Source organism: Sturnira hondurensis, unplaced genomic scaffold (assembly GCF_014824575.4).
Source record: "Sturnira hondurensis isolate 20B ecotype Veracruz unplaced genomic scaffold, ASM1482457v3 Scaffold0021143, whole genome shotgun sequence".
NCBI lineage: Eukaryota > Metazoa > Chordata > Mammalia > Chiroptera > Phyllostomidae > Sturnira > Sturnira hondurensis.
In genome coordinates, this window is record NW_028093774.1 from 10,062,365 (window position 1) to 10,206,194 (window position 143,830).

A 143,830-nucleotide genomic window follows, 5' to 3' on the forward strand; every position below is an offset into this window, starting at 1 on the left:
ACTCTCAAATTACGTAAATCACAAAGGAACAAAGAGAAAGAGGACGTATTACTGTTTGAGGTAAAACAAAAAGGAACAGGAAAAAATAAAGACCTGAAAATAAAACTCACTGAACCATGACAGAAGCAAATGCCAGAAAATATCAAGCAACCCACATGCAAAATAATTCTGAAAAACGAAGACCAAGAAAAAAGTAAATAAAATAGGAAAAACAAGAAAAATACGACAGTGCCCAACAGAGGAAGCCAAACAATTTCAAAACATCACAAGGGAACGGGTTTTAAAAAATTGCACACAAAGCTTCCGATTTAAAAAAAACAACGGTTAGGACAAGTAACCTGGGAATATCCCGTTTGAAAGCAAAAAAGTGCTTGTTCTTCAAAGTCACAAGCACAATGGGAAAAATGCACTCTCTGAAACTTAATTAGCTGCAAACTCTAAATTCATTAGACTAGCAACACAACTTACCAACATAAGCTCCTAATTCTTGCAATTTCCCCTTAATGGCACTCTGAGGGGGGAAAAAAAGGCAAACGTGCGTGAGAGAAGGGAAGCCCTGGGAAAACAAACCTAGTCTGCACCGCTGAGGCAACTGGGAAGGTGCGCGCACCCCCTTCCCGCTGGGCGCCCGGGTTGGGGCGGGAGGCGCCAAGGCCCCTTCCTTTCCCCTGCCCGCCCCCACCGCCGACGCCACCCTGCGGCACCTCCTCTGTCTCTCCGACCCCCTCCCCCCGAGCCTCCCAGCCCGCTCCCCTCCCCCGTCTCCCCGACCACCTTCCCAGTATCCGGGCCCCCCTCCAGCAACGACCCGAAAGCGGCTCAAAGCGAAGCTGAGCGTGGCTCTCGCTGGTCCCCACGCCCCTTCCGTTTCCCCGCGGCTACATTTTCAGCCGCCACTACGTCTGCCCCCACGCCAGAGGAGGCACGACTCCCGGGCGACCAGGCCTCAGCTTCCAGGCTGGGCCCACCATCCCCGTTACTCCTGACAACCGTGCGCCCGCCGAGGCCCCGCTTCCCGCCTCCGCCCGACGCGGGCCTCACCCGGATCTTGCGGCTTATCTCGGTGCCGATTTCCATGGCTCCAGGGCGGACGGCGAGCTCGGTACTGCAAGGCTCTTCACTTAGCCGGAACCCGAAGCCGGTTCCCAGCTCGCAGCCGCGCAGCCACAGCCACCGCCGCTTCAGGCTGCGCGGTCTGCGTGACCCGCCCCCACCGTTCTGGCGTACCGGAGCAAGCTGAGTGGAGCGCGCCTGCGCCTGCGCCTGCGCGCGCCAGAACGTCCGGATCCTGCGCTCCAGCGCCCTCTGCTGGCAGCAGAGAGAGCAGCGTGCGCCGGACCACGGCTTCTCTTTTCTGGGGGCGTCTGCAGAGCTGTTCGTTCCTGCTTACTCCCACTTATTAATTTTATTCTCCTTTGGAAAGTACAGATGAGTTCAGTGTGAAGCGGGAAAATCCCTAACTTTGGTGTGAGATTGGAATTCGTATCCAGCCTTCACTTTACTGTTAGTATGTATTGGTCTAGATATTTAAACTTTTTTATTTTCTTTCATTACAGTTTCCATTTAATATTATTTTGTGTACAGCATAGTGGTTAAACCATCGTATACTTTACGAAGTCTCCTATAGTTATTTAAACTCTTGAGCCCTGTTTTTCTATCTGTAAAATAGAGACTACCTCCTAGCGGTTTGCCATTACCATTACACTTGGAGGGAAAATGGAATATTCAGTGCAATGGAATCAATACATCACACATAGTCCTTTGTTAGACTCCACCACTACCCTGGTTCCCCTGGGTCTAGTTCTGACTTCCTTCTCTGAGGCTCATCGGTGGCCTTTCCCCAAAATCAAACCCTTATCCTCCTGCTCCTCTCTGTCTTTGAATCTCCTCCTCTGGAGAACTCATTCTCAGAACTCCAACTCTTGCCTCTATGCTAAAAATATCCAAATGTTCCATCATCCCAGAGTTCTCACCTAAACCCTACTCTGAAATTACAGATAATGACAAGCATGTATGTTTTCTCCAAATTCAGCACATCCCCTTACCTCACTAAGATTGGTTTTTACTCCTCACGTCCCTATTTCTATCAATTGCAACTTAATTCTCCCTGTTCCTAAACACAAAACCTTGGCATCAGAATAAGCATAGAGAGAGGTCTCCCTTCCCCATATCCACTAATTCCTGAAGTGGTTTTTGTTAGTTATCTGCTGCTGCCCAGCGAGGGACCACACACTTAGCACCTTAAAACACAGACGTTTAACCCTGGCTGGTGCAGCTCAGTGGATTGAGCACGGGCCTGTGAAGCAAAGGGTCACTGGTTCAATTCCCAGTCAGGGCACATGCCTGGGTTGCAGGCCAGGCCCCCAGTGAGGGACAGACACATGAGAGGCAACCACACATTGATGTTTCTCTCCCACTCTTTCTCTTTCCCATCCCCTGTCTCTAAAAATAAATAAATAACATTTTTAAAAAAGAATACCAATATTAAAAAAACCACACACACATTTATCATCTTGTGGTTTCCATGAGTCAGGACTCTCAGCAGAGCATAGCTGAGCCCAGGGTCTCAGAAGGCTGCAGTTCAGGTGTCAGGCAGGCTGTGTTCTCACCTGGAGGCTTGACTGGGAAAGAAACCTCTTTCAAGCTCATTTAGGTTGTTAGAATTAATTTCCTTGCAGCTTGATGAGTGAGGACCCCAGCTCTGTCCTGGCTCCTGTCTGGAGGTCACCCTCGGGCCTCAGAGGTTGTCTGCTTCCATGCCACAGCTCTTTCTCCAAGGGCTGCGCACTTACGCCTGCCCTCAAAGAGCCTCTGAGCCCAGGGAAGATGGGGTCCCTCTTCTAAAGGTTTTCACTTGGTTAAGTGAGGACCACCCAGGGCCTGAGCCCCAAATTCAACTAATTTAGAGCTTTAATTAAATCTGCAAAAATCCCTTGTCTTTGCCATATCCATTAGCTACAACCAAGTCACAGGTGCTGCCCACACTCAAGGGAGGGGATTATACAAGATTTAAACAGCAGGGGTAGAAGTCATGAGGCTGCCAAGGGTCTACTGCCATGTGGCCCTTCATCTCCTATGTCTACTTTTTTTCCCTTCTGAATTCCTACAGCATCTCCCTGGGAGATGCTACTGTGAAACAATATACTCTCTATAAGGTTTATTTTGTTTGTCCGTGTCTTTCTCCTTGAGTGAGTGTGTGTCCTTTCTAACAAAAGTGTATATACACTCCTTGTAGATCTGTATTTCTCCAAAGGGTCTTTCAGGATGCCAAACACATAGTAAGCACTTATTAAATATTGCAAAATAAAAAAAGTAATGGCTAAGTTACAAAAGCCTTCCTCATGGATACATTCAGTGATCATGTCCTCATTTAACATTGATGAGAAGCGGTGGAGCAGAGTGACTGAGAACAGGGACACCGGAGCCAGGCTGTCTGGGTTTGAGTCCCAGCTCTGCCACGCCCCTCCAAGAACGTAGGCAAGAACATATTTAGCCTCTCCGTGTCTTCATCGGTGACCTGAGTACGATCCTGGTGTCTCCTTCATGGTGATATTATGAAATGGAGATGAAATGTTAATATTTGAGAAGCATTTCAAACTGTGCTTGGCTCATTGAAGCATTATGTTTGTTGATTAAAAATTAAATGCCTGCTCTGAGCCGGAGTCTGTGCTAGGAGCCAGGGCACGAACTGAGCAAGACTACATTCCTGACACTCACAGTCCAAAGACAGGTACACTGTTTCTGTTTGTTTACCCACCATTTCAGAACTCAGAATGAAAACACGTGGTTTCCCATTCCTGAGTACAAAATCCTCTGCCCATCTTTAGATGACATTGAAAGAACACGTTAGCTAGTTGTCTGGAGTGTCATCACATATCCCATGATTTTGGGTTCAATCCCCAGTCAGGGCACATACAAGAATCAACCGATGAATATATAATAAGCAGAACAACAAGTTGATGTTTCTCTCTCTCTCTCCCTTCCTCTCGCTCTCTCTAAAATCAGTAAATAAAACTTAAAAAAAAAACAGCTCTCATTAAAAGGAAAAAAGGATGAACATGTTAAAAGAATAGAGAGTTTTCATTAAAATGTATTTGGATAGAGACATTTTATTACAATGTATTCAAGAAAGAGTTTACTTTTGGGGACAATCCATTGAGAACTATTGAAAGAGTGACTTGCAGACTGCTTAAGAATATTCAGATCTTGGGAGTCGTGTGTGGAGCCCAGAAGGGGGCAACCACATTGAACCAATCCTGTCCAGTGGTCTGGTGCTTCACTGGAAGATGTCGCTTCACAAACTATCTCATAAAGAGGAGGAGGAAGCCCTGGCTGGTGTAGCTCAGTGGATTGAGCACAGGCCTGCGAACCAGCGGATCACGGTTCGATTCCCAGTCAGGGCACATGCCTGGGTTGCAGGCCAGTTCCCGGCAGGGGACACACGATACATTGTGTGTCCTCAGCAGAGGCAACCATACATTGATATTTCTCTCCCTCTCTCCTTCCCTTCCCCTCTAAAGATAAATAAATAAAATATTTAAAAAAGAAAGAACTTCTTTTAAAAAAAAAAAAAGAGGAGGAGGAGCATGATGGTGCCCTGAGTGAAACCATTAAAGGGGGCCTTCAGCTTGAAAAAGACTAAGCTGAACTGTGAGAATGACATATCTTATTCTAGGGGATGGAAAGCAGACTAGGTTGAACAAACCACAGCACTGGCTAAGAGGACTCTGGGGCAGATGGATAAAAAGAGCATAGGTTTTGAAGTCACAGAGACCTGAGAGCTAATCCCAAGTCCACGGAGCCCTGAGTCCTTTAACACTAGCCCCCTGGTATCTCCAAGGTCCTCTCAGGGCAATATTCCAGCTGGATATTGTACGTCCTTTGTAAGTATGTGTTGCAGAGGTGAGGGGCTGGGGATGGCTCCTTCAGCCTGGAATGCTTTTCTGCTATTTTTCTTTGAATGCTTTATGATCTTTTATTCATCCTTCTATACTCAGCCCAAAGCAGATAAACAGGCATTACCACTCCGCTTAGAATATACAAGGCCTGTCCAGAAGGTATCCAGCCATGTAATATGAAAAATAGAGACATGTATTGAAAAAGATACAAGATATAAGAAACATTGTACGCAGGNCCAGCAGATCGCGGTTCGATTCCCAGTCAGGGCACATGCCTGGGTTGCAGGCCAGTTCCCGGCAGGGGACACACGATACATTGTGTGTCCTCAGCAGAGGCAACCATACATTGATATTTCTCTCCCTCTCTCCTTCCCTTCCCCTCTAAAGATAAATAAATAAAATATTAAAGAAAGAACTTCTTTAAAAAAAAAAAAAGAGGAGGAGGAGCATGATGGTGCCCCGAGTGAAACCATTAAAGGGGGCCTTCAGCTTGAAAAAGACTAAGCTGAACTGTGAGAATGACATATCTTATTCTAGGGGATGGAATGCAGACTAGGTTGAACAAACCACAGCACTGGCTAAGAGGACTCTGGGGCGTCTTTCAAAGAGAGATGGATAAAAAGAGCATAGGTTTTGAAGTCACAGAGACCTGAGAGCTAATCCCAAGTCCACGGAGCCCTGAGTCCTTTAACACTAGCCCCCTGGTATCTCCAAGGTCCTCTCAGGGCACTATTCCAGCTGGATATTGTACGTCCTTTGTAAGTATGTGTTGCAGAGGTGAGGGGCTGGGGATGGCTCCTTCAGCCTGGAATGCTTTTCTGCTATTTTTCTTTGAATGCTTTATGATCTTTTATTCATCCTTCTATACTCAGCCCAAAGCAGATAAACAGGCATTACCACTCCGCTTAGAATATACAAGGCCTGTCCAGAAGGTATCCAGCCATGTAATATGAAAAATAGAGACATGTATTGAAAAAGATACAAGATATAAGAAACATTGTACGCAGGACAATGAGGCCTCACTCCCCTTCAAAGCAGGCATCTTGGGACCTCACACAGTTCTCCTATCAGCTGCCCTGTTGTATTTTCCTGAATCTCATCAATGGTCTGAAATCTTTTCCCTTCCAAAGGTGCTTTTAGTTTTGGGAAAAGCCAGAAGTCTCAGGGCACCAAATCTGGGGTGCAGAGGGGCTGAGTCACCTGGGTGATTTTATGTTTTGTCAAAACACTCTGCACGAGACATGATATATGAGTGGGCGCATTGTTGTGATGAAGCTGCCAATCACCAGTTGCCCACAGCTGCAGCCTGCTGAATCATCCTAATAGTTTCTGTGGAGGAATGTTTAAGCTTAACATAAAATTTGATGCACATTTTTTGCTCTGCCTGCTCAGTCATTTTGAATGGGACAGCCACACAGTGCACATGCTCACTCAATGGCGTCTACCACCCCCACTGACAAGTACAGTGAAGCCGGCATTATTCACACATGCACATTCCAGTCCACTCTCCTTGGCTGCCAGGTTACATCGATGTCATGCAGACTGTTATTTTTTTTAAAGATTTTATTTATTTATCTTTAGAGGGGAAGGGAGGAGAGAGGGAGAGAAATATCAATGTATGGTTGCCTCTCACACTCCCCCTCCTGGGGACCTGGCCTACAACCCAGGCATGTGCCCTGACTGGGAATCGAACCGCGATCAAACCATGATCGAACCATGATCGTGTGGTTCGCAGGCCCGTGCTCAATCCACTGAGCTACACCAGCCAGGGTGTAGATTAGTTTCTTAACGCTAAAAATCTATCCATCAGTGCACCAACCAAAACGCAATTTCCTTCTCTTTTATGGACCATCTTTTCAGTATGGGACTTTCTTTTGTAAGTTTTTATTTATTTTAACTAGAATTACCTTCATATGAAAAAGTATTTATGATATTCCACTTTTCAGGTAACAGGACAAAGACACAGCTATGGGCTCACTCAGTTATCTACAAAATATTTCTAGATGGATCCCTAGGACTATGGCAACACTGGTTACCCCCCGGAGCAGAGCTGGGTAGGAAGGACAGTTTTCACTTACGCGATTTTGTCTTTTGGGGGTTGAACCGTATGAATTGCTTCCCTTTCTTCCATACAAACATAAACTGATAGTAGTTTTATGTGTGATGCTTGGAAAGCATTGTTCAAGTGGCTTCTCATGAGGATGTTGTTGTCTAGTGAACGTGGTTGGGGGAAACAGCTACAGTACTTGGTCAGCAGATGACACTGGTGGGTTATGAAGGCAGAAGTTCAACTCAGTTATCTGACAACTGTGGGTTTTATATGCATTTTCTATTTTTAAAAGCCTTGTCGATTTAATTAACAAGCGTTTATTTAGTGCTTAGTCTCTGCGGAGTGGTGTCCTAGGAATTCTAGGAGATATGAAACAAGCCTTTGTGAAACAGTTTTTAAAGTTCTTGCCAAGGGTGGAGATCACGGTGGAATGGGGCGGCTAGAAAGTTGTCTTGGAAGCAGAGGGCCTTGAATTGAGGAGGCTTGGAGAGAAACAGAAGGCTTAGGCAGGGGGAAGCAGGGGCAGCAGGAGCTCCAGGCCAGGGAAACAGCTCGATGGGAGCATGTAGGAGAGGAGAGAAATAAGGATGGTCGGAGAGGCCGAGGCCAGTTTAGAAAGGCCCTAAAGATCAGGCAGAAAAGCGGGCTTCTCTGTGGGGGTCCCAAGAGAGAGGTACGCTTGCTGTTAGTCTGGAAACAAGAGAGAGCTGAGAAACCAAAAGCAAGGAGACCACCCTTGTGGCAGTAATCCGGATGTAAAATGATGAGGGTTTGGATTAGAATGGGGGAGGGGATGTTGAGGAACAGACAGGAAAGGAAATTCATGAGACCTTTCAAAGGAGGACCTATCGGGTCTTATTGTCAGGCTAGATGAGAAAGGGAGAAGGATCACGCAGAATTTCAATTTTTCTAGCCTGGGAGACCAGGAAAGTGACTCGTTTTCATGTCTCTCTTCTAACCTCACACAGAAAATTGAGCCCCTTGTAGTGTCCTGTTGAAATATCAATGACAAACACTCTTTATGTATTTATTTATTTAAGAGCACACGTAATCTTAGATGTCTTTAGCTCCATGACCCAACCTGAATCTTGCCCACACTTTCTTTTTCCCAAGCATTCATACCTCTAGGATGGTGCTCACCATTTAGGCCTCAGGGGCACTAGGTGTGTGTGTGTGTATAGGTATATTTATCACCCACTACACCAGAGGTCCTTTGGGTCCAGGACTTTCAGTAAGTACCCAGTAAGTGTCAGTTGAAGAAGAAAATGAGATTTAAAAGAGATGTAACGTAAACAAACTTTCTAGAAACAACAGTATTAACAAAATCATTTCCATAAGAGCTTCTCTGCTCCATACACTCAAACCACCACACATGCCAAGTAAAGATCAAACACACTGATGTGATGGCTGGTGTCAGGGCCCCACTTTTATTCCTTGGCTAAGCGCTGCAAGACAGACTAATAGCACGGTGTGAGGATACCATGCAGTAGTAACCATTGTTAATAGGGTGCAGAATTAAATGAAGCACAACATATATTTTACTCAAGCTGCTGGATAGTGACCATTTTATTCCCATTTTATGAAAAAGGAAGTACGCATAGGAGGGTTAAGAGATTTGCACAAGGTCACCAGCTGGCGGTGTTGGCGCTGAGGGTCGAACCTAGACCTCTTGTCCATGGAGTGCATCCCTAAAAGCTGTCACTTGGTATTGCATATGCATGCAACTTTTCTCTCTCTTTTTTTTTTTTTGAGACCCATGGGTTATTTGAGGCATATCAACTCTTTTTGGAGAAAGGGCACTTTCCCACCCAGTACTAGGGTTTTTCCTTTTTCCTTTTTTGGGGGTGGGGTGGGGTATATCCTTAGACGGAGTAAGCGTAGCAGGAAGAAAAGAATGTTTAAATTGTTTTCAGAAATGTACGAGAGTAAACGAAACACTCCAGCAAAAACAGCATATTACGAACCACCTAGTAACACTGGAATAAAACCCCTCACCTGGAACAGAATAATGTCCCCTTCCCCTCATTTGTATTAAAAGCCTTGCTTTATTTGGAAACTCTTAAAATAAGCGGTCATATGATTATAAAAAGAAGCGGCGCGCCCCCTCCCCGGCGGGCGGGCGGGCGCAGCTGTCCGCGCCTCGTCCGCGCCTCCCCCGCGCCCCGCCGCCCGCATTCCAACTCTCTGAGGTCACGGACCGCAGCCGCCTCCCCAGATCCGCCCGCTCCGCTGCTCCAGCCGCGAGTCCCGAGCCCGTCGGTCGCTCTTCCTGCCGCCCGACCCCCGCGCGCTTCCTTTGTCATCCGCTCCTCGCCGGCGGGTCCCCCCTCCAGGCGGTCCCCGAGCCTCGGCCGTCGCCGGTCGCGCCCGGGGGAATGCTCTCCGGGCCCGGGTGTCGGGGACAGGAAGTGTGGCCCACGAGCCCCACGAGGGCGCCGCGCTGCGGGCGCGGCTGCGACGACTCCGGCGGCCGCGCGGCTGGGCCCCGGGAGGCGGGCCGCTGAGCAGGGCGCGCGGCCCGGAGGATGCGGGCGCCCGAGCAGGTGAGGGCGCGGGGCTGCGGGCGGGGGCGGGCGCCGGGGCTGGGGCCGGGGCCGGGCGGTGGGGGTGCGTCCGCCCGCCGGGACCCCAGAGCGCGGCGGCCGGCCCCGGAGGAGGGGTCCCGGCTACCGGCCGGTGGAAGGAGCGCAACAAAGAGAAAAGTGTTTCAGGTCCAGGTTATCTGTGACCTGGGGGAGTAATTTCTACGGGAGGGTGAAGGTCTGTTCGGAGCTCCCCTCCGAGGGTCTCGGCTTTATTCCGAATCAGGGGTTTAAAAGTCTTAGGCATCTCTTTGCCTCGGAATAGTCAGTGCGAAATTGCCCGGTAACGTAGGGGAGCAGGGAAGGACTGCTTGGCGAGGACTGGTTTTGTTTTTGGAGTGAAGAGTGTTTACTCTGGAAAAAGAATTCTTGGGTCTGCAAATTCCGACTTGTGATTTCTGCAAATCCTGATTACAAGTTCTTGGCATGCTCGTCTTATTCCTCTTTTTTTTTTTTTTTTTTTTGCTGAGAAAGCCTTAGTAGCGTATGCTCTCAAACATCCAAAACACGCTGTGTGCTCCCAGTGACAGCCGCTGTACGCCTCGTAGTTGTTGACAGGATTTTTTTTTGAAGTGTCAGATATGACGGTAATTTTACTCTGAAGATAGTTGTCTGTTTTGTTTCTAGGGCATTTTGTTCTCGAGTATCTACGTATAAATATTTGGTCCTGGAGACACATACGTTTGATTTACTGCTGTAGATGTATATATTACTTCAAAAATCGTATATTCTTTCCTGATTATTTTAAACCATCATTGGGCAAAGTTACAGGTGGTGAGGACCTAATCAGCAAGGGGGGAAACTACAGGATTCAGAGTCAAAGTGCATTTGAGAAACTTTTGAGAGGTGTGAAAAGACATTAAAATGAGTTTACAAATATCTCTGGCTGTCTTTTGAAAACTTGAACAGAATTTAACATGTATCTTATTTAAAATGTTTTCTTATTACTAACAGGTTTTGTAGAAAAACAGAGTATCCTAGTTTTTTCCCCCTCAAAAGCTAATTACAAATTGTTTACTTTAGTAGTTAGGAAATGTATAACTTAAGACTCAGCTACCTTTCAAATTATTACATACTATTTTACCCCCCAGACTTTCCAAAAAGCATCCTAAATTTCTACTCCTCTATTCAAAGATGTATAACTTTATGACATCATGTAGTAGCGAATATTGTACATAAATGAAAGTTAAGATGTGTACATCACTGATAATTTTGTGATTAAGCAAAACATTGTTTTAACACAGTAGGTTAAATAAATAAGCAAAAAGCAAGCTATTCTTATGGATAGATCTTGGGTGGGAGGAATGCACCTGAGACACTCACAAACCCTCAACTTTTTCAATTATAACATCTACCGAAATAAAAAAAAAAGAGAACAAATTGACTTTTCTTTACCTCTGATGCTGTAAGACATTTCAATTCTCAGGGATAGTTGAAAATTTTACTCAGAGTTTGCTTAATCAGAGCTTAAGTTAATAATTAAATTACATCGTGCTCTATTTACCACCTTTAAGGTATAGTTCTTTGTAGTGAAGAGTCCACTGTATTTGAACACCATTAATACAAATACTCATCTTTCCTCTGCTTATATGCAGTATCTTGTATGTTTGTCTACACCGCTTAATCTGGTTTCCAGTTACCATAATTTGTGTACGAAGTTGAAATCCATCACCTCATTTCATGAAAGGGTATTTATTTAGTACATAGAGGGTCCGGCAGACGTAACGCCTCCATGAGTGCCGTTGGTAGGGTAATAATATGAGTGTAATAATTTATAGTTTTAATTCGAAGATTTCACCTAAAATGTCATATGGTGAGCTTGAGTTATAGAATTACGTGCTTATGATTTTGTAGTAGGATTTATTTGTGTTGGATCCTGTGTATTGTATGTATATGGTCTTTTAAAATTTATATAAACACTAGTTTTAAAGTATTGAGGTTCTCATTTCTTGAGGTTTTTCATTTTTGCTTCAACTATCTATTTAGTTTATAAAACCTTGACATAGCGAAGAGCATTATAAACTGCAGATGGAGACCATAATATTTATTTTCTATTTAGGGAATGATGCTTTTACCTACAGAAGGCACGCAGGAAATGCTTTTAACAGTGCTGTAGGTAGTTCCGGTTTTCTTTTTCTCCTCGGGGCTTCCTTCTGCATTCCTTGTTTTTTAAACTTTTTTTTTTATTTTGGCTTTCTGGGGATAGCCAGAACTCACAAACTAAAACCATACCAAAACACAAGGAACAGAAACGAACGAACAAAAAACCAGACAGCGACAACCCTGCTTGGGTCCTCCTTAGAGATACAGCCCCGAACGTAAATACCGCAGGCTTGTAATCTCCTTAGGGGGAGCGACGGTTTAGGATTCCGCTTAGATTTCCCACGTTGTCTTGCACCCGGAGACGCAAACACACTTTTGAGGAATGCAACTACAAAATGTTGGGCAAAGCCTAGTGTAATAGCTAAACTGTGTTTTCTGGCTCTGCCACCTCCCCAGCCCCGAGTGCGTGCCCGTCTCCTCCGGCGGAGAGCCGCGGTCTGCAGAGCGGAGAAGCGGACTGGGCACCCGCAGACTGCGACCCAGCCCCGCCTCTTCCCGTGCTGGTGTGAGGCCGCGGGCTGGGAGCGGACCCTGCCCCTCCACGCGGTTCGCGATCCAAGTTCAGGATCGCCAGCCACTGCCGGGCCTCGCAGAATGATTCACGTTCGGGGGCAGCTCTGCTCAAGAGAAAACGGAGGGTGGGGACTATCTCGGGATTCTGCTGGCTCGTTCAGGGGGAGAAACATCCGGCTAACGTAAAAATCCAGACTTGCCGCTCACGGTCATTTGCTTCAATTCAGGAGTTACCACCAAGAGGTGTGATTAAAGACATTGTAACTCGGGTATGTTGGACTCCGAACCGGGCATCTACGGGACGGCGCGCAACTCCCCCCACCACCTGTGGGGTCTCGAGCTGGGTCCTTTAAAAATTCCCTCCCGGAGCAGCCTGGGCCGGACTTTCTCTAGGGCGTCCGTCCGGAAACTCAGCCGCGGGCCGAGGGTTCCGGATGCTGGGAGGCTGCGCGTTGGCTGGGTGATGCCGCCTGCTTTTCCGAGAGGAGTCGGAGCCCAGCCTGAGCTCTCAGCTGTGCTCTTAGCCGCACAGGCTGGCGGAACTCTGTCCGCCCCTCGTTAAGTCAGGATGGTGTTTAAGTCCTCGCCCGCCTGTTGGGCTGTTGCTGTAGTTAGGTGAAGGTCCACGGCCTCTCCCACCCGGAGAGGAGATGGGGCCACGCTTTTCAGAACTTGCACGCTCCTGGTGGTAGTCGATAACAAACATTTGTAAGGTCGTCTGTGATTTATTATAAATACATCAATTTGATGGCGTCAGCATTTATAAACCAGAAAGGGCTCTACAAATGCTTGTTAAGCGCTTCACCTTGTTTGAACCTCACAGCTGCCATATGTTAGAGGGGATTATGCCTCTCATTTGGGTTTAGGGTTAATTTGCCTTTTGGGACTGAGGCTTGAATCTTGCACTTCTGGAGGTGTTTTGCACTTGACTTACCTAGGGACTAAAGAGCCTCATGTTTGGAGTATTGGGGAGACAAAAAGTTAACTATAAACAAACACAATCTTACCTAACACAGAAACAGGACCACTAATGCTAGCTACTCAATTTGGAGTTATTGTAATGCCAGCAGCTATCGCATTTAATCCTGAAACGGCCACAGGTGGTCGTTGCCACTGTTGGGAGGAATAAGCGAGCGGTGGAATCTGACCGAGGGTCTAACCAGCTCTGATTAAACTTCCTCACTGTCTCCCAGACCCTGTTCATGCCTACTATTTCCAGAAGAGAGGGAAAGCTTATTCTTTGGCTGTAACGTTATTGATGTTTATTTTTGAAAGTCCAGAGTTGCCATGGCCTGTGTAACCAGTGTTCCTCTCTCCCCAGCACTGGCGTGGATGCTCCCTTCACCTGGCCTTTGGAGACTCAGTTGCGTTTTAATGGCGGCGGCAGCTGCTGGGTGAGCAGCTTGAGACTGTGCAGTACCCCTCGGGGCAGGAGGGAATCACCCTCCTCCTCCTGCACGACCTCTGCATTGGTAGCCGTGCTTTTCCCGTGTTACCCCTCCACTCTCGAAGAGAGAAAAAGATGCCATTGCCATTTGGATTAAAACTCAAACGCACCCGGCGCTACACGGTGTCCAGCAAGAGCTGCCTGGTTGCCCGGATCCAGCTGCTCAATAATGAGTTTGTGGAGTTCACGCTGTCAGTGGAGAGCACTGGTCAGGAGAGCCTGGAGGCGGTCGCCCAGAGGCTGGAGCTGCGGGAGGTAAGCCGCATAAAAGGCTGCCGGCTCTTTTGGCCTGGCTTCTCTCCTTAGGTCCCAGCCACTTGAATGTATGTTGGCTCTGCGTTCTCAAAGTGTGTCCCTGGCCAGGGTATCTTGAGTTGAGCCTGCAAGCCCATATCCCGTGAATAAGGAAGGGGTTTTTCTTTGGGGGTACCCTGTAAGAGAGTGAACAGTGTCCACGTTTTTTAAATGTTTGTATGTTCCCCCAAAATGTAATTCAAAATCAAATATGAATGCATTTTGGATGATTAAGTTTCCTTTTTCTAATATTGGGTTGGCCAAAAAGTTCTTTTTTTTAAGATTTTGTTTATTTATTTTTAGAGGGGAAGGAAAGGAGAGAGGGAGAGAAATATCAGTGTATGGTTGCCTCTTGTGCATCCCCTGCTGGGAACTGGCCTGCAACCCAGGCATGTGCCCTGGCTGGGAACTGAACCTCGATCCTTTGGTTCGCAGGCCCGCACTCAATCCACTGAGCTATACCAGCCAGGGTCAAAAAGTTCTTTATGTACACTGGCTATAGTAGCACTTAGCTGTCTTTAACTTCATTCGATTGTATTGTGACAGCTGTCATATTAGTGCGCATTAAAAAACATCAAAATTGGTGAATTTTTTGTGCAGCCATTTTAATATTGAAGATGGAAAAAATATACAACATTTTGGGCATATTATGCTTATTTCAAGAAAGGGAAAAATGCAACTGAAATGCAAAAATACTTGTGTAGTGTATAGAGAAGGTTCTGTGACTGTTTGAATGTGTCAAAAGTGGTTTGCGAAGTTTGTTGGTGCTATTGACATTTTGGCCAAACAGTTCTTTGCTGTGGGGCTGTCTTATGCATTGGAAGATGTTCAGCAGCACCCCTGGCCTCTACCCCCTGGAAGTCAATAACAGGAGATAGCCGACTTACTCAGAATATCCAAATCAATAAAGTTATTGGTGAAAAGGAAAAAATGTGTTTTATTTTATGGGAAAAACCATGTGGACTTCCTGGCCAATCCAATATAATCCCCAATGTGTCATCCTGATCTAGCACATTGTATAGACTTCATTCATTCAACATTCATCATTTTCCATAGACCAGGCCAAGGTTCTAGAGACACATTGTCTGAGTTTGAATTCTGGTTGTTTAACATTGGGCAAGCTATGTGACCTCTGTGGGCGCCAGTTCCCTCCCTCGAACCATGGGGATACTAGGGGTTCCTAATCCTCAGAGTGGCTGTGTGATTTAATGTGCAGGTGAAGCCGAGCTCTAATAACTAGTCTGTTACAGTAATCATAGAGCGGTTTCATGGAAAACCCTTGCTCTAGTCAACAGAAAGTTGTAGAGTCCTCAAGTATCCACATAAATGTAAAAAACTATGTAAAGCCTGTGAGGAGTAGGGCTGTAATTAAACCCGGGACCCTTCATCCTTTGGCCACCTGGTTCTGGGGTAAGAGAAAGATGGAGAAACTTGTTATTCCACACGAATACCTATCTTCCTAATTGATGGCTGTGGTTCATAAAAAGTCAGTAGTAAACTGTGCCCCTGGTGACCATCCAATTGTTTGATGATTCAATACTGAAGACTTAAGTGCCAAGCACATAATGTATTAGGAGCCTCCCGTAGTGTTGATACAAGCAAGAAAACTGGCCTGACCCATGCTGGGACAGGGGGGTGGAGGGTGCAGAGGCAATAGGGAGGGACAACAAAGGGAACGCTTCCCAGGGCAAGTGATGTCTGAGCGGCCACCTGAAGGATGGGGCAGGGTGGTCCTATCAGGGACTGGAAAAGACTGTTCCAACAAAGGAACTGGACAGGGATCCGCCTGGAGTCTGAAGTAGGGGAGGAAAGGCTGAGAGCAGGGGCCGTGTGATGTGTGTGTAGGGGGTTGTTAAAGGGTTTGGGCTTGTCCTGAAAGTAATAGGGAGGTTAATGAAGAGCTTTTAAACCGCGCTGCGGTACAATTAGTTTTGGGGAAGAGTGAGCCCTCTGGGGAGTGATTAGAAAGGAGTAGTTGTGTAGAAGGTGGGCACTCGGATTTGGGTGGGGATGGAGGGAAGTGGGTGTAATCTAGAGATACTTAGGATCTGCCTCCTGAATTGTTGAGTAAGGGCTAGCCAGGGGTCCGGGTTGGTACTTAGGTTGCCAGTAAATAAATGCTGGGAGCTGTAACAGAGAGAGGAAACATAAAAGGAAGGGTAGGTTTGAGGGGGATAAGGAGAGATGTGTGGTGAGTTTAGTTCTGAAAGTACTGACTTTGAGTTGCCCATTGAGAGGTTTAGTAGGCAGAGGCAGGTGTGGGTCTGGAGCTCAGGTGAGAATCCAGGCTGGGGAGAGGAGATTTTGGAACCATCAGCCCAGGTCAGTTAATTAGTTGAAGCTGAGAGAACATGTGAGGCTTCCCAGGAGGGGGAAAAAGATGTAGCAGACCCCTCAGAGTTGAATAGAGGAAGGGGAGCCTTGGAAGGAGCAGTCCTGGGAGTAAAAAGTAAACCAGAAAAGAAGCTGGCCTCAGCCACCGCTCCTGGGTATACTTGCATTTAATCCATCATTTTTACTTCCTTTACCCCCTTTTCCTTTTTTCCGATTTTGGCTTGTTTTCCCTGAAATTTCTTCTTCATGCACACCATGTCTGCCTACAGCCACTACAGAGTCAATAGCTTGAGAAACCGTAGTTAATTTATTTTTGTACCCAGAGTGCCAGGGCTGGAATGTGCTCAGTAAATACAGGTTGAGCTGAACCTACAGGCATGGCCTTCATTCTCTGTGAGCCGAGAAGTTGCTATCCCTTGTCTGACGTTATCAGGAATAAGCAACTTCACACAGCTGTGGGTGTACAATGATTTTTAACCCAAGGGTGTAGAGTGAGTTGAGAGGGAACAGATGTCATCCCTAGAAAATGTCTTGCCCCCTGCACAGGCTGTTCCACTATTTCCAACACTTAACGTCAGCCATGCTTAGGAACTTAGTTTGTATAGCACATTTTTCATTTCAGAGTTTCAGAAGCTGTGCTCTGTAGCACGTAAACAGATGGCTCAAGCCGCAGGCCTAATCTTACTGAAGGACTGTTCAGAAATAATCTGAGCCAGCAACACCTGTTCTGGGTTTGTGTCCACACATCCCGGATAAGATTCATACCAAGAGATACTGGTATGTTGTCTTATAGTATTCTCCTGTCAAGCAAATTTAAGATTATCATAGTGTATAGAGTTGGGGGATGAACGTTGCTACTGCTCAAATCTAAGTTGGGGGAGAAACAGCCTTTACTTTTCTTGTTTAATTACATACCATTTCACTTTTATTGGGGCAATCAAAAGGGTACATGATAATATCATTATAACGCTATTTCCACAGGTTTCCACTGTATCGGTGGTATTTTATTTCTTAAGCTGGATGTATGGGTATATAATGTTTGTTTTTCACTCTTCATTTTTTTTGGTCTGAGATATTTTATAACATGTTAAAGAACTAAAAACAGAAAGGTCAGTATATTCAATTTAGTTGACTTAAATTCTTTAAAAAAATTTTTAAATCTTTTTTTAAAGGGACTCTTTTTTTAAAAAATTTTATTTATTTATCTTTAGAGGGGGAGGGAAGGAGAGAAACATCAATGTGTGGTTGTCTCTTGTGAGTCCCCTGCTGGGAACTGGCCTGCAACCCAGGCATGTGCCCTGACTGGGAATTGAACCGCGATCGTGTAGTTCGCAGGCCCGCGCTCAATCCACTGAGCTACACCAGCCAGGGCTAGTTGACTTAAATTGTTAACTGTTTTCTAAATTCATCATATTTGAACTATGAATATTTAAAAGTGACTTTTAAAAAGGGAAAAAATTATCCTCATAGGAAGATATACTTTTTATTATAGCCACAGCCTCTGAGAGAGCTGTTGAAATTCTCTACATATCACACGTTCTGAGTTTCACAATACTTTCAAGAGAGGCTATGAAAGGCCTTATAGAACTTAAGCAGAATGAGAAAAATTTCTCTGCAGTCCCTAAGGTATACATTCTGGAGGTTTGATGGAGGTGGAGAGACAAGAGGGAGTCAGCTGGGCACAGCCACTCCCGTGGGTCAGTCTTGCCTTGACGGAATCAGCATGTTCTGGAGTGAGGTGGTCAGGCTTAAAAAGCCAGTGTCGAAGGGAGTGAGACCTATGTTAGCCCAGCTCACGCACAGGGATGTGTAAAACCAGGATGCTAGCTTAGTAATTAACCATGAGCTACGGAACCACCCAGGGCGCCCACTGTATGTGCTGTGATCTCCCTGTGGGCAGGCCATTTGGGAGCCAGGGCCGGGAAATTGCTTGGTGAGCATGAAATTGGAGAACGGAGGGAGCCCTGAAAACCACACATACCTTAATAAAGGGGAGCCGTACTGCCTCCCAGACCAGACAGGTTCCTTTGGGGCTGAGCTGTTTTTCTGGGCAGTGATTGGGGGGCAATGCCCCTGTTTGCCTCTTGAGAAGACTGTTTGACAGTGTGATCCAGACATTGGCCAGCTGAGTCAGAAACACCCGGGGCCGGCCCCTGGTGCTGCCACTGATTGATTAGTTGTGTGACCTAGGGCAAATTACTTAATTTCCCAAGTCCACTGTTTTTATCTCTGAATTGAGAATAATAACATTATCTACTTAAGTGCATGTAGGATTCAATGGTAAATGTAAAACTTTAGCAGAAGACCTTGTATTTCGGAAACTCTTCAGTAAGTGTTGTTCTTCATTACTGTTACTTTTTGTGACTCTTCCGTGTTGGGGTGACTGACCGACTTTGAATGAATTCTCTTTTGTAAATGCCCGTGTCTCTTCCATTTCCTAAGAGAATACATGGCTGTTTATAAAATGTTCTTAAAGCCCTGGCTGGTGTAGCTCAGTGGATTGAGTGTGGGCCTGCAAACCACATGATCGCGGTTCGATTCCCAGTCAGGGCACATGCCTGGGTTGCAGGCCAGTTCCCAGCAGGGGACCCACAAGAGGCAACCATACAGTGATGTTTCTCTCCCTTTCTCCTTCCCTTCCCCTCTAAAGATAAATAAATCTTTAAAATGTTCTTATAGCACAAACAAGCATAGCAGCCACTGATATTCACACTTCTTACATTACTGAAGGGCTAAATGTTTATTATACCGCTCTAACTTAGCATTCATACTCGAATCTCTGTTTCATGCTAGCTGGAACTAATTTGTACAATGTTACAGCCTCATTGCCCTCAAAAGATACAGCTTTAGTAGGTTTTTTACTTATCCATTAGGCTATCTCTTCCCTCCTGCCCACAAACCCCTAGGATTTAAAAAAAAGGTTTTATGAAGTTGTGATTTAATGTTTATATTTTTTGTTCAGGGTATGTCTTAAGAATTCTTTAAAAATCTTTGATAATCACATTTTTATCATGCTGCCATGCCTTTTAATTAGAGTCATTGCAATCTTTCATTTACAGGGATCCTTCCTTGGTCTGAAAAGCTTGAATTTACACATGGTTAGAGTTATTTCTTTTCTTTTTATTTTTTTTAAGTTTTAAATCTCTGTTTAGGAAACAGGGAAGTTGTAAAACCCAAAAACCTTTGGAAGACAATTTTTTTCATGTTCTTTGCTACGATTTTTGTGTGTCAGTCTTACAACTTAAATTTCAGAGGTCACTTTTCCTTCAGATGTTTCTGAGTGTTTTGTGTGTGCAGGGGGAAGAAGCGTCCTCCTTATTGTGTGCTTATGTGGTGTACACACATAACTACAATTCTTAAGTTGAGATCGATACTCACCCACTCCTAAAATTACCTCCAAAGTGTTCTATTGAATAAGGGGAAGAGGCTAGCACAATTTAGAGGTTCTTACTATGGCCTCTCATTTAAAATTACGAGTATAGGCTTTGATGTTTGGTTACCGTGTGGTGGTTTATCACAGATCTTCAGAAAATGCTTTTTGGATTGTATTTGAAGGGCCCCACATGTAAGTCAAGTTCTTCTTGAGAACGTACACTCCACCGGAGTAGCGCTGATCTCTCCACCACTGCCTGGAGTAGCACCTTGTACCTTACAGTGCATGGTTGCTGAATAAATGTCTACTGAGTTAAAAATTAAGGCTTTTAAAAAAATTACATGATAAGCATGGGTAATAGTTAAGTTTCATCAGTCTTTATATACTATATGATTTTATTTCCTGGAGAAAGTTGAACATTGACAAAGTTTTGAACACAGGTTGAAAAGCATCTTTTTTTCTTTAGGCTTATTTTTTCACTTTGGGGTTTCTTTTGAAACACGTAGGTAATGTTCTAGTTTTAACAACTCCCTGAGATAAGATTGCTGTATCAAGGGAGTGTCAGCTTCTTTGCTGAACTTTGAACAGATTCTTCTCACAGTGTTTTCTGGTTGATGGGGAAATTTTTTGGCTAAGGGGTTTGTTGGAAGGGAGGAATCAAGTGTATAATGCAAGCCATTACTCTCAAGTGCAACTTTAGAAAGTATTCCTGGCCATCAGAGTGTTTTATTTTAAATTAGTGTCTCAGGTATTTCAAGTATCCCCTGACCTTATCTTGACTGTTACCTGAGTAGACCTCAGGAATTTCCTACGCATTTCCTTCTGTGCTAAGCTGTTTTCAATTGGGCTCTAAAAATAGCTGAAATATGTGTGATTACCTATAAACTTTTTAACTGTTTGGGCTGGTAGTTATTAATTCAGTATGTATGTTATAAAAATGATAAGATAGACTGGTAGATCAGTAAATATTTTTAGTGAGAGCTATTGAGCCATCTGCAGCAAATTTAAGTCTTAGATTGGCGTCTTCCCCGAGATAAAGAAAGCTTTCCAAAGTCCGAAGCTGATTATACATGAGCCAAAATTTTTCCTGATGTGTAGATGATCTGTTCTTTTCTTATTTGGTCTAGATAATTAAGAACGAGCCACATGAAGAAGTAGAGGAATTATACATACAAACATGGAGATAGTATGCATTTTAGAATAAATTTACCATCATGCAAGTTAATACAGAATTTGGAAACCTGTTTACTTAAAGAAAGGGAGTATTTTTCAACCTTCACCTTTATACTTTCTTTTTTTATTTGTTTATTCTCCTCGTTTCTAATAAATGTAAAGGCTAACAGCCTGAGATGTTATCCTCACAGTATTGGATTTTTCACCTAAGAGACATTAGAGAGGCTCTTGAATCTCTCTCACCAACAATCTGCCACCACATTGTAGTCCCATGACTGTGTGGAATTGTGAATTTGCTCATATCGAGAGGTTTGTGAGTTGAGTTACAAAACAGAGGACATCAGGATCTGATGGTGTTTTGGGGGCTCTAAGTTCTGTCATTGTCCTTGTATGTGGTTTCAGGTTTCATTCCTTATAATACTAGAAGCTTGAGCAGCTTTCTGCTGTCCTTCTGGGTAAATGAACTTTGTTATGCTGGAAGCTTAACATGCCTCATCTCGTTTAATCCTCAAAATGAATTAGGCATTATCTTCTCCAGTTTAAAATGAAGAAATTGAAGTCCTGAAAAACTGGGAAATTTGCCACACTAATCTGGGTGGCCACATAGCTAATAAGCAAAAGAATCAGAATTTGCATTTATACCCGTCAGACTTCTGCTTGAACTTGGACTTTTAAAGTTAGAGAGACCAGGGACCTCTTGGAGAATCTGTTGAAAATGTGGAATTTTGCATACAGTTTCAGGTGGTTCATGGATACTTCTTCCCACAATCCATCTATGAGCTCAGGCTATAGGCCTAGAGGACCTTGGATGAGTCGATCTTTTTTTCTCTTGGTGTAACAGATTCCTCCCCAGTCTTTCTCCAGAGTGCAGGTGCTGAGCAATTTGTGAGCAATTCAAGGCCTTCCTATTTATAAGAAAATAACTTGTCCCTGAAGTATGCTCTCCACCCCTTTCTCCCACAAAGCCCCCTTTTTAATGGCTTTTATCTTCAGATCTTGGGAAAGGTCCTTTGGGTTATTCATTTCCTCTCTGGGACAACTTTCTCTTAAGGGGGAAAAGGCCGCAGCGTCTTTCAAGGAGGAAAGGGGGGAGGTTGTGAGTGGGGCTTCTTCATGCTCCTCTGAGGGTAGATCCGTGCCTGTCTTCCCTACCAGATAGCACCTTCCTGCCCACCAAGCAGGCCAGCAGCAGGTATGTGACATTCTTCAGTGAATGAATGGGTGGCTCATGCTTCCTTTGTGCAGTAACCAAATTCCCTGGCCAGTTGTTGAGCTTTATTCTTCATTCTTCTTGTCAGATTCACACCCTACTCAAACTTGATATAGGGCCTTGGCTTATAGCACTTTTTTCGCAGTACGCTGGGTTCTTATTTTGAGGGGCAAAATTATACTTCAAGACTGAGTTTGTCTTTGCCAGCAACTTATTTAACACAGGTTCACTGCGAACATTTCATAAGCTAGTAGCATGCAGGATAATGTCTTTTAATAAGATCAAAAAATAAGTCCTCCAGCCCTGGCTGATATAGCTCAGTAGATTGCGCATGGGCCTGCAAATCAAAGGGTTGCTGGTTCAATTCTCAGTCAGGGCACATGCCTGGGTTGTAGGCCAGGTCCCCAGGAGGGGGCGTGTGAGAGGCAACCACACACTGAAGTTTCTCCCTCTCTCTTTCTCCTTCCCTTCCCCTCTCTCTAAGAGTAAATAAATAAAATCTTTTTTTAAAAAAGAAGTACTCCAAAGGATTGATAGATTAATTACACTATTGTTCCAAGCAAGGGGAGATGAAAGGAATAAAATCTGAATTTAGCTGAAGTGTACCTTTTACAAGTTGGCACTCAGCTTAGCCCACTGAGAGCCGATGCCCAGATGCTAGTGCCACAGTAAAAGTCTCATGTTGCTAGAGCGCGTTGCTGGGGAATGAAGGCCCAGGCTTGATGGGAAAGAGGTTCTTTGTGGGCCCCCTGCACAGCTTTCACCACTGCTGGTGGAAGTCGCCTTTGTCAGGGCAGGAGTTAATGCTCCAGGGGGTTTTGGAGAGCTCTTTGCATCAGCAAGGGGCACCCTTGCCCAGGCCACACTTTCTCAGATAGTCCTCCTAGACTCTTGTCCCTCATCCAGATGTCCCCTGCTGTAGTTTCTTCATGTACCCTTATTGACCAACCCCAGTGGAGTCCCCCAGCAGCTGAGCTACTGAGTGCTTAGCAACGACAGTTGAGATGATGGTATCCTCGCATGGCTCACCTCGCTCCTGCCCAAATGGTTTTACTTATAAAAACAACTTTACTCTTGAAAGCAACTTCGGTTTTTGTCATAAACAAGTGGAGTTGAAATCCTATTAAACTGATACAACACAGCTGGTTTAGCAAATATTTTCCTGTTTGGCTTCCCAAGCAATTTGTTCAAAAATAAATATTACTTAGATTTCTCGTTTAATAAACCGGTAGGATATCCAGAGTCAATTTAAGGATTAGCTTAAATTTTCAAGGATTAGCTTAAGATGCTAATTTCAAAGCCCTGGCTGGTGTAGCTCAGTGGATTGAGTGCAGGCCTGCGAACCAGAGGATCGAGGTTCGATTCCCAGTCAGGGCACATGCCTGGGTTGCAGGCCAGTTCCCTGCAGGCCAACTCCCAGCAGGGGACGCACAAAAGGCAACCGCACATTGATGTGTCTCTCCCTCTCTCCTTCCCCTCTAAAGATACATAAATACATAAAATCTTTAAAAAAAGATGCTAATTTCACTAGAAGAAACTATGCGTGCCACAAATTGTGTATGAGAAGTGGCAACATGTGGTGGAAGTAAGTTTCTGTTGAGGATTCGTGGTACTTTCTGTAGAGCTTACCCAGATGAGGTTGCTGAAAGCTGCACAGCATTTTTAGTAATATTTCCAAGTAGGACACCGTAATTGTGCTATTTTGAACAAGCTTAACCCGAGCTGGATAAGAAAATACAGAGGTAACTTCACATGAGGTGGCAGCGACCTGTTTTCTTTGTGAGTAAAGAAAACGACTTGTCTTTGCTCAGTTCTGCTACAATTATTTAGGCGGCTCAGACTTTGATTCGACTTGACAGATTCCTTTTAAATGCAAATAAATTTTCAGCAGATTGAATTCGACTGCAGTTGACAAAACAGGGTTTTGTAGGCAACAAGGTAGAGTTTTAGTGCCAGATGAGCTTGGGTTCAAATCCCTGTACTAATCGTATGATTTTGTTTTCTTTCATATGTGATATGGTTGCACGTGGTATAGTAAGAACGATAGCTATTTGTTGAGTTCTGACCATATGCCAGGCACTCTACTAGATGCTTTACATGTCTTTAATTTAATCCTGAATATAACTGACTTCCTTCCTCCTTCCAGAAGCTCAGTGGTGAGGACCAAATGGACAGTGTCAGACCAAAGGGAGATTGGGATACAAGACACTTGTTAACTGTCAACTCTGCTTTTTTTTAATGGCAAAGTTATTTTTCTTTAGTGATTTCCCTTTTCTTTTCTTTTTCTTAAAATGTGTTTATTTATTTTTAGAGAGAGAGGAAGAGAGGGAGAAAGAGAGGGAGAAAAACATTAAGGTGTGGTTGCTTCTTGCGTGCCCCGCACTGGGGACCTGGCTTGCAACCCAGGCATGTGCCCTGACTGGGAATTGAACCAGCAACCCCCTGGTTCACAGGCCGGCACACAATCCACTGAGCCACACCAGCCAGGGCCATTTTCTTTTTTATCACGTCAATTTTTTCTTTAGTGGGAGTAATATACTGAGAGAACCTGGATTGAAGAAAAGTGATGGTATTATTTTTCTTTAATTTGTATTAAATTTATTGGGGTAACATTGCTTAATATCAAATAAATTTCAGGTGTACAGCATTATAATATGACATCTGTACACTCTAGGTATGTTTACCACCTGAAGTCTAGTCTCCTTCCGAGCTGTTATTACTAAGCCGGCCAATTAAATTCTGAGTTATGCCACTGAGTGAATAGTGAATAGATATTCACTATAACATCCTCTCTCTCTCTGCCAGAGTTTGGTGTAAATTATGTAGAAAATAACCTCTTTCCCCGGTATTTCACACTTAAAGGTAATATTTAGACAAGTGTGTATTTGACTTGTCTGTATTTTTATTACTGGCAGCTATTCTGAAGTCCAATTTGTGTTCGAATGGTAAATTCTTATAAATCTTATGAATTCTTTGGTACTGTATGACAACAGGAAGAAAACTGAAGCATGTTTAATGAAGAATATACCTAAAATGATATATTATTATGCGTGTAATATCTGTCCCCCCTTCCCCCCCTAGAACGCAGACTTTACTGTGCACTGCTGTGCTCCTTGTGCCTGGCTGGGGCGACTGGTCAGGGACAGCCCCCAGTGAGAGTTCACGTCCTCCAGCTCCAGGTCAGCACTCAGCCACACAGTACTTTTTCACGAGCCTTTGCCGTTTCCACCCCCCACCAAAAACCCCAAACAATCTGAGTGCTGGTATTTTCTAATCATTTATTTTAAAAGGATAAGAGAAAGAAAAGGAAAAGTTACCCAAGACAAAACCCTGTTAGTGAAGGAAATATCTAGGTGTAGAATTTCCAGTACAGGAAGGGAGATGGAATACGCAATTTTATACTGTCTAGGGGAATTTGAAAACGATGATAATAAAAGCTAATATTACTTCTGAGTGCTTTTACTCTTCTCACTTAGTCTGATCCTCCAGTCCCGTGAGTGAGGTCCTGTTCCACTCACCTCTGTTCTACAGATGGGCAAACTGAGACGCAGAGGCGTTACGCAGCTTGCTCGTGCGTGGTTACCTGGCAGGAGCCACAACGGGAGTAGTTCTTCTGGCTCCTTGACCGGCATCTTTCTTCCCAGTAGGCAGCCCTGGGCGAGCGACAGGTGTCCTGCCCTGGAGCTGGTGCCCTTAAGGCCAGCCAGGCACGTTGCAGCCTCCCAAGTCTGATGGAGGTAGTTTTAAGTACTCTTGAGATACTTGTTATCATGTACTTTAATTACTACAATTTATTATCTTGCTTAAAATATGTTTTTAAAGTCACATCATGCTAAAACAACATAAGCCTGAGAGGAACATGAATTTAGCCAGCCAGACACCACTGGGAATGCCAGCCCACAGGGCTGGGGGCGGCGCTGGCTGAGAGGAGGACTTTTGTGAGCTGTGTCCTGGTGGAGCTGGGGTCCGGGGCTGATGGCATGCATCCCAGGAGCATTCCCCTCGGGGAGGCAATACTTGGGTGCGCTGCTGTGGGATGCGGGTGGGGGCTTCTGGAGCTGTGATGTGCATCAAACAGGAGAACCCGGGAGCCCACTGAAGTTCTCGCTGCCTTCACTGACGGAGTCAGGCCCTGCGACTCCGCTGCTGTGCACACGGGTGCATTTCCACCTGTCACAGCAGTTTGCACCCGATGGTGGTTCTGTGCGCGAAGTCACTGGCATGCGGCAAAGCCACCATAAGTTATTTCATTTTTTTTTTTCTTCTGCAGGTCATGATTCTGCCATTTAAACTTTATTGTCTGTTTTTGTTTAGCAAGACATTTATTACTATGTTCTTTGAGTATAGGGTAAATGGGTATAGGATAATGAACAGTGGGTAATTCCTATTACCTTTGGTAGCACATACATATTTATGGCCTTTTCATCCTATTCTACTTTTAAATATAGAAAAATATCTTGTTTTATGTATTTTTAAGTAGAACTGCTTGGAATAAAATGTGACTGGTATTATGGGACTTAAACAATGAAAACAGTGCATTTTTCTGAGTTATGTGCCCTCCATGCCTCGGTCCTCGGTGAGGAATGTAGTTTGAAGGGAAAGCTATTAGAACCATAAGTGTGCCCTTTGCTACGTGGAACTTTTTAAAAAATAATCTGAGCATTTTTTTTTCTCAAAATTTTATTTATTTATTTATCTTTAGAAGGGAAGGGAAGGAGAGAAGGAGAGAAATATCAATGTATGGTTGCTTTTGGTGCATCTCCTGCTGGGAACTGGCCTGCAACCCAGGCATGTGCCCTGACGGGGAATCGAACTGTGGAACTTTATATTGTTAATAAAAATGGTATAATAGCTTTTTTATATTAAAAAAGGAACAATTTTAACATTTGCTTGAAACATTTGTGTACATGGAAGAAGTATTTGGCGCTAACTAGAAAACCACTTTGTAAATTTGTGGAGGAAAGAACTATTTCATGCGTGATGCAACCATGACTTTTAAGCTTTGATTAGTGGAGAAAACAAGAATAGCTTTTACTAACAGAAGTCTAGGAGTTTCTTCACGTGTATCTCTTTAGCATCTTAACCACAAAAGTAAGTTACTTGATTTTACAATTCTCAGATCCTTCATGGCAATACCAACGTAAGAACAGTAAAGCAGCTGTATTTTGTTTCAGGGCAATGTCAGATATGTTGGGTATATTCAGGCACTGGAAATTAAATTTGACTAGATTCTTAAAATGAATCTAGAGTTCATATCCATTTAGAGTTCCAAAACCCTCTTTCTAATTCTCTTTATGTTTTTATGGCCTCTGCAGCTACCATATCATAACGACTAAAATGAAGCAGCTGTACTTTTAACCTGACAGAACTGAATGTCAGGAAAACAAGCAGCTATTCCTAAATATACTCATTTCAGCTCTTCTTTTCTTTTTTGCATTGTGTAGTACAACTTTTAAAAATACTGTTCACTTTACTCAATATCTATGGTAAGATAACATAGAATAACTAAGACTTGAGTTCAAGTAAACATAGAATTTTTTTTTCTGTGAATTAATTGAAATATAGAACCTGGAGGATGGGCCAAAATAGACTGAGGTTATCTGTCTTTTCACTCTCTGGTAAATGGAAAGAGAACAATGACTATTTATCCATTGCCCTAAAACATAGGCATTTGTGAATGAATCTAATAAGCATGTCCCAAAAGGCCCAGGTTTAGGGGATTTCAATAAAGAGAATTCTATCTGATTCATTTTTTGGAATGGGATATAAGGAGGGACCCTGCAATGTAACAAACTGGTTAAGCAAAATGACTCAAGAGTGGCAGGATTGGTTCACCCTCAGTTCTGTGGGTCCTGAACTAAACGATCTTTGATGTGGTAGCACAAAACAGAGCACATCACCTTCGCATTGAAACTTTGTTATTGAAATGTATATACTAACATTTCCATTTAATTCTAGCTTAGTCTTTTAAAAGGTGACAGTATTGTTTTAACTTTATAATCGAGTGTCTTTCTGTGTAGCACTTATTGGTGTCTGGCCTCCCATATGTTTTGAGTGTCTTTCTTTCCCTATTGGAATGGAAGCTACAGGAGGGCAGGAATTGTGTTTATTTTTTTTCTTCATTGTTGTGTCCCAGCCAGCGTTTGACACTTAGTAGGTGTTCAGTCAAATTCACAGAGTGAGTAGGTGAATCTTTCTAAGACATCAGTCTGTTTTCTTAGAAAGTACAATATAATATATATTTTTGAAGAGTGACCTTACTGTGTTTTGGAATCATTGTATTTTCACGGCATCTTCTTGTCCAGGACGGTAAATAGAAAAGATACAAGCATTCATTGATGTAGATAGGGATCCCAGTTCATGCCTTGAGCTTTCTTTCCAAAAATCCCTGAAACTGGCTTGTCATTCGACTCTTTTTCCTGAAAGTGAAATGTTACAACAGCAACAAAATCTGGTTATTTGAGGACGTTAGTTACTTCAACTTCCGTTTAATAAAAGTTTCTGTATAATTAGAAGATGAAGATGTACTTTTGATTATTATTTTCTTAAGTCCTCGTAGGTACTAGAGTGTAGTGATATTGTATTTCATCCCCTTGACTATGAAACAGATAATATGCTGTCTAACCAAGGATGTGAGAAAATGGATTATAATTAAACAGAAAAGGGAAAAAATATTGCCTGCTTTGAGGCAATGTGACTGCTCTACTATCTGTCGGAAGGAAGCAGTACAATGTTTCATTATTTATGGCAGACTCCGTGCAGAGGAAGCTCTGGGCTTGAATTAGGTTAATACTTGTTAACCACCCTTGTTAGGTGATCTCTGCCTGGGATTGGCTTCATCTGGTGCTATCGCCTCTCATCTGTTTCCTGATGAAACGTCTTCTGACTTCTGCCTAGTCTAAGAAAAGCATCGGGGTAAAATTATAGTTGCAATTTTATATGGGATTAACTTTTATCAAACTCGGTGGCTTCAAAAACCTCCCGCTAATTTGTGTGTCCTCCTGCTCTGCCTTAAAAATAGTACAACTGAAAAGACTCTTAAAATAATTAGACAAGACATGACTTGGGACTTAGGAAAGGGTTTACATTCTGAAAGGATTTGGACCTGCTTATAATAGTTGGTATCCCTTTAGAGGACTGTGATTTGGGACACACCCAAGCTCGGAGATGTCTAACTACCTTTTTTCTTTGAACTAAAGGCTTCACTGTCCAATCACTTTGTTCTCTGAGTACATGTTGGTTCATTTAAAGGAAGTCAACCATATTGTGCCTGTAAAGAAGCCAGGTTTTGCAACTTGTAACTTTTGTTTTTCCTGTAGTTTACTTAGCAGGCATAGTTATCTGTACAATTTTAGGAGGGTAGCTGGTACATTTTTAAACAGCTGTAAAGAAACCATTGAATAACTCTAGTAAAACTACTGCTGTGTTTGCTCAAAACAAAACAGGAAAGAAATAGAGAATGTAAAAGTGTCTGACTGTGAAGAAGTTTCACAAAAATCTCTTGAGTGATAACTGCGAATTGCTCTAGACGATGCTGGAAGTTTCAGTTATTTAGAAGCTTCCGTTGGAGTTCCCAAAGGTCAAGTCAGCTCGCTTTGGTCACCAGCGGGAGCAGCCGGAGCTGTGGAGAGAGAGAAGCCGCATGGATTCTTATTAGGAAAGGCACTGGGAAGTTAGATGATGAGGAGAGGGAGGCATCATCTGAAAGTCGATAATTAAAGACTGGTTCGTGGGAAAATTTTTACTACAGTTAAACCAAGCCCATAAATGATATGGGATGTGCATGACCCAGAAGATCTGGATTCAAGGAAGGGGAGACTCATGATTGTGGGAAACTATCACACCGAGTAATGACTGGCAGTAGGTGCAATTTAAAGCCCACAGGGGCCTGTCTATACCAAGGATTTCTGTATGTAAAAAATAGTTCCTGGTGTATATTACCTTTAAGTACATGAAGACCGAAATATAGATATTAGGAAGCAGAAAATACAATTAATTCATGGCCAGGCTCATCTGTTTCTGGTTCATTTTTCCCTCTTAGACTGTTTCCAAAAAACTGAATTTGACCTATTTAAACATTTAAAAGTAAAGCTTTAAAATTTTGTACTTGATTTTAATGATGAGTGTTTCTGATCCTTAAAAAAAGTCTCTTTTGAGATGAAATTCACATAACAGAAAATTAGCCACCTGAAACCAAAACATTCAGTGATGTAGTACGTTCACAATACCTCCTCTATCCACTTCCAAACCATTTTCGTTGCCCTAAAAAGGAAACCTTTCACCCCTTAAGCAGTTACCCCAAATTCCCTTCCCTTCCCCCAACAACTCTCAGTCTACTTTCTGTTGCTCTGAATTTCTCTGTTCTGCATATTTTGTTTAAGTGGAATCGTACAATATGTGACCCTTTGTGTCTGGCTCCCTTCGCCCAGGATGATGTTTTTGCAACTCATCCACATTGGAGTACGTATCCGTGCTTCTTTTTTATGGCTGATATTCCACTGCACACACATTCCAGAATTTGTTGAGCCTTTTATCTACTGATGGACCTTGGCGTTGTTTCCGTCTTCTGGCTGTTGCAGATAGTCCTGCTCTGGGCGTGTCCGAGTGCCCGTTTTCAGTTCCTCTGGGTGTAAGTCCGGAAGCGGAGTTGCTGGGTCACATGATGACTGTATGTTTAACTTGTGAGGAGCTGCCAAACTGTTTTCCACTGTAGCTGGACCATTTTGCATCTCCACTGGCGATGCCTAGGGTTTGAATTTCTTCACATCCTAATGTGTGTGGAGTGGTCGCTCACTGTGGTTCTGAGCTCACTCGCCTGAGGACTAATGGTGTGAAGCATGTTTCATGTGCTCGTTGGCTATTTGTATATGTTCCATGGATCAATATTTATTCAAGTCCTTTGTCCTTGTAAAATTTGAGTTGTCTTTTTGTTGTTGTTGTGTGAGAGTTCATTATGTATTCTAGATACAAGTTAGATGACTTGCAAATATTTTCTCCTATGTAATTTGCCTTTTTACTTTCTTGATTTGGTCCTTGGATGCACACAGTTTTTAATTTTGATGAAGTGAAACGTACGTATTTTTTTCTTTTGCTGCTCAAGCTTTTGGTTGTCATATCTAAGAATCCATTTCCAAATTCAAGGTCCTGAAGATTTACCTCTGGGTTTCTTCTTCTGAAGTGTTTATAGTTCTTATATTTAGCTTGTTGATCCAGTTTGAGTTATTTAAAATTAAAAACATATGTTTATTGGTTTTAGAGAGAGGGTGAGGGGAGAGAGAAGGAGAGCGAGAGAGAGAGCAATCAAAACACTGATTGGTTGCCTCCCATACGTGCCCTGACTGGGGTGGGGATTGAAGCTGTAACCCAGGCAGGTGCCCCAGCTGGGAGTCGGACCCCCAACTCTTTGATGAGTGGAATGACACTCCAACCAACTGAGTCAGACTGTGCAGAGGCTGAGTTACTTTTTATGTATGATGTAAAGCGCAGGGTTCTAACTTCAGTTGTTCTAGAACTGTTTGTTAAAGAGACTCTTCTTTCTCCACTGAGTGGTCTTGGCACTTTTGTCTGAAGTTGGTTAACCATAGATGTATGGCTTCATTTCTGGATTCCATTCTATAACATTGGTTTATACGTCTCTCCATATACCAGTACTTTGCTGTTTTGATTAAGGTAGCTTTGTAATAAGTTTTAAAACCAGAAAGTATGAGTCCTCCAACTTTGTTCTTTTTCAATACTGCTTTGGCTCTTCAGGGCCCCTTGCAATTCCCTGTACATTTAGCTTTTTCATTTCTTTGACATTAGCTGTTGGAATTTTGATTGGGATTGCATTAGAATCCATTGATCATTTTGGGTAGTCTTGACATCTTAGCAATGTTAAGTGATTAATCCATGTATGTGGTCTGTCTTTCCATTTAATTTCTTTCAGCAATGTTTTGTACTGTAAAGTGTATAAGCCTTTTCACCTCCTTGGTTACATTTATTTCTAGATGTTTATACTTCTAGATGCTATTATAAATAGATGCTATTATAAATAGCATGTGTTCTTAGTTTTCTTTTTGAATTCTTCATTCCTCATGTACAGAATCCATACTGATCTTTCCATGTTGATATTATACCCTGCAATTCTGCTGAATTTATTAGCTCTGGTAGTTTTGTTTTGATGAGGGTATCTTCAGGATTTTAAAGAACATATGTGATCATGTCTTTTGTGTATAGATATAGTTTTACTTCTTTCTTTCCAGTTTGGGTGCCTTTATTTTGTTTTTTTTTTACCTGGCAGGAATTTCCAGCACAGCGTTGAATCACAGTAGTGGATGCATACATACTTGTTTTTTGTCCTGATTGTAGGGGAATGCTTTCAGTCTTTCACTGTTGAGTATGATGTTAGCTATGGGTTTTCATCAATGCTCTTGAAAAATAAAATTTAAAAAAGTACCCTCTGCACAGAAAAATGAAATAACATTAAGAACTCATGTCCTCAGCTCCACTCGCCGTGTTGCAAGTGCTCAATAGCTTGTGGCTAGTCACCGCTGTACCAGAGAGGGCAGCTATAGAACGTCTTCGTCGTCATAGAAAGCTCTACTGTGTCGTGTTGCTCCGGAGTTTATTACAGCCGGGTCCCACCTTCTGGCGTCTCTGGGCCACACTGGAAGAAGGAGAGTTGTCTTAGGCTACACATTAAATACACAAACACTAATGAAAATTGATGAACAAAAAAAAGGTTTTTAAGTAAATTTATGATTTTGTGTTGGGTCGCATTAATAGCTGTCCTGGTCTGCATGCAGCCAGTTAGACACCCTTGGCTCTAGAACAAAGCGGGGATTTTTGCCATTACCTTGACTATAAATTGCTTTCAAAGGAGGTAAATATTAGCAGTGGCCTGGAGCTATTATTTCAATTCTTAAGTGCATTAATGCCCTTTCAGGTTGACCAAGCCCAGGGTTGGTATTGATTTACCTGGACAGTTTCATTACACAGCAAGTGAGATCTAAATGTCTAGGCATTTTTTAAAAACCTCCAAGTAGTACAGTTCAGTGATTTTACTGCTTTAGGTATTGTGTGTGTGTGTGTGTGTGTATGAGAGAGAGAGAGAGGGGAGGGGGGAGAGAAGGAGAATTTACCTTCATAACATTACAGTTGCTTTAAATTTGTACCTGATGAACTTTTGGTGGCTAAGAGGAGTTGAAGTTTTGCTATTGCCTTAGTATTACTAGAATTTACAATATTTACATGAATTTTTTTACCTATGGAAGCCACATTTTGGAGTAGTGAAAGGTTGTGTTCACCCAACTGTGTAGAGTTTTCTACTAGGTTGAACCCCAGGTTTGTTTATTATAATACATTCATTATTATAAATCTAGTATTTGAATACTTTGAAGCCTAAATGTTTCTTCAGTATATGGTTTTTGTTAAAAACTTCTGTAAAATTTCTTAGCACCCACTGCATTCTGATGTCTAGGCCACGAAGGCACTTTTTTTGTGTGTGTGCAGAGTTTAGGAAATAATCTACAAGAGTCCCTGACTTTTTGCCTTTTTTCCCAGCATATGGGTAGCACCTAGATATAGACAGGCCCTGACTCTTTTTTCCTTCAGGTTTTGCTGTCGTCCCTTTCTGCGAAGCAAAGCAATGGGAGACTGCCGTCACTTGGTCCCAGGTTGTGGATTAGAGCATTTCGTGGATTGAGACCCTTTTGTACACGCCTGCCTCCTTCAGTGACTTTTCCTCTTTTCAGATCACTTACTTCAGCCTCTGGTACTACAACAAGCAAAATCAGCGCCGCTGGGTAGACTTAGAAAAACCTCTGAAGAAGCAGCTGGACAAACACGCCTTGGAACCCACCATCTATTTCGGAGTGGTGTTTTACGTGCCTTCGGTTTCCCAGCTGCAGCAGGAGATTACCAGGTGAGAAGTACCAGGAAGTAATCCAGGGAGGTTAGAAAAGTGAACCTAAGGTTGGAGTCAGGAGATAAGGCTGAACTTTGCCCTCCCGCCCCACACTGTTAGCCACACCATTGCATGAGGGTTCTGGTATGTGGTATGTCAGAACGCTTTACTGCATGCTGCATGTAGCCATTCCTGGGTGTGAAGGAATGGTTAAGGGGAAACTGTTTTACCCTGGCTGTGAAAGCTTCTGGTAGTGAAGTCACCTTCAAGGTCTTTGTTGATTTGTTTCTGAGCTTTTAGCACTGAAACGAGAGAGGAATTTTTAAAAAATGTTAATCACCAGATTTGTGTTCATTCTTCGAGAAAATGGGCCACAGCATTCTTCAAGCTCTCTGACCCCAGTAGCTAGACTGCACATCCACGTGGGAGGGGGAGGAGAGGTGGGAGGTGTTTAAAGTCAGAAAATTTTAGCTAATAGGTACACTTAAAAAGGACAAAAAGGCAGAATAGGAAGATCATATTAAGGAGTGGGATAGAGGAATAAATATTCCTTTTTTAAAAAAGGTCAACCAAGCCAGAAAACGTGGAATAAAATTTGGATTCTTGAGCCCACCTGTCAAAGTTCTCTGAAACCCGCCATTAACTTATCTTTTTAACCCTGTTTAACATTTACTTTTGAGTCGAGCGGGACACTTCCAGTGCCTTCAATATGCCCCAGGCCTTTTTATCTTTGCAGCCTAGATAGTTCTGTCTTACTTATGGACTGGAATCCCGATTCATTTTCTGAATTTTTGTTCGAAAGGCACCTCCTCCATGAAGCTTCCCAGGCTCAAATGAGCTTTGCCCTCTCCAGGCTGTCCTAGGATTTGCCTGTACTTGTGATAAGATGGCAGTCGTCACAGCCTTTCATTAAGCTATTTGTATACATATCTTATCACTTTTAAAAGATTTTAAACCCATGTTTTCTTTAGCTTTACCTTTCGCATAATATCTAACCCAGTGCCCTGCAGATAGTGAGAACCTTGTACTACCTCCTGGTTGTGGAATGTTCTTTTTAAGTTCTGAGTTTGCTGGTTAATCACTGGAAGCATATGGAAAACCAAAGAAGCAAAAATCGGGTAGTAGGGATAAATACACACCGACTATAAAACAGATCTGAGAGATAAATGTTAAAGGGAGAAGAGAAGCCAGGAGGGAAAAAGCAGCAACTGACCACGTTGACTCATTTATTTAAACATTTATTGAAGATATAATGAGGTATGAGGTAGGAACTGTGTTGGTTACAATGGGAGGTAAATATACATGTGAATATGCTTTACTCCTGCCCTGGAAGAGTTGCTCGTAGTCTGAAACTGATCGTCCATGTAAAGAAACACTGATGGTCTGTGATGACAGTAAATGCTTTAATTGAAGCGCTGGATTCCTGGGGGTTGGGTATGGGGAGCGTGAACAGGGAAAGAAAAGAAGTCGACTCATTAATTGACTTGAGCAGAAAGTTTCTAGTTAGAGGGAATAGCGGGTGCTAAGTAGGACGACTGATGTTTTCAGGGAATTTCAGATATTACCTAGAGACAGAAGAGGAGATTGGAAAAAATAGGAGTGTTTTAGCTATAAAGTCATGGTACAGTGAGGAAAGACATTTGAATTTTAATGGAACGGAACGATGATGTTTGCATTTGACAGAGAGCACGCATCATAGGCGGTAGATTAGAGGGGCGAGACTGTAGTCAGGAGACCAGTTAGGAGTGTGCATGCCATAACCTAGGCGTTAGTGTGGAATGTGGACTTGAACCCTGGTATTAGCTACAGGAAGGGCTGGGAGGGACTAGCACTGGTAGCTTCAACCAGTAGATTGCCCATTGGTTTGGTGTAGCAGAACCTGATAGAGAGAGAAGTTGTATCAGGTTGTAAGTATGGCGATATGTAACAAAAACCCTAAGTACCTTTGACTTCTCCCATAAAAGAAGTGAGAAGTCAGCCATGCAGAGCTAATATGGTAGCCCCACAAAGTCTCCGGAGACTACTCTTTCTCTCTTACTGTTCCACCATCCTCAGCATGTTTCTTCCCATTTACTGGGTAACGTTGGAGTTCTGGAGATGTTGCTATTGCGTTCGTATGCCACGCGCTTTTACTGTCTGCCACATCACGTTCCTTCATGGGGCCATTCCCAGTTTTCCCAGTCACACTCGCAGCATTCTCAGTACTCAGTGGCCAGCGTGGCTAATGGCTACTCCATGGAGCAGCGCAGATTTATACTGTGTTCACCACTGCGGAGAGTTCTGTTGGACAGCGCTGCTCTGTGTCCAGCAGTTGGCTCATGGGAAAAATTGGAGAATAGGTGAGCATGTCAAATGACCCCACGAGAGTCCAAATGAGACAACTTGAGAATGTGGAAAGTTCTGCGTGACAAATCATGTCATTTTGTCTGTAAGTAACATGAAAATAAAGAGGAGACACCTCTTTTAAAATTAAGAGAAATTTAAAAAATAACAATGGAATGTAATCTGTGGACCTTGTTTGAATCCTGATTTTTGAAAAAGCTAAAAATACATTTTGATGTGCTCACAAAAATTTGTATGTGGACTGGGTAGGGGTAGTACTGAGGCATTAATAGTCCTTTTGCTGGGTATGTTAAAAGGGTGTGTGTGTGTGTGTGTGTTTCAGCTTACCTTTAGGGGATGTATGCTGAAGTATTTTTTTGTAGGGGCTGTGATGTACCTGGGATTTGCTGTAACGCACTCTGGGCGGGGAAGGGAAGAGGACAGAGGAAACCCGTTAGACAGGAAGTGGATGATCAGGGAGGCTGCATGGCGAGGCCGTCGGGGCTCTTCGCGCTTTGTTTTCTCTGTGTGTCTGTTCCAGAATTTCTGCATTGAAGCCTAAAAATATGAAAGCAGACATGCCTACACACTAGCCTATTACTAATCCAAGAAAAACAGGTGAAGACTACCTCATTGTATATTATTTAAAATTTTTGTTGTATAAAATGGGGTGCCACATCTATTGTATTATTTATTGTAATATTATTTGTATAAAATATTTTATGTTAGACAATTGATTGATAAGTTGAGAAAACTTTAAACTATTTTTATTTCATTTTTTAAAAAATATTTTATTTACTTATTTATTTAGAGAGAGGGGAAGGGAAGGGGAAAGAGTGGGAGAGAAACATCAATGTGTAGTTGCCTACATGTGTCCCCTACTGGGGACCTGGCCTGCAACCCAGGCATGTGCCCTGAGTGGGAATCGAACCAGCAACCCTTTGCTTCACAGGCCTGTGCTCAATGCACTGAGATACATCAGCCAGGGCTATTTTTATTTAGTTTTAATTGGCATATTTGGCTTTTGGGCAAGTTTGTGGAATGCTGACTTTAGAATTAACACGTGCAGGCTCTTTGTCTCTTTTATTCTTCGGTTTAAACAGTTTTGAATTCAGGTTTGCGTGTTATATTTTCTTAAGGCATTCTTTCTCTAGACTGTATTGGCAGTTGGTGGATCTTCATTTCACATCGTATTCCCAGCATCTAGAGCTCTTCTGGATGCATAGTAGGTCCTCGTAATCACCTGGTTAGTGAATTAGCAAATGGAAGGCAGAATAAGTCCCCTCTGTAGAGATTTACCAAAACAGAGAGGTAGTAACAGATGAAATTCTAGTGACTGGCTTCAAGTAGGTGATTACTGATCATGATGATCATATGGTTTATTGAGTACCAGCTATGTTTGAGTACTGTGCTGAAAGCTTTAAATTCCATGGATATGTTCAACCTTGTGAAGATGACAGTGTCCCCATGTTGCTGGTGATGGTTTAAATCCACAGATTTCGACTTGCTCAAGTGCGTGCAGGATGCAGAGTTGGAGAGCTGGCATCCGCCCTAGGGCTGCTTGACTAAGGTCTGTGCCGGCAACCAGTGCCCTGCGTGCTGAAAGAGTGAAAAGAAGTAAATGTATTTTTACAAGAATATGAAGACAACATTTAGCAGCTATTCTTTTTGGGGATTTCATCCAAAAATATTTCAGTATAAGCCTGGTCTGAAGCATCAGGAACCACCTTCTTCTGGCTTTATTTTCCAGGGCCAGGGGACTTCCACCAGAGTAAGGAAAGTCTCCTGTTACCAAATTCCTAGTCAGAGTTTGTGGAGACTGGCCACTGAGTCTCTGCTTCTCCAGCTAACAAGAACTGTGTGTAGGGACTGTTGCACAGGGCCTGCAACAGATGACCAGGTGTCTCCTACGTGGCTATAGATTTGAAGTAACTATAGTTAAGGATAAACTGATTACATTTTGTAAGTGTAGATAAGGTCAAGAAGGTTCTTGTCATGCTCTGAAACCATCTTGGGTTAAGATTTTGTCTGTTTATGCTCTTCTACCAAATTATGGTAAAATGCATGGTCTCAACCGGAGGTAATGTTGACATTGACTTATTCAAATTGACATTTTTTTATAGGTATCAGTATTATCTGCAGCTGAAGAAAGATATCTTGGAAGGAAACATTCCTTGTACATTAGAACAAGCAATTCAGTTAGCAGGCTTAGCTGTTCAAGGTAAATAATGACAATTGATAACGTATTAGAGCTACCAGATTAAAACTGTGTTACAAGGAAAACAGCAAGGGATTCTTAAAGTAACTGACTTTCTATAGTAGTGTTAACATATTAGTGAAGTCTTATTCTGTTATCCAAGGAGCTTCCTTGTGGGAAAAATGAATGTGGATTACTTCAATGAATGGAGACTTTTGGGAGGATAAGTGTGTTATCATACGTCCACAGAGAAACAGACCAAAAATAGAGGACCCCCCCCCCCGCCTCCCACACAGCCGTTAACATGCGATGTATTTTTCTAGTTCAAGGATCCGCGGCTACCTAATATTTTAGGAAGAAGAAAGCTCAGCCAGACAGTGAGGTTGACGAGGTTGTGATTACTTATACTTTAGGCATACACCATTTGTTTGGTCTCTTAAACAGCTGTCCTGGAGTATAGAGCATCAGCAGTCATAATAGATAAAGTTTTGCATTCCATGAGTATTTTTTTGAATTGCTGAATTCTGTCATTTTTCACATGCCCAATCGGTATGCATTTATATGGATACATATGCACCCATAGTTTGGGAAGACTCCTCGTGGGGCATTATTTCACATCATAACTGGCATTTAATTTGGGGGATTGGAATTTAATCAGAAAGATTATTTATAAAACTCCTTCAGCTAGTAGCAAGCATGGAGACACTTACCATTTCTAGACAAACAAATGCCTAATGCACATGGAACCACCTTCCTTCTAGCTGCTCTGAGTCTTCTTACATGTCATCTTTGGCTTGAAGACTTAGTTTTTCATGAACTCGGTAGTTGTTAAACTATTAACTTGTTTTAAACCCACACATTTCCAAGCAAGTACGTCATGCTGTAACATACTCAGGTGATCTGATTCCATTTCCTAGTGGTAATCACTGCTATGAACACTTTGGTTGCTTCCTGACATTCTTCTGTGCACAACTTAGGTAGTTATGTTTGGTTTTTTTAATTGTAAAAATGAGATCATGTTATATATAGTTTGTGCTTTTTTCACTTTATTAACAGACATTTTCCCTAGTCAAGACATGTGAATCTACCTAACTTTTCAAAATGATATTTTTTAAACATACACTTTCTAGCTGTAGAGCAAATTTGACTTGTGAATTATAAGCACACCATCTATATACCACATATTGAATTTAGTTGTGCGTGTTTTGCTACACAAATTAAACATAAGTGACGTGAATATTTGTCCTTTTGTATAGCCGATTTTGGTGACTTTGATCAGTATGAATCCCAGGACTTTCTTCAGAAATTCGCCTTATTTCCTGTGGTAAGACTCCCCTTGACATTCAGCCTCTGTGTAAACAGTTTATTTCCGTGCCATGAATAATCCCTGAAATGAAGTCCATGTGGTAGATTTACTGCACAGGAGCAGTGTTAAAAAACCAGTTCCTTTTTATGGACAACTCAAATATACATGCTTTTGCTCTTACACCTTTTGGGTCCTGATCAACCCACAGACACTGAAGGGTCCGTAGCCAGAGAAATTTGTCTCCTGTTTTTGGATGTGGGTCTAAAGGGAGGGATTCATCTCCAGCTTCTGAAGAACCACGCAGAGGCTTTGCTTTGAGCCAAAGTCTTGAAACCCCACAAAATTATGTCGAAGTACATTTGGCTTCTCATCAACAGCTTACGAAGTAGATGACAAAAAGACACTGCCTTCTACTTTTTGGTCGTTGCTGCGGAGTTCAGGGACACTGTGCACTGGCACAGCTCTGCTCTGTTGTCCGCACAGCCCGCCAGGGACTCACGGACGCCTTTACTGTGCCGGGCTGGACACTGGCTGTTGGATGTTACCATCCTGAAATGACTCCGCTGAAACTTTCTCTGGGACGAACTGAGAGGGCAGGGCAAGCGTTTGGCTCCTGAGCAGAAGCCACTGATTGCCTTAGAAAGACCATGATTACGTACTTAAGCAAAGTGCCCTCATACTAATACCAGCCCTACTTGGGCCTCATGGTGAGGCGGGTTGGTTAGTCAGTAGCAACGATTACTCCCAAGAAATTTGGGGTGACTTGTTTACATACTCACTGCAGTTTGTTTTCTTCAGGGGTGGCTACAAGATGAAAAAGTATTGGAAGAAGCAACCCAAAAGGTGGCCTTACTGCATCAGAAATACAGGTAATGCTACGAAAAGGAGGCATAGAACTAGGATAGAACTAATGCCTGTTTGAACTTGCAATAAGCATGGACACACTTCAGTCTACCGCCACCACTGTGAGTCGCCGATGTTTTCATGGCACTCACTCTGGGCCAAGTGCTGGTCCAAGCACTTACCCATATGAGCTCATTTATTCCCCACGTTGCATCAGTGAGGAAGCTGAGAACGTCGAAAGCAGCCAGTCATTGAAGGGCGCCCACTCGCCACCCCGCGTGTTAAAGGTGGGGGTGCTTACCAAAGGCGTGGGTCCTTTGTAGACCGAGTCAAGACTGGAGAGATGTGTTTTCTTTGCAGTGCAGCGAGTGCAGGCTTCTTCCCTCCTTGCACACCTTTGGAAGCTGTATCTCTGTCATCCGGGGACGCTGTCTGTGCTACGAGCTATAGTGCTTAATTGCATGACTTTCTTTGATTGTGAATCTATACTAGTCTGTAAGAAAAATCCTCTCCCAGGGAATTCTGGGTGTTCCTCTAAACCAAATACCACCCAGTTCCAAGTGCTTGATGTATCGTTAAATTCTTGTAACCACTCTTTAAGGTAAATGTTATTATCTCCTTACAGATTGGGGAAGCCAAGCTCAAAAAGACTAAATAACTTGCCCTAAGTTACATGTGGTAGAGGTGGGATTTGAACTCAGGTCTGTCTAATTATAACTTACTGTTCATCCCCTCCCATGAAAAATAACCTTTAGTCTCTCTCCATGCAAATCCATACCCTTGCTCGCAAAGGATTAATCTTCTAAAGCCTCACTTTCCTCTTATCTGCCCCTCCACCCCCTTTCTCAAATGCTCATGAATCTTTTCTTGCCTTTCACTAGCCTGAGCCCACTACCCCTGGGATTCAAGGCCACCTATCAACTGTTATATCCTGCCTCTCCAGCTTTACGTTCTGCCGTCCCAAAGGAACCATGTCTTCCCAGCACAATTAATCCCTCGGGCTCACATCACCTTGTCTTTTGTTACGTTCATTCATTCATTTGTGCGTCCCCTTAGACGATAGTTTACGACAGCTGTCCTCTGTGAGGTGGGGTGTTGGATGGAGCGGCACAGAGATAAATGAAACAGTCCCCCGCCATCGAGAATGTATTTCCTGCCTTGCAGTCTAAGGGGCAGGCAGGACTACCAGCTGTGGTAGTCATTGTAGTTCTAAGAACAGAAGATGGGAGCAGTGGGAGAAATGTGCCCAGAAAGTGGTGGGCTCGCACAGAGCGGGGGCATCGGACTTAGACTCAGGGGATCACAGAGAGGGATAGAGAAGGAGTGAGAGATGCATGGGCAAGGTCTCGAAGGATGTTAGCGATTGACCGGGTGCACAGGTGACAGGGAGACCAGGGAGAGGGGTTCGTGTGTGCAAAGGCCCAGAGGCATGAGGGAACATGGTGTACTCACAGAAATGCAGAGTTTGGGATGGCGGCAGTGCGGGGTGCCCCGTGGGTGTGGGGGAGCAGCAGAAAATGAGGCTGGAGAGGCAGGTTTCCATGCAGTTGAGCACTTTCGTTCCCCGCACCATCTTCCCACCCTTCCTTGCAAGTCTGTCACTGGAGCTAAAAAGGATTTCCGTTCTCCTAACTCATTGTTTCCTGCACTTGCATCATTTGGCATTTAGCACACGGTGTTTAGTATTGCCCGGTATTTTGGGGAATAAGCAGTGACTCAGTGGCGTGGAGAGAATTTCAGCTTTTACCAAAGACGTTTCAGGGGGGTGTCTTACTCCTTGCGTTTCCCTTGCCTGCCTAAGGTACAAGGGGCAGGACCTTCTATAACTAAACCTCCGTGGCCCACAGTGCTTTGCACATAGTCAGTTTAAGGTTGATATTGATGGATTGATACAAGCAATTACAGCTGCTTAGAAACTTGAAGTGTGTATAGTGTTTTATGCCAAATTCGACTGTCGTGTCTTAGAAAAGCTGCTTTTTGTCGTTTTCAGTTTTGTGACTAACCTCACTAACATCCTTTGGGTTGCAGAGGGCTTCCAGCTCCTGATGCTGAAATGCTGTACATGCAGGAGGTGGAGAGGATGGAAGGCTACGGGGAGGAGAGCTACCCTGCAAAGGTGAGTGGGATGCGAAGGCCGGGGCTTTCCAAAATCAGCCTCAGTAACTCCAGGGGGAAACTGGGGAGGCCTCCAGGGGGCCTGCTGAGCACAGGCTGAAAACGTGAGGAAGGCTGGAAATTTAAAAGCTGAGGTCCTTGTGGCCAAGATTTTGAAGTAAAAGATATTTGTGTTTTGCAGTGTGTTTTTTGAGTGCTCTTGAAAGAGAGTTTCTTAAGGAGTCCTCCATCTCTTCCTGTACTCACATATTTGCAAGGGGGTTCATTTGTAACTTTGACTTTCCCCCTTCAGCATAGTCATCCTGTATGTCATCTGCACATTTCATGGGTGCAAGTTCAGGGAGCCAGGAGTGGCTGTGGTTCTCTGCATCTGCTGCCCGAGTGTTTCCTTTCCTTGTAGGATAGCCAAGGCAGTGACATAGCTGTTGGCGCATGTCTTGAAGGCATCTTCGTGAAACACAAGAATGGAAGGCCTCCTGTGATGTTTCGGTACTTTTCTCACGTATTCTGTGCACTCTCTGGGGTTCCTGGTGATGGTATTTTTCAGTCCCTGTGCTGGTTATATGGCTCATAAGTCTCTCCCAAGGTCTCGTTGGGAAGTGGAAGTATGCCCCCCCCTGGAATAAACTAGCCCCTGACTGCAGTGGTTCTCTTTGTAAGGCTGCTTTCTTCAAAACAGAACGGGCAGAGAATAGCGCTTACAATGATGGTCGACTTACGACACGCTTAAAAGCGCATGCCCCTTTCCTTACTACGTGGAGGCGTTTTTTGTTATGATGTGAACTTTTCATTGGCGCTCTGGTTTCTAGGGCTATTTCTTGTGGGAAATCTAGGGCTTTCTCTGACTCCAGTTAATGTATCAAAATTCCTAAAATACCAACATCTAAGCAAATTTCAGTGACATTTTGTAATGTTTATTTTTTTTACTGATTATAAAAAAACAACACTATTCATTTATGGAAATATTAGAAGGTACAGGGTAAGGAAAACGGAAAAGATATGTAGCGATGTGCTAATAGTGGCCGACGCTGAAAATGAAATTGCAGGTGGCTTAAATTTCATTTTCAGTATTCTGTGTTCCAGTTTATATCTTTCTTTTTAAGAGATTTTATTTATTTACTTTTAGAGAGACAAAGGGAGGGAGAAAAAAGGAGGGAAATTCAATGTGTGGTTGCTTTTCATGCACCCTCTACTGGGGACCAGGCCTGCAACCCAGGCACATGCCCTGACTGGGAATCGAACCAGCAACCCTTTGGTTTGTAGGCTGGCGCTCAATCCAGTGAGCCATACCAACCAGGGCTCCAGTTTATGTCTTAAAGATAGTAAATAGGGCCATGTCATTCAATCTCTTTTTATTTCTTAAAATTCATAAGCTAAAATTTAAAGTGTCATTTCATAGAAATATTTGCAGTTTTACTGAGATTCTCCCTATTAGATTCTGTCATCTCTTGATGAAAAATTAAAAGTTTACATAATATCAGTTTTGTTTTTTGGTTCCTTTGTGTTTAACATTTATTTATCCCTGTATTAAACAGATTCTTTTATTCCCCTTGCCCCCCACTTTAAAAGTAAAGCCCCCCACCTCTACCCCATTTAAGCTTTCTAAACAATCCCTACTACTTCTTCCTGGGGACTATTCTTCTCAAGATTTTTTTCTCTAAGCAGGCATCTCTTCCTTCGTCTGCTTTGCTTTACTGCATTTGGGGGCCCTGAGTTCTCATGGTGATTATGACCGCAGTGAGTGAACATGGCTTGGGGAGCAGAGTCTCCTTCCTAGACTGGACGGCGCTGGCCCCCCCTTTTGGCCATTGCTGTCGTGTGCGCGTTAACTGTTCCCAGGATGCTGAGTTGGGGGGTGGGAGGTGGGGACCAGATTGGACCCCACAGGAAGGGCCAGACCTAGCAGGCCCAGAGGGCCACATAGAAACCGGAGAGACATCAGCTGACTCCCTTCATCTCATGGATGGGAATTTCAAAAAATTGTCTTTAATGTGATACAATCTTTAAATTTAACAGGTCCATGTTGGATCACTATAAATTAATTGTATTTATTTATTTATTTAAAGATTTTATTTATTTATTTAGAGACAGGGGAAGAGAGGGAGAAAAAGAGGGAGAGTAACATCAATGTGTAGTTGCCTCTCACATGCCACCCCACCCACCCCGGGGACCTGGCCTGCAACCCAGGCTTGTGCCCTGACTGGGAATTGAACCAGCGACCCTTTGGTGTGCAGCCCGAGCTCAATCCACTGAGCTACACCAGCCAGGGCAAATTGTATTTATTTTAATAAATTTTAAATAATATAATGGAGAAGGATAAAGAGCAGTAAATGTTTTTCTTCCAGACCCATTTTCCCATTTATAAAATTACAGTTATATAAGAAAATCCAGTATTAGTGTATAAAGTCTAACCATGATAAAATATAGTTACAAAGCTCAAGGTGGGATTTTGAATACTGGTGAACACATCCAGAATGGAATAGTTGACTCTTTGGGTTCCTAGCATTTGAACTTCACCGTCACCCTGAAGCTTGTCAGCGCACCCCTCCTCTACCTTTGGGGCTTATTTTATCCAGCCTACAAAACTTAACAGTGCTTGCGTGCTTCTCTATTTGCCCTCGCCCTCCAACCGTGCCCCTTCTGGGGAAGCACTGTGCCTTACTGATCTTAGTATCCCCCGAGACCTAACAGAATTTCTGGTCTTGTAGCACAAGCCCTTTAAGGTGTTTGTTGAATGAAGGAAGGAGGCACTGGCAACCAGCTAATATAAGGATCTTTGATCCAATTAACGTGGCAAGTGAGGGTAAATACATTTTACACTTTGACACACTCTTTGGCCATATTTGGTATGTATGCATTTACTTCCTGCAACTAGGTGTTGTCGCTTCAGCTAGAAAACTCATGCTAGCTGATCAAAACAAGTTTTCTTTCTGAAATAATTAACACACGTTATCTTATGCATCAGGCTCAGGAAGGAATCTGCCTCCTGGTGCAAACATGAGCACTCACGTTGCCATCATCTGTCTGTCGCTCTGCAGGTGGCACGACATTGCTAACATGTCCCATAACAAGTCCTTCTTTGCGTTGGAGCTGGTGAGCAAAGAGGAGACCGTCCAGTTTCAGACTGTGAGTGGACAGTAGGAATCGCCTGGGTCCTACTTTCTGAGCGTTAACAAGTTCGCGTTTCTGTGTGTATATCGGGGGGTGGCATTAAAATTAGAATGTTTTACAGTTTTATAAAACGTTGTAAGATTTTATAACATTTTGCATAATGGTAGTTTTGTCATTATAGTACCTTTGGCAAAGGCAGTTGCTCAGGTAATATTGAATGAATGAGTCCTTAAATCAATACTGCCTGATCCTGAGGGTCTTTAAATTAAACTTAAGGAACTAAGAAGGGGGTAAAGTAAGCACTAATGGCTCAATTTCCATTGATACATAAATGGCTCAGTAGAAAGGTTATTCCACAGTTATTTGCTTTTGTTCTCTTGACAAAGGCAGTATTGAGTCGCCGAGCCAAATGTTTTATTTGAAAATGTCTTTGAATTATCTATTTGTTAAAATAAAAGGTGATATTTTCATAATTTTTAAATTTCTAAGTCATAGTGAACTTGTTTAATGCAGGAATCACACTGTTACAATAGATTTTCTGCCTTTGTACCTAATCATAGCACTCTGTGAAGACATGGTAATTAGAAACGGAAGAATCACGGTGTGTTAAGTGACTTGATATAATATGTTACCCAATTACGTCTTGTTCTCAGATATGCTCTGTAGCCAATTGTAAATGTACTTTTGTTTATTTTATGCATATTTTGTTTGCTAGGAAGACATGGAAACAGCGAAGTACGTGTGGAGACTGTGTGTTGCGAGGCACAGATTTTACAGACTGAACCAATGCAGCCTGTAAGTGTGACCGGCCCGGGGAATTGTGGGAAACGGGGAGTGCAGAAGTTTTGATCTTGAGCTGTACTCTGTCATCTGGAAAGGGCAATTTTATGAAAAATGCCATTTTAATAGGATTGTTATGGTAAACTCTTTGTGTGTTAAAATGAAATTTCTCAAATTATTTTTTCATTTTGGCTTTGGACCAACATCTAATAACTACACATATGCCTTTAAGATCTCTTTTACTTATTTATTAGAATCATTTTAATTCTTGAAGGTTAGAAAGGGAATAGCCTTTTTTTTTTTAAAAACCAGCATTTTGTATAATTAGAGAATTTCACTTTTCAAGCCATTTGAAGGATTTATCCCCTTCTCCCTAATGTACGTTTTTCTTAGCCCACGTGGGTCCCCTCCCCGGCCTCTGCTGCGTCGTTGGTCCCCATCGTCATACAGCCACGCTGTTGATACCTCACACCTGAAAACACGTCTCCGTTACTCCCCGTGCCCTGCAGCCACAGCGTCCGCTCTCTGTTCTCCTTCCTAGCGAGTTTCTTCCAAAGAGTTGTGCGTACCTGCTTTCTCTCCCACCTCCATCCTATTTCCGCTAGGCTGCCTGTCCCAGGGACAGTGACCTTCACCCAGGGGTCATTTCAGGAGTTCTTTCACTTGACCCCTCAGCGGTACTTACCCTCTGAAACCCGTCCCTTCCTGCACCCAGCTGTTCCTCCGTTGTGGCCACCGTGTCCTCTCCTGCTTGTCCTCTTTCCAGGCTGTTTCTTCTCACTCGCCTTTGCTGGTTTAACCCTCAGACCTCATCTCACCCACTCGGTCCCTGGGGGATTTGCCTTGCCTCAGGCTTAAAAATAGCCTCCCTATGCTGAAAGTGCATCTGATCTTGTATCTAGCTCCATCTTCTTTCTGAGCACTTGGGTACTTGCCTAGTTGATATCTCCACTTGGGTACCTAAGAGGCACCTTAAATTTGATGTGTCTAAAACCAAACTCTTGATTTGCTCCTCTGCTTCCTGTCTCCAAACCTGCTTTTCCCTCCCCCCCCTTTTTTAAAAGGGCTTTCTGACATTATTTTTTTAAAGATTTTATTTATTTATCTTTAGAGGGGAAGGGAAGGAGAGAAGGAGAGAAATATCAATGTATGGTTGCCTCTCATATGTCCCCTGCTGGGAACTGGCCTTACAACCCAGGCGTGTGCCCTGACTGGGAATCGAACCGCGATCATGTGGTTCGCAGGCTTGCACTCAATCCACTGAGCCACACCAGCCAGGGCCCTTCTTCCCCTTTTTGACAAATGACAGCACTGTATTCACCAGCCCCAAACCTACCTAATTTCTGCCTGGTTCCTGTCCCTCTTTCATCTACATCCAATCATCAGGAAGCTCTGCCTGCTATGCCTTCAAAATGTGTCTGGTTCAATCCCTGGTCAGGACATGTACAGGAAGCAAACAATAAATGCATTAAAATGTGGAACCACAAATTGATGTTTCTCTCTCCCTCTCCCTTCCTTCTTCTCTCTAAAAATCAATCAATTTTAAAAAAATCAAAAAATTTTTTTGATTTTTTTTTTCTCTGTTTTTGGCTAGATGAGCAAAAGACGGAGCATCACTCTCAGTTCCAGCTCAGGACCAGACCTGAGCCTGCTCCTCTCCCCCGCCCTTCCTTAGCTACGGGGTCACTGCAGTCTCCTGTGACCCCCCGGGTCCATCTGCGCAGCCGCCCCTTGATCCTGGCTCCCAGACCCACCAGCCCGTACAGTGGGAGTGCCCCTCGCAGCCCCAGGCCTTTGCTGGTGTGCCCCTCCTCCTCTCTCTGGCAGACTTGTCACCCTGGAAGATCTGGTTTAAGTGCGGCCACTCTGTAGCCACCGTGCATTTCCTTTGCTTAGTCCTTGGTACCACTCTCAAAGTCCTGTCTTTTCCTGCCACTGTCATGATAATAATTATCATGGACAATTATTGTCCATGATATTGTCCATTGATTCAGGACATGCTTTTCTGTGTTCTGCATTATGCTGAGAGCTTTTATCTCCTTTAATCTTTACAGTAGCTCTGTCTGGTGCAATTACTATTGCCCCTTTCTGGGTGGAGGTGTGGAGACTTAGAGGCGTGAGATGGTGCTTCCCTGCCACATAACTAGTCATTGGGGCCAGAGCAGCTGGAGCCTATGCTATCGGCCACATGCTAGCCCATGACAGCTCATGTCTGCTGTTCCAACATGGATGTGGTTTGTCTGTCTTGTCCGCCAGAGCCCCACGAGGGCAGGCTCTCCTCTCGTTCATCTTTGTGCCCCGTGCTCAGCAGGGGCCTTGGGTGGAGGCGCCATGAATGAAAGGAGCCTGGGTGACACAGTGATGGGGTCGCAGGGGTGGAGAGCCCTTCCGCTCCTGGTTGATTTCCTTTCATTACTGATTGCCAACTTGGGGGACAAAGTCTTAAGAGGACATTTTGTCCCTTTGGGCCAGGAAGGAAGAGGCAAGGCTGGGGAAGTGCTTTGTATTTTACGGGGACCCAGGTGTAAAGAAAACCTCCAGTCAGAGACTCCTGAGAGAAAAGAAAAGGAAGGGCCCGGGGATCCATTTGGCAGAACCACCCACTGAGGGGCACTTGGGCCCCTATTCCCCTCTCCTCCCCGCACCCCTCCTCCCATGTTTTTATCTGCGACCCTCTGCTGGCCTGGTGGTGGGGTTTTGGAAAACTGCAGCTGACCGGGAGGCGCAGACCTGTTTCCTGTGGGTGTGGAGAGCCACGGCTCGCTGTCGGGCATGGAGTTCTGGGTGCATTTGCCGGTGGAAGCCTTCCTCCTGCTGGCTCGACGCAGTGGTGCCGCCAGGCCAGGAGAGCTGCATTTGCGGCTGCTCTGGGCGGGCCTGGCTCCACCCAGCCGGGTGTGACACTATTTTTATGCAGAAGTGTGGTCTGAGATTCCAGGAGTAGGCATGCAGTCAGGTGGAACACAGCCTTTTCATGAGGATAAAGCCTTTTGTAGCTTTAAGAGTTTTCATAATATTGAGCCATCGTTACCTTCGTTCATTCTTTTCCTGGACAGTAACGGAGAACCAGTCATTTTGAATAAGCCAGAAACGTAATCCCTTTTCCAGGAGGCATCTGTACTGGTTGGTGCCACCTTGAGTTTCAGTCTCTGTACATGCAGTAGACTATGGATCCGTTTCCATGAAGTGTCTTTTCCTCTGTAATTATCTGTGACGGTTGATATCCACTTCGTTCTGGGGGAAACGAAGGTTGCATTGTGAGCACTCGGGCCCCAGGTGAAGTAAATGAATTCTTGGCTTTTAATATTTTGATAGGTAATAAAATGGAAAATAACTTTAATTATTATGCTCACTTTTCTTAACCAAGGCTGTTTAGTGACCTTCAATATTATAATGATTCTAAAGTGGCGGTAGACTTGTCCTCATGGTCCAAAAGGGTAAACTCAAGTGTGGTGGGCGTTCCACGAGACGGCAGCAGGCCCGGCGCTGGACAGCGGATGCTGGGCGTCTGGTCCAGGCTGGGGCCACTGGTGACTCAGGAGGTGGATTCCATTTGCATAGAAAGGGAGACTTCACTCCTTGAGTGTCCCCTTGCCGCCCACTCAGAGCTGATACATATTGCTGGGATGATGGTGTTGGGACGGCCTGATGAGGCTCATCTACCCTCGGCCCAGATGACCGTATTTTAGAGTTTAAAGAAGGGCGTGATCCACCATGAGTCTTGCTTGCTCCCTCCACTTTTTACGTTAGGTAACAGGATCGTCTTATTATGTCACCCAAGTCTTAAAAATGCTAGATAAGAACAGTCTTTTTGTTTTTAATTTATTAAATGGGGATAATAGGACCTTACTCAATATTCCCTTAGGACAGGAGTAGGAATTGAGTAAGGTAACGTCAGTCTTTTAGGTGAATGACTTCTTCCAACCCTCCGTCCACCTCCCCAACCCCAGAACTGGTCATGCCATGGTCAGCCTCTGGGACTTAGATGGAGAAAAGCCGGTTGGAGCTGGGGGGAGGACTCTTGAGAGGGTCCTTGGTGTAGGAGGCTTTTCTCTGTCCTCCCTGTGGAAGGGGGTAGAGAATGGCACCCTGCCCCTGCCCCAGTCTCTAAAGCCAAGTGGGGGGAGTTTCCACAGACTTTCTCTAGAGGGGAAGTTGGATTTCACCCACCAGCGAGCTGCTTGCCGAGCACAGTGAGAGGGCTGGCGTGTGTTCCCTGCGGTTCGGGGCTGTCTGTGAACCGGGCAGCTGGCATCACCTGGGTTCTGGGGGCTTTTAGGATCCGGAGATGCTGGAGGAGGCCCTGCCTGGGGAGCAGTGGGGCGGGGGGGGGTTGCCCCACTTCTTCAAGGCCTGCTGCAGGGTTTGAAGACCCTGTGACAGGTCTGGGGGAGGCAGAGTAACCGCTGTTCCATTCGAGGAAAGCCACAGAGACTAACATTTTCTAGGTATCTCCACCATCCAGCACATCTTTTTTTTTCATCAAAATCTCATTCCTCTGCACTAGCCGTAAATATATAAAAAAGAAGCTCACAAGGCAAACTTCAGACAGCTCGGAGAAAAACGAGCTCAGCTGTAAGTGCTTAGGAATAAGCCTCACTTTCCGCCTCACTCACTGCATCGTGTGTTCATCGAACACTGAGGGCTTCCTTGTGTGCCTGGCTCCAGCACCAGCGAGGCTGTGGTGCACGCTCTGGCCTCCGTGCTGGCCTCCATGGAGCTCACAGGTCACAGGGCCGGGGTGGGGAGTCAGACGAATAATCAGCTGGCAGGAGCCTGTGCTTGGGAAGCTGACAGACCCGCCTTCTTCAAGTGCCGGTTCTGCTGCTTGTCGTCCATGTGACCAGGCGTGATTTACTTAATCTGAGTATCAGTTTCTTCACGTGTGAAAGCAGGGTAATGATCGTCCTCCCTCATGGGGCTGGTGGGGGCCCCAATAAAGTGCTATTCCAACAAGTGCTGTCATTTATTTGACTTGGGCCAGCAGCCTTTTCTCGTTTCATCTTCTCCAGCGCACACATCCCAGCGATTTTTCTCTGAGAGTTCTTCACCTGTCTCATCTTAGCAGCGCCTGTCAGCATGGTGCGCTGCCCCCGAAGTCTGGAAAACACAGCCACCAGTTCTACCGTCTTCTCTTGCGTACTAAGTGTAGGATAGCCGACCTCACAGTAAACGCCGTTTATAAGAACATTGGCAAGAAGCAAGAGGCGGTTAGAGTATGAGAGTGGATGGGGAGGATGACCCCGTCAAACAGTTTGGCAGAAGGAAGAGGTGCTAGTTTGTTGGGGTGAAGCAGAAGCAGCGTCTGCAGTGGGTGGTGTCGCCCACATCCCGGGTGCTACCAGCCAGGGAGCCAAAATAGGGAGCGTGGGGGAGAGACACCGCCTGTGTCCTAAGCTCCGTGTCCTTGGACTTTGTGTTAAACACACTTAAGTTTATTTTTGCTGCAGGCTGGGCAGCTCTGGACGTGTCGGAGGATTCTATCAGCATCCTCCTTTCCCCTCACGTCTGGGTTTTGAATTCATAGTACTTGAAAAGTTCAGTCCATTTCAGTGAGTCTCTGGACTAAATATAAACTTCAAAGGGCCAGTTTGCCTGAACCCAGCCCTGATGATGGAGGGAATGAGCAAAGGCCGAGTACATTTCAAGGCTACAAAATGCAATGTCTTCAAATTCCAGATGCAGATTTTAGGAATGTATTAACATGCAGTTAAGGAGTGTTAAAAAAAAAAAAAAAGCCCAGACACACCCTCCTGACCTGTTTCACCAGGGAAGAGGCTCCACCTCTCATCAGCGTGTGTGATAGGGCACCACGTGAGAGCAGGAACCTCTGCGGTCTAATAGGATTCCCACCTGTTTTACCATTGAGCCACATGAATGCTGGCAGAATACAGCATCCTTTGGAAGAGAGACATCTGTTCACCCGATGTTAAGCTGATGTGCAGGGTTTGAACATGAGATAGCAGTTGTTGGCGTGCAAGGAATGTTAGTTTATGAGACATGGGGCTTGATGTTATGGAAAATGCTGGTTACATGGAGTGTGCGCTCCCTTCGTGATTATAGATTTTCTAGTACTTAGTCCTTAGAGTGCTCTAACGAAAGGTCACAAAATATTTTTGTGACCAGTAATTACATGTCACCTAAGCTCCTGAGCCAGGAATAGATGGTGAAAAGAGTTTTTAAAGTGCTTTGACAAAATTGTGTAAGTCATCCACAAAGCCAAGAGTCCTCAGTATTTAGGTTCCCAGATCTTGTTTTCGACAAAACTGATGACACGACAGAAAATGCCTGCCTCTGTTTAAAAACGATAGAATTACAAATGGGCTTTTTTTTTCTTGGCCCTTTTTGACTTAATTTTATTCAGAGATGGGCCTTATGAATAGTTTAAACTCTCAGCTTATCTGATAAATGTCATTTGACTCTCCTTAATATTCTCGTTGCTTTTTAAAAAGTGCATTTAAAACCAATCAGAAGCGTTTTGAAAGAGAGGTAAATAAATGGCTTTTCCACAGGCCCACTAGAACGATTTTCCTACCTTTTTGTTTTCCCTAACTTAGTTCCTTAGAAGAGATACAGATCCTTAAGTTATCAAAGTCATAGATGTATCCCATCATTAATGTTTGCAGGCTTTTAATTAAGGGCAGTCCCCGTTGCTTCTGGCTTTAGGGCTTTGGTAATGGGGCGCTCCGTGCTGACCTGGCCCACAGGACAGATGCCTTTGCCCTGAATCTTGCTTCCTCTGGGATGCGTCTGTGGGTGGTCTAGCTCCGCCCCCTTCCTCTCTGCTGGAGGTCATTCCAGTGGCTTCTGGATGGACCAAGGAAGATCACTCCAGTGGACCCCTCTGGTATCCAGACAACTGATGCTCTGTGAGAAGGCTCAGACCGAGTGGTCAGAGAGATCTGGGTAGCAGGAAGGAGCAGAGGCCCCACATGAGGACAGAGAATCTTCCTTTGCTCAAATTGGTGATCGTATTACTTTGTCTTTTTGCTTTAGAGCACTTGTCATTTTACCTTCTTATTCATTCATTTTGGTAGAATTAGGAGGTCATGTGTGTGTGAGCTTATACGTAAGGTATTCTCAAAGACATGTCTTGTTTCACAGGCAAACTCAGACTGTCACGGTGAACCTGATCAGGAGGAGGTCTTCTTCAAGGATGTCTCTGGTAAGAAAGAAGGAAAACTACAGAGGCTGTTTTTCTTTCTTTTTTTAAAAAATATTTCTTTATTTATTTATCTATAGAGGGGAAGGGAAGGAGAGAGGGAGAGAAATATCAATGTATGGTTGCCTCTCGTGTGTACTCTGCTGGGAACTGGCCTGCAACCCAGGCATGTGCCCTGACTGGGAATCGAACCGCGATACTCTGGTTCGCAGGCCCGCCGTTTTTCTTTCAGTGATGTCATGTCATCTTTCTCCATAAAGCAGGCTTGTGGCAGTGCCGGTTTTAGTTTGAACCACAAAAGTGTGTCGATATATGATTGTTTTTGACCAAAGAAATGGTGATTTTTCCATAGGTTAAGCTGAATATTTATTTATTTACTTATTTTAAAAAGATTTTATTTATTTATTTTAGAGAGACGGGAAGGGAGGGAGAAAGAGAGAGAGAGAGAGAAATGTCAATGTGTGGTTGCCTCTCACGAACCCCCTACCGGGAACCTGGCCTACAACCTACGCATATGCCCTGACTGGGAATCGAACCGGTGACCTTTTGGTTTGCAAGCCCATGCTCAATCCACTTAGCTACACCAGCCAGGGCTACATGTAAGCTTCTTGTATTCAAATGTTTATAGAAGAATCCAGGACATTTGTGTCCATGATGTTTTCTTGTGCTGATGTCTAAATCGGTGCCCGAGGCGTGGCCTTGCCCTTCTGGGAGACGGTGAAGGTGACGGTTGCAGCTGTAGGGTCTTTGTGGGTCTTTGTGTTTACTTCTCATGTCTGATGTTTCTGACTCCTTTAGCAGTTTCTTAGTGGCAAGAAAGAAGCCAGCAGAGAACCACTTCACAGGTGTTGCACGGACAATGTGTTTTAACCCTGTCTCCACCTTTCCGTTTCTCAGCCTAAACCTCAGCCCTACGCGATGCCTCCGCCGCCCCAGTTGCATTATAATGGGCATTACACAGAACCCTACACTTCTTCTCAAGGTAAGGTGTGCTGTTTCTCAGGCGCCTCACAAAATCACTTCTGTCTGAATACATTGTGAACATTTGGAAATCTTGGAGCCAGCATACGTTTTGGCTGAAGTGACGTCCAAAGTCGTTGTCGTGATTCTAGCCAAGCCAGACGTGCAGAACGGGCTGCCACTGTGTTCAGTTTCTTGGACGTGCGTGGAGAGCATGCAGCCCAGTTGTTCTCTGTCCGAGGGGCAGGTGTTCCAGGACCCCCAGTGGATGCCGGAAACCATGGATGTACCAACCCTCACGTGTACTGTGTTTTTTCTCATACGTGCATACCTAGGTAAAGTTTAATTTATAAATTGGCACAGTAGAGGTTAGGGTGTTTGGAGAGTAAGGAGGTCCATTCAGCTCACGTGAGGAGCTGGTAGGAAACAACGTCTGAAGGGACCCGGAGGTGGACTGGACTGTGGTGTTTGTGCTGGGCCTCATGGTAAAGATGAGAGTTTCATGCATGGAGGTGGGCAGTGTTTTGGGGTGTACACTCTGAGGCTGTGCATCTCGGGGTGTTTTGCACCTTCGCTGTCCTCTCCTCCTTGCGCCCTGCCCTTGTCTGGGTTTGTGACCCCAGCCCCTCCCACTCCTGGGCAAAGACTCTTCTCTCTGCATTGTTAGTGTTTCCTTCCTACTCGTTCCTTTCCCTGGGTCTGCAGACATCCCAACATTTCCCCCTCCCTTCTCTCTGACTGTGGCTTAATTGCTTTCCTTTCCTTTTCCACCCCCTTTCTCACTCTCAGGAGCCAGACCTATGTGTTGTGTCTGTTTGGTTTCCTGCTTACTCCTTGCGCCTTTGCCCCTCTGTTCAAGATGCCCTCTCCTGGGTCCCCAGCACCCCACACATCCTTCTTACCATCAGATTCCAGCATTCCAGCATTCCAGATTCCAGCAGAACCCTGCTGGGTTCTCCCTCCTCCGCCTCCAGCGTCTGTCTGTCCCTGGCTGCCTTCCCTCTTTCCAGGCTGCCCCACACTCTGGTTTCACCAAGGATGAGTGTCCCACCTATATACTTGCCCCTCTTTCCTCAGTCCGGGGCCCCAGCCCCACACTTCCATGTCTGCTAGGCGACCGTGCTGTTCAGGGAGCTGTGGCATGTGTGCCCTCAGCCGGCTGCCTGCCTTATGGTAAACAGTCAGTAAACAGTACCGGCTATTACGAACTTGCAGGACATGGATTGAAATATTGGATTGGATCTCTTCACTCTGCTAGCCTGTCCCTTTCTCCATGTTCCTTCATCTTTACGATGAAGTCACTCTCCTGGTTACTTGGATTACACGCTGCCTGCAGTTTTTCTTTTCTTTTTCCCCCCCTTAACATCCAGTCAGTTACAGATCTGTGGTGTCACATGGCCTCTACCTGCGGACAGTATCGCTCCCTTCTCCCCGTCCCTCTGCTTCTGGTCCAGCCCAGTTTCTTTTCAAACCTCTCACTTGCTGTTGTGCCTCGGGGCCGGGTACCTCCCAGGCCCACTCTCCCAGCTTTGTTGGACACGCAGCTGCCGAGTGATCGTCTCAGCTGCCTGCTGGTCACTCCTTCTTCGCCTGGCGTTCAGCTCTGCACGACACTCCCTCACTTGGCTTCCAGCTTTCACCCCACCGCCCTTGCCCTTCTTTCCAGCTGCCCCGTGTGCAGCCAGGCCGAGCGCGGCCTCTGGGAGGGTCTCACGTTGGCCCTGCAGCTCCGCCCCCAGAGTGCTCATATCCCACCGGCCTCCGTCCGGTCAGGGTAGTCCAACAGTCAGGATAGTCCAGGTTGTGCTGTGGGGACAAACGGTGCTAAACTCTCCGTGGCCCCACAGTCAAGGTGACTCCTCGCTTAGGAGGTTTCAGGTTTCCTGGCCTGCATGCACTGGCAAGAGGACCCTGCTTCCCACTAGAATGTGGCTGGTCAGATCGGCAGGGGTGAGGAAGCTCGGAACCTGGCTGTCCGCCCTTTGTTCACGTCCCCTTGACCGTGACCATGGCAGCTCTTGACCTCTGGTGGTGAGGAGGCGCCATCCCACGTGCCCTGGGGGGTGGTCCCAGCCACCAGTGAAAGCTGGGTGTGCCTGCCCCCGACCTGTCCCTCAGGGCCTCCCCAGTGCCATAGCTTCTCTTCTCTGACCCCATCAGCCCAGCCCTTGCATTTGACTGGATTCCAGCTGTTTCTTCCCTTAAGTTCTTCACGGAGTGTTTTACAATGTGGGCTCAGAAATGGCTGGTCTGTGGGATGCACAGGGGAGCTGAAGGCAGGGTGGCCAGGTGGGCAGGGGTGGGCTAGTCCAGACAGGCTGGAGTGGGGGGGGCCTGAGCTGTGCCAGCAGCGAGAAAAGGGGGTGCTCCTGACTCCGAGATCCCGTGTGTCCAAGTAGAGTACTGGGACAAGGAAGCGTCGTGCATCAGCAGGAAGGAGGTGTGATACCCTAGAGTCCTGCTCCTTCGTGGCTCTCGGCTGCCAGAATGAAGTCCCCACACTGGGCTGGGCTGCGTTCACGTAGAAAACCAGTTGTTACTTAAATTGTCGTGAGGCCTTTGAATCACAAAAAGAATGCTTTTCGAAGTCTGTTCTCCGAAGGACTTGACTGCTGCTTTTCTTGAAGTGTGAGGAGTCACCCTCCTTGGGGTTTCGGGTGGACTGCAGATGGGCTGGAAGCAAATGCGTCTTCCCAGCCCCGGACAGGTGTGTGCTCACCCACGTAGCCGCTCCTGATTCTGAGCGGTGGATCCCAGTCTTGCTGAAGCGAGGGGGCAGGAGCAGGGGCAGGGGTGGCTGGCCTAGCGTGGTTCTCCTTGGCTTCTGCCCTCCTGGGAAGGCGGACAGCTGCGGTGACACTGCTGGACCTGGAGAAGCTCGGGCTCTGCTGGACTAGAGCCTTTCTGTTCGTCCGGGAAGAACCTGTGCGAACAAGCCGCAGTTCCACGTAAGGAAGTGTTCGCGGGCAGTTGGTGCTCGAACCAGCTCAGCACCCGCGGGCCCCGTCCCCACCAGGGAGAAGGCACAGCCGGTGTCCCTGTGCCTGCAGGGCTGCCCCCAGTCTGTGGGTGAGGAGGCCGCGGCTCCAGGCGATGGCGGGCCCCACGTCACTCCGTGTGTGGGCGGGGAGAAGCCGGGTCATTTCAGCGTGCAGTTCCACAAACGTTCAAGACCCGTCTCAATATCTGTCTGTAGTATTTAGTCCAATGTAATACATTAAAAAAAAATCTCATTTTAAAATACATTTTAAATGTTTTTCCCCAGATAACCTCTTTGTGACCAGCCAGAACGGTTACTATTGTCACTCTCAGACAAGCCTGGACCGAGCCCAGATGGACCTCAATGGCCGCATCCGGAACGGCAGCGTCTACAGTGCACACAGCACGAACTCCCTAAACAGCCCGCAGCCCTACCTGCAGCCCTCGCCCATGTCCTCCGACCCCAGCATCACCGGCAGCGACGTCATGAGACCCGACTACGTCCCGTCTCATCGCCACAGCGCGCTGATCCCCCCGTCTTACCGCCCGACCCCAGATTATGAGACCGTGATGAAGCAGCTCAACCGGGGGCTGGCGCACGGGGAGAGGCAGAGCCACTCGCTGAGAAACCTCAGCATCGGCAGCTCCTACGCCTACAGCAGGCCCGACGCTCTGGTCTACAGCCAGCCCGAGATCCGGGAGCACGCCCACTTCAGCTCGCCCCCGGCAGCCCACTGTCCGTTCAGTCTGAATTACAGTTTCCACAGCCAGTCCCCCTACCCCTACCCCATGGAGAGGCGGCCCGTGGTGGGCGCCGTCAGTGTGCCCGAGCTGACCAACGTGCAGCTCCAGGCCCAGGATTACCCAGCCCCAAACATCATGAGGACCCAGGTGTACCGCCCGCCCCCGCCCTACCCGCCCCCGAGGCCTGCCAACAGCACCCCAGACCTGTCCCGCCACCTGTACATCAGCAGCAGCAACCCGGACCTCATCACCCGGCGCGTCCACCACTCGGTGCAGACGTTCCAGGAGGACAGCCTGCCGGTGGCCCACTCCTTGCAGGAGGTCAGCGAGCCCCTCACTGCGGCCCGGCACGCGCACCTGCAGAAGAGGAACAGCATCGAGATCGCGGGGCTGACTCACAGCGTCGAGGTTATGCGGCTCAAGGAGAGGACCATGTCGGCCTCGGCCGCGGACGTGGCCCCACGGGCTAGCTCTGCAGGCTCCCAGCCAAACATTTTCCCAGAAAGAACAAAACGAGGAGAGACAGCCGAGCAGGAAGGCCTGAGATACGGCCACAATAAGTCCCTCTCGGATGCCACCATGCTGATACACAGCAGTGAGGAGGAGGAGGACTTCGAGGAGGAACACAGAGCGCCGGCCGTGCTCGCCCCACGGGCACGGGAGCCCCGGGGCAGTTTCTCCCAAGAGCCGCAGGCGGGCTACTCCTGCGCCTCGGTCACTCCGGGCGTCGGCCCTCTGCACATTCTTGAGCCCAAGTCCCAGGTCACAGAGGCCGAGAGGAGGGCGAGGGAGGGCAGCCCGGTGCGCGTGCTGGCAGAGGCCCAGCGGCCCCGGAGAGACGGGCTGCTCACCCCCTCCATGTCCGAGTCTGACCTCACCACGTCGGGGAGGTACCGGGCCAGGAGGGATTCTCTGAAGAAGAGACCAGTGTCTGACCTCCTCTCTGGAAAGAAGACCGTTGTGGAAGGACTTCCACCGTTAGGGGTGAGCGTTCCGTGTGCTGGGCTGCCACGCCAGCCCTGAGCGGCCTTTCAGCCTGCCTCTTCTCCACGCCTGCTGTCCTCTGCGGGCCTTGTCTTCGAGTCACTACTGACGTTTCCAGCTTTTGTCTTTTAACTGTTTTAATCCCCTCCCCCAGTCTGTACTGTATTTTTGTCTTATTCGGAACACATTTGAGTTTGATTATCTATGAAAGTAATAGAGAGTGATTAGATTTTAGTGGTTTTTCTCGAGATAATTAGATTTTGGAAGCTGTGTGGAGTGGAGCAGAAAGAATGAATGGAATGTCTCAGCAATGCAGCGTGAGGGAGAAGGAAGCTAAGGCTTGGTGACCGGAGCCCAGATTGCTCTGCTCGCTCCTGTCAACGGCCCCCGCGGCTGGTGCAGCAGCCCAGGACCGCGTGTGTTCCGTTTGCTGGTTTGCTCGAGTGATGTCTGAGAGCAGCGTCGTGGGGTGTCCCTGACGCGCCTTTATGTGAGGGTCGTGTGGATGCAGCTGCAGGTGCTGGGCCGTGGTCTCCGGGGGCTGGGGCATGATCCTGGAGCAGGGGGGGCGGCACGTTGTCAAGAAAGCTCAGGTCTCTCTAAAAGAAAGAGGAAATGAACTGAGAACCCAAGGAAGGTTCCTTGTAGAAAACACAGCCGAGAAGTCTCATAGTCAGTATAATGAAAAACCCTGAGCTAATTAAGCATATCTTACAGATTGGAAGCAAAGTATAAAAGCACAGATGGCGTCATCTCTAGTGGCCATGGCCAGCGCGTGGTGCCCGATGTGCCATTTAAACAGGCCTCCTGTTCTTGCCGATGAGGGAGTAGCCTCCGAGATACTAAGTAACTTTCCCAAGGTCGCACAGCTAGTGAGGGACCGGACTGGAATCCTACACCCGCGTTTATCTCTGCGACCTGTTCTCTCATTCGCTACACTCTTCTGCATCCAGTTGTGTCGTATATGATATTTTGTTAAGTAATAATTGCTTATCTCAGCTTTGCTGTTCTCTGTCTATCCGCCGAAACCTTTTAACTTTTGAGTCCCCAAGCTTTGGCCAAGCGTTGGTGGCCTTGTCCACGGTGAGTCATCTTGCTGCACTGCCCGTGCCCGCACTCCCGGTGCCCTGCAGTTTGGCCTGACTTGAACTGACCTCACCAGTCCGTCTCCCAGTCGCTCCCAGTGTCCTGCAGCGAGAACGCCTCGTCGCTGCTAGACAGCAAACTCAGACTTCAGAGCCCGTCGCCAGTGTGGTTCTCTGAGGTGCTGCGGAGTCTTCATAAGTAGGAAAATAATTCACACACTGTGAATTATTACTGTGCTTATGAAGTTGCTGAGCATACATAAACTAAAACTCCTTACAACAGTGCTGTCTATTTAAATGTGTTTTCTTTTAATGAACTTCAGTTTTGAATTTTCCGTTTACTTTTAATTTTTTTTTTGAGGGGAGTACATTCTGACTCACCGAGCTGAACAGTAAAGGCCAGTGTCTCGGGTTGGCTGCAAGTGTGGGCTCATAATCGGTGACTGAGGGTGGGAACAGAGTGTGGGTGTGTCTTCCAAAGTCACTCTGCTTTCGTGATTAGTATTCTTCTCTCATGACATCAGGAACTGTCCATCACTTTAGGTGACCGGAGTCTTTCCCCCAGGTGATACTTGTTTGAGGATGGTCCGGTATTCAAGCCTGTTGTCTCTGTGCAGTTTTCATGGGCCTAGAAAGTTCTGCTAAATCTGAGGACTTTGGTCAGTTTGGTTCTCTCAAAACACAAGTTTTCCTGCTCACTGACTTTTAAGACCTACAGTATTGATAAAACTAGGTGATTGGGTCATGCTTTTGTTCCCCTTCTTTTCCCATAAGGGATTCTCCTCACTCAAGAATGTGTGTGGAAGCTGTGGCTTCTGGGGGAAGGTGCAGAACCTGAGTGGGAGAACTGGGTCAGAGCCCAGGGCCTGCGTGTTTTATTAGTTGTCTCCCCCGTGGGCCAGACCCTTCTTGCAGCAGACCCTCAGCTTCTCCATCTGCCACACGGGGACGGTCATCTCGACTCTGCCTGCCACGGCGGGTTGTGTTACGCCTTCCATCAGGATAGGCATGGAAAATGCTTTCAGAATTCTATGGTGCAACAGAACTGATTTTAATGAAGGTAGTTTTTATTGTCTTGACAGTTACCATATATACATATAGACAAATAAATAAAGAGGCAGCTATATGACCTTGGACAAGCTGTTTAATCTCTCAGTTTTCTCTTGTCAAGGAAGGTGACCTCAAGGAGTCATGGGAGGGACACGGTGAGATCCCAGCGCATAGCAAGTGTTCCCGTTTACCTGACAACTGTGCATTGCATGCACGCCTTTAAACTGCTGGCTTCCCGAGAGCCGAAGAGCTCAGCCCTATTCCAAGATTTTGTTTTAACTGTTCCAGCCAAGGAACTCGGTCCACATATTGATGTGCATTCAGGTTCAGTATTAAAAACAGTGGAACACACTGCAGACAAGCAGGAGCCCTTCCGCGTGCCTCCCCAGCCCCGCCCCCAGGGCCTTGATGGCTGTCCGAGGAAGTGGACTGGTTCGAGCGCTGCAGGAGGGTTTTCTCTCCGTGGCACCCTCAGTGTTGTGTGGTGGCTCTCACCTAAGAGATCACACTGCAGGCTGTGCATGTAAAACCTCGTGCGTGGAGTGTGCGGGCTGCGCAAGGGGTATCGTGGGCAGCTTTTGACTGAACGCCCCTTTCTCCAAATACTGGCGTGAGAGCCGACCTTACAGCCAATCAGCTTCCTCCTGCATGTCCAGGTTGGGGCCTTTTGAACGACCTTGTACTGGCTGGTGGGCACTGAATGTACAGTTTTCAGGACTCCTGTGATTCAGTGGATGTTCAGTTTGAGCTTGGCCCCAGTGGGAGTGTTTACACCACTGAAGTTGGCAGACTTTACAGATCAGAGCTTCCCCCACCAGACAAGCCAGTTGTGGAACAGCTCGCTGTGTTTTGCACACACTGGAATTATGGGATTTTCGCCTGTGCAGCAGCCTCTGTGTCTGTCTCCCCACCACTCCCTCCCTCCCAGGCTGGTAGAGCTGGTTTCATTTACCAGACAGAGCTGAGAAAACCATTACTATTAAAATGGGGCTACCGTTGGTATAAATGTATGGCTTGCAAGGGGAGGTAGGACATCTAAGGAAACCGCGTTCTTGGGCTTATTTGCCTCAGAGAAGAAAAGCATTTGCTTTGACAGTGAGTTTAGGAGCGCCGGTGTTCAGGAGGCAGCCCCTGTCCATGGGCTGCCGTCTCACACCTGGTCTTCCTGCGGTCGCGATGGAGCTGTCAGCCTTGTTTACTGTCCTGGTTTAAAAACGGGGGGGTTCTGAGAGGTGAGGTGATCCGATCCAGGCCACACTGTCTGAAATGCAGCATAGGACAGAACAGAACATTTCCTTCTTTGGAGTGGTTTAAAGGACTCATTTATATTTTTTTAAAAATTACCAAAGCATGTTGCAATCAGCTGACTGCATTTAAAACCCTTTTCTAAGGACAGCAGCTGATTTTATTGGCATGCCCTGTTTTGAATTTGGGGGGTTCTGTGTAGGAATGCTGTCTGCCTAGAGCCTCACCTTTTATTACAACAGAACCCCGAAACCAACTGCATTTCAAAACCGTGTTCTATCTGGGAGGCGTATCAGGAGGGCCTTGGCCTGGAAGGGAGGGGCCTCCTCCCGATGCTTGTCCAGTGACTGTGGGTGTGGGTGTGGGTGGGGAGGGGTGTACTTTCTCCCCAGTTGGCTTCCAGTCTTCAGTCTGTTTTTGAAGGGTTCTTTTCGAAGGGGCTGTATCTGTGTATATTTCATATATATACATGCCGATATTTTTCTAGGGAATGAAAAAGAGCCGAGTAGATGCAAAAAAAATGGGTCCTCTCAAGCTGGCCGCCCTGAACGGCCTCTCTCTGTCTCGCCTGCCTCTGCCTGATGAAGGGACGGAAGTGTGTGTCAGAGCCACCAATGACGAGAGGGTACGTACGTGGTGGGGCTGCGTGTCCACCCCCCCCCCCCCGACAGTGAGTCAAGTGCTGCAGAATTGCTTCCTAGGACCTTAGTGACTTTCCTAACACATTCAGTGACCACAGATGAGTGTTAAGGAATTTTGTAATCTGGACTTCAAAACTGGGGCTGATTTATAGCTAATGTCTTATCATTTCAGGCTACACTGTTCTTGTGTGTATGTGTGTGTGTGTGTGTGTGTGTGAATGTTGTTCTTCATCCTCTTCCAGGCACCTGTGGCAGTCTCTATTTTTTATGGCCTTGTTGGAGCAAATCTGCAAAGGCCCCCGAGCACACACAGGAAAGAAAGCAGACACTGGTTGTTTTCATTGTACTGAAAATTTACCTCAATAGTAAGCAATTGCTGAATTTCTCAAAACTTCCTTTGTGACCAAGAGAGGCGTGAATTATGCTAAGCAGAAATTAATTTGCTTAACGCTGGACCCAGGAGATGCTGTCCAATATTTACTACTATTTTCAGTTTTTTTAATATAATTATATATTATAAAATTGAAGCATTTGTTCATAGATGTTGTAATTGATTATCCTACGCTGGGATTTACTGTTCTTCAGGGGAATTTTTCTCTTTCATAGGGGTCGCAAAGCTGACCATGAATTTAGTGAAAATGAATTCAGCAGATTGCTTATGTCCATTTTTCATCTTTAAACAGAACTTTGCATGTATTGCTCAGCAGTAGGATCATTTCCTGTGTGACTGTGTGGCTTGGTGAAAATTTGGCTTCGGTTTCAGTGTTTGGTAGTGCTGGACTTGAACCAGAGAGCGAGATTTCAGCTGTCCCGTCGACGTGCAGCCGCAGCGTGCGACTGCGCGTGTTATGCCCGCCCTCTATCTTACAGTGTAAAATTCTGGAGCAGCGGTTGGAGCAGGGAATGGTATTCACCGAGTACGAGAGAATCCTTAAAAAGCGGCTGGTGAATGGCGAGTGCTCAACGGCACGGCTCCCCGAAAACGCAGAAAGAAACCGATTCCAAGATGTGCTTCCCTATGACGACGCCAGAGTGGAGCTGGTCCCAACCAAAGAAAACAACACTGGTTACATCAACGCCTCCCATATTAAGGTGACAGGCGCGGTTAGAATAATAGACGGGAAGTGAAGCTTTGAGTTAAGTTGCAAGGCTGTTGGAATTATACCCGTGACTGGATTCTAGAAACACCCTAGTTCTGAGCCTGTTTTATGCTGTTGGCTGGGAAAGCCATACATGAGGGCTGGATAGAAAGCGGTTATTCACAGAATCTAAGTCCCGCTTGCTCTCTCCACGTGGGGACCCACTGCGCCGTTAGGATTTGAAGCGCTTACCTGCCCAGTTTTAGAACTTTGCCTTTTGAATCTCTGAAGATTTCTTTCTGTTGCCTCTGAGAGAATTTATAAACTAGAACCAATTTTTTTTCTCACGACACACCTACGTGCATTTTTATATAATAGAAGTGTCTGGGGTTTTTGGTGTTTTCCCCAAAGCCTTTCCCTGCGATGGTGCCATCTGTTCCCTTTGCACACTCCCTGTGATCTCTTTGAAACATTATTTTGTTCTTTGAAGGAGCAGTGCTGCTTTTTTTCCTGGAAATGGTATAACGCCATCTCTCTTGGGTGGCGTTGCACCATTAAAAGGGGCAGAGCAATGATGACTCACCGCAGGGAGCGAGGGGAGCCTGCGCCCTGCCTTCTCCATCGCTGTGCGCTGCTCCTGCAGGTGCGAGCAGCTCCTTCCTGCGGGAGGAGAGGTTTCCCTCTAGTGCGTGGATGGGGTCAACTCCATGGGCAGGTGGTGTTTTTATCCCCCCCCCCCCCCCGTTTTATTTAGTTTGCGAGTGATACTTGGTGAAAGCGGTTTCACACCTGAGGCCTGGTGGCCTGCTTGTGGAGGGCAGTGCCTCAGTGGTCCTTGGAGCTCTGTGCACGCGCTTTGTGCCGGCCCACTCTACTTAAAAAGCGGGCATTTCCTTGGAGTGACTCACCAGGTCTCTCCTGTTTGGATGGATCAGAACTGGACGATGCTGTGTCACTGTTCTGTTGTGGCATTTCCGAATCTTCATCAGAGCTTCAGGATTGCCAGGCCTCCACTCCCCCGTGTGGGGCGTCGTGGTGTTTGTTTTTGAAGAAAGAAATGTGGGTGTGTTCCCCTGAGGCTCCCGCCAGACCCTTTCTCCCTAGTTCTTGTTCGCTGCCACGTGACTGGTGCCACCCACGGTGCCTGCCACTGAGTGGGCGCTCGATGAGAGGCCGTGGCTTGTGAGCTGGGCCTGGTGGCCTTCAGTGAGAGCAGGGGTGGGACATGCCTGGCCCAGGGCCTCACACTCGATGGGCACTGGGGAAAGTCACCGTGGTCAGTAAATGTGAGTGCAGCTGAGAGGTGACCCGGGTCTCCTGACTGCATCGGTGGTGGTTTCCGACTGTTCTCCGGGGGGACGGGTGGGGGGTGGATTGGAAGGGGCAGCCTGGTGTCATTGTGGAGGCTGATCCCCACCCGGCAGGTCGGCGGTGAGGCCTGTGCACAGAGAAGGGTCATTTTCTCCTGGGCTTTGGCTCAGTTGCTGGTACTTTTTCCAGTGTGTTTAATTCCCCACGAGGGGAGATTGTGTGTGGAATCTGGTGCTCTGATGTTGATACTGCTTTTCGGAGAGGAAGAACCGCAGCAGCAGCAGCGGGAACGGCTGCTTCCTGAGTGCAGGGTGTGTTCAGTGTGTGCTGACCGGCGCGGTTCGGGCGGCAGCCCCACTGGGGTGGGCAGTGTTTCCAGTTTGACGTGGGAACTGACATGCGAAGAGGAAAGTGAATCGCCCCGGGCCACACAGATCTACTGGGAATCCATAGTGCATAAGTTCACAGCGATGTCGGAAATGGAGACTGTCCTGACAAGGAAAAAGAGTCAGATGAGAGCGTTTCTGTATTCCGAATGATTCAGTTTGCCGTTGAGTATTACCACAAACAAATGTGCGTGCGTGCGTGTCTCATACCTATACGCATACCGATTTTTCCACCCTTTCTCATGTCAGGTCTCCGTCAGTGGCATTGAGTGGGACTACATCGCCACCCAGGGGCCCTTACAGAACACCTGCCAGGACTTTTGGCAGATGGTGTGGGAACAGGGAATTGCCATCATAGCCATGGTGACAGCGGAAGAGGTAAGCGCTCATTTCTCTCGTGGGTTTCCCTCAGGCTCAGACGCACAGTTAATGGCAATCACGCAGGATCCCGACCTTCAGAGAAAGAGGCAGGTGGGGATGGCGATTCGGGATTTGGCACGCGCCGGCCGTGGAAGGCCACGTGTTGCCGGATCTCGTGCGGGGTTCTGACGGTGTGCTTGTCTGCGACAGGAGGGAGGAAGGGAGAAGAGCTTCAGGTACTGGCCACGGCTGGGCTCCAGGCACAACACTGTCACCTACGGGAGGTTTAAGATCACCACCCGGTTCCGCACCGACTCCGGCTGCTACGCCACCACAGGCCTGAGGATGAAGCACCTGCTCACAGGGCAGGAGAGGACAGTCTGGCACCTCCAGTACACGGACTGGCCGGAGCACGGCTGCCCCGGGGACCTCAAGGGCTTTTTGTGTGAGTGTCTCGGCCCCGGCGTGGCCTCTGCCAGGCCTGGCAATCAGCCGCGGAGGGGAGGGCTTACTTTCCTGAAATATTTCCTTTATGTGTCTCATATAAACTTCAGGCTTGTTTTAAAATAAAGATTTCGGGTGTTTAGGGGAGGGTTAGCAGAAGGTTTTTAGTTGTAACTGGGTAGTGAGCACAAAGCCGTGAGTGAGTCTTTTCTCCAGTGCGTTTGGTAGGTGAGAAAACGGAGGCCCAGGCGGGGTGGGTGGCTCCGAGGTCACACTGGCAGTCAGCGGGGGGGCTTGTTAGCTGGGACCCAGGGCCCCTTGTCTGGCGTCCTCTCCATCAGTGGAGATCATCTGAGAGGGGTCGAGCTGTATGCCTAAAGCCGAGTATTGTTCTGTTTCCCCGGTGTCCCGCAGCGTACCTTGAAGAGATCCAGTCCGTGCGGCGCCACACCAACAGCGCCAGCGAACCCAAAAGCCCCAACCCTCCGCTGCTGGTGCACTGCAGCGCGGGCGTGGGCCGGACCGGGGTCATCATTCTGTCGGAGATCATGATTGCCTGCCTGGAGCACAACGAGGTGCTTGTTTCCGTCCCTGGTGGGGGGAGAAGCGGGCAGGGGGACGTCTGGGGAAGAGAAGGACCTAGTGGCCTCACAGCTCTTTTCGAATGAAGTTCCTTGGGATTTTTTTCCCCACAAGTAGGATTTTTTTTTTTGTCACCAGTAAACTGCATCTGACTTTTAAAGAAATTCGTTGACTGGGCTCATAACCGTCAGCTCGTTCACCTTCAGCGCCTGTCTGGCCCCCAGTAGCTTTTCCCGAACTGCTCCCTTCGCCACGAAGCTCCGTGTGTTTTCCCGGTGTGAACCTGGGCTCCTTCAGCATCTCGACTTCTCTAACGAAGACGTGATAGAGCCGGTGCATAGACTGGCGAGCCTTTCCTGTGTCTTTTCCAGTGCCACCTGTCACCAGTTTGTTGACCAGTGTTTTCTAGTCATGTGTCCCCGCACCTCTCGGGTCCTGATTTCCGTTGTCATGTTCTGGATTTGGTGGACCTATTAATGCTGAGCATAGAGGTCTTCAGAGTCCCATTGTTGTTTGTAGTAAAACCAACACAGAACAGGTGAAGCAGATAACTGTTGGTATCGTGACACCTCGGTCCTGGTCTGCCGGTTTTTGAGCATGGAGCACATTTTGTCACGGGTAAGATCCATGCCATGGAAATTGGTTAGGCAGTTTTTGCCCTGATCATCCTCGGAAATGAGCTTGAATTTTCCAAATGCATCTTCATTGTTCTGCAGACCAGGTAGGCTCACTTCAAAAACGTAACCCGTGAGACCATCAGATGCGATTTTTGTTCTGTGATTCTGGTGACTGGTGTTTTCCCAGTGTTTCTTCCATTGACACAGCTGGTACTTTCACATCAAACAGTTCTTCTTAAAAAGTAGATTAACCACTTTCTTCTCGGCTCCCTTTGCTGTCTGTGTAAGGTGCTTGTTCTTGCTCACCATCATAGGGCTGCTCAGAGCCAGGATGTTCCTGTTTTTCTTTTTTCTTTTAAAGATTTTATTTATTTATTTTTAGAGGGGAAGGGAAGGAGAGAGGGAGAGAAATATCAATGTATGGTTGCTTCTCTTGAGTCCCCTGCTGGGAACTGGCCTGCAAGTCAGGCATGTGCCCTGGCTGGGAATCGAACTGCAATCCTCTGGTTCGCAGGCCCACGCTCAAGCCACTGCGCTACACCAGCCAGGGCAGATTTTATTTATTTATTTTTAGACAGAGGGGAAGAGAGGGAAAGAAACATCAATGTGTGGGTGCCTCTCGCATGCCCCCTACTGGGGACCTGGCCCAGTGACCCAGGAATGTGCCGTGACTGGAAATTGAACCAGTGACACTTTGGTTCGCAGGCCGGTGTTCAATCCACTGAGCCACAGCAGCCAGTGTTTTTCTAAAAATAATGTAGAAGATGTGAAGGTAGACAGCTTAGGGACTGTCGTCTCCTGCCCCGTTAAGCAGATCTCTGCCCGGATACCCGCTCTCCCGCCCCCCTCTTTCTCCAGGAGTGCCCCCCTCATTGCTGTTTCTCTCAATCCAGGTGCTAGACATCCCGCGGATGCTGGACATGCTGAGGCAGCAGAGGATGATGCTGGTGCAGACCCTCGTCCAGTACACGTTCGTGTACAGGGTTCTCATCCAGTTTCTGAAGAGTTCCAGGCTCATATGAGCTCCCACAGCTTCCGAAGGGGACCCGACCGTGTGAAGCGTTTACAGTAGGAAGAGGGTGTGGTGACCGACTCACACTCCCCCCTCGGTGCGCCTGCACAGAGCTCTGCGTGGGGAACAGGCGCAGCGTGGGTGCGGTGCACTGAGGAGTGTGCAGAGCCTGGGCCTCGGGGGTGTTCCCCCTGGAAGATGCGGGAGCAGGCGGCGTGGCGTCGAGGGCCTGGCTGGCCCCGGTCTGTCCAGCGTGCGGCTCTCTCATACCTCTTGGAGGCTGTGTTTTCTGGACAATTCTGTGTTTTTCTGGAGCCGTGCTGGCAACTCTGGCAATCATTAACACACACAGATTTCTCTCTTAAAGTTTTTGCTAAGGGAATTTTTATTTTATGGCTAAACTATGTGGGGTTTTCTTGTTGAGAAACTGAACTTTCTGTGAGGATAATCCACCCACACGAGTGGTTCTTTGTAACTTTGTATTTAAAACCAGGTTATTATCTTTTGATATTTTTTAAAAACCTTGGGTACTTAACAATTTAGTTATCAAATCCAAAGTACAAGAAGAATCTAAAAGTGTTATTTTGAAACATTTAGAAAGCATTTTTATATTCAGAAAATTTTTTATCCTAAAAATTCTATATATTTGTACCTTCTGTATTTTCTGAACAAGAGTTCAACTCACTAAGGTATGGAAGTGAGTCAGTTAAGGGCAAGCTGGGAATGAAGGCACATTATTTAAAAATGGGAGAGAATCATCGGATTTACTTTTTTTTTCAGTATTATTCATGAACCTCAATGAGTTTGATCTTATTCGTTGAAAATGAGATGAAAAACAATTGTGTAGGATGGGTTTAAGCACTTTTTTGTTAAAAAACAGTACGTCTGAGTTTTAACGTACGTGTTGCTTCACAGATGAAATGGTAACAGTAACAGAAGGAGAACTTGGGACGAGGTCAGGAGTAGGAGCACGTAGAGAGTGGCCGGACAAACGTGCGTGCAGGGGACGTGCAGGGCGCCTTGTTTTTACAGAGTTCAGTATTGTCCATGCCCAGACTGAGATGCTGGGATGGGGCGTGGGGGGCTGAGAATGTGGGGCACCTTGCCCCTCAGAGGTAGGTCTCCCCAGGAAATTCAAGGCCTGTCACTGTGAGTGACCCACTGTTTCTTTGGAGTTCTTCCACATCAACCTCTATGTTTTAACAAATAAAACCAAGTTTATATTGTCATCGAAAGAAACCTTGAGGAAACTTTATTATTTTTGTTGTTGCTGAAGGGAGAGAAGACTCTCACCCCTTCTGCAGGGGTGCCTCTCCCTGAGCACCCCCAAACCAGCCACTGAAGTAGGGAATGCAGGAAGTATTAGGGAGAAGGAATATTGCAAGTGAGCACACCTGTCACTTAGGAACGTGATATTATTTTAAATCTGAAATCGTTTGTAAGAGTGCTGTTTGAAGAGCAGTCGACCTCAGTGCAGATATTCAGGGTGAGCCCCTCAGAAGAATGGCGTGAACGTTGTTTTATGGTAATCAATCCCATCTCTACACGGTATAAAGCACAGGAGTGTTTCTGATGATTTTTTTTCCTTCCATCGTAGGTATTTTAAGAATGCTTTTCTGCCAGGCTAAAATATATAAAGTGCCCAGCTGACAAGAACCTGTTGTGAGACCAAATCTGCAGCAGCACGTGGTGTGCTCATGTTCGGCTGCGCAGTTGGATCATGAGAAATGCCGAGGGCTGGGTTGCAGGGCGAATGTCCACCTTACGGTGTTGCGAGGCTGACTTAGCTTCTCAGACCTTGTACTTTCCTTGTCCCTTTTAAGTTTTTAAACTTTTCATGGCCATTAGCGACTATGAAAGTGTTTCTGAATAAAAATAAATCTACGTTAGGGACTTTGCAATAATGTGATTTTCAAGAGCAGACTCTAAAACATTGAGGTTTCATAGTTTTACCTTGTCTGAATTGAGAATGTTACTCTTTGCCAAACTCATGCTTCAGCATCTTAGTGTCTTTTAATTCCTTGATATTATTAATTTCGAATCAAAATTACCAAAACGTATGTTTTCACAAAAAGCAGGTTATAAACCAGTGCTTTCCAGTGACAGATTTTGGCAGCTTTGGTGTCTGTTCTTCTGATGAGTGGGGATCTTCTGATGAAATAGTCTGGTTGGTACTGGTGAGAGCACAGGACGTTCACTTTCGCATATCATTTGAAGTGCTACTTGGAATCATTATCATGATTTTTTTCCTGGAACATCCACTCTGAAGCATTGAGAAAGCCCTAGAATTTGGCCTTTACAACCTTTTGGCAGGATTAAAACAGAAGCTGTACCTGTGCTTCCTTAGAATCTTCCAGAAAGAGCAAGGTCTGAGGCAGAAACCCGGAGGGGAGTGTTGGGTTGCCGGACTGTGTGGTGACAGCTTGGGGCTGCCGACTTTCCTGGAGGCTTTCGTCGTCGTCGTCCGAAGAAAACAGTAACTTCAAGTGGGTTGATGCGTAATGTTCACAACCTTAAGAAAGTTTCAATATGTATGTTATGTATAATATAAAGCTTTATATATATATTAAAATGTAAAACTGGAGGTCAGCTGCAACTGATTAAGTGGAGGTTTAATTGAGATTTGCATGAACAGAAGGAAACAGGATTACTGTTTACTATAAACAGGTTGTTTTTAAAATCAGGCTTAGAAAGCCTTTTTGTAAAGGAACTCTTTATAAATTTAAGGAATTTGCTTCTCATCAAGATTTTATGTGGAACAAGCTAAAACTATCTGTTTCCAGTTTAAAGTTTGTTTAAAAAAAATCCTAGTTGGAGGGGGCTCTTTTGGGGGCTGAGGAATAGATGTTTCAGAATAGTGGAATTGGTACATTAGGGTTTTGCTTGGGAAAGTGTCTCTCAAAAGAACACCGGTTTTTCAGATTCCTGTAGATAAGCGTTCTATTTACCCCCATGTCTACAGTTAGAGAAAAAATGAGGAAAAATCAGGAAGTCCAGTTGCTTGAAGTTGGTGTGTGTTGGGGGAGGGTGGATGGAGAGAGAACTCGAGAAAGCCCGTGAAGAGGTCCTTGGGTTGTTAAAGTGGCATTGTTTTCTGTACATTACTACAGGCAGTTCTGAAATAAAAACTATGCTCTCAAGGTTCAGATGTATGTTCAATTATTGAGATATAGTAACATTTGCCCTTAAGAACAATACTCTAGGTGGGTGATCACATTCTTGGTTTGTCCTCCCGAAGCTTATTTTAACCCCGGGGGGTGAATGGGGAGCAGGGGCAGGACTCAGCCCCTGTAATCATACTCCCAAGAAAAAGATACAGCAGTTTTTCTTCCCTGCCGCTCCCTGGTGGTGAGATCAGAGAAGGAATTTTCTCTGTCTGCAAGCAGTTGAAGGCAGAGAGATCAGTGTTTCTGGAGCGACCCAAGATATTCCTAAGGGAGTTTCCCACTGTTTGTTACAGATACTGAGGGGCACATGAAGCACAGGGAACAGAATGGGATGTGCAGGAAACGGGCTGCGAGGCGGGGCGGGATGGAGGAGTCTGCATGGGCAATATAGCCCCTAGGTTTCGTGCTCCCACTTACCTGTTCTCTGGGTTGTCCGGGGAGTGAAATGGGAAGTAGAGGATGGTCCGGGAAGGACGCCGAAGGTCCGCAGCACCCAGCGGAGGAAGTGGCAGTTCCGAGGCAAATATTCCCCCCTACAGGACATCTCCTGGGCACCTGTGTGTAATTCAGGGGCTGGCTGCACATCTTATTTTCAAAAACGTTTAAATTACTCCAGTATAGTTGAGAAATGAAGATGCTTAGTTTTCAAAAATTAGAGTAAATCTAAACTCCAATATGTTGATGGAGAGTAACCATATGCTGATCCTAAATGATACTTTTTAATGTACGTACAAATGAATGATAAAAAAAGGAATAATTGTGTTTGAAGTAACTGTAGAACAGTATGGCCGACTCACTTTTCTGAGTTTTTGAAAACTACGTAATAATTGAATTTTTTGTTCATGATCCCTTAACTTCCATTAAATGACTTTGGGGTGTGTCATATAAAAGGACCGTTTAAAATCTCTAAGACCCTTTGGCTTTGACCCTGTACCGTAGTGTACCCATATGGCTGTAGCTGAACATAATCCCAGTGTAGTAGGTATGCGATTTTATCTGAACTGGTAGGTAGTTTTTAAACTGTGTGGAAAGACCGCAACTTTATTTCAGTTGTCACTGTTGATATTTTAAGTGTGCGTATGTATTTTAAATCCACACTCCAAAAACTTGGATTAAACAACAAAAGAGTATTCACTCTTAGGAGCAGGTCTACACAACCAAAGAAATTCAGAGTTAGATTATCTGGTTTCGTCCTAACACGAATCGTTCAGTCTTCAGTTTGGGGGGTACATTGATGAAACTAGGGCAGATTTAATGATAACTGGCTCTCCATTTCTATCTGCTCACTTATTACCTGAGAAAAAGTGAACAAATACATGGGAAGGAGAAGCTCAGTCACTCATTTTTCACAGAAGTGTAAATATTGCGGGTAAGACTGCTGTCGTAAATGCAAAGAGACTGTAACCTTTTTATCCTGGTTTATTAGAAATCACTTAAAATTATCGGACCATGGAATGAGGCAAATCTTTTGTTACTTATTTTATAGGATAGTTACTAAAGAGTAGTAATTGAATTCAGAGTTAAGTCTTTTGAAAGGATCTGATGATTTTGAAGTTTTGCTAGAAAAATACCTGCTCCACAGTGGTCCGGTCCAACAGAGAGCCTGGAAAAGGCGTGTTCTCTAGAGGTGACAGGCTTATTTCCAGAACAGATTTAAATAAACACAACATGAAAAATAGTACAACTCTCTTTGGCCCTGGCTGGTGTAGCTCAGTGGATTGAGCGCGGGCCTGCGAACCACAAGATAACGGTTCGATTCCCAGTCAGGGCACATGCCTGGGTTGCAGGCCAGTTCCCAGAAGGGGACACACCAGAGGCAACCATACATTGATGTTTCTCTCCCTCTCTCCTTCCTTTCCTCTCTAAAGATAAATAAATAAAATCTTTAAAAAATAAAAGTAACTTGCAACAACTTGTAAATTGGTAGAGCTCTCTGATGGGCTTCATTTGCATAGTTTGGTTTTGTGGCATAATAGAGAAAGTAGTTACTATATAGCGATGTTTCTTAATGTTTTTGAAAAATTTCGGTTAGTATCAGTTAGACGATCTCCATATTAGCTTTTTCCCCAGTTACATATTAAAAGTAAGTGACTTAATTTCTTGGTGTAGAATTGAGCTGTAAGGCAATTATAAGTATACTCAATTTCTAACACACTGAAAATGAGGGGGAAATATTTATTAATATATTAGAACTTTTAAGAAACTTGGGTACACAGTCAAACCTTTCTCAAGAGATTGAGTATTGAGCCATTGAGATATATTTTTCCTTTTTACTGTGTTCTCAAGTAATTTTTATGTCAAAATATAAAACATTTTTATCATGCAAATGTTAAATATTTTCCTATAAAAACACCTCAGTGTTTCACTCTGTTGTGTTTAATTGACGGAGAGATTCTGACAGAATGATGCTGTTTAGTTCAAATGAAGAATTACTCTGTAATAAACCAGAAGTTTGTTGTATATTTCTGAGTTGCTAACAGCTGAAGCAATCCAAATGCAACCCATAATAAATTTAGCAAAGCATTTAGATAGCAAGTCTTTTAAAATAAAAATTCAGAGGTTAATAGGATTTAATAGGCCTAACAAACCCAAAATTTGGAGCATATTTACATAAATACATTTTCTTAGAAAGTTTTTCTATAATTCAAGCAATGCACTGGGAATTCTACCTTTTTGAAATGGTACTATAGTTGTCTAGTATTATCTTATAGTTTAAAAAGCAATTTTATATGCTATTGTCTGATGATCAATAATGTAAAAATGTATAATCAGAAGAGCTTAATTCTTCTAAACTGTCACTGGTTTGTGAAATTATGTACATTTAATGGGCAAATAAGTTTAAACGACTGAGTATAATATATGTGAAATGAACATATTAGTCTATTTTGCCATAAAAATAAATATTGAAGCAAGATATGATTGGTGTGTGAATATAATAGTGCAGTTAAAGCCACATCACCTTTTTTTTCATTCTAGATCTTATTGCAAAGAGGAATAGAATTCGTCTTATTTCCCCACTGGCTTTTTAAAAAACAATGTGCAAATAACAGATGCTTCTTTTAGTAGTTGCCAACCTGTCATCACACATGTCCCCAGAAGTCAGTCACTGCGGCTTCACTAGGGACTTTGTGGGACAATTAATACGTTTGAAGAATAAACATTTACGTACTCACCAGCCGTCGCCGGAGCTCCTCATGCTCCCATCCCTGTGTGGAACTTGACGTTATTTGTTGAACGTCCACTTTGTTGTTCGGTGGGGTTGTTTCTCAACCAGCAATAGCAGCGCTGGGAACTTTTTAGAAATGCAAACTTTGAGGCCCTTTGCAGATCTGGAAATTTCGAATTGGAAGCTATGGGGGTGGGGCCCAGAAATCTACCTTAACAAGTTCTCCAGGTGATTCTGGTGAAGTGTGAGGGCCACTGCCTGAGTCCTTAATAATCGGTAGGTGTTCCGTGTAGATCTTAACCTGGGACTCCTTCCACAGCCAAGCTGCAATCCAAGGGCAGCAGGGGTGTCCAACCTTTTGGTGTCTCTGGGCCACACATTAAATACACAAACGCTTAACGAAAACTGATGAACAAGAAAAGGGTTTTAAGTAAAGTTATGATTTTGTGTTGGGCCACATGCATAGCCATCCTGGGCTGCATGCGGCCTTCGAGCTGCCCATTGGACACCCCTGCACTAGAGTTTATTTAGGGAATTTTTATCTGGTTCATGACTTGTACAGTTGTGGTACAGGCTAGATAATGGGCCCCAAAGGAGCCCAGGTCCCTGAAGTGAATGTCATCTTCTGTGGCAAAAGGGACTTGGCAGGTGTGATGATGGTTCTTGAGATGGGAAGCTTGTCCTGGCGTGTGCAGATGAGCCCAAAGGCATCACAAGGATCTTTGTAAGAGGGAGGCAGGGGGGCCACAGTGAGATAGGATGATGGATGCTCGCAGCTGGCCCGGAAGGCAGAGGGAGGGGCCGCAAGCGAGGGAATGCAATCGGCCTTTCGACGACGCGGGACAAGGTGAGGAACGTTTTCTCCACTGGAGCCTCCAAGAAGAATGCAGCCCTGGCAACATTTTGATTTTTAGGATTTCTGACTCGTAGAACGGTAAGATAACAAACATTTGTTTTCAAGCTGCTGTGTTTGTGGTAACTTGTTATGGCAGCCATGGAAAGCAATACAACAGTATATATTTTCTCTCAGGAAATCTGGATGGTAAACCCACCTGCTTTTAATACCTTGGAAGAACCAGGTGACTATGAAATGTGAATCAATTTAGCAGATTGTGCCCTGGCTGGTGTAGCTCAGTGGATTGAGTGCGGGCCTGCAAACCACACGATCGCGGTTCAATTCCCAGTCAGGGCACATGCCTGGGTTGCAGGCCAGTTCCCAGCAAGGGACTCACGAGAGGCAACCATACATTGATATATCTCTCCCTCTCTCCTTCCCTTCCCCTCTAAAGATAAATAAATAAAACCTTTAAAAAAATTTAGCAGATTGCTTCCCAGGATGATATACTAGCACAAGGGGAAACCGGAGGAGGTGTTTCTGCTGCTGGATATCAATTATTTCAGTTTTAGTTTCTGAAGACCTGAAGAATTAACTAAAATAAGTCTTTGCCTCATCTGGTCCAAACTCTTTTAAACTGAGGCCCAGGGAAGAGTAATTCATTGGTGACCATACAGCTAATTAATTCTCTCACTTGGCAGGTTGTCATCTTGCCTCCTAACAGCTGCTCTGATCTTTTCTGATTGGCTTCACTGGGGGAAAAAGGGAGTTTTTACAGAAGGCTTCTCAAGGAATTTCCGAGTAACTTTGTCATTTGCTACATTCTCCCCAGTACTTGCAGAATTGGTCTTTTCTGAGTGTAAAGAGGAGAGGCAACTTCTGTCCTGTTTTCCCCATAACTTTGTCTGTAGCTAAGCCTCCCCTTCCCCTCAGACTATCTCCCTTCAGGAACAGACACCTTCATTCCCAAGCAGACAAGGACCTGGGGTCCAAGAAGGGAGTTCCTCCTGAGAAGCCCATAGTCTAGGCAGGAGACGAACTGGGCCTGTGAACAACGCTGTCATTCCTTTGTAGACGAAAGACCCCAGATCCCAGAGAGCGTGGGACAGCAGTAGGGACAGTGTGGGATGTCAGTGGGGGCCCAAGAGGGCAGCGGGCAGAGAACAGGGTGTTGGGGGCGGGGTGAGAAAGGCGACGAGATTGGGAAGGAGATTGGTAGTCCCAGTACACGGGGATGTAAAGCACTGCACCGGGATTACAGTCAATAATATTGTATATAATAACTGTGTATGGTGCCAGGTGGGTACCAGAAATACCAGGGGCAGTGCTTTGTAAAGTATATGATTGTCTAATCATTATGCTGTACCCCTTAAACTAGTACAAAAATAACATTGAGTGTAAACTGTAATTGAAAAATAAAAAACTTTAAGAAAAGGGAGCAGCGAGGGGAAGTGATACTCTGAACAGACTGGACACACGAAGGCAGGGAGAGGGAACCTCTGCCGGTCTAGGCACCAGCAATGAGATGTGAGAGTCACGTGGGGTGTCTGGGAGAGTGCCTGAAAACATGCGAAAGAGCCTGCACTTTACCTTTTCAGCAAGAGGAAACTAAAAGTGTGTTTATGTTTAAAGAAGGGGTCGGCATGGTCTGCTTTAAAATAATGGTAGCGGCCTGCATTCAGTTCTCAGGCGGGCGAACACTAGTTGCTGCAGCCTGTGAGGAGGGCTGGGTAATTACCTCCACTCAGCAAATTGGGGAGCACAGAGGCTCCGTAACCCAGCTTGAGGTCGCGGCTGGTAAGAATCAGACCCAGGCCAACTGGCCCAAAAGGCAGCACTGAGGATGGGCTGTGGGAGAAAGCAGCGGGGAGAGACCTAGTTAATTTGATGCTTGGAGTCTAAGCCAGTGTTTCTCAAACTCACCATTCGCTTTCTGCCTTTACACAACTTTGCCATATCCAAGAACCACTTTTGACACGTCTTTCAAAAGGCTCATCTTTTTAAACTTAATTCTAAGGGGAGACCTGAGGATGACAACAAAAATACCCTAACAGGTACCGAAGTCGGGAAAGGTCATGACCCGGGAGACAAAGGGCTTCGTCCAGAGCTGGGGGATAGAGAAGGCGGACCTGTCAAAGCAGGGCAGGCAGGCGGAGGTCTGGGCTGGGCCTGGAGGGCGGGGAGGGGGGAAGAAGGTAGGTACCAGGAATGCCTTAAGCAAGATGGCGGCTCCCGCCCAGGGAGAACGGTGGGAGCCAGGGCAGTGAGTGTGGTCCTAGCCTGGAGAGCGAGGTGAGGGGTTGTCGAGGAGGGAGGCTGGGACTGGAGAAAGGAGCCCTGAGGGCTGAGGGAAGGACGAAGTCCAGGAAGCGAATGCAGGGGTGAAGGCTGCTTGATAGGGAGACCCAGGCTGGGAGCCAAGGACAGAGATGCTCGAGGAGGTTTAGGAGCACTGCAAGGTGGGGGAAGGAGGGGTTTCACAGAGGGTGAAGGAGAACTCTGGGTGTGAGCCCCGCGGGGCCGTTGGGGGCCGAGGAATGGCTGCGGCAGGGTGACCTGGGGCACAGGACGTGGGAGACGTGGGCTGGGTGCACAGCCGCACCACCCTGTAGTGTGTTGTCTGTCCCTGAGCCGAATCCTGAGTACAGTGGTGATGATCGGCCTCCCTCGAGTGACATGGCCCTGTCATCCGTGTCACCAGACATCGGCTCTAGTGGCATGCGCCACCTTCTGGGAAACACTGGTGTGGGCAGAGGAGCATAAAAAGCCTGCATGAGAGAATGGGACCCTTGGAAGCCATCGCTGTTTCTAGAACATTGGGATCCTTATTCCGTTTCATGTTTTTTCATCCTCCACAGTCCCTGGGCACAAAACTGTGTATAACAGGCACTCAAATATTCAATTACAACAGTTACGTGGTTGAAAAGACATAACTAGAGACGAGGCTTCCCAGACACACACAGCATTCATGAGCCGTGACGGTTAAGGAGAAGGCGTCTGCCAGAACGTCCGCCCTCGGAAGAATGGCTACATTTCCAGTAGCTGACAGGTGGCACTAGCTTGCTGGTATCTAGAAGTGCCTTGAGGTTTGAGATACCAAAAAACAATACTGTAGACCAGACTCTATGTTCCCCTGAAAACACACCTTAGAAATTGTGGCTGACAGATCCTGAGGTGACCCCAGCGATTCTTACCTTCTGGCATTCACGCCCTTGTACAATATAAGAGCAGGGGGCACCGGTGACTTGCTTCTACCCAAAACAGTGTGCCGGAGGTGAGGCAAAGCCATTCCCGAGACTCTGAAGAAGCAAGCAGCTGTGTTGGGAGCTGCCTGTGGAGAAGGCGAAGTGGCTGGGAGTGGTGGGCAGCTTCACGAGCTGAGAGCAAGAAGCTGAAGATTTCAGCTCTGTTACTACAAGGAAAGGAAGTCGGCCAACAACCTGACAAGGGCTTGGAAGCAGGTTCTTCCCGGTCAAGCCAAGGGGTGGTGTGGACCGATGACACGGGGGCAGTAGCCCAGTGGAACCCAGAGCAGAGGACCCGGTAAGCTGTCTGCAGAATTGATCCACAGAAACAGTGCATTAAAAATAATACATGTGTTGTTTTAGGTGGCTAAATTTATGGTAATTTATTATACAGCATGGAAAATAAATACAGAAAATATCCGCATATAAAAGGAAAAAAAGAGGAAAAGGAACAGTGAATTACTGGGCATTTGGGAGATTTATTAAAGGTCAAACATCCAAAGGGCAGCCCTCGACGCCCATTTCCGTGATTTTAAGAGCTGGCTGCCCTGTGTCATCCTCACTGTCGCTGCTGACGCTGCAGAGCCGGTCGGCCGGGGTGAGTGCTGTGCTCAGGCAACACAGTTCACTTGAAGGCTCAGCCTTTTCAGTGTCACTGTCACCCTCGATGACAGTCACCGAGGTTTCCTGGTCCGTTAAGCTGTCTGAAATACTTGGATTCTTCTCATCCCAAATCGAAGGTCCCAGATTTGTCTCATCGCCCACCTGCTGAATTACAACCCCTTCCGAATACTTGGATTTGTGGACAGGTAGGAAGAACTCGTTTGATGAGAACACCTCCCTCTCGTCCCTGGGCGAGGACAGCAGCATGTCCAGGGCTTTCCGGTATTCCTGACGTTCCTGCTGGATGGACGTGTCTTGTTCGTTTTGTTCTGCACGCGCAGCCTTTTCCAAACCAAGTAAATCCAACGCATGAGTGCCACCCAGCTTTCCCGAATTCTCCTCGGATGTGCAGCCTAGATTCACCTTTAGAATATGCAGCAGGTGGCACATTTTTTCCTAGGGTGAAAAAAGAAGACAGTAATTATATTAATTTAGCTAAATGGAGTTACTTTTGTCTGCAGCGCTGCTGCCCTCAGCAGGATCCATACTTCGTTCCACCCCACCCCTAAATGGCACACAGAGCACAAGGGGAGAAAGTGCTGGCTTTCAATGCATTCTTTGAGGGGATGGGAAACCTTTAAAATTCTTTCTCTGTTAGAATTGTTCTAAGGAAGTTCTCGGGAAAGACAAACCTCGTCCAAATGGTGTTTATTTTGTCTCACATGTCGGTCAAACAGTCGTTCTAAAGACCTACAAATGATAAATAAAAATGTTAATGTTTCAACCAGAAAATCAACTAAATGCAAAATATCCATGCAATAATTAAACTACTACAGGCTGGAATTTTTTTTACATGACTCTTTCTTTCCAAAGTTGAAGACCAATTCTTTCCTGTTCTGTCAGGTTCTCCAATATGGGAGCTAGTGGGGCATCCGCCNCAACGTGTGAGTGCCACCCAGCTTTCCCGAGTTCTCCTCGGATGTGCAGCCTAGATTCACCTTTAGAATATGCAGCAGGTGGCACATTTTTTCCTAGGGTGAAGAAAGAAGACAGTAATTATATTAATTTAGCTAAATGGAGTTACTTTTGTCTGCAGCGTTGCTGACCTCAGCAGGATCCATACTTCGTTCCACCCCACCCCTAAATGGCAGACAGAGCACAAGGGGAGAAAGCGCTGGCTTTCAATGCATTCTTTGAGGGGATGGGAAACCTTTAAAATTCTTTCTCTGTTAGAATTGTTCTAAGGAAGTTATCGGGAAAGACAAACCTCGTCCAAATGGTGTTTATTTTGTCTCACATGTCGGTCAAACAGTCGTTCTAAAGACCTACAAATGATAAATAAAAATGTTAATGTTTCAACCAGAAAATCAACTAAATGCAAAATATCCATGCAATAATTAAACTACTACAGGCTGGAATTTTTTTTACATGACTCTTTCTTTCCAAAGTTGAAGACCAATTCTTTCCTGTTCTGTCAGGTTCTCCAATATGGGAGCTAGTGGGGCGTCCGCCGCGTGTTTAAGTTAATGTGATGGATGCCAGTATTTCTGAAAGACTGCATGCTACTTACATTTCTGTGATGAGGCCCCTCCCTTCTCTTACAAACTGCCCCCACCAACCAACTCTAAAGACAACTCTTTTTATAAAGAGTTATTTTGCGGTGCTTCCTAAAGTATTCTTGAAAAATACTCCACTAGTGGTAAATCCAGATAATAACCTAAAATTATCACTTATTAAACACCACTAAGTGTTAGGTACATAATAATAATAATAATAATTGTACCTCTAATCATGACCAATATTGGGTGAGAAAGGTACTGTAAAAAAATGTTAAAGATGAGAAAACTTTACCTCTAGGAAAAGGATTTCCTCTCCCCTAAGGTCACAAGCCATTAAGAGAATTTAACCCAAATGTGTCTGGCTCTGAGTTTCTTCTTTTGGCTACACCACACTTGTCTTCTATCACATGAATGGATCAACAAGTTTCTTAAAAAACAACCCATTTCCTTTGTTGCCATTTGTTATTACAATGAAGTTATGAGCCAACTTTATAGTTAGTGGTTCTGAATAATGTAACATTTTTAAAAAGCCCAAGAAATCCATACCTACATTTAACAACGACTGCTGATGTTTGGGAATATTCACTCCCAGGCAATTTTCTATGCATGCAGGGTACATAATGGCGTCCTATACCGCATAACAAAAAGTCTGTCTCAGCGCCCCATGAATTTTAGATAAATAACTGTTTCAGCTGTTTCAGGACAGTTTCCTTCGATATCCAATACCTAATCTGGTTTTGCAAACTTCCCATTTCACTTACAGCACAGGTGGCAAACACAAGGCCCGTGGGCTGAATCCTGCCCGCCACCTTGTTTTATCCAGCCCAGCACCTTGTTTGTGCCCGGTGGCAGCGCTGAGCTCCTTGCCCCTAGTTAAGGAGCAGTTACACTTCTACAGCCCTAACATTACATTTGGCCCTTTGAAGGCAACCAAGAGACTGATGTGGCCCCTGGTGAAAATGAGTTTGACACCCCTGATTTATACAGCATGCAAACCTAGCTTTTAATTAGTACTCACTTTATTAGTAATGGTTGTAACCAAAATACTTGCTTTTGATTCTCACCATAGTTTCAAATAGCAAACTGGATTATGGATCTTTGCAGAGAAGCAAAAATTTTATTTTACTAGTCTATTATAAGCAAGAAATAGAACAATATGTAAATGAATAAAATCTCTATTTTTTCTATAACTACCCCAAACTGTGAGTCTGCCTAGCCTATGAATTAAACATTCGTTACAAATTGATATCAATTATAAACATCTGGTCCCCCAAGAAAGCAATATACTTTTTCATTTCCTAATATGTGGAAATCACTTTAAAGAGTATTTCCTGTACTCATCAACCGCCATATATTTTAAAAGATCTAACCTGTTGGAAAATAAGCCCAGGTTCAAAATCTCATTCGTTACATCCTCAATGAAACTCAGGTACAACAGCTCTTCTTCACTGGGGAGGCAAAGGAACACACAGCATAAAAATTGCTCGTCACTTACTGTGAGAAGGTGGGGACAGGAATACTTAATGAGAAGTAGCTCTATGAGTTATTACAAATGGACTTCTGTCTCACATCATTAAGAGGAATATTATAAAACAAACATGTCAACTTTCTGAAATTATACAATGAGAAATATTAAAGAGGAGAAAATACTCCCCAATAGAGTAAAATTTCACAGGTGTCCGTGAGATCAACCCAGTGGTAAAAAATGAGCAGGAATTAAACAGAACAAAACACAGACCAACCGTGGCTCTGTGTCTCTGTCCGTCTTGGTGACCTGGTCGTGCACTCACCAGTGTGTTTGTGTGCTCTCCCCCAGGAGCACGGGACTTTGTGGCCCGAATGGCCACACGGCTCATGGCCATGCAGGCCCCAGTGGGGAGCCTGAAATGAACAGCAGCCAGGAACAAGCTGCGCTGCCTGGTTGTGGACTATGAGCACTGAGCAGCCGCCTGCGAGCTCCGGAGGACTGTGCTCGAAACTGGGGCAGCATCTCCGCTCACACTGGCTTTCCCTCGGTCTCCCCGAGGAGATGGGCTCTGGGACGGGAGCCTGCCATTCTCCCAGACTGCTCAGCACCCGATAAAACCTCTTTCCTTTTACACCGGCCTCTCCCTCATGAGTTTGGTTTTTGTGTGTTTTGTTCCGCTACAGTATTTTTAATTACTTGGACATATTTCTTTCTCACATTATCTTCTGAGATAACTACATTTTAGTAGCTATTACAAGAAAGTCAGGACACTGTTACAAGTTTGATTTTGATGAGCTGAATGAGAGCTGCTAGAAAATGTGAATAGCTTTTATTAAGTATAAATAACTATTGAATAAGTATAAGGGAGGAATTAATTAGCAAATCAGATAATAGAAGATTAAAATGTATAAGAAGTTAAAATTTCAAATTGCTTCAGTGCTGGTATTTAAATGACAAGTCTGAGAACAAACTAAACTACAAAAGTATAGGGGTTGGCGAAAATAGGTTCACCGTTGTCAGTATGGAAAATAACACAAAATTAATAAATAATAATATGACAATAAACTGTTTTGCGTACTCTCAAATGTAAACCTACTTTTGCCCACTGCTATAGATTAGTTTCCCTAAAAAAAATTCAGCTTAACTAAAACAGCAAAACCTAGAAGAACAGTATCTGTAAAGAACTGGTGAGGTTAGAGAGCTCCGGGAAGGCTGACCTGAGTAACTAGAAGCCTGAATGTCTTGAAAACTATTATTTTTACTCATAAGAATATGTAAGAATTATGGATGCTAACTATTTTAAAAAACAAGTATTATTAACTAAGGGACAAATTTCCACCAGACGTAAAGACAAAGTGATGGAAAATTTCAGAAAATTCTGTTACACGATTGAACCCCAAAGCTGTATGTAAGAGAGATTAGTGTTCAATCCTAATTATTTGATAACCGTTTGCATGATTCTTAACTCTTGATTTGCACTGAGCAACATGGAAAGCTGCGAAAGATCTTACTCAGAGTAGACTTTTCTCCTTGAAGGAGGCTTCAGAGAACACTGGCACACGGCCCTGAAAGGAGAAAAGTAAATATTTGAACAATGGTTGTCATGTAGTAAGTGCTAGTAATACTATGTATTAGTAATAAAATGTTGCATATCCATGGTCTAGTGTAATCTTCAGAAAGACCCTGTCTGTGTGTTTGGTAGGTATCACCTTTTTTGCTTACTCATGAGTTTGCCAGTGGACAGAAAGCCCAGTAAGTGGTAAGACAGGGTTTTTTTTACCTATTCTTCTAATTACAAATTCATGATTCAAACAACTGCACTACAGTATTTACCTAGTGTGAATAATAACTGTGACAAAGAGTAACATATAAATAGTGCTGAAAACAGATATTTTCCTGTGAAAAACATTTTTAAGCTGGTCAGGATGAGAAATTTTGTCATTCAGTTATGTCGTCATTGACTAACTCCAAAGCTTTCTATTAAAGTACGCTCAGTTATAATAGTATGCTATTTCACTTCTTTTAGATAGAAACTACTAGCAAAGATAAATATCCCTTTTTGAAGGCGATTCTTTATATCATTGCAGAGTGGCACATAAATCTTAAGCTGGAAGCGCCATGCAATTCAATACAGGGAGCCGCAGCTGCGCTCCCTGGGCAGGGCCTGAGGGGGAGCTGGGCCAGGGCGGGCCCACCTTCTGGTCCGCTCGGTACCACTTCGTTCTGGCCCTCTTTTTACTCTCTAGACCTTTCTTTCACCCTCCGCCTTCATCTCATATCCAGTCTCTGACACCTGAAACTATCAAGGGCTCTTTCTGCGTGCTATACACTACAGGGCTAATCTTTTTTTTTTTTTTAATTTAGGCACAGTATTTCATACTCACTAAACACGATGAGTAGTTTTTAAAAACTGTGCCTCTACACAGAATGGGTAGACCAAGCACCAGCATATGGTGAATATTCAAATGACAAATTATGAATCTTCAAATGGTGAGTTGTTCACGTGCCATGTAAGTTTACATTTGTGCCAAATAAATTAGTTAGCATTGCCGGCAGAGGGTTTGTCTCAGCGAAGGTTCTTTTTCACACGAATAACGATAGCAAATAACATAAGCCACTGTCCCTTTTTCCTTTACTAATAAATTACCAACAGGAATTCATTTAAACCTTTATTGACTACCTACCTGGTAAAATTTCCTTAGCAACGCCAACCCTGCGATGTGAACTGCGTAGCACCGGGGTGTAAGTAAACAGTGCTCCCAAGGTGCAGACGCCCCAGGTCTGCTCCACGGACCCAGGCAGCCGGACGGCTGCGGCAACCCCAGCACCCCCCCTGCCCCCCACGCTGCTCACCTTGGGGGGGAACACCGGAGAGCGCCATTTTCCATCTCATCCCCTGGCAGGCCGCTCCCTCGTAAAGGTGAAGGAATTACATTTGCTTTGGTTCTATATGTTATACACTTGGGTGCCTGGGGATACAATGACAAGGATAAACCTTTATTGTTCTTCAAAAATACTGTAAGAGCAGAAATTAAGCAAAACAGCAAATCAGAAAAAAGTAGAGGTTAGAGAATAGAGGTCTCCAGTAGATAAAAGTGACAAATACATTACGAAAGGGCTGTTTTGGAATATACTTTCCATCAAATCAGGGCTTTCTTCTTAAACTTATCTAATGTGAGATAAAACAACTTCTTATTTCTTATATTTAATGAAACACATTTTAAATGACATTAAGAAATCACCACAAATAAACGTATCAAAAGAAAATAAAGCAAATATGCCAGTCTTAGGGAAACTTGAGGAAAACACCTTAGCTGTTTAAAGAGCCGCTGTCTCCGATGCCAATGTGCCAAGCACACGGCAGCAGTGGTGGCCGTAGGAGCAGTGACACTAACCGCCACACAGCTGGGGGCTCAGATTCCTTGCTAGGGTCACATACTCTGCCAAGCACTGACTTGCATTTTAAGATTTTATCTTTAAATGCACATTTACATATAGTGCTTTAGAGGTTCGAAAGTGCTGTAAAAATGAGGGTCTGCTGCCTATTTAACACTCGACTAGCTTCCTCAGGTAGAGAACTGCTGATAATAATTATAGACTATGGGGACACGCCATTTTCGTACGGGCTTACAGAAGAACACTTGGAACAAGCTGTCGTAAAAATGGACTTCCTCTGCTTTAGTTTATTTAGTTACCTACAATCAGAGCTCACTCTTTTCCTACATCTCAAGCTGGTCATAGCCATCACTTTTTGAGCCCAGGTCGGGCCGGGCACTTTCCCCACATCTGTTCCTTCCGGTGACCCTGCATGTTCGTTAGTTTTCCTCTGATGTGGAAACTCAGCTCTCAGAGGATAAGTGACTGGTCCTTGGGCTTTAAGCGGCAGGGCCCTGTGTCAAACAGCCATTCACAGCCGATGTGGAAACTTTAAATCCTTTCTCTACGTTCAGAAGGGAAGAGGAGAGCTGAATGTGCTTGTATTCCATTGTTCTGCCCCTTAATCTTTGCTTGACATTTTAATAGACAAACTTTTCAATAAACAATAAATTTAAATTGGAATACAAGTTAGAATACCCCCAAATAAAAATAATTGCTAATCTTCCAAAATATAAACACTAAAAAAGTAAAAGCAAACATTAAAAGAATGATATACCCATCCAGTCTTATAAAATATACCATTTTCAGTAACATCATCAGTGGCAGTTCTTTAAAGATATACAGGCATAAAAACTAAAATGCTTCTACACAAATTTGTTTGCATTTAGACAGAGAGGAAGAGAGGGAGAAAGAGAGGTAGAGAAACATCAGTGTGTGAGACATGCATTGATCAGTTGCCTCTCGTGCTGACCAGGGTGGCCCACTGCCCAGGCATGAGCCCTGACTGGGAACTGAACCGGCAACCTTTCTGTTCACACGCTGGCACTCAGCCCACTAAGCCACACCAGCCAGGGCTACACTCTTTTCTGGCTTCTTTAGTAACCCAAGGCTACATCTCTGACAACAACATTTAAGGCATTTTGATCATCCATCCATCAACAGCCAGTCAACAAACCATCTGAAGAGATGCTAGTTACACACGATTTTCCAGATTAGCAGGATCCATCTGGCCATTCACAAGGAGGAGACAGGCAAACCTCCTTTATACTGGCTGCGTCACACGCAAGAAGGGTCACCAGGAGATTACTCTTCACAATCCGAACAGCTGCATGTATTCCATTAAGTCAAAGCAGCTATAATTTCAATGGGGAGCAGAGACCTTCTATTACCTGCTTTATGTCCACTTCTGAGTTGGTGAAGTCCTTAGTCTCAACTGTCTCAAACTCGGGTCTAAAGCTGTAACATTAAAGATATATAGTCAAGCTTTCAAAATTCAAATACTATGATAATGAGCTTTAATGTCGAGAAAAAATAAACTCAAACACAGAGATGAAACCCACCTATTCTTATAAACTGTTATTTCTAATTACACAATCAGGAAACAGGTGGAGTTTGGATTACTGATGCCGCTTTTCCCGGTTTTGGGTAGCAGCTAAGTTTCAGTTGTGCAGAACGGGACTAGTGAAATGGGAACTACTACCTTCAAAAGCTGTCATACGTATAATCAGAAAAGCATATCATCTACGGTTTCCTCGTTTCTCACTCACTTGACAATTCTATTACAGATTCAATTCCTTAATTCTCTGATTAAATGTGTGCACACTCTGATATTTCTGTACCTCTTATGTTTGCCTGGAGGAAAAAATAGTAGTCATAATGTGTTTTTCACTTTCAGAACAACTGAAACCTAGTGCCTAATAAATACTTGTTTACGTGACCCAGACTAAACGTCCCAAGTCAGCTTACACTCAGCACGTCATCAGACCTGCCTGCTTCTTGCACAGCTGGCCCACTCTCACTGCAGGTTCATTCTGCCGCAGGCGCCGCCGCCACGTAGGAAAACACCTCCGCGGCAGAGCCTACTTCGCTTTCAGCCCCGATCCCAAGTGTCTACATCACACCTGGGGGGGTGTTCCTGCACAGGACTGGGGGTGAGTGTCTGCAGGGAGGGGGCGCAGGGGCGGCTGTTTCTCCCTCCTCTTCGACCCACTGCTTTGCCATTTACCATAAAGCGATAGACATATTCACACAAGTGCTATTTGATGACATATTTTAAGGATTCTCTGGAATTATATTTAAAAACATAGAGAAGTTCTAGTCCCATGTTTAAAACATGCTTAATTCATGGCACATGAATTAAAATATGTCACATTCATGTATATGAGGAGCTTGACAAGTTTAATAGCTATTTGGTTTTTCAACAATTATTCTGACAGTTTAAGAGGTACATGTAAAAGGAAAAGTCACACTAACATCATTCCATTCAAAAGGCAGATAAACTACACAATATTCTATAAAGAATATTGTCCAATTTCTACAACATCCTGGACAACTTAATATTGGCTACTGATGTGCCGTACCTGCTGAACTCAGTCTGGGTCTCAACATCTACCCGCTGGTCTGAAAAACCCTTTTTCCTTTTGGCGGGTGTGTAGTACCGATACTGTGACAGGAAAGACTTTGCTTCTGTTTTCAGAGTGCGTGGAGTGAATGGCAAATGTCTGTTAGAAAAGAGATTAGAATGTTTATCCAAAAGGTCCCCACTGGGTGCTTTCGAGAAACCTAACTGGAACCGGTTGGCACTTGGGAACGAGCGCCTGGGCCCCCCGCCAGCTGAGGCTGCAGAGTGTGTTCTCCTGGGCGCAGAGGAGAGGTGGTCCACGCTGCACGGGAGGGGACCCGAGCTCTTCTCGGCACCGTTGGCGAGGACTTCGTTGGATTTAGGTGCACTTAGGTGCAGTCTCTCTGACGGAGTGACTGGCGACTTTGCAAAGGATGAGTATCCATTCACTTTTATGATCAACGCGTCATCTTCATTTTGGGGTTCTTCTGCAAGCTAAGAACATTGGGTTGGACAGTCATCAATTACATTCGCAAATTCACAAACATCAAAAATGCTTGCCTCAGGAGTCTACAGAATTGACTTACATGTTCCTAAAGATGTTAGCCTCGTATATAAAGTTCTATTCAAGTTTTTGAAGTATTAATATATGAAACTAGAAATAGAATTCTAAATAGAATAGCAAGTACTTCTTTCTGAAGCTAAAGGATGATTAACGACATACACCTGTATCTGAGATCCTGACTGGTGTCCAGTTTCCCAAACCCACTGCGAGCCCTCCCCCAGCCAGCTGGCGGCACCTCCCCTCCCCTCTGTCACTAGGGCCGTCCTCTGTGCCAGCAGCTGCTCCGTCACATCAAGGCTTCGAAGAAAGGAAAGGAACTTCTCTGCACGATGTACACAGACAGCCCTGATTTAAGTAGCTGATATTTTAAGTACCATTAAGAAACACTTATTCCATAAAAAGTTCATGTTTCCTCAAGTTCTCCTCATGAGAGGGAAAATCTTTGAAAGGGAAGGGGTGTGCTCCATTTTGGGGGTGCATTAACTTTGGAAGAACCATTTCTATATGGTATGTATCAAGTCTGAAAACACACAACATTTCATTCTTTTACAGATTAGATGCCCCAAAAGCCTTGTCTATGATTCCGGACGTTATGGACACCTGTGTACCCTTCGCAGAACTGCGTCCCTTTATTAGGCAGAGAGGAAGTTACAAAAACTGAGGTGAAAATGGTGGGGATGTAGCCAGCTCTGTCTGTCCTATTAGCTCACGGGGTGAAGAACACATGGAGTACGGGAGGAGCCAGGTGCTTCCCTATACAAGGCGCTGTTCTTACCGGTGGGGAGAGTAAGAGAGGGATGATGAGAACTCTGTCACTGTAACTATTAAGCACAGAATGTTAACTCTGTGCAAGGTACTGTTCTAACTGATTTACATGTCCAACTCATTTAATACATCAACTTCCGGTGGTGGGACAGTTATCACCTCTACTTTATAGTAGAAATTCAGGCACAGGGTCTCACACATTTGAACCCAGGCTGAGCCTATGCTCTTCACCATTATTACATCATATTATTTTTTTCAAGATTTTATTTATTTATTTTTAGAGAGGAGGGAGGAGAGAGAGGGAGAGAAACATCAATGTGTGGTTGCCTCTCAAAGGCCTTCTACTGGGGCACCTGGCCCTGACTGGGAATTGAACTGGTAACCCTTCGGTTCACAGCCCGGTGCTCAATCCACTGAGCCACACCAGCCAGGGCCATAGGAGAAAGAGAGGGAGAGAAACATCAATGTGTGGTGGCCTCTTGCATGCCCCCTCCTGGGGACTAGGCCCACAACCCAGACACATGCCCTGACTGGGAATCGAATCAGTAACCTTTTGGTTTTCAGGGCTATGCTTAATCCACTGAGCTACAACAGCCAGGGCCATATTATCTATTTTAAAGAAGTCATTTGAAAATCATATATTTTTAGATGTTTCACAACCGCAGGAATTTTAAACTGATTTTAACTCCTTTCCTGGCAGTGAATGAGTCAGATAACCTAAGCACTGGTTTATCTAAGTAAGGAGATCGAGGGACACTGGGTATGGTCACTACCACCTAAGATAGAGCACATTCCCTTTCCAGTGCTTTCTAGCCCTGCTCCAAATCCAAGGCAAAACTACTCAATAAGCAAGTAAATATTCTGGCATTAAAGTCTGAGTCGTGAGGGTATTGTTTAATTAATGACTCTAATATGTTAGTTTTAAAAAGTACTCCCAGTCTACACTCGTTACTGCAGCTCACTTGCCAGAAGAGATTGGCTCCCTGGGAAGAAATGGCTGAGCATGAAGGGAAAGCCCTTTAGGGCCATTAAACAATAATCACAGGAATTATTTACACTTAGAGGCAGAGTAAAAACCAAGATCAGAGCAGGCAGAAATAAGGCATCACAGTGCCTGTAAGAAAACTCTGATCACCGGTTATTTAATGAACAAAATGGAACGGAAGGAAGTCTCTAAAGGCAGACATACGTTCCCATTCGTCTGACAGGGGCTGTGAAAACTGCCGTTGAGCTGCCGGAAGGCGTGAAACTTCTCTGTACTTTTGTGTCACGCAGTCCCTACCTCGTATCCTGCTTTTCCTCCCTTGGAATCCGCCATTCGTACTTGATACAGTACGAAATCAACTGTATCAAGCTGCTTTTTTGAAATTATATAATTTCCTTTAGCTATAAATATCAGAAAGCTGGGAGACATATGATTTTCACAGACAATGTATAACACATTGGTAAATTGACCAAAATTTGAATTGCACTGTAAAGTTCTAAACTCAGGAAAGGGTTAATCAGTTGTATGTCAGTGGAATAAGAAATTTTGGTGGTTAGTAATATGACCACTTTCACGTCCTCATCCTCACAGTCCAATGCGATTTGCACTGAAAACAAGTTAGAGGCCCTGCCTGCACTCAGCAGGAAGGGCCTGTTAAGGATGTCAGTCGAATAAACGGTACAAGATAAGAAGGCAGAAATAAAAACATACTAGATGCTCAAGTTAAGAGACAATGATTATCAGAGTGAATAACCTGACCCACCTAAAACTTTGGGTCCTACTTTAAACGTTAGAATTAAAAAATGGAAAAAGAGTCCTGGCTGGTGTGGCTCAGTGGATTGAGCACCGATCTGCAAACCAAAAGGTTGCCAGTTCAATTCCCAGTCAGGGCACATGCCTGGGGGGTATGCAAGAGGCAACCACGCATTGATGTTTCTCTCCCTCTCTTTTTCCCTCCCTTCCCCTCTGACTAAAAATAAATAAAAATCTTTCATTGAAAAATGGAAAAATATATACCAAAGGAATGCTAACCAAAAGAAAGATGGTTTAATTACATCAATATCAGAAAAATTATACAAATAGCATTAAGGTAAAGAAGTTCAAAGCACAGTGATAAAAGGTTGATTCACCAAGAAAATATGTCATCTCTAAATCTGTATGTATATAAATTCAAAATATATAAAGCAAAAATTGGTAGTATTACATTTTGGAAGAAAAGCTAAGCATGCAATTATGTGGAAGGTTTCTGTTAATAAATAATAAAATAATCAGACAAAAATCAGTAAGATTTGAATATCTCAATGATACAAAGTTTAATAAATATATATTAAATAATGTGCAAAACAACTATAAAATATAATTTTTAAACACATAATGACATAGTGAATTAAAAAAAACTGTCCACCTACTGGGTCATAAAACAAGTCAACGAGAAATGGGTGCCATACAGACATTCCCTGATCATACAATAGACTGGAAAACCGTAACAAAAAGAAAACTAGGAGAAATTAGAGATTAAGAAATACCTCTAAATGATTCCAAGGTTAAAGAATAAGTTATAATTGAAATGATACAATATTTTGAATTGAGCTATAATAAAAATGCCATATATGAAAACATATGGGATGCAGGTAAAGTAGAACTTGGAGGAAAAATTATAGCCCTTGAAAATGGTTACACTATACAAGTGAGGTTGAAAATAAATCAAAATAAACTAAAAAAAAAAGCTAAAGAAGACAATAACAACTGTGGACATTAACAAAATAGGAGACAAATATAATACAGATGATTAACAAAGTAAAAAGTGTGCCCTTTAAAAAGATAAAATTGAGCCCTGGCTGGTGTAGCTCAGTGGATTGAGCACGGGCCTGCGAACCACATGATCGCGGTTCGATTCCCACTTAGGGCACATGTCTGGGTTGCAGGCCAGCTCCCAGCAAGGGACTCACAAGAGGCAACCATACATTGATGTTTCTCTCCTTTTCTCCTTCCCTCCTTCCCTAAAGATAAATAAACAAAATCTTAAAAAAAAAAAAAAAAGATTTGTGTTGACAAATCTTTGGTGAAAATACCCAAGAATGAAGACAGAAATTAAAAAAATCATTAGGAATAAAAAGGGGAACAACACATATTCAAGGGAGTAAGAGAATAGTATGAATAAGTCTATGCCCAAAATTTGAACATTTAGATGCACATGTGTATTGATTATATATAATAAATAACAAAAATAGTTACATAAGGATTTCAAAAATTGAGTTAGTAGTCAAAAATTTTCTCACAAAGAAAACTCTAGGCCTTAATAATTTTAATGTTGGCTTCCACCAAATTCAAGGAATCATTATTCCAAACTTATAGAAACTATAGCTTAGAAAAAGAGGAAACAGTGCTCAATTTATTTTGTGTGCTGGCATATCCTGACATAGTAGAAAAAAGAAAATGACAGGTTAACATCAATAATAAATACAGATATTAGAACCCTAAGCAAAGTGTCAGCAACTATGCCCAGCAATGTCTAAAAAAGGAAATGACAGAGTCGTGTTCACAGTAGGGATGCAAAGGTAAGTATTAGAGACTCGGTTGTAATTCACTACATTAACAGATTAGAAAGAGAAATCATGCCCTTTTCAAAAAATGCAAAAAAAGCATTTGATAAAATTAAAATTAAGCATTTGATAATATAATATTCATGGGAAAGGAAAGATATCCTCTTAGCAAACTAGGCATAGGAGAGAACTTACTTGATCAGATGTTAAAGATCTCGCCTAAGACCCACAGCAAGGGGTCAGCAAACTACAGCTTATAGGCTAAACCTGGCCTACTGTCTTTTTTGTTAGTAAGTTTTACTGGAACACAGCTAGGCCAATTCATTTTTCTATTATCCAATTATCCATGGCTGCTTTCCAATGGCAAATAGTTGTGACAGAGACTTTGTGGCTTGAAATGCCAAAAAGAGTTACTATTTGGTTCTTTACAGGAAAAGCTTCTTGAGGCTGTGACCTATAGGAAATGAGTTAACAAAGTTGGGTGATACCACTGATAAAGTAGCTTAGAAATATCTGCGTTCAAAAGGTAAAAATACCACCTTACCTTTTGCAGAGTGTTAAATAATGCCTTGGAATTATTTTTAGAATTGGTCTGCCCTGTAGTTTTAGTTAATTTCAACTCCCTTTCACATTGTGCTAATTCCTTTTTGAGTTTCTCTCTTCGTTGTTGGTCTGCATCTGATGGGGAAAACAAATCTTTTGAAATATAGAATAAAAGAGAAAAATTAATTTTTTGGTCTTGGAAGACGAATGGAGCATACATTTTTTCCCTTTACTAAAACTGTTTACATTACCAATGTGTAAATAAAAATCCATGTACTTTTCTGCATAAAGCAAAGCTAAAATACTGAGTTCATAAAAACTTCAGAGCGATTAACTAAAGAGCACAATGAGAAGTGACACACGGGCCAGACCTAAGGGTTTGAGGAAGCGACTCGTAGCAGATGAAGAGAGAGACACGGAGGTTAGAGATGTCTGCCCGCGTTGTCTGTGACTCCGTGGTCACCAACTGCAGAGTCTGAATTCGGGCTTTAGACTGTCCCCAGACGAAATATTATTGTCGACACCATCATATGCTATGATAAAACAATTTTAAGTTTTATATGACTTTTAAAATGATATTCAATTAAATTTTTTTCCTTTTCGTTAAGTTTTTAAAAATGCATTGATTTGAGAGAGAAAGAGATGCCGATTTGTCGTTCCACTTATTTATGCATTCATTGGTCGATTCTTGTACATGCCCTGGCTGGGATCAAACCTGCAACTGAGGTGTGTGGGGACGATGCTCTAATCACCTGAGTTACCAGGCCAGGGGCTCAACACATTTTCAATGAGGACATCTGATTTCTACTTTTCTTAACTGCTATTCCTTTGAAAATATAAATGAAGAAAGTGTTTGCACACTCTGGTTTGCTTTAAATTCAGCTGCTGAGTAATTATTAAAGATTCATTATTATAGAAAGAAAATGGTGAAATAAAAGATAAGTCACTTCAGAGTTAAATAGAAGTAGAATAACTTGTATTTTCATGTAAAATTAAAACTTTAACATATACTTTTTAAAAGGAACTATTCTCAATTTAAATTTCAAGTTTCAAATCACCACAATTTGAATCAGAATGTATAATAATTTTTACAGGCTGAAAAAACAAACTAAGGTAATTTATACGGATATTTAAAGTTTCCATTATAATTATTAAAACAGTCAGAAACATACTAAAATAAAAGTACTTATCTATCATTTTCAGCTTTTTCTATCCAGAAATACTTGCTTCAGGAATGTGTTAACTAAATTGTAGCAGATGGTATTTGTGGAGGGAATGAATAGAACTTTCTCAGTTCTTTTACCTTACTGGTAAGTAAAACAAGAGAGAAAAATATGACAAAATAAGAGTTCTCAGATATTGAATACTTGCATGTTACTAAATCTGTCCAACCAATGCATTTGAGTAAAGCCTCCTCATACCAAACACCACACAAAAACAACGCCAAATGGACTGCAGACCTAAACGTAAGGGCTTACACTATAAAACTCTTAGAAGAAAACATAGGGGTAAATCTTCAAGACTTTGGGTTAGGCAAAGATTTCTTAAATACAACATCAACAGCATTTAAAAAAAGGTGAATTAGACTTAATCAAAATGAAAAAAGACACATCCTGAAGAAAGTAAAAAGTGAGGTCATAGATAGGGGAAAAATATTTACAAACCACACATCTAATAAAGGACTTGTATATAAAATATATAAATAATATACAACTCAATGAGAAAAATAACCCAGTTAAAATAAGGGCAAAAGAGTTGAATATTTTTCCAAAGGTATACAAATGAACAATGAGCATATGAAAAAAATGCTCTCCACCGTGAATTACAAGGGAAATGCAAATCAGAACCACAAGGAGATGCCACTTTATACCCACTCGAATGGCTACAACCAAAATGGAGTCAGCATCAAGTGCTAGCTAGCAAGGAAATAGAATCACTGAAATCCTAACATGTTGGAGGTTGGAATGTCAAATGGCACAGCCACCTCGAAAACAGTCTGGCAGTTTCTTAAAAAGTTAAATACAGCCCTGGTCGGGTGGCTACATTGGTTGAAGCGTCACCCATAGGCCAACAGGTTGCGGGTTTGATTCCCAGTCGGGGCAGGTAGAAGAGGCAACCGACTGATCTTTGTCTTTCACAGCTCTCCCTTCCTCTCCTTCTAAAATCAGTAAAAACATGTCCTTGGGTGAGGATCAAGAAAAAAGTTAAATATAATTTTACCTCATGACCTAGCAATTGCATTCTTAGGTATATACCCAACACTCGAGAGAAACGCAAACATTATCTCCACAAAAGACTTGTACCTGAATTTTCCTAAGAGCAATATTCATAATAGCCAAAAATCAGAAACAATGCAAATGTTGAGCAACCGATGAACATATACTTTTACAAAATGTGATATTATCCTTATATTTAGTAATTAAAAGGAATAAAGTACTGATAGATAGGCTAGGACATAAATTAATGTGGTACTGTTTTGTTCACCTGTTTAGTTCAATCCCTTAGAACAGTGTCTAGCACATAGTAGGCCCAATAAATGTCTGCTGAATTAATCAGTGAATAAACTAGCCACCTAAATATTATACAAAATGCTTGATTAAATTGGTAGATTTGGATTTTAAAGAGTTTGGTTAAGAGGATTAATACATGCAGGCTTTTTATTATACAACCTAAATAAAAAGAAATAATCTTATTTCTAAATAATAAGGTTGTTAGAAATTATTATTTCTAAATAACAATTTCCTGTTGTTCAGGAAATGAACTTCAGTATGAAATTTAGAAAAAGTTTTCCATTTAGCAGTAATCCTAGTTAAAGGAGATTATCTGATCTAATGATAATTCGGTGAAATCATACAAATTCAAATGACTCAGCTTTTTAAAGCCTGTAAATATTGAACCAGTTTTGTGTGCAATAAAAAGTTACTAATATGACAGAGAAAAAATCTGGAAGGGTCCCTAGAGATTATGTAATTACCTTTCATTTTACCAAAGAGGACATAAGAGTAGAATGACTTGCCCACCTAATCTGTGTGCTGTGCTCAAATGGACTTTAAAAATACACACTCAAGTTCCAACTCTAAGGCTTGTTGCAAACATAATGGGAACACAAGCGGAGAACTCCCAGTGCCAGGCACGTGGCTGATAGATACTGTGCTCTGAATGGCGGCTGCTGGTGACTGGCTGAGCCCAAGTCCTCTCTCCCCCACTGAGATTATTTACGACAGATGAGAAGAGAGGGGTCCAGCCACACCTGCTGCCTGTGACCCCTCCTAGACTGTACCTGATGGGCATTTCCCTGGCTGGGCTCTTATTCCTTCACCATTTAGCACTTCCTTGGGTTGATAATTATCTTTTATTGCAAAAAGCCTTTCTCAATTAAACTATAAATAATTAAATTATAATAGAAACTTAAGAAAACACTAAATTTAAAGTTTATAATATTATGATTTTTAGAAGATAAGCAGGCTGTGATATTCATGTTCCTTCCTACTTTCAAGTTTCCTGAACTTGAACGAGAGCCTCAAATGGTATCTTTGAGAATATTTTTAAATAGGAATTGCAAATTTCATGGAATCAATTGCAAACTGATTCTTTCCTTGGTACAGATTTCTAAAAATTGAAATATTTATTCAAAGGGTATATATAACATGATTCCATAATATCATATATCAATATGGCTTTTTAGATACATGTAACTTCCAGGTTTATTATTAGTTAGGCTTTTAGGATACACCTTGGCAAGCCTTTTAGTATTACCCAAATTTCTATATGTAGGAAACATGAAATCCAGACAAGTTAAATAATTTATCTAAAGTCACACAACAACTTAGTGGCAAAGTCTAGGTTCATTTCTAAGTTCAGAATCTTAGAAATACAATACCAGCCACTTTAATTTATGGGCAATATTTATAGGTTAGAATATACTTCCTCAAAGGGCGAATATGTTAACACCTATTAGCACAACCACTATAAAAAAAAACAAGTGTTGGGGAGGATGTGGAGAAATTGGAATGCTTGAACACCATTAGTGGGAATACACGCTGAGCTACTATAGATAACACTATGGTGGTTTCTCAAAAAGTTAAAAATAAAATCACAACATGATACAGCAACCTCACTTCTTGTATATCCAGAAGAACTGAAAGCAGGGTCTCAAAGAGGTATCTGTACATCTGTCCATAAAAGGTTATTTACGACAGCCAAAAGCTGTTGGGAAACAACCCAAATGTCCACTGACTTATGGATATATAACGAAAATGTGGTATACACATATATACACACAATGGAATATTATTCAACCGTAAAAATGAAGGAAATTCTGACCTATGTTACAACATGGATGGACCTTGAGGATATGACACCAAGCGTGTAAGCCAGGCAGAGGAAGAAAAGCATGGGCGGTATCACTCACACAGACACCTGCGCAGAGACACTCACGGAGACAAAAATGGCAGTGGCAGGAGGGGGCGTGGGGGGCATTACTGGTTAACAGGTGGCTCTGCAGTTCGGCAGGAGAGCAGGAGAACTACTGAAAACGGGTAGTGGTGATGGTTGTCCCGCAATACGGATGTTCCTAATGCCACCGAACTGCAGACTCACAATGGTTAAGATGGTCAATTTACATCATGTGTAGTTCACCACAAATTTTTAAAAGGCAGTATGTCAAAAATGACTCACATTTGATGCTGGCACTCACGCTGAGTGGAACCGAGCAGTCTACCACAGCTGAAAGAAGAAAATGAAGAATATCAGTTGTTTAACGATATTCTTAATATTTATAAATGACAACAAATATTGCAATATGGAAATCATACAAAGCTCCAGAACGTGCAGGTCCTTGTTTTCACTTTTACAGTACTCCTAGAGATGAAAAATATAATATGCTTGATAAAAAATACACTGGTTGGGATTAACAGCTCACTAGATACCACAAAAAAAAATAACTTAAAGACATAGCAATATAAACTATTCAAAACAAAACACACTGAAGAAAGGCTGGAAAATAAACGCAGGGAGAGCCTCACTGACCTAACCCACCTGTATGTAACAGGCACTCAACATACTTGCAATTGGAATCCCAAAACAAGCGTGGGGGAAAAAAGCAAACTTGCAGAACCCACACTATCTGATTTGAAGACTTACTGTAATGCTATAGTAATTAAGGCAGTGTGGTATTATAATAAAGGTATACATGAACAATAAAACTGAAGAGTAAGTCCAGAAATAGACCTACATACATGGAAAATTGTCTTTCAAGAGGTTTCAATCGGGAAAGAACATCTCTTCAACAAACAGTCCTGGTTATATTTGGTTACTCAGAGGCAAAAATATTGATCATACCATATGCAAAAATTTGCTCAAAATGGATCACAACCTTAAATTTAGGAGCTAAAGCTTATATTTATAGAAGAAAACACATAAGAAAATCTTAGTGACCTAAGAGTAAGGTCAGATTACTTAAAGAAGATATTAAAAGCATAAACTATTTAAAACTTGAAAAGCTGATTTTTGACTTATGTCACAAAATATTTTTCTTTAGATTTTTGAACATTTAAAATGTCATAAAATATGGCCCTGGCTTGTGTAGCTCAGTGGATTGAGCGCGGGCCTGTGAACCACACGATCGCAGTTCGATTCCCAGCCAGGGCACATGCCTGGGTTGCAGGCCAGTTCCCAGCAGGGGACTCACAAGAAGCAACCATACATTGCTATTTCTTTCCTTCTCTCCTTCCTTTCCCCTCTAAAGATAAATAAATAAAATATTTTTAAAAATGTCATAAAATACGAACTAAAATTTAAAAACTTTAGCCTTTCAAATGGGAAAAATAAAAAATATATTAGTGAAAAACTGGTGAAATTCAAATAAGGTCTGTAGTTACTAGTATTATGCCAATATTAATATCCTGGTTTTAATCATTAATCATCCTGGTTACAGGATTATATAAGATTTTTAACATTGGGGAAAGTTGGGTGAAGAGTTTCTGTGACTTCCTACTATTTTGACAACTTTTCTATAAGTTTGAAATTATTTCAAATAAAAATTTAAAAAAGAAAATGAAAAGACAAGTTACAGACTAGGAGAAAATATTTGCAAAACATGTATCTGTTCAAGGACTTGTATTTCATAAACACTCTCACAACTTCACACTAAGAAGACAAACCACCAATTTTTAAAAATGGGTGAAAGATTGAAGCAGACATTTTACCAAACAAGATATACACATGGCAAATAAGCACAAGAAAAGTTGTTTAACATCATTAGGCATTGGGGAAATACAAAGTAAAACCCCATCAAATGCTGGTGAGGATATGAAGTGATAGAAATTTAAAATGGCATAGTCACTCTAGAAAACAGTTCAGTAGCTTCTTATTTAATTAAAATACTTACTATATTACCCCACAATCCCACTCCTAGTAAATAAATTTACCCAGGGAAATAAATAGAAGTGTATGTTCAAAGATTATATGTGAATGTTTATAGCAGCTTTATTCCTAATAGTCAAAAGTGAGTAAAAATAAACCAAACATCCACCTACTGGTAAATCAATAAATTGTGGTATATCTCTTTATATGGGATGCTACCTTAGCAAGAAAAAGAAACACTCTTACACACGGAGACATGGGTTAGTCTCAAAAGCGTTAGCTAACTGAAAGAAGCCAGGCCCAAAATGACACATACTGTGTGACTCCACTTATACGACATTCTGGACAAGGTACAACTGTAGTTAGACTGCAGATCAGTGGTTGCCAGGGATGGCAGGGAAGAGGCTGACTGCAAAAGCCTCGGGGGAGCTTTCAGGGTGACGGGATGCTCTGCGGCAGGGATCAGCACCCCTTTTCTGCAAAGGAACTGCTCCAGGCTTTGTGGGAGTGTGGGGGGAAGCGGTCTGTGCGGCAGCGAGCCAACTCTGCGAGTGCAAAACCCACTCTAGACAGCACAGAAAAGAAGGGACGAGACTGTGTTTGTGGATGGACAGTGAAATTTGCATTTCATGTAACTTGCACGTTACAAATAGTCTTCTTTGGGCTTTTCCCAACCATTGAAAAATACAAGTACCATTCTTGGTTCACAAGCTGCACAAAAACAGGTGGCAGGAGGATGGGGCCTGGGAGCTATAGCTGCCCAGTCTCTGCTTCACAGCACGACGGTGGCGGCAGTCACACAAATGTGCGTATTTCTAAAATTAACTATATTCTTAGATAGTTTATTTTCTGTAGGTAGGTTTAGCTCAGTAAAGCTGACCAAAAAAGAAAAACAGACTAGTTAGCATCTTCTCTGTGCAACTTCTTTAATATATTTTAATATAAGAAAGTAGATGATAACTTGATTATATTAAAATCAATATCTAACCACAAAATAACATTAGGGATAAGACCGGTAAAAAGAAACAACACAGGCACTACGCAAATTTCAGTTAACAAAAATGGCATTCTTTATATACATTGGCTATGTATATAAAGTTAGAGACAGTAGCTGGTGCCTCTACTAGGGGTGTCCAACCCTGTGGCGTCTCCGGGCCACTCTGGAAGAGGAAGAGTTGTCTTGGGCCACACATTAAATACTCAAACACTAACGAAAACCTATGAGCAAAAAAAAGATTTTAAGTACATTTACGCTTTTGTGTTGGGTCACACGCAGCCCGCAGGCCACAGGTTGGACACCCCACGGGCCTATACTACACACCAACCCAGATACATAATGTATTCATTTTTGCTATGGATTTACTCTAATTAGAAGTGAAGTCAAGGGTTTAAATTGGGACAGAAAGTTCACACGTGCACATTTTTACCTTTGGCTGAAAGGATTTTATTATAGTGAACAGCCATGTGGTTCTTGACCGTGTGGAGAGTGCTTAGTCTGAGAGAGGAGGAGTCAGTGCAAAAAGCTAAAAATTGAAACATATTCAATCATTATATATTTAAAATTAATATAAAATCATCATGAGAGAAACAATTTACTGGTTAGTAAGTTCACGTCTATAAAATATTCTGAAATTCAACCCCAGAGATACCAACAAACTCTGTGCTGCCGAACGCATCCCAGCCTTGATCTCGCACTGGTAACTGGGGAGCCGTCAGGCTGTTCTACGTGTTACAAGCCTGAGGCTTTGGAGAAGAGATCCAGAATATAATCTAGGATTATATTTATAAAACTATTCTTATCAACAGCTCTCAAGCTTCTAACCAAAAAAGGTTAGCCGCTTCCCAGACTATAAAATAACGTTGCCATTGTTAGCACTCAAATACGTGGAGTCTGGTAACTTGAACAAATCCCAAACTCCAAACCCCTGTGCAAAAATTCTATTCTGAGAGGCAAACCTCTAACCTCAACTAGATCTACAAATCAGCCGACGGATGCTTTTTAAGTATTCCATGAAACTTCTTGACCTCCTCTAAACCGTTTAAAAAATCTTAGAAATAATCAAGCGCATATATATATATATATATATATAAAATGTAAATGTAGGCATAACTTTCTTAAACATTAGAATAGTTTTTGAGAAATAATATATGCATGTGGTTAAAAAATAGTCCAAAACTAAAACAGTATACAGAGATTGAAATAAGTGGCTTTATGACCCCTGCCCTCCTCCTAGAAAGAATATTGTCACTTTTTTTATTCACCCTTCCAGGGAAAGTCTATGCATAATATAAGAAAACTCAGTAATGATAAGCTTGGTACTCTCCTACATCCACTGAATAGGAACCATGCGTGCACTGCCCTCAGCTCTCTCCACGTAAAAACTCATTTAATGATCACGATCACCATGTAATAGATACGGCAACCGAGGCACGAAGATGTAAGGCCTTCAAGCTTGATAAAAGATGAGTTTATCTTTTATCTTTAATCTATCACACAGCTTGATAAAAGACGCAGTTTCACTGTTGACTAAGGCAGCCTCACACTTACAACCACGACATATAACTGCATATATATTTTCTTAAAGTTAGTAAATTATTTATAGTTCTTCATCTCGGTCTTCTATTTAAGTATCTTTTAAATCTAGTTTTAAATTTTTAGTTAAAAGTTATTTTTCAAAGTTTGATTCTGGATCTATAATAAAGAAATAAGTGAGGTAACTGAAAGATGTGATCTTTTCTTCACATCCGGAGGAGCAAGGACCAAAGATGTTTCACAGAAATAAAGAAAAACAACTTTAAATTATGTGCCTAATAACCCACACTTAAAACTTTTAAACTATAATTATAAAAATGCATTTTAAGTTGACATTAAAATTTTACTTTAAAGGCTTTAAAATGTGTCCTTTCATGAGATCTAGAAATCCAGTTGAATAAAGAGGCCTGTGTTTGCTCCTGACGCAAACTGCATTGTCTCTGCACAGCTGTTCCTGGTCAGGGCTTGCGCCTTTAACGACCTGCAAACCGCCATGTTGACTAGGAAGGCCCGACTCAGACCAGGGTCGCCCACCAGCAAGGAGCAGCGCTGGGCTGGAGCTGCACCAGGGAGGAGGAGGCGGCCAAGTCCACAGCCAAGGCACAGTAACAGTTTGAAATAATGGACTCCTAAATTAATCTGAAGAATTCCTGTAATATTTAATTATAATGAATAATATGAAGTCTGAGTATTGATTGAATTTTTCATGTCATAATTTACAAAAAAGGGGAACAGTCAATCTTTACCAAACAACCTTTCACCACTTTAAGTACCTCACTTACCATTACTTTTGGTGCTCAAGTGTCCTTTAAATAGGCACGATGGACCAGATCTGGGAAGGACAGAGGGTGCTCTGACTTTTAACAAAAAAATTAATTAGTATAAATGAAACACAATGTTCACGAAGACAACAATATTGAGCACTTTTTATCCCTCACTTGAGAATACGTTTTTACTGATTTTTAGAGAAAGAAAGGAAGGGGGCGGGGAGAGAGAGAAAGAAACATCGATGTGAGAAACACTGATAGGTTGCCTCTTGGACACATCTGGACCAGGGATCGAATCCTCAATCTCTTGGTGTAGGGATGGCGCTCCAACCAACTGAGCCACCTGGTCAAAGCAATAGTATTAAACATTTAAAGAATAACAAATTTATCTTTAATATTAAAGTTGTTTAAAATTTTAGTCAATCATATTACTAACCAGAAATGACGTATTAGACAAAAGTTCTGCAGCAATTGATGAAAAGTTTTCTCCTTTAAGCAAACAACTTACTTTTTTAAAAAATGATTTTATTTATGTATTTTTAGAGAGAAGGAAGAGAGGGAGAGAAACATGGATGTGCGAGAGAGACATCAATTGGTTGCCTCTCAAACACCCCCCAACTGGGGACCTGGCCCACCACCCAGGCATGTGCCTGGACTGGGAATCAAACTGGTGACCCTTTGGTTCAAAGGCCCGTGCTCAATCCAATGAGCCACACCAGCCAGGGCTTTAAACAAGTTATTTTCACAACAGCTGTATCTTGAGACGTTAGTTTCACTGGGTAAAATGATAAATACATCAATTATGTTATTTGATATATACTGACTTCATTCTGTATACCACTGACCTACTGGGTATTTAAATGATTTTGAGATACAACATAACTGAGGTTCTAAGTTCATACGTGTGTATTAACTATTTCAGTTAATTATAGGCTAGTTTGTTCTAAAAATAATTTTGGAAGGTTTTATTTAATTATTTTCAGAGAGGCGAAGAGAGGGAGAAAGAAAGGGAGAGAATGTGTGGTTGCTTCTCCCATGCCCCCTACTGGGGACCTGGCCAACAACTCAGACGTGAGCACTAGACTGGGAATTGAACCTGCGACTCTTTGGTTTGCAGGCTGGCACTCAATCCACTGAGCCACACCAGCCAGAGCCTAAAAATAATTTTAAGAAAATTATAATCCTCCCACAAAGTAATCAAATAAATTAGAAATTATATCATATCTTACTATGTATAAGATAAATACATATACAAATATATAAAGGTCAGAATCCGAACTTAATGTCTAAAAGATGTCTTAAGGCTCACCTAGTGTAACTCACCCTCCTCTTGCTTGGATCCTATCTAAACAGTGTCCATTTGGAAGTCCTCCTTCCAAATTTATCCTTCCTTGTGAATTCTCCCTTGGCTCTTGAGTACCATACAGAAATTTCTTATATCTTATAGTTACTCTTTTTGATAAAGAGTAAGTTACTCTTACTCTTGTCTTATAGTTATGATATTTTAACCGTTCTTTAAGCTTCCCTTGTTTAAATCACTTTATGGTTCCTATCTTCTCATCGGACCCAAATTGACACAAAGGGGCATGAAAAAGTAGCCTTACACCAAAGCAAGGAAAAAAAATACCATCCTCTAACTAGATTAGGACTAAAATCCTATCCACGAGCTCACAGGTCTCACCAGGGTTGTGAAACTCATCAGTATGTGCAAGCAGTCCAGTTCCCTAAACGATATGACGACACTCCGGTGCCAGAAGGGACTCGCATGAGGAGAGGTGAAGGTGTTTCTTGTGGCAGAATTTCCCAGGAATGCCAGAAGTTTGGGAATCTGATGTTATTGCTGAGTGTCTCTACTGAACCAACCGATGAGAAAAAATTTTTTTTACCAAGCTTCTTTCAGTTATCTGTAAGAAAAGGTTGTCTTCTCTCTCTGCGTCTCCCTAAGTTACTAATAATAGAGTAAATGCAGTTTGTTATTCTCAGTCTTTTTTCCCCATTCTCCCTTGAGAAACCGGAAAGACTTTATCGATTATCTTGTCCACCATTGTACAAATAACTGCGACCCAGGAGTTAAAGCAATTTGCTGAAGACTACCTAGTAAATAGCACACAGATGACAAATAAGATATATTGTTTTTTTGTATGCTGGTGCTCTTTCTATAAAACCACCATCTAGAAAGTTTGTCTTATAAAAGAATGCCTAAAAATTGTGTTATCAAAAAGAAAATGACAAAAGAGAACAATGATAATTTTTTTTGATTTGGGTGTCTTAATATTTTGTGCTCTGAAATCATCAAAGGTAATCTCTTAACGAAATTTAAGAAATTTATAAAGTGCAGTCTTTTCCATTAAAGGGCAGTATTCTGGCCCTAGCTAAAAATATTTATGCTTCCCTATCAATAATAATAATTAAGATCTAAGAGAACTGACTACCCCATGCATCTGTTGATTATACTTGTTTTAAAAATTCGAAATCAATAACCATGTCAGATAATCATATTAAATCCCCAAAATGCAGCTAATTAAATTGGGTAAGTTTCTAAAAATACAAACGTTTTGCATTTGACAGGAACCCAATTTCTAAAATTATTCAATAAATTTTGAGGACTCACTAAGTCTATTACATTCTAAATTTTATATCTATCCTTTGCCAGGGCCCCATCTCTAGCACAAGATGGTGAGTAAAAACGCTGGTGTGAGGGCTTCGAATTCCCCCTCTGAATTGTGACTGTGGCAAGTTATTTATGATCACTTAGTTTATTAGTCTCCAGTGTTTATTCACAGTGAAGTGAGGATAATACCTAACAGAATGTTTTTGTGGATCAAATAATAAGATAATTTGGAAGAAGGGCTTAATGGCAGTCTTTGTTATAAAATTTCTGAGAACCACAAAAACATTTTGATTTGTGATTTCAGGAACTTAGTAAAGTGTCAGGATACACAGTCTGCTAAGCAGTAGATAGTTTTCTCCTCTATTCAGAATAGCACTTATTTTGACTAATGATTCCATATTAAAGGAACACTCATATTCAAATCAAGACTTACTACATGAACATGCAGCAGCTTGGTTTAAAGGCACTTTTAAAAATACATGACAACACTGAATTGGGAGGAGAGGGTCTCCCTGAAGATTGCCTACTTGGGCTTGTTCGGAGAGAGTGAAGAGGCAAATAATTTCAATTGGGCCAACGATTTGCAGAGATTTAGCTACATGGTTCTGATTGTTCCAGAGATGTGCACTCGACCCACAGGTATTCATGCAGTCAAGGCCAGGGGGCCAGAGTGATTATGAATTAGTTCTTTGCTACCAAAACTGTAGCCAGAAACACCGCATCACTTGAAAACGTATTATAAAAGCAAAATATAAGCCCCCTTCTCAGACCTGCTGAATCATAATCTGCATTTTAACAGGATTCCCAAGCACTTTAAAGTTAGAGAACCCCTAGTTTCCACAAGGAGTTTTGGGAGGAGGGAGCTAGTCACAGAATGGAAATTTCACTGGGTGAAATTACTGGGTACTTATAATGTTCCAGGAGCTTTATATGTATTATCTGCATTTAATCCTCAAGAGCTCTATGGCATGGGTGTTTTACTCTCACGTACAAGAGATGAGGAAACTGTGGGTCACCTCTGTGGAGTGCAGCAGGGGCCCAGGGAGGTGACACTTCAAACACCCAATTTGACTTCTGTGCCCCGGAGCCATGGAGGTAATTAACAAAGGCTGCACGCCCCGAGTTCAGAGGACAGGGCTTCCTGGACTCAGGGCGACGAATTCTGAGCAAGAGGGGTGCCCGCGAACCCCCAAAGGAGGGTTTCTCCGCCCGGGCAACACTCAGCTCCACAATGGAGACTAAGCAGAGGACGGAGAGCGCCCCGGGAGCGGCTTCGACTCACACAGCCGGGACTCGGATTCGGACACAGACCCCAGACCCCGGGCTCAAGGCCTGGGGACAAGCCCAGCGCGAGGCGCGAGAAGGCGCCCTTTACCTCTTCGGCTGCCATTCATGCTTAGGTCCTCCTGCAGCCACCCTGGAGACACGCAGGGTCCCCTTCGTTCTTCCCCGGGCAGGGCCAGGCCCTGCAGCAGAAGATAGTCAAGCAGGAGCGTGCAGAGTGCGGTGGCTGCTGGGGACCGTCGCTAGGCGGGTTGCTAAGGGCCGGCCCCAGGGCGTCGGGATTGTGACGTCACGGCGCAGGACGTGCCCTCCTGCAGCTCCGCCCCCAGGGGTACCCGGAGTGAGGACAGCAACCCGGGATGGAGAGACAGCGACGGGGAAGTGCCGCGGGCGCCGGTGTGTGGTTCTGGGATCCGGCCCGCCATCCACAGAGCCGCCTCCTGGAGGGAGCTAAGCCACCAGCACCTGGCAGAACTTCTTGCTGCGGGAGGAGCGGGGAGAGATGGTGGTCTCCTCTGGCGTGCCCATCACCTGGGTCCTGGGAAAAAGTCAAACGCAAATGGTGGTTGAAGTTAGGGTACTGTTTAGTTCCAAATCATTAAATTTCAAACAGTCCGTGAACACTTGAATTAGTGAAAATCCTGGGGATGAAACATCTACATGTTTATGTCTTAATTCTTAACCACATTAATCAGTTTGCGTTTCCTTTCTGCTTCCTGAACTTTTCCCTCTCCGCCCAACCTCACCCTTTTGAGCTTAAGGCGCCAATCTGTTTTCCTTTAGGAGGGAAGACAGTTCCAACATCAACAATGTTTTTAACTTACAATTGGTTTAATTTTGGAAATCAAATTAGGGCAGGGAGCAGGGCTCACAACACAGGCTCAATTGACATTTGGGGCTGGATGCTTGTTTTTTGGTGGGGGGCTGTCCTGTGCATTGCAGAATGTTTAGCAGCACCCGAGGCCTCTACCCACTAGATGCCAGTAGCAACCCACCCACATCACCCCTGGTTGTGACAAAAATGTCTCCCCAAGGTCCCAAATGTCCACTGGGGGGAGGAGGGAGCAAAACTGCACCCTCCTTCCCTGTTGGAGAATCTCTGCTGTAATGGGAAAAGTATCGGCTTTGGAACCAGATGTGTGGAATTTAATTGTGGGTTTTCTACTACTCGCCCACTAGATCTTGAATTAGTTTCTAAACCTTTCTGAACCTAGGTGCCTCTTTTCAATGTAAAGATGCTACAACCTTGTAGTTGCAAGGATTAATATGTACAATGCCTGGCAAATAAAGCAAGATATTCAACAAATAATAGTTTTCTCTTTTCTAAGACTGTTGCCTCTAAAGAACTGGGGTATCAGAGGATTACAAGCATGAGCTAGTAAGGCAGGACCTATGTCAAGGAAAGGGAATATTCCAGAAATCTTGATAAAGTAAAACCTGAACTTCTGGTTCTCTGAACTCTAGGGAAAGGAGAAAATTAGGTCCAAAACTGAAGAGGGTGGAAGTGTGTGTGATGCCTCTTGGGCCCCAACAGCAAAAGTCATTTAAAAGGGTATGGGTACAGAGACTCACATATTAGGGAACAAAAACTGTCTTGCCTACTGACTCACTAATACTTAATAAATATCCTAATTTAAAAACATGAAGCCTAGCCCTGGCTGATGTAGCTCAGTGGACTGAGCACGGGCTGTGAACCCAGGGGTCGCCAGTTCTATTTCCAGTCAGAACACATGCCTGGGTTGAGGGCCAGGTCCCTAGTGGGGGCCACATGGGAGGCAACCACACATTGATGTTTCTCTCTCTCTCTTTCTCCCTCCCTTTGCCTCTCTCTAGAAATAAATAAAATCTTAAAACAAAAACAAAACAAACCATGAAGGCTTTTATTCTACTACTAGCATTGGAAAGTACCTCACATATAATAGACCTCCGTGAAAGCAATTGTTAAATTGAGTTAGAGCTAAAGCTTAAAAGATAAATTAAAAAAAAAAAGACAAAGCACCCCTGGGAGAGACAACACATCGACTTGATTCACACAAAGGTGATGTCAGCTCCTCTTCTGACAGCAGGTTTTTCTTCGAAATAGGAAATGAGTGGGAGAGGACGGCGAATGGGAAAGGGTTCTGAAGGCAACATTACTCGGTATCCAACTTCAACGGAAGTCATCTTCATTTCATTATTTCTAAGTATTTTGTTCCAATTCTTTCATGAAATGCACAATGGGTTTTTTTCTCTCTCCAATTTCCACTACTATCCTAAGTGCAATTTAATTTGTCCTTGGCCTTCAATCTGTGTGTATGAACAAACGAGAGAAGCTCTTTTCTGGTTGCTGTTCCTGAGAGGTCATCCATGGGCAGATGCATGCAGCTAGTGTGGGCTTGCTGCAGAGTTAACTCTCAGGACACTCTTCCTTTGGGAGAGTCGCCACTACCAGCTCAATGGTCTTAAAGGGGAAGCATTCCTGAAGACCTTTTGTTCAATATTTAAGCATGAATTTCTCATCGTGAAGAAATTATTCTAGTGGCATATTTTTGTTATTGGTATCTAGAAACTTGATATCTGTATTTTAGAAAGAAAACCTTTTACTCCCTTGTAGATGCAACGCTTTAAAAAAAATCCTCACCCGAGGACACATTCATTGATTTTAGAGAGGAAGGGAGAGAGAAAAAGAAGAGAAAAATATTGATGCAAGAAAGAAACATTGGTTGGCAGCCTTCCACACAGGCCCCAGCCGGGGATTGAACCAGCAGCATAAGTATTATGTGCCCTAATGGGCATCAAACTGAGAACTTTTCCGTGTCCAGAACAACACTCCCACCTACGGAGCCACCGGCCAGGGCTGGGATGCTTGTTTTTATAATCGGGTTCCTTTTTTTGTCTTGGTGACGGAAGGCTCAAAACTAAGATTTGTGCTCGGGTGCAATAACAATTCATGGGCAATTTTTCTATGGACCTCTTTAATTCCCTATATTATGCAGGTGGCTTTTATTCTTTTACTCTTATTTTAATGGCTCAATTACACCTATATTTTACTGGCTGAGCTCTAAGCCCTTTGGAAATGGAGATATAAATTTAAAAACTGTATTTTTACACAACATGATACATAGCCTAATACATAAAATAGTTTATTATATTTTATTATATATTATTTTAAAATGTATTATCATGTATACATTTAATCTATATCATTATAGAGACCCTTAGTTTCATAATTAAGAGAATTCCTGAAATTGATATTTGCTTGGACATGCTTAGCACCATCAGTGAAAATTATCCTATAAGTGCAGTAAAAACAATGAGAGGCAAAGGTCAAGACAATCTTTTTCCATTCATTGGGTTAATTAGGAGCATACTTTAATCTTTAAAGCCTCAGAAGGACAAAGACAAAGGACATTCAGGAAACATTTTTTAAGGAACACCTGCCACAGCAGAGTAAATGAAATAGTGTGTGTGCACTCCGTGTTGGCTTCAGGGGCAGGAGAACATCCCTTAGGTCTCAGTGACTGAAGGATGCTTGGGAATTCAGCCACTGACTAGCTTATTCTCCAATCAAAAGACTCTAGCTGTTGATTCACCGCAGAACTAAATGGTGTCCTGGGACTTTAGAGCTTTGAGGAATGTTATGAAGTAATGGATTAATTCGCCATTTGTCACTAGAGGGGGCTTTAGGAAAGTTTAAAGCTGCATCCCTGTGACAAAAGCTGTGAAGCCAAGGCGACAGAAACCTACGAATCTCACTCACTCATGGAGTGTACGGAGTGTACAGAGTGAGAAACACTCTGAAAAGTGACTCCCAGGCAGAGCTTCTCCAGTTATAGCTGGTGACATGCACACTGAGTTAGTTTTTGAGCACGGGAAGAAGTTATCCAAAAGCCTTTCATGGATAAAAATTACTTTATTATTGTCAACCTATAACTTGATTTTTCTCAGCTTTATTGTTAAAGCAGGAAAAGAGAGGAAATGGTCATAATTCTCTATAAAGCATTATGTGCCTAAGAGATAGACAAAAAGTGCAGATACATGAAAGAGAGTGAGAAAAAGATAAACTGACCCCAAACAACTATGTTGATTCTGATACTGAACACAGAATCTTGGAAAATGATCATAGAAAATAATCCACAAAAAATGATCATCCTCAGAACTCTGGCACCATACGAAGTTTGCACCACACCTTTTAATATGCTCCGTTCCACATTTTATTTTCATTTTTCTACGGCTGAAAAGAGTACAAAATTGGGACACCGTAGGTAGCTTAATTGGCTGCTTCTTGCAAATGAAAAGTTCACTCACATCGTGACCCTTGGGTGGAAGCTGCTGGAGTTGGTAGATACGAGGCCCACTAGCAACAGGCCTGGTCTTCCATCGCTTCCGTCTCTGCCCAGCTGTGTTCTTTAAATCTTTTTGTCCAATTAAGAGAGCAAGTCTCTGTGAACAGAACTGAATCATTCAGCGGTTACTAGGTAACCTGTCCCTGCAGCTTAAGACGAGCATTTTCTTGTTCTTTCACTGCCAGTCAGCTTCCAGAACACATCAGGGGTGAGGCTCAGTCTAAAGGTCTGATCATCTCCCCACAATGTGTTCTCTGCTTACAAGTGGCTTCACCATTAAAAATAAAGCAAAGCAACAAGCATAACCAAGCTGTCTGTCTGTTCCGGTAATATATTTTTTTTACTTGATAAGTAGAGTTTGGAGGTTTCACAATGAATAGATTTCTGGGAAGTTGTAATAAAGCTCTTGTAAGTGCATCCATGACTCACAAACTGCCACATTCAAATCAATTTTTGAAAACGCAACATGTTTTTTAAGCCCCCAACACCAACCATCCTTTTCTGGTGCCCTACCTAGTTTTCCTACGGGATTCAATTTCTAGTCTTTGAATGCATCTTGTTCTTTGCCCTTTAGGATGCTTGCCTATAATAAACTCCTCAAGGGTTTTAAATTGTTAGGCTGAATGACACAAAATTGCTATTTTATAAACCAAAGTGGTCAAATACATTACCGTTTGGTTTGACCTAATAATGTGGAGACTTTGGAGAACACCACTGGAAACATAGATTTAAGTGTAGGCTGCATTAACTCTTTCTTTAGAATATTTGAGCGAGGAGGTGGTCGGAGGAGCTGTCCTGACTCCAGCAGAGATGCTCCATCTCTGATTTGACTCGGCTCAAAAAAAAAAAAGATTTATCTTACCTTCTTTGAGTCCTTGCATTTCCTTTTCTGCAAGCAACTATTCCGTGTTCATGTTTTTAAACAAAATCTGAATTCCCCAACAGCGGGAGAATCAGTTATGAAAACATTAAATGTCCACTGAAGTTTACAACCACTGTGATTCAAGAAATAAATACAGGAGGCATTTCCCATGGTGAGGGCGCAGTCTGGAAACTTGGTCGTGGGCTGGGCACAGAAGGACTTCCTCTGTGTCGTCTCTACACAGAATAGGCGCTTACGCAAGATAAACAGACACATGATGTAGGAAGAAGCGTGATACTCTGAGCCTCCTGAATTTACTTTTCAAAACAAGGCTAGCAGTAACATATTTTTCTTCGAATGTCAGAGAATGTGGGGGCTGGAAAGATGCTGGTGATCACTAAGCCCAAGCCTTCAACTTGCGGAAAAGACATCTGGAGCCCAGAAAAGATAAAGAGCCCGCCCACACGAGTCGGTTGTCTCTAGTCGTGCTCATTCCTCTAAGTCAGGAAATAGGCAATGAGACAGTGACCCCGTGACATCTCCTGAGGCATGTGGCTCTTTTTTGTGTGTGCTGCCTAAAAAAAGGAAACAGTGTTTTCACGCGCAATCATGAAATGTACAATGGAAAGGGTAAACAAGACTTTGCTTAAGTCCTTTGCCTTCAGAAAACCTGTCTCTAAGCTGTCTGAGATGAATGCGGGTATGTATATTTTAAAGTCACATTTTTTTCCCTAAAAGACCAACATCTATTATTCTTCCAAAATGAACCACAGCCCAGCTGAGCCCAGTTCTTCTCCCACCCAGGGAGACTGTCATTCACATTGAGTTTGGAAACATTTTACGCTGGAGAGTCACCCCTCAGATGGGGCAGCTTCCCTTTTTCAGTGATGGCAGAGAAGAACAACATTAATGACGTCTTGCTAACGAAAAACTGCCACATGCTAGTTCAACCACTATTAATGAGCACCTACTACGTGTAAGACCTGTGACTATTCTGCTCACATTTCCTTCTCTGCTTCTGCAGGACACAACTATATCTTCCCTGGTTCACCTGCAAACCCTTTGGTGATTCTCGGGCTTTTACCTGCTTAAAGCTGAATTACTAGAAACCAGACCTCTACAGGGATATTATAAGGTGCCAGGTAACACAGAATAGCCATGAAGTGTGTGCTAGAGTCCATTTACTTTTGTTTTTTTAATTTTATTTTTTATTTTTTAATATATTTTATTGATTATACCATTACAGTTGTTCTATTCCCCCCCTTCATTCCCCTCCACCCACACACTCTCCCCCACCATTCTCCCCCCCTTAGTTTATAACCACGTGTCTCAAGTTCTTTAGATTCTATATTTCCCCCACTATTCTCCATCCCCCCTATCTATCTTCTACCTACCATCTATACTATTTTCTGTGCCTTCTCCCCCCTTCTCCCCCTCCCACCCCCCTGTTTCTAACCCTCCATGTGTTCTTCATTTCTATGGTTCCACTCCTGATCTAGCTGTCCTCTTGGTTTGCTTTTGTTTTAGGTGTGGTTGTTAATAACTGTGTTTGCTGTCCTTTCACTGTTCATATTTTTCATCTTCTTTTTCTTATATAAGTCCCTTTAACATTTCATATAATAAGGGCTTGGTGATGATGAACTCCTTGAACTTAACCTTATCTAAGAAGCACTTTATTTGTCCTTCCATTCTAAATGAAAGTTTTGCTGGATAAAGCAATCTTGGCTGTAGGTCTTTGGATTTCATGACTTGGAATACTTCTTTCCAGCCCCTTCTTGCCTGTAAGGTCTCTTTTGAGAAATCCGCTGACAGTCTGATGGGTACTCCTTTGTAGGTGACTGTCCCCTTATCTCTTGCTGCTTCTAGGATTCTCTCCTTCATTTTAGTCTTGGCTAATGTAATTATGATGTGCCTTGGTGTGTTCCTTCTTGGGTCCAACTTCTTTGGGACTCTCTGAGCTTCCTGGATTTCCTGGAAGTCTATTTCCTTTGCCAGACTGGGGAAGTTCTCCTTTATTATTTGTTCAAATAAGTTTTCCACTCGTGGCTGTTTCTTTCCCCCTTCTGGTACCCCTATAATCCGGATGTTGGAACGTTTAAAGATGTCCTGGAGGTTCCTAAGCCTCTCCTCATTTTTTTGAATTCTCATTTCTTCATTCCTTTCTGGTGGGATGTTTTGTTCTTCCTTCTGGTCCATTCCATTGATTTGAGTCCCAGTTTCCTTTCCATCACTATTGGTTTCCTGTGCATCTCCCTTCATTTCAATTAGTTTAGCCTTCATATGTTCCTCTAATTTGTGACTATGTTCCTCTAATTTGTGACTATATTCTACCAGTTCTGTGAGCATCCTCATAAATAGTGTCTTGAATTGTGCTTCTGAGAAGCTGGCAATTTCTCGGTCGCTTAGAGTTATTGGCTCTGGGACTTTGAGTTCTTCTTGCACCATCTTTTGGGCTGTTCATGCCTGTTCCGTAGCAGGATTGGAGCCCTAAGGTGTTCACCAGAGCAGGGCAACTAAGTCGCTGGGTTGTGACGTTGTATGTGGGGGCGGGGTCAAAGAGGGACAATGGCTTCCCGGCACCACAGCCACCACCCTTACCAGGGCTACGGGTTTCGTTCCACTGCACACGAGTGTGCCACCGCCGTCAGCCCTCCACCACTGGGTTCGCCCCCTGGAGCCTGTGTGGTCCGTCTCACTGTGCGCGAATGTGCGACCGCAGTCAGTCTGCCCCACACCCCGACTGGTTCCGGGCTGCCTGCGCGCCTAGGTGGGGGGATCTGTCCTGCCCGACCCAGCTCCGCTGCTGGCTCCGCCTCTCTTACCGTCCCCATTGAACGGTTCGTAGTTGTCGGACTTCCGTATAATTCTGTTTTCTGGTCTTTGGGTGTGTCCTAGTTCTCCAAACCTTTGTTGTGTTCAAACTTGGTTGTGGGAGAAGGCACAGTGTTTCCACCTATGCCTCCATCTTGGCGGAAGTCCCCCTACTTTTGAATGTCAGTTCTACTGTTTCCTAGCTGTGTGACCTTGACCAAGGATTGCATTTCTTTATCTGTAAAATAGCATAATATTAGCATCTACTCCATCTGATCGTTGTGAGAATACTAAGAGGTAATACCAATGAATAGCTTACCTCAGTGCCTGGCTGCCATCGTTTGGATTCTCCCAGAAACAAACCCTAGGACAGGGATTCAAGTGCAAATAGTATACACCAGTGCCGGGGGTGGGGGTGGGGGGGGCGGTCCATAAGTAGGAAAGAGAAAAAAAGAAACCAAGTAGACAACAGGAGCTCAATCTCTCCAGGGAACTCTGGGAAACAGTACAGGACACCCCAGGGTTATCCTACCCAGGGGTAGGATGTTATCCTACACCTGGGGTATCCTACCCAGGGCTGCTGGGAATAGGTAGTGAATTCCCCATGGGCATGGAAAGGGGGCCTCAGTGTTCAAGAAAGCCCTAGGCAATAAGGTGCACACTCGAATGGTTGAAGTTGGGATTCACATGCAAGTAGGTGGCAAAGGCTACGTATGGATGGGGTCTGCTTCCCTGGACACAGTACCCATTCGACATATTACTTCTTTGTATTTTTAAATGTTATTGTGATTAGGTGACCTTTTAGGTTCTTTTCCAATTTAATATGCCTGGCACACAGAAGGCATTTGTTGTGAACACCCGTTGTTTTTGTCGGCCCAGCATCTTCTCCCTTTTCTTCCTGTGGGAAAGGCATCTCTTGGCCTTTGGGTGAAATTGTCTTGATCTTCCCTTTTTTCCCACCTGCCTTGTTCTTCTCTCTCTCCATTAGCACAGGAGTGGAGACTGCGACTACAGCCAGAGTTGGTCCAGCCAGGTGGCTCTGGGGATTGAGTCAGAGGTGGGGGCAGGACGCATGTCTGCTTCCCACCCTATCAGCGAGGGTCCGCTAAACTGGGTATAGCAGCTCCGGGCAGCCAAGAGCTCTCTTGCTTTCTGTGGAGAGCACATGTACAACAAATGAGAGAGAGAGCGAGAGGGGCATGTTATTTGAACCCACAAATACAGCTCTGGTTCGACTATTTGAACTGGATCTCCCAGTTATATGAGCCAATAACTTCTTCACTTTTACTTGCAACGTAAGAGTCCTAACTGATATATTCGTAGCATTTCATGCTCTAAGGTTCTAAAATGTACCTTCGAACATGTCACCTTCCAATATATATTCCCAAGTAGTCGTAAAAGCTACATGTCCGATGCTGGAGGCAGCTGCGTACTGATGGTATCTTTCTATTCCAGGGTATCCTTCCTCTTATTTGAAGTTTTGGTGTCTTGTATGTTATTGCTCAGTCACAGCAGTAAATAACTTTGAATTACCCTGTGAGAAAGTTTTTCCCTTTGCAGGTCTTGAAATCTGAATTACACACCAGTTTGTTACTGGTATAGCTTTGGCACTCTCCTCTTTGCTATTCTCCATTTCTAACAAGTACTGAAGCTCAGGCCATAGTATTTGGGGGCATATTTTTGTCTTTTGTACTTATTTATTGCAATTACTATTGTTTTTCCCCCAGTTGTAATTGAAGTATAGTTGTCTTTTTAAAATGTTTAATTTTAAAGGTGACAAATTTAAACAAAAAGCATAAAATAATAACAGTACCCATGGTTTAGTAATATGGCAAATGTCATGTAGGTGACATTTAAAAGACTGAAGTTCAGGAATCGTTTGTTTGTTATAATGGTATTCCTGCTTCCATAGAGAAGAAAGAGGGACTAGGTAGACAAGCATCCACTCAGATGATAGAATGGAAACACTACAAAGTGGAGACATTGAATTGGAATCCTTAGGCTGCATGGTGTTAAACTGTTCGTGTGAACTTGAGCGAGACACTTCCCCGAGTCTCAGTTTCCTACTCCTTTCTAAAAAAATGTTAAAATGCAATATATGTTGCATCCAGTTCTTATTCTCTGAAAACTGGGTATTTTTTAAGGGTAGCCTTTTCCCAGTGTTCTGACAAAGGCCAGGTTTCTACTAACTTTGGGGTTAATTTTACGGCCCATACTATCCAGCTGCTTATGAAAGATGGCAGATTTAGTGAGAGTGATTTCACTGATATTTCATTCTTAGAAAATTACTCATGGCCTTAGATCATGTTTAAACACCCGGTTGTTGACACCATCACTTATAACAATTGAAAAGGGTCAGAATGGAGAAGTACATTATTCTACCTGGCACCTCCTTGACCAATTTGGAGTAAGGCATCTTAAACTAATCCTGTAAAAATTGAATTCCTTCACCTGCTCTTATTAAACACGTTTTCACATGTTTCTTATATCATAATTCAGTGTCCTCTAAGGCTTATGGTCTAAATCAGAAATCACAAAAGCAAGGCATGGGCAACGAACAGACCTCTGAGGTCGGCAGGTGCTGCCGCCAGGTGTGGGCACCGCCCAGGTGCTTCGCCTTTTCAACCACAGATGTAATCAAGCACATCCCCAGGCTGCCCATCACACCTAAGCACCAACTGGTAACCCATGAGTTTCAGAAATTGTGGCCAAACCTGGCTGTTTATTAAAAATCTCCTGGAGAGTTTTTTAAAAATACTGGTGATTGGGCCCCTGTCCTGAAGATTCTGATTTAATTCACCTGAGGTTGGGTTGGGGCATTGCATTTCATTCCTCATCTCCTCTGGTGATTCTCTTATGCAGCAGTGTTGAAAAACAATGAGGATATGCTGCTATAAACTTCTTACAATACAAATCATTTGTGGGTAGTTAAAGATGCGCATTATAAACCCAGGGAATCCACTAATATTTAAAAAAAAAAGATATAATGCTATAGAAGTTGATTAAATGGAATCCAAAGAAATACTCAATGGACCTGAGGGTAGGCATAAAATAAAATAAAGACAAAGAAATCATGGAACAAAGAAAACAGCAGGTGGGAAGGTAAATTTGAATATATGTTATGTAAATATATTTTATATAAAAACACTAGTTAAAAATAGAGATTGTCAGATTATACAAAAAACAAGACCCAACTGTGTGCTTCTTTGCTGACCTCAACAAGCTGATTCTGAAATTTGTATGGAACAATGAAAGAACTAGAATANCGCCAGGTGTGGGCACTGCCCAGGTGCTTCGCCCTTTCAACCACAGACGTAATCAAGCACATCCCCAGGCTGCCCATCACACCTAAGCACCAACTGGTAACCCATGAGTTTCAGAAATTGTGGCCACACCTGGCTATTTATTAAAAATCTCCTGGAGAGTTTTTTAAAAAATACTGGTGATTGGGCCCCTGTCCTGAAGATTCTGATTTAATTCACCTGAGGTTGGGTTGGGGCATTGCTATTTCATTCCTCATCTCCTCTGGTGATTCTCTTATGCAGCAGTGTTGAAAAACAATGAGGATATGCTGCTATAGACTTCTTACAATACAAATAATGTGGTCTGATCCATTTGTGGGTAGTTAAAGATGCGCATTATAAACCCAGGGAATCCACTAATATTTAAAAAAAAAGATATAATGCTATAGAAGTTGATTAAATGGAATCCAAAGAAATACTCAATGGACCTGAGGGTAGGCATAAAATAAAATAAAGACAAAGAAATCATGGAACAAATAAAACAGCAGGTGGGAAGGTAAATTTGAATATATGTTATGTAAATATATTTTATATAAAAACACTAGTTAAAAATAGAGATTGTCAGATTATACAAAAAACAAGACCCAACTGTGTGCTTCTTTGCTGACTTCAACAAGCTGATTCTGAAATTTGTATGGAACAATGAAAGAACTAGAATAGACAAAGAAATTTTGTAAAATTAGAATCGAAGTAGAAAACTCATAATGCCTGATTTTACCACTTACTATAAAGCTACAGTAATCAAGACATGGTGGTATTGGTGGTATTGGTGAAAAGATAGAACATAGATCAATACAACATAAAAGAGTCCAGAAATAGGCTCACAATCAATGTGTTTTGGATAAAGTTGCAAAGGCAGTTCAATGTTGAGAGGATTGGCTTTTCAATAAATGACCCTGGAACAATTGGATGTCCTTATGCCAAAAAAATCAACCTAGACACATGTCTCCTACTGTGTGCAAAAGTTAATTCAAAAGTAAATTGTGTACCTAAATGTAAAACCAGAAACTACAAAACTTCTAGAAGAAAACAAAGGAAAAAATTTACCTCATGTTGAATTTGACAAAGCATGACACCCAAAGCAGGTTCATAAAAATTTTTTTCTTGATAAATTGGAATTTATCAAAATTAAAAACACTTGGAACATTTGGTCTGCAAAAGATATTCTTAAGAGAATGCAAAGATAAGTCATAGACTTGGAAAAATATCCTCAAATCATATATCTAATTAAGGTCTGGTATATCTAGTATACACGTCTCTCTTAAAACTAAGTAATTAGAAAACAAATAACCTGGTTTTAAAAAATGGCTAAAGGATATGAATGTACACCTCACTAAACAATGTGGAAGGATGAGTCTTTTCGATGGAGTGGGGAAAACAGTGACTTCACTGTGGAGAGACCTTGCGGACCCCGCCTCAACCAAGGGATCGAGGCCGACCTTTCCGGTAAGGCCATGCTGACGTCAGGGATCGATCTCCTGACATGCGGTGACATGAGGCACAATTTACCTTTCTGGTATCATCTCCCCGAGTCTGTAGCCTCCGTCTAACCTGTAGAAAATGTTAGATGAACTTAAACTACGAGACCTTCCACGATATTCACGACCAGTACGCTTCAAAACCGGTGAAGTCCCGACACACAAGAAAGGCAAGGAGGCTGTCGTGGAATGAAGGAGACTGCAGAGGCGAGATCAAGAATCAGGAGGTGGAGTTCTGAGTTGGGGCCCTGGGACAGAAGAGGGGCATTCACGGGAAAACAGGAGACACCCTCATAAAGCCTGTTGTGAGGTTGTTTGCCTGTACCGATGTTCGTTTTCTAGTTTTGATAGTTACATGATGGCTGTATAAATTGTTGACATTAGGGGAAGCTGGGAAAAGGGTAGATGAGAACTCTTTTCTAACTCTTTTGTAAGTTTAAAATTATTCCGGGTTAAAAGGTTAAGAAAAACGTCACCATGGGTATCAGGCATCGCTTTCGTTTAAAGATGTGGATAGTGAGGCACAGACCGTTTCATTCCCCCCAAGTCTGGTAAGTGGCATATCTGGTATTTTAACTCAGTTCTGTCCGATAAAGCTTGTCTTCCTTGTTGAGGCAACTATCTTTTAAGTCATGTTTTCTCAAACAGTTTGTCAGCTTGTTGAGGGATAGGCAGAACCATATCTTTTTGTGTTTCACTCCAAGGTAGAGATGAGGTTTAATGTCTTTCTTTCCTAGCAGTTAGCAAAAGGACTCCCTTAGGGAACCTGTCCAACAAACACCTGTTGATCGGGATGGCATTTCTCTCCTCAAGGATGCACATTCATTGCCATCTTCATAGTGTCTTATCCAGTCATATCAACCTGCTCGTGTCTAACAGCTCAACGTGTTTCTCCCACCATGCTCTGGCTTGGCTACTGAACAGCAAGCAGAGGAGGAGGTCAGAGGAAAGGGGATCAGACCGGCTGCCAGGCTGGGCACGTTGAGAGAGAGCATTACCCACTCTTTCCCTGGACTCTCGCAGTCAGAGTAGGCTGACTGCTGTAAAAACGTCCCCCACTGCTTCACCCACATGTCGGCTGCCCGATGGTATAGATGTTTATATTTCCTTCTCACAAATTTCAGTCAACAGAGGTATTGGTGCTGCTGAGTTGAGCTTCACACACATTTTAGGGTCTGGTTCATGGGGGGCTCCATTACTCTTTGAACATGACTTCTTGGTTGTCCAGGCACCCAGCCGGCAGATGGGGGGAGAGAGCGGAGGATTACCCATGGATATTTTTATGGGCCAGGCCTGGAAGTGGCCCATATCACTTCTGCTCACATTCCAGTAGCTCTGTTCTCAAGGGAGTTTGAGAAATAGAGACCAGCTATGAGCACAGGAGCAAGAGGTGATGGGTTTGGTTGTGTACATGCATACTGATGCCCAAACATGAAGTCATTTGCAGGGACAGGCTGGACCCGGTACTCTAGAAATCATCATAGCAACATCTACTAAAAATAGAACTGGTGACAGCCGATGCCTCCTCCTCAGCATTAGTCAGAGAGCGTCTCCTACTTTGCCGTTGCTCCGTGTCATCTCCGGTTTTGCCCTCTGCGTGAGCAGTCACTGATGACAAATGCAGCACAAGTGGACATCAAAGCGAACAAAGCCACCCTTGTTCCAAGAAGCCTCAGCTGTCTGGACACATCTCTAATACCTCAAGGACTGCTCCCAAGTGTTTCTTGCAAGTGATCTCTTTAAACCAAATCAGGCCAGAACACACTTAACATTCATCATCTCCTGCTTTTATGGTGCCCTATAGTATGAGCTCTGTGGCCTCTGGTCAGATCCTTTGTTATTGTTGAATAACAACACATTCGTTTGGGGGGAAAAGATGGTAAATCAGAAAGGCAAACATGAGTCCATCACAGCAAATATAATAGGCCCATTCTTCTTCCAGGGGATGGGCAGTCATGATGGCCCAAATGTCCTCACCATGGCTGTTCTTTCCCCTAGAGAGAGGCTAATCTTACAGCGAGGTAGGTCACAGCCTGCCATACTCAAGATTCTTAAAAAACCACAGGTATTGATCAAAACCAACATTTTCTCAGTTTAATCAAAGCACATGGAACTCTAAGTCATTGTATAGACACGTGGCCCTGCTTTATCCACTAGGTGAATAAACTTTACGGGAAGTTTACAGTGTGAATGTGCGTATCTTTCCAGCTGTTTTTTGAGGATAGTTCATCTGTAGGCACCATTGAATTGCAGCTTGTAATATTCACACAAACCAAATTAGAAAGTTATTGCGTAATCTGTGAAATATAAAATGCACACTATACAACTTCTTTGCCAGAGTGGTATACAGAGCCTAGATCCTTCCACATTGCACATGCACATCAGCCCTAACACTGGACCTGTTGACCGCAAGCAACAGCCACTAACTAGAATTCAGTAACCTCCGGGGCCTGAGCTATCGCTCACACTATATTTTGGTGATTAATAGTTGAGATGTGCCATCTTAAACCAACTTTCAACCGTAGAAAATGCAAATTAAACATGGTTAGTGATGGATAGCAACAGCGATAACTGTGATAATGATCTTGGTAAAGTCTAAAGACACTCTGGAAGTGTCAAAGGGCTGGAGAGAAAACGTCAAAGGTGTAAGATAGAATAATAATTTAATTAGGTAAGAGCAGAAGTTGGAAAGAATACACGTTGCATACTCTTGCCCTGGAGCAGATTATCTTTCTATCTGTGGAGCTCACTCTCCTTCCCTGGGCTCACAGCTCCGAGCCTGGCCATGGTGGGCAGGGGAAGGGGGCTACTCATTAGGTGGTGCGGTCGACCAGCCCAAGGCCGATAGCTTTCTGGCTGGCAGGTTCTACAGTGAGTAGAACCATCTTGTCCAAAATGCGAGCATTTCCTCCCTTCCAGCTACTACTCGGGCAGATAGGAAGAAGCACGGACGATATTTACTGAGCATCTACTATATGTAAAACACCCTATTGAATGCTGAGAAAATGGCACCAAGTGGTGGCGGGGGTAGGTGGAGGAAGACGAGGGCCTGACGTTAGCAATCAACAGATGTGGCTTGAGTTCTTTTCTGTGCGCATGGTCTCTGTCGCAACTTCTCCCCTTACCTCGGTAGACGGTATTTTGCTGAAGGGTGGGAATCCCAATGAGACACAGCAGGGCCTGAGGAAAAAACTCAGAGCCCAGGGCAAACCACTCCTCTTTCTGGTCAGATCAGCCTCCTCTGATTCTGCCGTGTGGGATCCCTTCTGAGCCCCATATTTTCCCAGTGTATAATAAGTATAAAAGCAATAATCTCACCGGGTTGTTTTCACACACATTAGATGCTCAGGTTTAGCTTCTCTTCCTCTGGAATCTTGCTTATAATAGATACTTGATAGAGAAATGAATTGGGGACATTTTGTAGAATTGTGGGATGCTAAAACTGCAAAACCTTTCACAATCATCTAGTTACTCTCATTAAATTTAATTATATTTCTTCTCTTCTTTGAATTGATAGGAGAAGAGCAGCTACCATCAAAATGTAATGATATCTTGCCTATTAGATGGAAAAAGATTTTAAAAAATGAGATACTCAGACTGGTGAGGGTGTAGAGAAATTTTATTCACGTGCCTAATAAGCATATGCATATAGAGATTGGCTCAACTTTCCCGGAGTGCATTCTGGCTGATAAGAACCCAAAATTTAAACCTATGTATCCTTTGACTTCGAACTCTCACAGCCAGGAATTTATCTGGTAGAGATAATTGACCAATTGCACAAAGACATGCATGTAAAAATACCTTCATTGTAAGGTTGTTCACGATAGCCAAATGCTAGAAGTACCACTCTTAATATTTTTAAGGAGGGGATTTTAAAAATAACTTATGGCACATATATGCAGTGGAGGGTATGGCAAATCTGTATTAATCGGCACGGAAAGGCCTCCACACTGAATTGAGTGGGAAAGCAGGTCACAAACCACGGCGCAGGGCACCGCGTCGCTCCTACACGATTCTTGCGCCTGCGTCCATGCGTGGAGGGAGCAGGGAGGGCGGCCACCGCAATTTTAATAGCTGCTTCTGGATAATTCGAGCTGATTTTTACTCTCCTTTTTTATTCTTCTAAAATGCTTGGATTGGCTTCTTGAGGATGTATTCACTTTATAATCAGAAAAAAAAATCGCAAAGCTATTTTCAGTTTGAAAAAAGTCAGAAAAGTGAAAATCCCTCTGTTTCCCAATTTAATACGGACACGTGGGCAGTGCCACTGACGGAATCCAATCTTATCCTTATCCTGTAACCCGACTGCCATGCCGGTTGGTCACACGGTCATCACTGGAGAAAACCACAGTCTGATCGCTCTTCTCCGTCTCCCTTCCGGGAGAGTCCGGGACGAACGAAGTAACGCGGGGAGTAAGTAGATACATAAATAAATAAGGAAAATTATTCCTGTCTCTCCCTAATTATAAAGCTTACCCTGTCATAACTCTCTTTTCCCCTAAATAAAAGCAGATGGTTGACCACCCTAGAGTGTAAATCTCTCCTTAAATGACAACCAAACCAAACAGATTTCCTGCCTTGTGGTGAGAGAATTTTGAGGACTACCGGCCGAGACGCAGGATGTGTACTGTGTAGTGGTTGCCATGGTTTTGCCCGAGGATGTGCTATTTAAGCGCATCCTTAATTTGGATCGGCATGAGCTTCAGCTTTGCAGGGTTAGAAACGGTGCGAAAGGCATGGCTGTTTTTAGATTAAATGGGAGTCGGGCTATAGTAACAGTTAAAAATAGAGGTCCCTAACTTCAGTTAACTGTTTGGCTACCAAAGTGAATAAAGAAGGTAATTGCGGTAGACTCTTTTTAGAAACTAAAGCTAGTATGACAGAGAGAAAGCTGGTGTCTAATCATATAATATTTTTTAAACCAACGTCCTGATACATTTTTTAAAAATCTGAAGTGTGTGTGTGTGTGAGTGTGCGTGTGTGTATGCCAGTTTTAAGCTTTAAAATCAGTTAGTTCCCATGGCAGCTTTACTCTGTTGAAAAAGCCAGATTGTAACGAACTTAACATTGTTAGCAGCTCATTTCTTTAGCATTTGCCAATAGCACTTGGGAGCAAACAGGCAGTAGCCTCTGTATAGTTTACCCTTAGTTCTGTTAACTGTATTATTATATGTCGTGTGCCATGTATTGTTTAAAAAATAAGGGCTTTAATACCAAGGGAAGGGGATCTACAAAGACTGTATAAATAAGAGCGCAACAATTTCAACTCAAGACTTCCACCCCCTGTTTTTGGAAAATGCCGAGGCTCTTTTGATGGGCCTCTGGTGATCTGAAAAGCCCATTCTAGTCAGAATCAGAAAACAGAAGTTTCGGTTGCAATCCTGCCCCAGGCTAGCTCTGGACGTGGAGCAAGCCACTTAATGTCTTGGACCCTTACTTCCCCGATTGTCAACTCTTCAGTTTCGAGGATACGTGGGTCAGATGAGTTTGTCTCCTTTAAATTTTTAGCATTTCTTATTTTTTAAGTACTTGAATGCTTTCTTCAAACCAAATATGTGGAAGACCCTTATGAAAAAAGAAAGTGGACTTCTACTTGTTAATGTTGGCCTGGGTAGGGGGAGGGTCCCGGCTGTTTCTCCCTTGGTCCTTCTCTCATCAATCCCTGGCCACCCTTGACAGACCCAGCAGGACATCCCAGGGCTCCCTGAGACACAGTTTTAGGACCGTTGGTTTAAATAAACTTTAGTGTCTCGTTCCATTTTAATTTTCTCAGAGCCAGGGTATGGTTCTGAGAAATCTCAATGCATAATGCCACGAGGAAATTTTAGAAGCCTGGAGCTGCCATATTAAAGAACAAAATAGAACAACTTGCAAAAGGTAGGAGTTATCATTGTTAACACTGGGGGTTAGAAACACTGTTGTTTTGCTGTTCCTGGTCTTTGACACCAGGGGACATTGTTGTGAGTTGTGTCCCCCCTGCCTGTTTGTCATAAGTCCTTAGACTATAATGATTTACTGTTTGATGCATCCCTTTGCTGTTTTGTCTGTTTACAAATGTCTGCTCATTAACTCATCGTTTCATAATTCAAAAAATTTTATATTCCTTTGGACTTTTTATGGCCCATGAACTCTATTTCTCTGAACAACAGACTGCTGCTTATAAGGATAACTTGTTGATTCTCAATGTTAATCCAGCTCGTATCTGTATTATTTACCTCTTTCACCTTTATTTACAGAGGATGTTACAACACTTGGAAAAGCTCTGGTTGCACCCAAGACTTTGGGAGGGGGGCCCATGTTGGAGGAAGCTGAATGGGCTCTGAAACAGAGATTTGTGTGAAAACCCGGCCGTTAGTTATTCTGTATCTGCTAGAAATGGGCTACAAATGGGAAATAGTAATAATATGGGAAAGGACAGCAAATCTTCTCAGACTCTCTTCATTATTTCAAACGAGATTTCAGGATCAGCGGTGCAGGCTTTGCCTGATTCCCGCTGTAATTTAATGTCTCTAAATAGCCGCGGTCTCCATAGGAGTCCATTGTTACACAGTCCACACCTAGAAATCTTGAGTGCTTCTGGGGGCAGCCCTATACAGGAAAAACATGAAGCTGAGTAAAAGTACTATGACTTCAAAACGTGATCTCCGTGAGAAAAAATTACGGTGCACGCATTCTAGTGCTTCAAACTCGCATTTATAGTGTGCTTCCCAAACTGCTCTGCAAACTATTTATAGAGCAGTCACATCAACCACCCACAACTTGTTAAACCAGAGCAAGTTATCTCAACACCGAGAGGCAACTTTGTAAAACAGGGAGGGAATTGGTAATGGTAGGAAACGATAGGCTGGAAATGACAGGTTGCTTTCTTCCTTTTTTATTTTTAACCTTTAAAGTATAATATGTATTCAGCAAAATGCGCCTAAGTGTCGGCTAGCTGAATTTTCACAAACTTAATGCACTGGTGTGGCAGTCATACCAAGAGACAGACCAGTACCAAACCCCACTAACGCTTCCAGTCCCTGTCCTTCCGAGGTTACCTGGGACCTTGTCTTCTAAGTTCACAGATTAATTTAGTCTGCTTTTCCTTTTCATACAAATGGAATGATACAATATGTCTTCTTTTTTGGTTGGTTTCTTTTCGTTTGACTCTATTGTTGTGAGACAGATCCATGTTGTTTTTTGTAATGGTCGTTTGTTCATTCTGCTGCAGAGTATTATGTGGTGCAACTATACCATGCGTTGTCAATCCAGGCCACTGCTGATGGACATTTTGGTAGTTTTCAGTTTTTGACTGCTACAAATTGTATTTCTAGTGAACATTCTTGGTCATTTCTATTGGGTATATGCTTAAGAGTGAAATTCCTGTGTCATACACTACACACATGTCCCCATTGACACTGGCAAGTAGTTTTCCAAATGGTTGTACCAATTTACACTATCAGTGGTAGTGGACAAGAATCACGGTCATTGCGTATATCTGTCAACATGTATTTTTTCTGGTGGGTAGGTAAGTGACATCACATTATGCTTTTAATTTGCATTTCCTAGATGACTAATGAAGTTGAGTACCTTTTCGCCTGTGTACTAGTCATTTGCATAGTTTCTTTTGTGAAGTGTCTTTTTGGGGATTTTACCCACTTTTGTCTTGAATGTTTATCTTTGTCTTATTGATTTGTAGGGGTTCTTTATATATGCTGAATATTTTCTTCACTTTCTTATGTTTAATGTGATTTTCAGTGTTCAGATTTGTGGGAGGCATGTTTTACGTTTTCAGGTGCTCTATTTGCTGTGCACCTTACGCTACCGTCATTTCAGATCTGAAAATCTTCTAGCAACACCTAGGCAGAAAAAGTAGCACTGCCCACTACAATCAGCTACGATCCCATGAATCATCATTATTCAGTGACATGTCACGTTCACAATCTATGTTTTATTTTTAGCGTTTTCATATTGTTCTCAGTGCCTAAAGTTGAACAGGAAGAGAAGAAGGGCAAAAACTTCAGTGGGAGGGGATAATGATTCTGCTTTGAAGTTGTAAAAATAGACCATGACGTCTCTCCTTTCGGGAAGTATCTATCAAGAAATTCATAAAAAAAATAAAGATACTGGTTTGGGTGTCCGTTTTGCTGCTTACTAGTATTTCTCGGTCAAAATACACGTGAGATCATGCCGTTTCTGTCTGTCCGGCCTGCTCCTTTTTGGTAACAGTGCCCTGGATCTCCTCTGAGAGTCACCCCGGATCGCAGCTGGTCCATCAGCTCCAGCAGTGAGCAGGTGCCACTGATTCAGACCGGGCCAATTAAGCGTGGCATCCTTAAGGATGAACATTAAGCAGGGACACAGTCATTGGTTCGAGGATGGCCATGTGACCGGCGAGAACCAATGATATGTAGCAACACTTGTATGGGCACGGGGGGTGGGGGGAGCCTCTTCTGTCTGGACTTGCCTTTAGGGGGATATGATGGGGGAGTCCGGGAGCGCTATGCAAACCTGAGAAGAGATTCTGTTGTAAACAGAGCCAGCCCAGAAGAAGTGAAGCTGAGATGCAGACCGAAGAAATGGAGTTGGAATGACATTTCGAGCCCTGTGGATCAAGCCGCGACTGAAGCCAGTAATATTGGGACTTTTCACTGGCGTGAGCCCATAAACCCTTTGTCTGCTTAAGATGCGTTGGATTGATTTTTCTGACACTTGAGACCAAAATTGTCTTAGTTCACGTGAACACCTGGCCCAGTGGGAGTTTTCAACATTACGTAGGATAAGTAAAGTAAAGTAATGATAGGATTTTAGGCAAAGCCTCCTCTTTGAAAGGAAAGTACTGTTTCGAATAATAGTTTTAAAATTTAGGTACCAAGATTTTAAGTTTCTTAGAGTTTGGACATGGAATTCAAAGTTTATGATAGTGATAGTGTGTGATTAGGGTTCATTTGCTGGGGGTAGATGGGAAGAGAGAAATGTGTGTCCCTTTCTGTGGTCATGAAAAATCACTGTACTTCCTCAGAGTGGTTCCCAGACACCTGCCCTTCGACCCATTCTATCAGAATTCCTTGGGAAGCTTGTTTGCATGCACATGTTGTGGCTCCGCCCCCGAGATCCAAATCACTGAATGTGGGACGGTGTCTAGAATCCTCAGTATTCAACAGACTCCAAGACTGGGGAACCACTGCTTTCTTACAAGACCCCCTCCCCCAGCCCTGAGACACTGACCCATCCTGCACACCTTCCTCCAGGACTTCTGAACCAGGAAGGAAACCGGGCAGGAGAGAAAACTTAGAGGAAGGAGCGAGTCGTTGCAGGCAGGCCGCCAGAGAAATAGAGCTGCTAAAAGTCTGAAGATTGCTGGGGTGAGGTGGGCAGGGAAGAGGGACTTAATTCTGTTTTTAAGGATCCAAAACTTTCTTTCTTTTTTATTTTTTATTAAATACTTTTGAATTTTACTGTTGTTCAAGTATAGTTTTCTGCCTTCTCCCCCCCGCCACCCCACCCCCCACCAAAGCTTTCTGCAGATAGCATTACATTGATTTGGGAATGCGAAGGTCCACATGCATGCCTCTTCCCTTCCTGGATGCTTTGGTTATGAGAAAGAAAATGAAAAGAAAGTGGTCCCAGAGCTCTCGTCCTGTGACATTGCTGAGTCCGCATATGCGTTATTGTCTTTCAGGCTTGTATGGAGTCACAGAGGAGACACCAGTTCCATTTTATAGTTGGCTATTGGTACAACAGATGACCCCCATCCCAGCAATTACTAGTCTTCTCCAGGTTAAAATGTTCTAGCTCCTTCAACTCTATTACCACACACACCGTATATACTAAAATCTACTAAGGGATTAATTTAAGGACACATACTGACTTTAATATAGCTTTGTATGTGAAAAGACTCCAGGCTCAGTTATTAAATGAGAAAACAAATACCCATAAATAATTATTAAAAGCACTGACATGTAAATCTGGTACGAGGAAGAAGAGCAGACCCATCCCTCGGAGCCCTGGGAATATTACGGTGCACTTGACCCCCATCAGTTCTGTTTTAGGAGGGAGGGGGCACACGATCTGAACTGTGTTCTATTGGAATCCGCGTACTAAAGAGCTGTGATTCCGGAACTTCAGACTTGCACATCATGTTGTATTTAATATCAAAATATTATTTTAAAAAATTAAAGCTAGGTAGAACTGTCCAGTTTTACTCTTTCATGTTTTGCTTTAAGATACCAGTAAAACAGATTCTTTTCAGTATCAAAATAGAAAAAAGTTTCTCCCTTAACCAGAGTCAAGTCCTTTGATTTCACAAATCAACTCAAAATCCCTCTTTCTGGTGCACAAATTGCTACTTAGTGACCTTCTCGACAAACCACAATAACAAGTGTTACCACAAGAAGTTCAAACTTTACTCCATTATTTGCCAAATACGTGTGTTTACTATGGTAATTACTGTGGCTACTCTGCCTCTGGCTGCACAATGTTTACAACCTGAATAGCTTAGCTGCCTTATTTGCCTTACAGTGGAAGAAGCATGGACTTGGGATCTCACCTGGATCCTGCTATGAACCAGGTAAGATGTCTTGGCAAACTGCCAGGACACCTGGCCCTCCATTGAACTAAAGATGCCTGTATAGACACAGGTGAGTTGGTCTGAGATTCACTTATAAGCAGTGGCTCTCAGGAGACACAGCCAAGGAAATAGTACACTTGCAGCTTCTGCCCAGAACCCCCCAAATAAGAGATGAAATAATAACAAAAGTAAAATTTATGATTTCCTAATAACAGAAAAGAAAAGGAAACAAAACCCTATTTATTTGTCGTCTTTGGGGGGCAGTAGGGAACCAACTCCTTATGCTGAAAACTGGCACATGTGGAGAAAGAATGGGGTATTTGTCTTTCCTGTATGCACTGTACCTCAAAGCAGTCAAAGTATTTATGAGGGAATTTTTCCTTTGTATAACAGTTCTAGCTAATAAATGCAAAAAGAGTAGTAGAATTAGAATATTATCTTTTTTGCACCCCCACAAATAACTCTGGCTAATGATTACAGATGCATGTAAAACAATTAGGGGGGAAGCTAACCGGGAACTTTATAATGTATGGATTAGGTTGGCGATACCTAAAACCACTGATCAATCTTAACATCACACAGAAAGAGACCCGGGCATTAATGTGATGTGATGCCAAGCACGAACCCCATCTAATAAGTGTTCTTGCCCAAACTATGGAAGCTGAATCTGCTGAAGATCCAACTTCTGGTTTCCTGGGAACATGGGAGATCAGAGCATACTGTAGACACTGAGGATGGGTTAAAGTCCAGGGAACTGTACTGTGCCAACGAACTGACTCAGTTTCTTCAAAGTATATGTTAGAAGAAAAAGGAAAAGAAGGAGAAAGAGCTCATCGATTAATAGTGTTGGAGGCATATGAGCCAAACACAGAATGCTGCTCTTGTTTGGATCCTGTTTCAAACAAACCAGCCGAAAAAAGAATCCATATTTGGCACGACTGGGGAAATTTGAATAGTGATTAGAGAGATCTCATATTACTAACATTTTGATAATTTTTAGATGATCTAGGGCATTTTGATTATGTAGACAAAGGAGTTATTATCTTTTAGAGGTATATCCTGAAGTATTTTTAGATGGAATCATAATATAGTTAGGATTTGCGTTCAGACAACCCAGTGGCAGGATGTTGGGAAGCGCAGAGGAAACTGTATGGGCCGTGTGTTGACCACTGTGGAAGCTGAGTTAGAGAACGTGGCCGTTCACTATGCTGCTACTCCCGCTGCCTTTGCTATGTTCGAAAATGTCCACCATTAACTATTTTATTTTTTTAAATGGGAAAGAGTAGCAACCTCTTTGTGATAATTAAACCATACACTTGTGGTTCGTGCAGGTTGTTTTTTGTTTCAAATCTACGTCATTATTGGTTTCTTGTGGTTGCCACGACAAATGACCACCAACTGGGTCAGTAAGTGAGAGACATGCATTTGCTCGCGGTTCTGGAGTCTGGAAGTCCGAAACCCAGCGGGGCCGCGCTCCCTCCAGGGGTCCTAGGGCAGGGTCGCTTCTGCCTCTTCCAGCTTCTGCTGGCTGTCACCGCCTCACTCCCCTCTCTCGTCTCTGGGGTCACACTAACTTCTCTTCTGTCTACAGTCTCTCTCTGCCTCTCTCTTGTAAGGGCACTTGTCATTGCATTTAGGGCCCACCAGATGATCTTGGCTAATCTCATCTCAAGATCCTTGATTTAAATTATTTCTGAAATACCCCTTTTCCAAACCAGATAACAGTCCCAAGTTCCTGGGATTAGGATGTGGGCATCTCATTTGGGGGAGGGGGCACTATTCAAGCCACTGCTACGACATACTTCAATAAAAATGTTTGAAAACTAATATCATAAAAGTGTAGTTTAACCTTTCTAAATTTGATAGTAAAGGGTAACTTAGAGTTATCTCTGGTTTCAAATGTATAAGATACCCTTGCTTTCTGCTTTTCTACCTTAGCACATAGGCAAGTTCTATCATTTTTACTTCCAAAGTTTAAATAAAATCTTTCTATTTTCTTCTGTCTGCACACTCAAGGCCTTAGTCTCATCTACCATATCCTACAACGGTTGTCCTTCTGCTCTTCCTGGCTTTGAATCTTGCCCCACTCTGCACCATTCTCCATGCAGAAGCCAGAGTGACGAAAAACAAAAGAAAACAAGAATATCACAAGTCTAATCATTGCTTTTTTTGTTTTTCTTTTTTCCCCCTGAAACAGTGGCCCCTTGCTTCCAGAGTAAACCCCAAACTCTATACTCTGGCATCAAGATTGGGAGTGACTCATTCCTCAGCTCTTTGCCTATGATTTGGGGCTGTGTCCTTGCGTGCCCATAACTGTCCAGCCCCACTGGATTCTCTTTAGCATCTTTTTTTTTTTTAACAATTTTTTTAAAAAAATTTATTTATTTATCTTTAGAGGGGAAGGGAAGGAGAGAGGGAGAGAAACATCAATGTATGGTTGCCTTTCGTGCGTCCCCTGCTGGGAGTTGGCCTGCAGGGAACTGGCCTGCAACCCAGGCATGTGCCCTGACTGGGAATCGAACCGCAATCGTCTGGTTCGCAGGTCCGCGCTCAATCCACTGAGCTACACCAGCCAGGGCTATCTCTTTAGCATCTTAAACATGCAAAACCAAGTCTACCAAATGTAGACCTCCCCCCACCTCCCCCCCCAAAAAAAACAGAAACCAGGCAGTCATTGCCACTAGAATTCTGTTGATAATTGGATAGTTTTTTTTTCAATTTTTAAAATTCTCACCCAAGGACATTTTCTCATTGCCTTTAGAGAGAGAGGAAGGGAGAGAGAGAAACATCGATGTGGGACAGAGGCATTGATTGGTTGCCTCCTGTACATGTCCAGACCAGGGAATGTATACACCCAGACCAGGGATTGAACTTGCAACCTGGGTATGTGCCTTGACTGGGAACCAAACCCATGACCTTTCTGTTATGGGATGATGCTCAGACCAGCTGAGTCACTCCAACCAGGGCTGTGTACATTGTTTTTAAAATGGAAGCAGTAATTCATGTTGAATACAGATACATTCGAAAACATGTAAAAAAAAATACTCTCCTTTGCTTCCCAACCATCCTGGTCTCTAGGAGAATGACATTTTAGTTCATGTGCCTTCAGAATGTAAGTTTAAATATCATACGTACGTGATTAAGATCTTGGTAACCTGCTTTTTCTACTTAATAAATTGAGGATCTGCTTTCATGTTATTACACGTGTATAGTAGCTTCCTCATTATTTCTTAGGCTTTCGATCCATATTTCCAAATTGCCCCACCACAGACTTGTACCAGTTTGCACTTCCACCAGCAGCGCATGACCAGACTCATCTCCAAACATCCCTGGGAATCTTTTTCGTCTTTGCCCATCTGAGAGATGAGAGACAGCATCCCATTGTTGTTTCAATTTGCATTTCTTGGATGGTAGTGAGAGAGCACTTTTTTTTTTTTCATCTGACACTGCTCACCTGTAGTTCTTTATGACTGTGTATTCAAAAGTGTTAGCTCACGTTTTAGAAAGAAATAGCAGACCAGCTAAGGGAGAGGCCTGCATGCCACTCAGCACAGCATTGCAACAACCCACCACCTCGCCCTCTGTAGAATTCCGTCCACGCCTTGAAGCTCTTTACCTTCCTGGGTCTGAGCGCACGGTCTGGGCTTCATATCCTCATTGGAAGTCTTTGTTATTTTCTTGTAAAATGTGGATCATAGAAAATTTAGCACATAATCAATTTAAAAGCTTGTTGGTTGTATTTTCTGAAAATACATATGGGGAAACAAACACAAAATTATTGATTTAGAAGCTGAGCTTCAGTCTGTGGCCCAGTAACTTGGATGTGCCACTGTCTGGTGTTCTGATCACCTTCAGGGGTCAGTGTGGAGTTCAAGTAATGGTACATATCAGAATATTAAGTAATAATTTTTCCTATTTTATTAGTTTTAGAAAGAAACTCAGAGAAAAGTGTTGGGAAGCTACCCAATACTGGTATCCATTCATTTATACTGCTTCTTCTAAAAAAATAAATACCAGCAAGATGTTTCAAAGTACCAAGTCTGATATGACTTTATAGATTTTCAAATGCACCACAGGCTTGCTTATGTGGTTCTACTCAGGATTCCAGCCCAGAGTACTTTTTGTGTTTTTAACTGTCCAAGGTCCTGAAAGCTTGCCTACTTGTATTCTGTAGTCTTTAGTCTTATTTCAAACTCTGAGTGACTTTCTATCATCCCATACTTCTCACATCCTCTTTCTTGTATGTTTATCTAAAGTTAGTATATTTAAATGTGGATCAATGGACTGAATAGAGCAATTTTATATGTGATAGAGAGCCATATGCTTTAAGAGCTACTTAAAAAAAAAACAAAAGAGAAACAAATAAATGTGCGGTTGTGACTGTGAGGCCAAGTATCTTCTTTCTTTCATATTTGCCCAAGGATATATTTATTAATTTTAGAGAGAGAAGAAGGGAGAAAGAGCAAAAGTGAGAGAGAGAGAGAGAGAGAGCGAGGGAGAAACATGAAGTGGTTGTCTCTTGTATGTGCCCTGACTGAGGAGTGAACCCACAACCTAGGTATGTACTCTAATGGGGGAAACAAACCCACAGTATGCTGGTGAACCGAATGATACTTCAACCAACTGTGCCACCTCCAGGGCCCAAGTATTTTCCAAACAAGTGCAAAAATATAAACCAGTATAAACTAACTCAGAGTCCTAACCACAAATAGAAATTCTAAAAAATGAGGTAAGCAGACCAGATCATCAGGAATATGAATAATATGATATACCCCTAAATTAAGAGTGTTATAATGATAATTACAAAGGTCTTGTAAGATAAAAGGGACATGAGGAAATAGCCTTTTATTTGAATGGCAAATATGGAGGGCTAAGGGGCAGGATATGTAGTTTCATGGGAAGAGAGGATGCCACTGGCAAGACACACAGCTTGTACTGTTTTAGACTTTACCGAAACAGAGGTGAGCTCTAATCAGATATGTGTGGCCCGTGCACCATCTACGACAGGAAAAGGAAAGTCAGACTAGACCAGTTAAGGAAGTGTCGGCATTTACAAGTCAGTATTCTAGGCAGCTTTGTGAAATAGGCTTCATGTGAAAGAAAAATAAAGGAGAAAAGATGGTCCCTCCTTCCCTGTCTCTCTTTCTCCCTCTCTCCCCTCCTTGCTTCCTTCTTTGAAGAATTGAGGCAAACATAGAAAGAAAGGACTAAGGATCTCAGAGTTTAAACCTTTCACTGAATAACAGAGGCTCAGAAAAGCTAAGTGACTCGCTCAGGGTCACAGAGCTTGTTAGCAGCAGAGCTGGGAGTAGAGACTGGGAGTTCTCATCCCTGTCATGGTGGTCACATTCCACTCCATGACACATTGCAAACACTTAACATTCATATAAATAAGAATAAATTAAAGTTCTACAGAGAGGGTTAGAGAAATAGAGCAATAAAATGAAAGGATGATACACTGAATGGTGTAGGAAGTAACTGTGCAATCTAAGCCAACACGGGAGACATGTTTCGTTTGACAAAAGCTTTAAGGAGAAGAAAAGTACTGATCAGGGACATGGAGGAGACAGAGGTAATGATTGGCCCAAAGTTACCAAGGGGAGCTTCATAAACCATAATCAAGCACACAGGACCAATCAGAGAACAAGTTGGAGGAACGCGCTCAGCAAATAATAGACAAGGGTATCATAAACACTCAATTAACCAAAATGCATCTCAAACAAGGAGTTACAGATAACTAAAATTTCTGGTTGTGTAACTTCCTTTTTCATAATCATCAGTATGTACCATGGTTGAAAATGTTTCTCAGGTGGGGAGAAAAGGCAGAAAACTGTACTTGAACAACAATAAAAAATTCTAAAAAATAAAATAAAATGAAATAAAATACCCACTAATATTTAAAAAAAGGAAAATGTTCCTCAAATATGTTAGTCCAGTTTTATGGAGACTTGAGGCCAGTGGATATTTTTATTCCATTCTCAACTCTGTTGCTGACCTGCTGTTTGGTCTCAGAAAAGCCATCTTACCTCTCAGGACCCCCCTGTCCTATCTGTAAAACAGAGGGCTGCCTGACTGTGCATGGGAGAATCCTCTGGGGTTCTTGTTGAAGAAATTAATCTCCAGACTGTACCTAAGACCCACTGAAACAGAATCTCCTGAAGGAGCACCTGGACCATGGAATCTGCTTCTTGTCTCCAGAAAAATTTGGAAAGCTCTTATATATGGTATATAAAATCCCTTCTACTGATGACTAATTACATACAAGGATTCAGAGTTCTCATTGGGGTAAGCTTAGACTTTCTAAACCTACAAATCTCTGTTTGATGAACTGGGAATCACTGCAAATATTATATACTTTGTAAGGATATAATACTCTGTAATACTCTGTATTATAATACTCTATAATACTCTGTAGCTTTCCATGGAGAAAGAGCAGAAGAATGGATACATGGATAGCCCTTGTTTTCCCCTTTTGAATATGAAGTTTAATAGATGAGCTCTCTGATGTCAGCTTTAAAAATTGTATTTGCCAGAAAAAAATACGCTACACAGCCAATGTACCTGTATGACCAATTCAAGTTTTAGGATCAAAGACAGAAAATAATAGATGATACCGTTTCCTAGGTATACAGGAAAGCAAAAAAAAAAAAAACGAAACTGTAAATGTAGGGGCTTCCCATCTCCGGGTAGCTTTCCTAGCCAAATAACAGTTTACCCAGCTGCTCAGAGGCAAAGCATGGATCTCCCCCTAATAGTTTAGAATTCAATTTATTATTTCCAGCATGCATGGCTCAAAAACAATGGTGGTATACCACCATACTATCAAGTTTAAATTTAATGTTATGAGTTTCCTGAAAGAACAGGATTATGATCTTGCCTGTCTATGACAGTTTGAGCATTTAGGAAAGAAAGGAAAAAGAAGAGAGGAAAGGAAAACAAGAGAAGGTGAAAATGTCCAGAAGTGAAATACAGTAGCCTATTTTCTTTTTTACAACAAAGCTAAAATTAATTTGAATTCATCTATGACATAAGGTACTTAAATATTTTTTCCCCCAAATAACTTTGCGTCTTTGGTATTCCCGCTCACTGTGTCCGTGTATCTTATGTAAAGGGCCAGAGCATCCGGTTGTGAAGTTCGTCCCGTGCATACAGGCACCAGGCTGGGGAGTGGGATTCAACTCCATTCCAAGTTCTGGAGACACAGCCCTGCTTCCTGATGTCAGTATGTCCCCCACCCTCTCCAACCCCAAGGCGGGCTCCTGGATTGAGAAAAGGCACTGTTTGCAAGTCAAGACAGTGCCCTGGCGCCCTTCCTACCAGAGGGAGTGCCTTCCTCTAATCGCTAACCGATATATAGGACGGCAGTGACCATGTAGACTTGCAGAGACCTTGCTTACCTACTAACAAATACAGTAACTGACCTGTCTAAGATGTTGCTGGGGCAGATGTAATTCGCTGAGTTCTGATGAGCTAAGCTTTTCTTATGGTGCAATGGATAGTGGGGCAATAATTGGTGCCTTTCCAAAAAATGTTGGGTTCTTTGTAACTGAAGGTTATGGTCACTTACGACTTTTTGGAACCCAAAGAATGTGACTCTTTGAAAATTCTTCTTGAAAAATAGTGCCTCATATTTGGAAAGAAGTGAAAAATAATTATCTTCCATAAAAGACACAGTTGTCAGTTTAACTTTGATTCCTAACAAAAAGAGTGGTACAGATCATGAATTATTTTTGCAGGTCTGAGTGGACCGATATTTCAATGTGTGTCAGTAACATTAGATGGCATTTTTTAAAAGTGCAGTGTCAGCAGAGACTCTGGTGCAGGCTTATGTCAGATGCTACCTTTAAAAAGAAAAAAAATTTCACCCTTTGCAACAGCGTGGATGGACCTAGAGAACCTCATGCTAAGTGACACAAGCCAGTCCGAGAAAGACAATTCCACTCACATGTGGAATCTACTGAACAAACTGAACAAAAAAGCAGAATAGTTGGGTGGGTGGGCTGGGATGGGAGTAAAAGACAGAAAACTGTATTTGAACAACAATTAACATTTTGAAAAAGCAACATAGAAACAGACTTATAGATAGAGAGCAGGCTGACAGCTCTAGGAGGATGTTGAGGGGAAGACTGAGCAAAAAAGAGAGAAAGAGCCCTGGCTGGTATAGCTCAGTGGATTGAGCGCGGGCCTGCGAACCACATGATCACGGTTCGATTCCCAGTCAGGGCACATGCCTGGGTTGCAGGCCAGTTCCCAGCAGGGGACACCTGAGAGGCAACCATACATTGATGTTTCTCTCCTTCTCTCCTTCCCTTCCCCTCTAAAGATAAATAAAAAAAATTTTTAAAAAGAGAGAGANCATAGAGACAGACTTATAGATAGAGAGCAGGCGGACAGCTCTAGGAGGATGTTGAGGGGAGACTGAGCAAAAAAGAGAGAAAGAGCCCTGGCTGGTGTAGCTCAGTGGATTGAGTGCGGGCCTGCGAACCACATGATCACGGTTCGATTTCCAGTCAGTCGGCACACGCCTGGGTTGCAGGCCAGTTCCCGGCAGGGGACACCTGAGAGGCAACTATACATTGATGTTTCTCTCCTTCTCTCCTTCCCTTCCCCTCTAAAGATAAATAAAAAAAAATTTAAAAAGAGAGAGAAAGAACACATGGGCATGGACAACAGTGTGGTGATTGCAGAGGGAGGAAGTGGGTGGAGGTGGAAGTGGGTATAAGAGGGATAGATGGTAATGAAAAAAATACAGTAAAAAGTTTAGTATCAGAATCTAAATATAGTAGTATTACATAAACTAGAAAGAGATTTTCTTTTTGTAATTAACATCACTAATCAACCACTGAAAGAGCCCAGTTGGCCCAGCAAAGTAATGTGGTTGTGGAGAAGGGGGTATGACCTGGCAAAGTTAAAGTAATTCCAGCCAGACTGCTGCTCATCTGACTAAACACTGCATGATGGGGGGCTTTGGTATAATTTCAGAGGCTTAATAAAGGCTTTCTCACCTCCTTCTGTGCTCACCTCTCCCACAATTCTCCTTTCATCTGTTTGGTAATGCCTACTGGTCTAAGATTCATACTCACTACTTCAGCTTAAAGTTTCACTTGCTGTTTCAATGCAGATACTTCCGAGATGGGGAGAACATTCATTAGGCATCATCAATTCTTTCACAGAGCACAGAAAGCACACCATGGTGGGGGTGGGTAATAAGGGGCTCCGGAAGGTGGGAAGATACCAAAAAGAGTAGAGACAACTTCAGGTGCAATTTTGAGTGAAATGGACTCTATTCCAGAGGTCAAAATAACTTTACGTAATTAGCTGTGCATAAGGAATTGTATTTGATTTACAGAGGAGTGGGGGTCTGGTTTGATTTCTACTTCCATCCCTAAATAGCCGTATTTACTTGAAGAAGTCACTAGCTTCTCCCAGCTCCAATTTCCTCCTCAACAAATATGTATGTGCCTGAACCGTGCCAGGCATTGTTTTTACAAAAAACCGTGCTGATCAGAGTACCCGTATTCTAGGATCGTTATGAGAAATAAGTGAGGGTAATCTCAAAATGCTCGCTCTGCATCTGACACAAAATAAGAAAAATCTTACGAAAGAAGTAATCATAATGGGGCAGGGTGGAGGTGGGAGAAGTGATAAAAGTGGGAACGAGTGTACCAGCTTAAATAATTCAAAAAAGTGTTAAAAAAAAACGAACAGTCCTTTAAATCTGTAAATCCCTGCAGTTTCCAAAGCACTTCCGCATCTATCGTCATCTTATGTAGCCCTATAGGTGGAACTGGCCCGATATTTAGCGTCCCATTTTATAGGCGAGGAAGTGGCGTGAGGCTTGGCACATTCGTATACTTGGTTGTACTTCCTCCTGAAGAGGCTGGCTGGCTAATGTGTGGGTAATGCGCCCAAAACTTTGTACTTCTTATTACTTATCCCTACTTTATAGATGGAGAAACTCAGTAAGGCTTAGAGAGATTTTTGGTTTTCTGTTCTGAAACTTGTGAAAAGATGCCTTTACGAAAACCGTGCGTTGCCCAAATGCTTGTACAAATTGGTAAAGGGGTAAAAAGAGTTACTTGACACAAAGAAGAGGACGCTGGACAATTTAATCCCCAACAGATAAAAGTTACTGTACCAGTCTTGTTCTTTATCTTCACTTAGGTATTGGAAATTTAAGGAAGGAAGATGTAGACCGGAAATAAGAAAGGATTTGACCTAACCAATGTTCCTTAAGTTTTGGAAAGCCTATCAACTCGGAGCTTGAAATCTCTTTCACTAGATATGTTTAGAAATCCTGGATGGTCACAGAAATTGGAATCCTGAGCCAACTCATATGTGGTGACATGCTGAACCAGGAGGTATTTTAACATGCCCTCTTCCAAATCTGGTTGTATGATTCAGCAGACTTTTAGATGACTTCGTGGTGGGAGAGGAAACGTCTAACATGCAGTTGGTCCAGTCATTTTCAACCAAACAGATATGTGCTTCAAAAGCAGCAAAAATGAGATGAATTTATTTCATCCATTCTCATTGGAGGCTGAGACTATGTCCCACCTCCTCAAGAACAAAACTTCTTTCATTGGTCAGACTATCCCAGTCCTTTTATTGGCTGCCTGGGAGAAGCATCTGTCAACATGGCAGGACATTCTAGAGGATTTTTAACTCTTCACCAAGCTGAAAGACTCTGGGACTAAGGCTTGCCCATAAATAAATAGGCTGTTGAAAACATAATATGCCTTCTATGAGCCTTAAAATTTTGGTTCACATTAAAACCTTCCTAGAATGACATGGCAATCAGAACTCATTCATTATGGTGTGTAACCTGCTGAATTCTTGTTTTTAAATTCAGTAAAAAACCATATGTGCCTGTCAACTTGATGTGCATGTGTGAAAACGCTCATCCATCCCTGACACACAGCCGTTTGAAGCACAAGAAACAAAGCTAACTACTACTTCGGTTTAAAAACTTCTCTGACCAGAAATGTTTTATTTCCCCAGTGAAGCTTCCACTTTGTTCTCAGCATTTAAGCACTCCTACCTTTGTCTGGGGAGAAGCTCGACCGAGCAGGAATATAACTAACTGCTTTCTAATTCATGGATATGGTGTGGACACAATTTATAGAAGGTGTTGAATTATTTTAGTGACCTGCTATGGTCAGGAAATCCCCGCCCCCGCCCTTTGACTCAACTCATCTTTAGCTCCAGAATGATGTCTAAAATTACCAGGAAGCAAAGGATTTTGGACTCTTAAAAAAATCAATGTCATTAAAAAAAGATGGAGGAAGTTTTCTAGAANTCCTACCTTTGTCTGGGGAGAAGCTCGACTGAGCAGGAATATAACTAACTGCTTTCTAATTCATGGATATGGTGTGGACACAGTTTATAGAAGGTGTTGAATTATTTTAGTGACCTGCTATGGTCAGGAAATCCCCGCCCCCGCCCTTTGACTCAACTCATCTTTAGCTCCAGAATGATGTCTAAAATTACCAGGAAGCAAAGGATTTTGGACTCTTAAAAAAATCAATGTCATTAAAAAAAGATGGAGGAAGTTTTCTAGAATAAAATGCACAAATATACAGAACAAGTACAATCTTTCATTGGAACCTTTTTTTTTTTTTACTAAATTCTTTGTATGTTTGAACAATTTCAAAAAAAAAGTAAAAAATTGAGGGTAAAACCAAAACAATTCAAGATCCAGCTCTCAAAGAATTTGCCTGGACATATATCTTTTCTTTTAAGATTTTATTTTTTTTTATAAAGATTTTATTTATTTATCCTAGAGGGGAAGGGAAGGAGAGAGAGAGAGAGAGAGAGAGAGAAATATCAACGTATGGTTGCTTCTCATCCATCCCCTGTGGGAAACGGGAACTGGCCTGCAACCCAGGCATGTGCCCTGACTGGGAATCGAACCGCGATCCTGTGGTTCGCAGGCCCGCGCTCAATCCACTGAGCTACACCAGCCAGGGCTTAAGATTTAGTTTATCTTTAGGGGGAAGGAGAGAGGGAGAGAAACATCAATGGTTGCCTCTCCTGTCCCCTCCTGGGACCTGACCTGCAGCCCAGGCACGTGCCCTAACTGGGAATTGAACCGTGGCTCTTTGGTTCACAGGCCCAGGTTCACAGGCCCACACTCAACCCGCTGAGCTACACCAGCCCAGGTTTTACCTGGGCATGCATCTCGGTAATAACTCAGAGACAGAGAACCAAGTTGAAACTTGTTTTATGGAGCCCTGGCCAGGTAAGCTCACTTGGTTAGAGCGTTATCCCCATAGGTGAAAGTTACAGTTCAATCCCTGGTCAAGGCTCAGGCAAGCATCAACCAATCAGTGTATAAGGGAGTGGAACAACAAGCGGATGTTTCCCCTTTACCTTCTCTTTCTATCT

At 43.5% G+C, this 143,830-nt stretch overlaps 3 protein-coding genes across 16 annotated transcripts in view; 1 reads left to right on the top strand and 2 right to left on the bottom strand.

Annotated features, from left to right (window-relative positions):
- ZC3H14 (zinc finger CCCH-type containing 14) overlaps positions 1-1,221 on the bottom strand; it is a 46,746-nt gene extending 45,525 nt beyond the window's left edge. For all 8 annotated transcript variants that reach the window (XM_037031609.1, XM_037031616.1, XM_037031615.1 and 5 more), the window contains exons 1-2: positions 1,042-1,221; positions 469-511 (exon numbers count right to left, since the gene is read on the bottom strand). In XM_037031609.1, the coding sequence (XP_036887504.1) occupies positions 469-511; positions 1,042-1,077 (79 nt within the window). In that variant the 5' untranslated portion in view covers positions 1,078-1,221. The remainder of the gene's footprint in view (positions 1-468; positions 512-1,041) is intronic.
- Positions 1,222-9,146: 7,925 nt separating this feature from the next.
- Positions 9,147-72,322, top strand: PTPN21 (protein tyrosine phosphatase non-receptor type 21). Of its 6 annotated transcripts, none has more exons than XM_037031757.1 (19): positions 9,147-9,491; positions 13,468-13,848; positions 33,710-33,879; positions 38,307-38,404; positions 39,637-39,704; positions 40,485-40,555; positions 42,558-42,645; positions 43,045-43,133; positions 45,683-45,770; positions 46,471-46,550; positions 53,640-53,700; positions 54,595-54,679; positions 57,923-59,364; positions 63,232-63,369; positions 64,256-64,477; positions 66,411-66,539; positions 66,732-66,966; positions 67,380-67,540; positions 69,058-72,322. In XM_037031757.1, exons 2-19 carry the CDS (start codon positions 13,669-13,671, stop codon positions 69,184-69,186), a joined length of 3,534 nt encoding a protein of 1,177 aa, XP_036887652.1. In that variant the 5' UTR covers positions 9,147-9,491; positions 13,468-13,668; the 3' UTR covers positions 69,187-72,322. The 6 variants fall into 6 exon arrangements, with proteins under 6 accessions (XP_036887652.1, XP_036887656.1, XP_036887653.1 ...); XM_037031758.1 differs by lacking the exon at positions 9,147-9,491 and adding an exon at positions 12,244-12,854; XM_037031759.1 differs by lacking the exon at positions 9,147-9,491 and adding an exon at positions 12,244-12,389.
- Positions 72,323-79,961: 7,639 nt separating this feature from the next.
- On the bottom strand, positions 79,962-108,375 carry SPATA7 (spermatogenesis associated 7). Of its 2 annotated transcripts, XM_037031380.1 has the most exons (12): positions 108,208-108,375; positions 104,237-104,311; positions 102,349-102,444; positions 99,236-99,283; positions 94,560-94,693; positions 89,177-89,652; positions 87,986-88,052; positions 86,073-86,188; positions 84,731-84,784; positions 83,122-83,199; positions 81,460-81,517; positions 79,962-80,648 (listed from the first exon to the last, which is right to left on the bottom strand). In XM_037031380.1, the coding sequence occupies exons 1-12, from the start codon at positions 108,224-108,226 to the stop codon at positions 80,079-80,081; spliced, it is 1,791 nt and encodes a 596-aa protein (XP_036887275.1). In that variant the 5' UTR covers positions 108,227-108,375; the 3' UTR covers positions 79,962-80,078. The 2 variants fall into 2 exon arrangements, with proteins under 2 accessions (XP_036887275.1, XP_036887276.1); XM_037031381.1 differs by lacking the exon at positions 102,349-102,444.
- Between the last annotated feature and the right edge of the window lie 35,455 nt (positions 108,376-143,830).

Excerpts from the sequence above, each read along its gene's own strand:
- PTPN21 (XM_037031757.1), top strand. The coding sequence starts at position 13,669 with ATGCCATTGCCATTTGGATTAAAACTCAAACGCACCCGGCGCTACACG. Across the intron at positions 39,705-40,484 it reads AATTCGCCTTATTTCCTGTG|GGGTGGCTACAAGATGAAAA; the intron begins GTAAGACTCCCC and ends TGTTTTCTTCAG. Across the intron at positions 42,646-43,044 it reads AGGAGAGCTACCCTGCAAAG|GATAGCCAAGGCAGTGACAT; the intron begins GTGAGTGGGATG and ends CTTTCCTTGTAG.
- SPATA7 (XM_037031380.1), bottom strand. Across the intron at positions 94,694-99,235 it reads CGTGAGTGCCAGCATCAAAT|ATGCAGACCAACAACGAAGA; the intron begins GTGAGTCATTTT and ends TTTCCCCATCAG. Across the intron at positions 80,649-81,459 it reads ATAAACACCATTTGGACGAG|GAAAAAATGTGCCACCTGCT; the intron begins GTTTGTCTTTCC and ends TTTTCACCCTAG.